This window comes from Candoia aspera, chromosome 7 (assembly GCF_035149785.1).
Source record: "Candoia aspera isolate rCanAsp1 chromosome 7, rCanAsp1.hap2, whole genome shotgun sequence".
In the NCBI taxonomy this organism is placed as follows: domain Eukaryota; kingdom Metazoa; phylum Chordata; class Lepidosauria; order Squamata; family Boidae; genus Candoia; species Candoia aspera.
In genome coordinates, this window is record NC_086159.1 from 39,949,018 (window position 1) to 40,093,196 (window position 144,179).

At 36.1% G+C, this 144,179-nt stretch overlaps 1 protein-coding gene across 1 annotated transcript; it reads right to left on the minus strand.

Annotated features, from left to right (window-relative positions):
- Window positions 1–607: 607 nt before the first annotated feature.
- On the minus strand, window positions 608–108,534 carry LRRIQ1 (leucine rich repeats and IQ motif containing 1). Its single transcript, XM_063308399.1, has 26 exons — window positions 108,400–108,534; window positions 106,493–106,604; window positions 105,442–105,536; window positions 103,256–103,376; window positions 102,691–102,920; window positions 100,665–100,739; window positions 96,462–97,886; window positions 95,713–95,865; window positions 93,322–93,472; window positions 88,013–88,206; window positions 86,509–86,636; window positions 75,411–75,484; window positions 74,228–74,321; window positions 69,190–69,372; window positions 65,473–65,937; window positions 57,558–57,756; window positions 55,908–56,027; window positions 50,494–50,583; window positions 48,373–48,488; window positions 47,716–47,811; window positions 47,034–47,119; window positions 40,752–40,853; window positions 16,164–16,293; window positions 12,144–12,204; window positions 7,703–7,823; window positions 608–1,415 (listed from the first exon to the last, which is right to left on the minus strand). The coding sequence occupies exons 1-26, from the start codon at window positions 108,532–108,534 to the stop codon at window positions 1,282–1,284; spliced, it is 4,890 nt and encodes a 1,629-aa protein (XP_063164469.1). The 3' UTR covers window positions 608–1,281.
- Window positions 108,535–144,179: the final 35,645 nt, after the last annotated feature.

Here is a 144,179-nt window from a genome sequence, read left to right on the forward strand (position 1 = left end):
CTATAGTTCACTCATAATATGTCTGATGCCCCTTACTACCTCTATTGTGGCAATGTTCTCAAAAAACCATATTCAATTCATATTAATTTGAAGACATTAATGAAAACAGACAATAAAATAGGCATTTTAGTATGTCGAGGAATGGACAATAGGTTTTAAATATAGTCATAATGTATAAATAACACACCTTTTTTATTGATCAGATTCTTTGGTCATCCTTGCTTTTTCATTTTGATAGCAATTTTGTGCAGTGGATTGCAATTATATAGAAGCAAATATAGATGATGATGATGATGATGATGATGATGATCATCATCATCATCATCATCATCATCCCCTTCCTCATTTTCTATCACTAATTTCTGCTGCACTAACCAAAATATTGTTTCATTTAGGATGATATATTTTCAGTTGCAAACAATATTAACATCAGTGGTTCATGGAAGTGGAAAACCCACTATGAGATTGATAACCAAGATTTTTACAAATACAAATTATCAGTAGGGTAGGCCAAAATCATTGTGTGGTGGTTAACAGGTACAGTTTATTTCTAGAGAATAGGAAGCAAACAATAAAAAGACTGCCACAGTACCACAGAATGATGAACATAATTTAGCAATATGAAATAAAACTTAACATTGCTGAATTTAAATGTATTATAAGTACGCACTCATTCAACTCTGTCAGGATGTGTTGTACTATGTGTAAATTCTGAAGAATTCTATACACAAAACATATTTATAGCATTCATATGTCTGGAGAGAGATGACAAATTCACAGTTTATTCTTTACAAATACAAATTCCTAATAGTTATATTTTCCAATTTACACAGCAGCCAAGCAAAATATCCAGACTTGGGGGGCACTTTTAACTTTTTTTTTTTTTTTACTGAGATATAACTTGAGTGAATGAGTCTAAGTACAAGTATTTTAGTCAAGCCATCTCAATTGTATACTACAATGAAATCATAAACCCACTATTGTATGCCTTCTTCCAAATTTATTCTTCTGATTATGTATCACTTGTTTATACTTGCAGATGTGCTTTTGAACTTTAAACTGCATTGCAAAAGTAAATTTCAGATATAAATGTTAAAGAAATAATATTTGTAAAAGCTCTTTGCCAAAAAAAAAGGAAAGGTGGAAAATCACACAGAGTGAAATAAAATACAGCATACACAATACTTAAGATCCTTGCATCTGGGACATTCATACATGATGATAATACATAGGCCAACTAAGAAGAAACTCCATACGTTTTAAATGCTGAGGGTCCAATTACTATTTCAATAGTTTCGTTTTCTTTTTGCCACTTCCCCATCCACCGCTGAATTGAACTGGATGGTCTCGAAATGATATCCGCTCTTTATGGGCGGGGCTCAATTGTGATTTCTCAGGTGAAGGTGCATCCTTTTCTACAGAAGCAGAAATTGGTATTAAAATGACATTGCTGGAATCCAGTCAATTTTTTTAAGTTTAATGGAAAAACAGCAGCTTCCCAGAATGCTTTGATTTTGTTACTCAGTAAGGTTTCATCAGGATATCTAAACTACATTTAAATCATTAATTGATCATAAAACTTTGATCACAATGCTGATTTGTGAATATTTACTACACATGCATGTTCATACATACTTCTTTTTACTGAATTCCATCAACACAATGCATCTATTCAACATACTGAAACAAGAAAAATGCAGAATAACAATAGTCTTTCACACAAGACCATAAATATAGCTACTTTAAACATTTTTTAAATTATATATAAATTGCCTTGATAATTCTTACCATTTACATGCTACTTCACAAGACATAATAGCTTTTTGATAGTTTTAGTGGAACCCAACATGTTCAGGATTAGGTGGATATAAACAAACTGAAATATTGAACAAATATATAATTTATGGCCTTTTAAAAATATTGTATCCATTTTTTTAAAATTTGTGTACAGTTATTTCTTGCACATATAAATGTCACAGAGATATCATTTCCATAGCTTTTGATACTTTTTTAACCCATGGAGAAAATATAAGACATACCGCATAAAGCAGGACAGATACTGTACATCTCAAATTGAGACTTCCCACATTTAGGGACTCAGCTCTAAAGTAAATGATACTTTTCAGTGGAAAAAACAAAGTGTCAGCAGAGATGTTGTGATGAAGAGACTGGTGGGGAAAGGGTTATCTCGGCCCCTTGCTGCTAAAAGCGTTATCCCACTGACATAATATTGCTTTGCAGCAAGGCTATGGAATTTGGGCTTTTTATGTATGTATGTATATAGATATCACTGAAGACATTCCAACTTTACTAAAGCTTTACTAAAGCTTTTCTGTAAGGTTGGCACATTCCAAATCTATGCCATACTTTGAATATGATTTATTGATGAGAGAATATGTATAACAGTGCAGCTTGAAAACCATGATCAAAGTAATATACATTAGACTTCAACTAAAATATTTCAAGATGGTATTTCAAGGTTTCAGTTTAGGAAATAAGGATCTTGATCATTTCGAGGATATATGTAAGCAACAATGACACCAGCAAAAACAAGCATTTTTCTTTTATTATATTAAATAATTTCTGCTTAGCACACAATCATTTATATTAACTTCCCTTCCACAGACCTTTTATGTACATGCATCCTGTTCAAATTATGTACCCATCCACCTCCCCCAACTCACACAAACCACTTACCCCATCCATCCATCCATCCATCCATCCATCCATCCATCCATCCATCCATCCATCCATCCATGCTGCTTACAATTTATCTTTTTCAGGGTAGAAGATCCATTAAATATGGAAGACTATAGAAAGCAGCAGCAAGAGACATGAGAAAAATGGGAAAATAATGGGACTGGGGAAGGCAATGGCAAACCACCCCACTATAGTCTGCCAAGAAAATGTCGCAAAAGTGATGTCCCCCCCAAAGGGTCAGACATAACTCGATGTTTGCACAGGGGACCTTTCACCTTTCACCATAGAAAGCAGCAGCAAGAGTCATGAGAAAAATGGGAAAATAAACTCAATCTATGGAGTTTGATGACTACTGCATTTTTTCAGGCGATTCTAACTGCAGTGTTCTAGGGTCAGGCTTCCAAACTGTACACCTGTTTGTCTGTCTCTCAGTATCTACTGGTCTCCTCATAGTGGTTACTGTTTCTTCTTCTCATTCTTTTCCATGCTTTTCAGTGGAACCTACCTGAAAAAAAAAACTGTTTGCTGGGGGAGGAGAGGTTGCAGGACTGATGGAGAATAGGAAGTAGACAGGAAGTATGGACTTAGTGAGCTATCAAGAAGCATTACTATAAATAAAGATGGTGTTAAAGAGATTGCAGCATGCCAAGTTCCCATTTAATTTCTTTCAATTGAAAAAAAAATCTAAAAAAAAATTAAAATCAGGTGGGAGGTGAACTTGTCAGGTGGCACGAGAGTTTTCCATAGATACCATGTGCTGTATTTGGTTTCCAAACTGCATCCCTAAGAATATTATCTCCTCATGTTACATAAAACAAACTTGATATGCAATAGCTGCAAGCAATACAATTCATTCAATATCTGGTTTTCATCTTTATAAGAAACTGAACTACATGTCTGTAATCTCTGTAAGTCTACTTATGGAATAATCTTCCAAGTAACTAAGCCTCAAACAGATACTATTTTCCATTCTAGGATTTTTAACAATGCTGCTAACTCTTTGTGTGTTTTGGCCATTATCACTGGTAATACAAAGAAACATTAAAATTAGTTCTAAAGCACTGAAAATGTTTGTAATGCAACAGAATGTCAGTAGGAACAGCTCTGGATGTACAGTGAACTCTTCACTGAAATTATAAGAAGCAGACAGGAAACTTCATTGAAAGAGCTGATCAGCAATGTAAAATGCTGATATTGAGTAATGTCTTCGATGAAGTTTCTAATCATGCCAAGTGAGAAAACATAATTGAATTAGTTTCTTTAACTTAAGTCATAATTTTAAATTTGGCAAATTCTGTTGAAAAGAGGGGGGTACTGCATTGGAGATTTTGGAAATGATATTTTCATGTGAAAGAGTTTAGTCTTTAAAAAACCTCAAGGCTACTATTTCTGCATGACCTGTAAATCCCATGTTTGTCACTACAGGTTGCTACCTGTTCCAAATATTATATAATTATGAATTGTTTGTTTGTCCATCTTTATTACGCTAATTACTTCCTATCCTCTGGATAAAGTTAGAACTGTTTCCATTTATAAAAGAAGAGAAAAAAACAAAAATAAACACCATCTGTCCTCAAGAGCTACAAGATAACCATGTAAATCTAAAACCACAAGACATAACTTATGAAGACATCTCCAGAAAAGTTACTGAAATGAAAGATAATTGTGCAAGAGCACAGTTATGCTCCCACAGGCTTCAATTCAGTCTAGTATCACTTTGAAAGAAGAGAATCCTGCTGGATTTCATTCAGAAATTTGTATTAGTATTGATATGGATTCTGATTAAACAACAGGATTAAAAAATCACTTTCTTTGGGTTAAAAACATGAAAATGTTTATTTTTGCTTTGCAATGCCATTAATATCTATATATTTAAAATGCCCACTATCTACATTTTAAATTTGCTATTATGCATCTACGCTATTTTCACTATTTCCAAAATACCAGTCTAAACTACACTAGGGAAGTAATAGAATTTGCTTCTCACACAAGTTACTTGGGTGTTAGAATTGCTTTTAATGTTTCATTAAGAAAACAGAAGATATTTACAGGTGATCCATGATTAGTTTCTGTTGGAGACACAGCATACCTTTCAATAGCATAATTGCGGGGACTTGGGTCTGTGAACAAGGAGGCTACATAGGCTGGGGATGGCCCATCTTTGGCATAAATGGTGGAGTTGACACAGCTAGGTCTGTTTGCAAATGTTACAAAGTTTCAGATACAATAAGGGTTGAAAGACATTATTACTGTACAGCCTCACTACAGTACAGGCTCCTGGGTGTGATAATATGAAGCTTAATGAAGTTTGAATCTATACTTGCACCTTGTGAGGCACCAAGTGTCGTAAGAAATACTATTTTATTGCCAGCACAGAGACTTTGGTACATGGCCTCTGGATGTTCATAGCCTGCTCTAGAATTTAGAGGACTGGTTTGAATTTTCTTGGATCCCTTTTTATAACTACTTCAAACTGCAGCTACTGATTCTGAATTTTCTAAGGTGGAATTTCATTACATCCCAAATATTCCCAAACACCCTGACAAATTCTAAGATGGTTGGAACTTATTTAAATAATTAGGATTTACTTTCAACATCCATATTTAATATTGTGATGTAACATTTGTGCCTATTAGAAAAAGAAAGGCTTGCTAATCGTTCAGGCATTGACAGATGGTTATTTTTTTCCATAGCTGGTCCAGATTTCAGCAATATCCTGAAAGAATGTTTAAGGCCCTTGAACATACAAAACAACTGATGAATTAAGTATCTGCTGAATGACTTCTTAAAACTGGAAATGAATGCTTATTTTTCTAAATAATTATTTCTCTTTGATCTGTTTTCTTTGCTAATTATTTATTTTGTTCTCCCTCTCTCTTGACTAAATCTTATATTCTTTACTAAATAAAATCTAAAGAGAAAGCAGAATATATATTCCTTAATAGGTATCAAAACTGACATATACTTTGTTTTGATAAGTAACACTGTGTGGAAATACTTGGAACCTTTAACAAAGTGAAAGGAATGGAAGGAGTTTATGGAAAAGAGAGAGAGATTTTGCAAATTGCTGGATTGACATGTCACAAAATATTAAGATACCATAGAATTTCACTGGCACATATAATGCACTATGTCTTGATATATAATTTATATCAAATCTTTTATCATATGATATTGTTTACCAAAAAATACAGCATAGAGATAGAAAAAAACAGCAGTTTAATTAAATTGTAGGAGGAGACCCATGTTTGCCTATGGCAGCAAAAAATCAGGAGTCTGGTAGCACCTCCTTTAACTAACAACTTTTATTAAAAGGTGTAAGCTATGCCTTTTAATAAAATTTGTTAGTTGGAAAAGGTGCTTCCAGTCTAATGAAATTGATCAGAACATAGCAGTAAAAACTTGCAAATCTACAAAATAAATTGAATTCAATAGGTTTCAGAAGAAATCACTATTTTTTTTTTTTACAATTTTTAACACATTGTTGCTTGGGTTCATACTGAAATAATTTATTCCAAGTTTGGACATACAATTTTAATAATTAAAAAATGCATGAACAATAATAATGGTAAGTGAAACTATTGTAAATGAAAATATTGTTAAAGAAAAGTTACAACTGTAACTCAGTTAAGACAACTACAGGCATGCAAACATTAATAGCAGAGTCTCAAACCATAGGAAATTAGTCCTCTGAACAAAATTCTAGACCTCACAATCCCTTAATCTAATAAAGAGGCAGTTTGAAAACACCAACAGGAAAGAGAATAATAGATTTACCTTAAAAAAAGAGAAGAATTTGAACACCCAAAACTTCAGTATGTCTCATTAAGCATAATGTGTATGATTTTCTATGGATCCAAGTAAAACGAGTACTATTTGCACTGATAATAATCACAATTACTTTACAGTGGCAGGAGCAAAACAAATAAAGTACTATAGTATTTTACATTATTATGAAAATGTTTTGGAAAGTATTATTCCATATAGTGTGATACTTGCCATAATTACTCAGAAGTAAATCAACTGTGGTCCTCAAAATTTACCAGCAGTGTACCTAGGATGTAGTCTTAAGCAATTAGTACTGCTCCAAACAAAGGATCTGAATTTATATTTCTTAGCAATTAGCTCCCAATGACACATAGTGAATTTTTTTTTAAAAAAACTAACAGGATAATCATTGAAGTAGTGTCTGTCTATTTGTGTGTGTGTGTTTGTGGTCGTGTGTATGTGTGTGTGTGTAATTTGAAACAAAATCACAAGGTTCAGGCATGTTCTCCAGTGCTCCTAATGTAATTGCTTGGGCCCTCACTTACAAATCAAAATTATAGGACATCTGGAAAAAGAATAGAATTAAAATAAGTAATTTAATTTATTAAATTTGATATAGCACTCCATTACACTCTATAGATATTACCATCGTAAAAAAAGTAATCTTCCCATTGATTTATAAATAATGATTATTTAAAACATTAATAACCCCTAAGGACATGAGACTGTGCCATTCATTTAAGTGAAAGCTACCAAAAAGCAAATGGTTTTAGGACTGGGGCCTAAAAATGAGATAAGTACCTGTCCTTAGGAAATGAAACATCAAGGGTTTGGTAAGGCCTACAGGAATAAGTAATTAAATTACAGGTTTCAGTTAAACAAAATCACTGATGATTCTAATTTTTCACATGATTGAATTTATTTATTATACATGCACACATAAACATAAACATAAAAAGATTTCCCCCTTTTTCTAGATATATTTAATTAGCTAGCTATACACACATGAACTAGAGAAAGATATGTAGATATAAAAGCTTTTTCAAGTCTATACATTATAAATGTGTCTACTATATACCTTATATACCCAAAACATAAACAGAGAATAACATTTCAAAGAAGGACAGAATCCGAAGCAAAAGCTTGGCCATCCTACTAAGAACAATTGTAACATGGAACCTAATCAGGTGATTTGAATTTTATCTATTATTAAAAGGATAAAAAAAAAGCTTACTGGAAGATTCTGCAGAGTGTCTGTGTGGCTGATTATTTTTTTCTCTGTTCTGAGTCAAAGTACTTCCACTAGTCATGGAAACAAGCTCTAAATCCGTATCTTCTCTCCTTACAGGGCTTGTCTGGAATCAGTGAGAGAGAATGTACACAATCAAGAAACAAAATATGACATTTTCTGAATGCAGCTCACATTACTCTCAAATAAACAAGCCAGCTCTGTCAAACAATCTTCTTCAGAATGATCCCACAATCCTTTATTGCGGCCCATTCTGAACAAATGCACTATGTCAAAGCACTTTTGTAAATAGGAGGCGATCTTAAAATTGTGGTTTGTGATCAGAATCAGCGCAGCAACAAAAGACAACATTTTAGTACTGTAATTTTGAAGAAAATAAATCTTGCAGACAACTGATGAAACCTTAAACAGCTTAAGATCATTTACTGAGCAGTCTATAATTTAAAGTTGGAATTGAATGCCAGAAATGTTACATTTGATTATTTTTTTTGTCATATTTCCACTTAATTTTATGTAAGTATCTGTTCTATCAGTGAAACAACTAGTAAATTATATCACCTTCACTACATTACTAAATTCCAGAAGATATAGAGATAGAGATAGACAGAATTATTGGTACATGTACCGTATTTCAACTATAAGCACATTTATATTTTTTAAATAAGAGAAGGATTACTTTCACAGAAGGATCACAGCTTTTGAAACGAAAATGTGCATATTAATTTGATTTCTACAACAAACACTATACCATTTGCAAATGCAGTATTTATGAAATCTGTATGTGTGCATATATAGATATAAATAAATAGCAATTTTGACGACTGACAGGAAGCTCTGGCGTGGGCTGGTCCATGAAGTCACGAAGAGTCGGAAGCGACTAAACGAATAAACAACAACAACAACATATGGAGTGATATTTATGGCAAAATCAGTGCAACTATAAAAGGTACACGTGAAGCCTATTGATATAAATAGGACCCAACTGCATAATTAACTGCCCCCACCCCCACCCCAGTTACTGCAGCAAAGTCATTTAATGGAGAAGAGAGATCTTATTATGCTGATCTTTTTTATATTATTATGCATGTAACCCTGAGACCGAGAACCTGAACATTTCAATACTGCCAGTATGTTTCTTTGAAAAGACTAATTTTGGAAACATATTTAAACTGTTAACAGAAGAGAGCATTGCCAGTTCAAAATGTTTGATTTTTATTTTTTTTTGAGTTTTTAACAGTTTGCAACCTCATATTTTAGGGATAATGTCTCCCTAATTGTGAAGGCCCACTGCTTATGTTCCACAAGGCAATTCCTAGCCTACAAGTTCACATTTTCTAAAGTGAGGCTATATAATTAACAAGATTTTTATCTCAAATTATTCTGTGACAGTGGAATCATAATAATCTTTGATTAGATTTGAAGATACGTTGTTCTTGTGACTTGCTACAGAAACCCACTACTGCTACGTGGACACTATTCCTGTGTTTCTGCTGCTATTGTACTGATAATTGTTTTTAACTTATTTTTATAGCTTTATTCTGTAACATCTTGAGGTTTGGAAATCCATAATATACAGATTCTAACTAAATAAGAAATATGTAAGTGATGACAGTAGTGTTCCACTGGCCTAATGAAACAATTTTAGTTAAGTGGCTTTCAGCTGCCTGGGAACTTGAACAAACCAACCTTCTGGACTGTTAGCCATTTAGATTGCAATCAAAAATTAATTTCTTAATCCACATTTAGAGATTAATCAGCTTCTAGACAGTTTTGTTTGTTTATTATGTTACCCTCTGTTGTGGAATTAAGCTGGATCAAAAATAGTTACAACTGAGTATAACCAGATTACTTAGTCATAAGTGCTTAACTCTGAATAATCATAATGGACCACTTGTAATTATGCAAATCTGTAAGATCAACTTTGGGGGTCCTGGGTCAAAGACCTAACATTACATATCAACCAGGGTGGTAGGGATTGCAGATAGGGTCTCCTTGTGGTGGTTCTTCAGTCAGTGCTCTCAAGGGATATATGGTTGGTTATATCTATTTTGAGAGCCAGTTGGATGTAGTGGTGAAAGGCACTATGCTAAAAACCAGGAGACCATGAATTCTAGTCCTGGTTTAAGCACAGAAGCCAAATGGGTGACTTTCAGCCAGTTACTTTCTATAGAGAGTAAGGATGACCTTGGCAGAGATAGGCAAAATCCATTACCAAAGCGACAAGGTGAAAAACATACCTTAAGGCCAAAGGAAGCAGAAAGTATGCTACTCTCTGGAATAGCTTCCTTCTATAGGTTAGATTAATCCTTAATTGGCATCCTTCTGGAAGTTAGTTAAAACAGCTCTTCTGGAGGGCATCTTGATTTGGATGCTGCTGCATTTTTTTGGTTAGTTGCTGTTGCTCCATTTTAAACTTTAACTTAATGTAATGCTTATTATTGTTTACTATGAATGCTTTAATAATTTTAGGTATATTGTTAATTATTACTGTTAAATACCAGGAGTCCTTTTTGATGATGTATTTTTAAACTGTTCTAAGCCATATCATTTGAATGAATGAATAAAGAAATACGGTACTTTTATCTCTAAAGTAGGCATAAAAAAGCCACTAAGGAAATAGTCAAAAATCCAGAAAGACCAAATTCTTGCCTGCCTGCCACAATGTAGGCCCATTATTGCTCTACCCATCATGGTTTTTGCCCTGTTGAAACTCCTGAAATGTGGCTTTTGCCCACCAAAAGGCAGCTCATCCCAAGTCCAGAATAGCCATTGTTGTTGTTGTCATTTTGTGCTGATGTTCATACAACAGGCAGAATAGCATATCTGCAGAAGGGTTTACACTAAAGCCATAATTTGTGAATCAATAAAGCATCTATCTTGATCAAATTCATTAATTATCAGACCAGCAATCATAAATGAATGCCTAAGGCTGGGGTTCGTAAGATGAGCTCAGGCTGCCATTATGCTTGCAGACGACTCTTTTTATGGCCACCAGGTTTCCTACCTTATCTGATTTTTATATTTAAAAATAGTGTAAAGTAAAGGAAAAGAAGTGGGAAGCTGGCATACTTCAAAGTAAAGCCCCGTCCACCAACCTTATTTCCAATAATGTCTCTTGGTCCAAACAGACCCAGTAAGCTTTCTTAGAAAATGAAAGTGATAAGCAACTGCACAATTTGAAAGTATGCCCTAGTACTATATCCACTCCTCCATGAAGAAGTAATCAGAGATAGTATGGATGGTCTTATGCTGGGGAAGGGATGGCTAGATTTGTGGCAGATAGCCTCTTGGTAAACTGGAGCTTTATAACTGGTTATATTCCCCATAGCATTTATATTGTTAATAGTCAACTCCACAAGAAGCTAATGTCATATTTTCAAAATTCCAGGTAAGTCCACCAATCTGAAAAGACTAGGGACATCTGCACTAAGTCATTAATAACAGACATACTGCAACACTCATGCCAACCAACAGTTCTCATTTTGTGACTGCCATTCTTTACTTTATGTTTTGCTGACAACTGTTCAGCAATATGACATGAAAGCAACAAAAAATTATGATTACTTTGCCATGAGCAAGGTACAAGAGAAAGGGCCAGGAAGTCGGAGGTCAAGATTCCTTCTTTGAATCTATAGTGTTTGTGCAAACGTGAATGTGAACATACACATAGACAAATTTTCCAATTTTGTATTCATAGTTGCAACCATGATATAAAATGCAGAAGTATAAGGAGTATGATTTATTTGCTCTACAGAGCCTTTACCTCTATGCTGTCTGAAAAAAAAACCCACAACCTTTCCTTTTCCCTGATCAGTTGCATGTTCTTGGTTTGGCACTTCTTGGGGATTTTCACCATGCTTTATCCCAGGAATCCATAGGTAATAAATGAAACATGAAAATCAAATTGTGCAGCCTGAAAGCTCCCAATATACGTATTTTTAATTAAGTGTCTGCTTTTGGAAGCCAGTAAATTCTTTTTTTCAAAGAATTTAAGAAGTACAAGCACAAATGAATAAACAAGCTGAAAAAAAAGATGCTAGGACCTACTGTTTATGCATTTGCAGTTTGCTGACAGACCCATAATATTCTCCTATTTTTCATGACCCCAGAAGCCTGCCAGCTGCAATAGGAATGTTCATGTATGTCTCCCTGAAATTAGAAACTACACTTCATGTAAATTTACAATTTACACAAAGGGTGGCAAATTTCAGTGGCTGGAGCTTTAAAAATCGTAAAAGGTAAAATTACAGAATTTATAATCCAAATATTTTATACATATTTCAGAACGATTATAACACAATCCTATGCGTCTGCATTTAGAAGTAATTTTCTTCATTGATATTAGTGCTGATAAGCATGCACAGGACTACAACCTCAGTCATTTATTGCAAACTATTATCACTTTATCATGGAGAAAGTTTCTTACCACAAATTGAACTCTTCCTCCCTTGAGAACATCTGGATCTATCTCAGGTAAGAAATGCCTGCTATAGAGTGATTAGAAAATAGGAACAACATCAGTGACACTCCAACATGCCTCCAAATTAGTTACATTGGATATCTTCCCTCCCTAGTTAAATAACTTCACAGATTTTGGAATGTATGCCTATGTTTTTTCATAACCAATTGAAACTTATTCTAAGTCTTCTCTGTATTTCAAAAGTAGTTAGCTTTATGTAGGGATGGCATAATGCATAAATCTAAATCTTGCTTGGGCACACACAGAAATAGTTGTACAATTCTTGTATCCTGACTTAAGACTGCACTTGTTCGCTTGTTAGTAAGTTTAACATAAATCAGTAGAATTTACTTCTGGATAAAGACATTGAGAATTAAACTGTAAAACCCCTTCTATTTGGTAATTATCGGTTATCAAATGTTTAGGTCAATATCATTAACAATTTTGGCTCTTGTTTTCAATGAATTTAAAAATGTATTTTTAACAATTTAATTAGAACAAATAAGTAATTGGTTACTGCTATTAAGTATAAGAAAATTCTCAAAATGCAAGTTACTGAATAACAACAAATTTATTAAATTTACCAGTTAATTGAAAGCATATTACTGCTGCAATAATCTTGGATTTTGTCAGATCAGTTTACCAGCTGTTTGACCCCAAGCTTTTCTGTAAGCTGCTTTATCATCAAATTCAGAGCAATAGAATTCATTATAACACATAAAATATCCCAATTCATGGTATTACAATTATTTATGTGCCACATAGGTCTACAGAAGTAACTCATGATAATTTAGAAACCATTCAAATTGCATAAAGGACATATCTTCTTATTTTTGAATAATCGTTTTCTATTTTTTTAAAAAAACTAAAAACAAAACAGTATACCAACAAGTGATTAAAATGCAATTACATCACTGTAAATATAGTTAAATGCAAGGATGAAAAAATACAAAGTTTTAATTTACACACACACATTTATTATAGCCCTAAGGCCAGATAAAATCAAAATATATAATAGTAATGATCTTACATTTATATATATGAAGGTGAAAAGTGAAAGGTCCCCTGTGCAAACACCGAGTGAACCTTTGGGGGGATGCCACTTTCGTGACATTTTCTTGGCAGACTAGAGCGGGGTGGTTTGCCATTGCCTTTCCCAGTCGTCACCTTCCCCAGCAAGCTGGGTACTCATTTTACCGACCTCAGAAGAATGGAAGGCGACCTGAGCAGGCTACCCAAAAATCCAGCTTCCACTGAGATCGAACTTGGGTCGTGGGAGAGTTTCGGTTGCAATGCTGCCACCTACCACTCTGTGCCACACAGGGAGCCATTTATTTATTTATATATATAAAATTAAATATATATAAAATTAAATATATATAAAATTAAATATATAAAAAAATTATTTATATATAAAACAGAAAAACAACTAGTATGATATGATCTAAAATTAATTAGGAATAAAAATACTAAAATAAATCAAAATAAAATACTATGTTAAGAAATTCTAAACTTAAGTAATCGTGCAGCATATTGTGCAGATGGTAGCACAAAACCGGGTAACCTGGGAGGATATTTTCAGGTCTTTGTCTGAAAGAAATTAAAGCATTAAATAGAAATCACACTCCCTGCCTGAAAATTTCTTCAATATCAGATATATAAGGATCTATCTAGAGTCCTTATATAGCGAACAGTATAATAACATATGGCTTAGAGTTTCTACTGAGCCATCACCACATGGACATGAAGTTTTAATTTAATATTTTATTTCCTCATCTTAAATACACATTCAGGCAAGAAAATACAAGAAATCAGGTCATTTGTTTTGAACAATGGTATATAACCATGACAATTATTTTTCAAAGTTATATGCTCTACTAATTAATGTTTTTAATTTCCATTATTAAAAATGTAGCTGAAAAGATTATAAATTGATTTCCTACATTTTACAGATCATAGTAAAAATACGTAACTGTACCTTATTTTAGGACATTGATACAAGATCTGGTACTTCAAGCCAAAACATATTTGCTTAGAATCAACAATCCTGATTCTATTTACAGGAATGCCTATGCCTATTGGACCCACCCCACACCCTTAGATCAACAATGGGAAGACTGTAGTGGTTCTGCTGGGTTGTATCTGGTATCAATGATTAATTCTGCTTTCTTATGGTGGGGTCCATACTATTGCCACTAGAACAAATTGCCTCTGTAAACAAGCCCCATCCTTATTATAATTTAGAAGGAACTTTAAAAATACTTAATTGCACAGGGTTTTTAATATTTTTGTAATTTAATGTTATGAATTTACTGTTTCAAATGGGTGTATATATGTGTGTGTGAGAGAGAATGAGAGAGAGAGAGAAAGAGAGAGAAACATATAATCTTTATTATAGTGTTTATTGTATTCTTGTCAGCAGCCCAAAGTGATTAGCAGGTGGTATATAAATGTTCTAAACAAAGGAACTCAAATAAGATTAGGCTTTGGTATTGCCTTCCATTTGAAATGGTCACTTTAAGTACCTGCTCACGTTAAACCTGTGTTTAAGCACATCACTGCAGAAGATTGGTCTAGATGACCTTTGTGACATCTTCCATGATTTCCCATTTTAGAAGCAGGAAATATCAGTAGTTTGTAATTCCTTCAACAACTTTCTTAATTACACCCAAAATGTCCAACATTTTGACATCATTAATAAATACTTTTGGAAAAGTTATTCAAATGCTGTGATGTGTCTATACCTACAAAGAAGAGAATTGTGCATGCCACGGTACTCCCTATGACACTCTGTGAAAGTAACAATTGGACTTTGAAGAAGCAGGAATGGAAAAGTATTGACACTTTTGAACTTTGGTGTTGGAGAAGACTGCTGAGAATACTGTGGACAGCCAAGAAAACAAACAAATGGATCATTGAATGAATCAACCTAGAGTTCTCTCTCAAGGCCCAAATGACCAGGCCCAAATTTGATACCCTTGAAGTTATATATCTTTCTACCAGGTAGTCCTTGCTTAACAACTGCCCTGTTTACCGACTGTTCAAAGTTAGGACAGTGCTGAAAAAGTAACTTTATGACCAGTTCTCACACTTACAACCTTTGCAGTGTCCCTGCAGTCCCCTGATCGAGGTTTGGGTACTTTGCAACTGGTGGGAGTTTATGAGCATTGCAGTACCTGCAGTCACATGATCGCCATTTGCGCACTACACAGCCAGCTTCCAACAAGCAGAGTCAATGGAGAAGCCAGCAGTAAAATCTTAACTTGCAGTTGTGTGACGTCTTAATGACCACGGCAGAAGTGAGTTTGTAAGCCTGTCACAGTCACGTGATGTCTCCCTTAATGATCATGTCACTTAGTGACAGAGTTGTTGGTCTCAGTTGTGGTTGTTAAACAAGGACTACATATATTTTATTTCTGATTTTAAAAAATGCCAACAGCTAAACAAAGAAAAGCAATAGAAATCAAAAGAAAAAGTGTTTTCTCAGCTATAGAAACCTGAATATTAAGAGGATTTTTAACTTCACTTTACTGCTGGCTCTCCTGCTTAACCCATGTTTAGCTCAAAAAACATCACCTGCCATATTTTAGCATATCAATGCATCATTTAGTGTATCTGGTTAGCTATTAAGTTACAATAATTTAAATATGTTCCATAATTTGAAAAGTATAGAAAAATACTTTTGTCCTGCATTATTCATAAAAAATGTTTCAGTTTCTGACAGAAAAAAAATGTTCATGGTTATACTGAAGAGATACTGCATACTGGCATGTCATAGCAATAGCTTGAGACATGAGAATGAGATAAATTTATCAGAATGAGATAAAATTGTTATTAAATTAATTCTTAACAGGAGGATATTTCGAACTTGGCAATGGTACCCTTGGGGGAAAAAAGTATATTTCTTTCAGAACAATTAAGATGGGTTTTGTGTTACATGATACATTATAAAAATCCAAACATTTAACTTAAAAGCAATGATCTCACCATTTTTCATTTCTGGGACTAGCTCCTTCATAATCCCAAACTTGTGTATAAAGCCATTGGCATGTACGTTCTTTACTTCTTTGAATCCTCTCTGTTGAGAAATCTATGTGAGAAAATTCTTCTCCTTTACCTGTGGAGGAGAGATATATTGAGTACTGACCTTCTGTAAAAAAAAAATTGTGGGAGACACCAAGCAAGATGGACATTCTGGGTATGGTTATGGAATAGTAAGCCATGTTGGATTTAAAGGGATTTGTTTATAATTAATATTATTTATAGGATAGGACTTAGAAGGTAATAGAGAGAAAGAGATGGCAATTTATTTATTTATTTATTTATTTATTTAAATTTAGTGGACTCTGGGCAGTGCACAAAACTAAAAAAGACATAAAAACAGCTACAAATATTAAATCAAAAGACAGCCCAGACTAAAATGCTCTAATAACAAAATTCACAAAACAAAACAGGGGCTGTTAACCAAATAACAAACATCAACCCCAAACCTAGGACCAAAGCCAGGTTTTCAGAACTTTCTGGAACACTAGGAGTGAGGCCACCGTCCTTATCTCTGAGGGGATGCTGTTCCAGAGGGTGGGGGGCCACAACAGAGAAAGCACGCTTCTGGGGTCCCACAAGATGGCAATGTTTAATGGAGGGGGCCTGGAGTACACCACTCTGCGGGAACGAACTGAGTGGGCAGAAATGATTGGAGACAAGTGGTCTCTCAGGTATCCAGGCCCTCTGCCATACAGGGCTCTAAGCCAACCCCTTAAATTGCACTTGGAAGCCAAGTGTAGCAGTGGTGCCACATGGGCACACTGAGAGGCACTCATTATTGCTTGTGCCACTGCATTTTGAACCAGCTGTAGCTTCAAGGGCAGTCCCATGTAGAGCGTATTACAGCAGATCAGGAAAGATGGTTATTGTACTAAAATGTACATTTACAAAATGATCTCCATTTAGAAACAAAGCTCAAAAGATATCTGTGTATGTATTAATTAAAGAACTCTTACTATTTCTTACTATTTCCTTTAAGAAAATAGTAAAGTATAGAAAAGAATAGAAAAAGTTAAAGAAATACATAAGTAAGTCAGCTTCAATAATCGCTTCTGTAATTCCATTTATGTTACAGAGACATAAAGATTTCCCCTCAGATCATGAAAGAGGGCAGCTCCCCTCCTAATGGTGGTATTAACCAGCTGAGATTTAACTTCTAATTCAAGGGAAGGACCTATGGCATTGTTAATGGTGCCATTGTTCATCTTCTGCACCCTCTTCTGTTCTCACTGGGGTCCAAGATATTCCTGTGTTTTACTGTTTTCCCCTCTGTGTGCCTGTGCATTGAATCAGACCATTTTTCATTTTCCCTTCTATCTCAACCATAGCCAGATCAAAATAGAGAATTGGAATGTGTAGTGAGCGAGAATATAGAAGCTAAGCAATGGGCTGCAGTAACAGTGAAACTTTAAAAACTGTTACAATTGCATATTTTTCTTTAATGACATACAAAATAAAGAGGGAGAGAACTAGGTATAGCACATACCAAATCCTAGCCAAATTTGATACTACTACCCAACAGGATGAATTTGTAATACAGAAGGATGAGAAGAAAGAGACCATCACATCTAAACATGTGTGAACCAAATACAGCACCAGACAGAAGTGAGGTAATCTCCTGTGCAGACATTGCTTCAGAAATGCAGGAGACATTCAACAGTTACTTTACCAGCTTGCACCAGCTGGTAAAACTCAATTTAAAATGAAGAAATTCACATTGGAATATGTGATATTATATCCTAGATATGCATACATGTAGGGTAGGTCTTTTATTTCTTGTTTTGTCAGTCCAGGAAAGCTTGAATCCTCTGCCTAATTGTATAATGTGTAAAATCACTTAATGAAAGGTGTTGGAATGAACATCCTAATTAATTCCTGATTTTTTATACCATGAAATTGGATCACTGCTCAAAATCAAGTAACATGTCTAGCACCTGCTTCCTAAAATCTATTCAGGACAGTCTGTAGGAGCACTTAATCCTTTCACATGATTATATGCTAGAGAAAAGTACCTTTTACTAAAACTTCAAGTCTCAAGAGAAATAAAAAGGACCTTTTTTGTACGTTAGCCATTTTTAATTGCTTTTTTTCCTTTCCATCAGCAATAATAAACTGATAGATAAAGTTGGTTCTTACATATAAAGAAATACAATATTATCTTTGAGGAAATTCTGGAGAACTGGTAAAGAGCCAAATGACTTGAGGGAGGTAAATGTTATTTCTGGCTTGAAAAAGGGGGCAAAAGAAGATCCAGTGAACTACAGATCAACCACTCTGACAATCATTCTGGGAAGATTCTGGACAAATCATAAAGAGAACATTCTGAAAGCGCACTGAAAACTTTAATTACTATCGGCATGCAAAGCATTTTGGAATAGTTATTTCCAGTTTGAAACTGGCTGTGCTAATTTTTCTGAAGTGTTCTGAGCTTGAGATAGGGCCATTTTGAATTTGGAACAATTCCAGATTGATCAGAACAGCCCAGAAAAAAAATGTTTTAAACTCAAAACAGGACATTTTAAGCTCAAATTATTTCAAATTTGGGAATTTTGCATTTTCCTAGTGATTAGAAATGTCAGCATGTCAAGAGTAAGTCTTATCAAAATAATAATTTTGCTTTTAATTCGTTAATTGGTTACCCTCTTTTGTTGACTATGGAACAACTGCAGGGATAATATAGCTTTATTTCAAAAAAGATTTGACTAAGTACTCCATAGCAAACTAGATACTTATTGTGACTGGGGTGTATTGACCAAAATATGCCAAAACTGATTGCAAGGAATGCTATATATGACATGGGTACAGCTGAGGCTAGTGTATAACTTTTCTAGCTTACTAAAAAACCTTCTGTGAAAGCCTCAATTGATCAAAATGATGATGTGCAGCAGGGGTCAATATCTATGGGGCCCATCTGATAATGATCATGGCACATAGAAGATTAAGACTTGCAATGTAAGTGCAGTAAATGGCAGAGAGTATGAATTAATGCATTAAGTGAAAGATGTTGTGTGTCTATAAAACAGAGAAAGGGATGAATGAATGAAGGTATGAAGAAGGTCTGATTTTATGGGGAATGTTGATGAATACATTCATGGAAGTAAAGCAGTAAGTTTAAGTATAAATTAAAGGGCTAACATATATGTCAGGATTGGTATTTCTATGAAAATAGGAATCTGTAGAATGAAGACAGTTGCATGCCATGCTCCAGTGAATGGTGAAAATGGAAGAACCAGAGGCAAAATTAGGGAAAACTGTAACATTCTGAATGAATGCAATTCAGAGGGGGAAAATATTCTGATAGGTGATATGAATGGATGCACAATAATGAGACAAATGAAGTGATTGGGCCATTTGGAGCCTCAAGAATGAAGTGGAATGGTGACTGGTGACTTTCTGGTTAGAAAAAAAATCTGTTTTGAATATGTAGTTTAAGCATATTAAGTCTATTCTCTCACACACACAGAAACACACTAGACACATGGTGAAGGAAGGAATATAAATCTAAAGCATAAGTGGTATGTTTAAGATTATTGAGAAAGATTAAGAGCTCACTAATATTTCTAAGGAATATGCAGTGGAGGTGAAGAATAGATTTAAGAGACTGGACTTAGTAGATAGGGTCCGGGAAGAACTATGGACAGAAGTTCACAACACTGTTCAGGAGGCGGCAGCAAAATACATCCCAAAGAAAGAGAAAACCAAGAAGGCAAAATGGCTGTCTGCTGAGACACTAGAAGTAGCCCAAGAAAGAAGGAAAGCAAAAGGCAACAGTGATAGGGGGAGATATGCCCAATTAAATGCAAAATTCCAGAGGTTAGCCAGAAGAGATAAGGAATTATTTTTAAACAAGCAATGTGCAGAAGTGGAAGAAGACAATAGAATAGGAAGGACAAGAGACCTCTTCCAGAAAATTAGAAACATCGGAGGTAAATTCCAGGCAAAAATGGGTATGATGAAAAACAAAGATGGCAAGGACCTAACAGAAGAAGGAGAGATCAAGAAAAGGTGGCAAGAATATACGGAAGACCTGTATAGGAAGGATAACAATGTCGGAGATAGCTTTGATGGTGTGGTCAGTGAGCTAGAGCCAGACATCCTGAAGAGTGAGGTTGAATGGGCCTTAAGAAGCATTGCTAAAACAAGGCAGCAGGAGACAACGGCATCCCAGCTGAACTGTTCAAAATCTTGCAAGATGATGCTGTCAAGGTAATGCATGCTATATGCCAGCAAATTTGGAAAACACAAGAATGGCCATCAGATTGGAAAAAATCAACTTATATCCCCATACCAAAAAAGGGAAACACTAAAGAATGTTCGAACTATCGAACAGTGGCACTCATTTCACATGCCAGTAAGGTAATGCTCAAGATCCTGCAAGGTAGACTTCAGCAATTCATGGAGCAAGAATTGCCAGATGTACAAGCTGGGTTTAGAAAAGGCAGAGGAACTAGGGACCAAATTGCCAATATCCGCTGGATAATGGAAAAAGCCAGGGAGTTTCAGAAAAACATTTATTTTTGTTTTATTGACTATTCTAAAGCCTTTGACTATGTGGACCATAACAAATTGTGGCAAGTTCTTAGTAGTATGGGGATACCAAGTCATCTTGTATGCCTCCTGAAGAATCTGTATAACGACCAAGTAGCAACAGTAAGAACAGACCACGGAACGGACTGGTTTAAGATTGGGAAAGGAGTACGGCAGAGCTGTATACTCTCACCCTACCTATTCAACTTGTACGCAGAACACATCATGCGACATGCTGGGCTTGAGGAATCCAAGACTGGAGTTCAAATCGCTGGAAGAAACATTAACAATCTCAGATATGCAGATGATACCACTCTGATGGCTGAAAGCGAAGAGGAACTGAGGAGCCTTATGATGAAGGTGAAAGAAGAAAGTGCAAAAGCTGGCTTGCAGCTAAACCTGAAAAAAATGAAGATTATGGCAACCAGCTTGATTGATAACGGGCAAATAGAGGGAGAAAATGTAGAAGCAGTGAAAGACTTTGTATTTCTAGGTGCGAAGATTACTACAGATGCTGACTGCAGTCAGGAAATCAGAAGACGCTTAATCCTTGGGAGAAGAGCAATGACAAATCTCGATAAAATAGTTAAGAGCAGAGACATCACACTGACAACAAAGGTCCACATAGTTAAAGCAATGGTGTTCCCTATAGTAACATATGGCTGCGAGAGCTGGACCATAAGGAAGGCTGAGAGAAGGAAGATAGATGCTTTGGAATTGTGGTGTTGGAGGAAAATTCTGAAAGTTCCCTGGATTGCAAGAAGATCAAACCAGTCCATACTCCAGGAAATCAAGCCAGACTGCTTACTTGAGGGAATGATATTAAAGGCAAAACTGAAGTAGTTTGGCCACATAATGAGAAGACAGGACACCCTGGAGAAGATGCTGATTCTAGGGAGAGTGGAAGGCAAAAGGAAGAGGGGCCGACCAAGGGTAAGATGGATAGATGATATTCTAGAGGTGACAGATTCATCCCTGGGGGAGCTGGGAGTGTTGACAACCGACAGGCCGCTCTGGCATGGGCTGGTCCATGAAGTCATGAAGAGTCAGAAGCGACTAAACAAATAACCAACAACAAGAAAATTAGTGAAGAATACAAGGATGATGAGAGTTCTGAATGTGGAATAGGCCATTTTTTGGTAGTGTCAAGAGTGGATCTTGGGGCAACATTGTCATGGAACTAAAAAGGGGAAATAAAAGAATGAAAGTAGAACCTCAGGAAGAAACAGCATGAGTTTCGTAGTATGCTTACTGAGTGGTTGTGTGAATTCTTTAATGTGTATGTGAGGGCTGCATGAGTGTCTGATGATTGGAAAAATGCTGTTATTGTTTCCCTATTCAAAATGAAAAGTAGCAGCAATGATTGCAAACAATACAGGGGATTAATTTCTTAAGTGCAAAATTTGGGAAATGCAATTCAGTTTTATGCTGGGCAGAAATTTCAACAGTTTTGAAATTCTGCAATAAATGGGAATAAATGGGGGAATAAATGGCATAAAGATGAAGGTACTGAGCTAGGCAATTCTCTTCTCTGGGAATTAGAGACATTAGCTTTTCTGGATGAAGTTGCACTTCTAAAGGAGTAGGCATGTAGCCTGAGGAAGTACTAAAGCCAATACTGGTAGACAGTCAGTGTAATGTTTAAATCCCCACTTGACCTGAGAGCTCATGAGATGACTTTGGACCGATAATTGTTTCTTAGATGAACCTTACATACAGGGCTCTTATTTGTGGCGATAAAATGAGTAAAGACATCCTCCTCACATACATTGGCTTGAGTTTTCAGAGAAAAGGTAGGATATAAATGCAGTAATATATTCAGTGAAATAAAACATTACTTCTGTTGCAAGGACTGTTTTTATTCAGCTCTAGCTGGTTCAGTGTCTGGTTTGGAAGTGGCAACTGGTAACAGAGCTATATAATTTTAGGAGACTATATACTATGAATGCATTATACCTGTTCTGAAGAAGCTGTACTTGCTGCCAGTTTGCTAGAGAGTTTAGTTAAAAGTCCTTGTGTTGTCACACAAAGTCTGTAGAAAGCCTATCTTCTTCCATATGTAACAGCTTGGTCATTACGATCTAATAGGGATGCCCTCATGATAATGCTACATTTTCCAGATATTTGGTGTGTGGCAACCCAGAGGAGAGATTTTTCAATATAGGCACTTTAATTGTGGAATTCCCTTCCTGTTCAGTAGTCATAGCACGAGGCCTGGTAAGTCAGGTCACACACTAGAACTTGGCAGTAAACCATGGCTCTCTGCGCATTTGACCTTTTACTCAGGAGTTGACTAGTTTGGGCAGAAGACTCTCAGACACAATTCAGTTGTACTACAAATGTTATTACAAACAAGAACGAAGACTCTAACACAATGATTGCTCATAATAGAGCAAGGGATTCAGAGCCTTATATGTTTATGTTCCAACATTTGAATTCTCGGCTTTTTCTTCCCACTTTTCAGAGCCAACAGACACCTAGCTTCCCCCTCCAGCAGCCTTTGATCTTCACACAGTTGGATGGTTCAATGGCCGGGGGTGGGGGGGCGGCGGTGACCCATTTCACTGGAACTGTCACAATGCAAATGGGCAGCCACCGTGAGACTTTAAAATTTATTGTAGCACCTGTTGGCAACCCTTTGGTAATTCTGGGAATTCCCTGGTTGACCTATCGAACCCCCATATAAATTGGGAACACAGAACTCTGACTTTTAAGGATGGATTTTACCAAGCCCCTACCGCGGAGAGGGCTTCGAGCACAGGGGTTGGAAGGGCTGCAGTTGCCACGCCGTGCCCTAGTTTGGCATGTTTAGAAGGCTTGCCTGATCGATACCAAGATTTTGCAGACGTTTTTGGAGAAGTGGAAGCAGATCAGCTACCCCCCCCCCATTGAAAAACTGATTGTGCCATAGAGTTGGTTCCTAACGCTCAATTGCCCAAGCCAAAAATTTATCCAATGACTCAGAAAGAGCTTGGGGCATTACGGGACTTTATCGACAAAAATCTGTCAAGGGGGTTTATTGAACCTGCAAATTCCCCAGTTGGGGCCCCTGTGCTATTCCGGGAAAAGAAAGATGGCACGCTTAGACTCTGTACGGACTATCGGGGGTTAAATTCCATCTCGATCTGCAACAAATACCCTCTACCACTAATGAAAGATGTTAGCCCATTTATCAAAGGGCAAGATTTTCTCCAAGCTCGACCTTCGTGAAGCCTATTTTTGCATCCGCATACGAGCTGGAGATGAGTGGAAAACTGCTTTTAATTGCCCATTGGGTTCATTTCAGTACAAAGTCCTCCCTTTTGGGTTAGCAGGGGCACCCGGAGTCTTCATGCAATTGATTAATGAAGTATTACATGATCATTTGTTTAAAGGGGTCCTGGTTTATTTGGACGATGTGCTCATTTACACTGAGTCTGAGGAGGAACACGAACGCCTTCTCAAACAAGTGTTAAGTAAGCTTAGAGATGCCAAGCTTTATGCCAAGCTTTCCAAATGTGAATTTCACAAAACCCAACTTGACTATCTAGGCTATAGGGTATCTGACAAAGGCATTGAGATGGACCCTGAAAAAATTCAGGCGATTTTAAGTTGGGAACGTCCCCGCACCCGGAGGCAATTACAAAGTTTCCTAGGGTTCAGTAATTATTATCGGCAATTTATCCAGGGATTTGCTGAGATTGCTTTGCCCCTTACTGACTTGCTATGTAACAAGGGTTTGGGAGAGACACGCAAGGTAAAAAACCCTGGGGCAGTGCTGAATTGGACACCTGAATGCCAGGCAGTATTCAAGAAGTTAAAAACCCTCTTCACTGCTGAGCATATTTTACAGCACTCCGATCCTGAACGCCCCTTTGTGGTCCAAGTTGATGCTTCTGACTCCTCAACTGGGGCTATATTGTTACAGAGAGATTCTGAAAATCACTTGAAACCCTGCGCTTATTTGTCCAGAAAATTTTCTGAAACTGAGCGCCGGTGGCATGTTTGGGAAAAAGAGGCTTTTGCTGTAAAAGCCCCTTTGGAAGCCTGGCATCACCTCCTGGAAGGCGTTAAATGCCCTTTCGAGGTTTGGACGGATCACAGGAATTTGGAAGCCCTCCGCACCCCCCAGTGTCTCAGTCCTAAACAAATTCGCTGGGCTCAAATTTTCAGTTGCTTTAACTTCCAGTTAAAATTTATTCCAGGAAAGAAAAACTTTCTGGCCGATGCTTTGTCACGTTTACCTCAGGACTCTGACCATGTGGCAGATATGGTTGGAACTTTTCTCACTGAATCACAACTGGGCTTGGTTGCTGTCACTCAGAGCCAGACCTGTGCGCAGGCAACCCCGCCCCCAGCCCCGTCTGGGAAGCGGAAAATGCAAGTTCCTTGTCAGTTACAGAAGGACTTTCTCCAGGCGCTGAAATCTGACACTTGGTTGCCAGCTAATAGAGACAATGTTTCTTTTGAAAATGGCCTGGCATGGGTGGAACACCGCCTTTATGTGCCTGAAACTTTAAGGGCTGATGTTTTGCAGCATTCCCATGATGACAAACTTGCTGGACACTTTGGTTTTCTCAAAACCTTGCATTTGGTTCGCAGTCAATTTTGGTGGCCAACCTTAAGGCGTGATGTAAAAGACTGTTGCTTCCTGTCCTGTTTGTGCCATGTCAAAGCGTAAAGGGGGTAAACCACAGGGGCTTCTGCAGCCAGTGGCCAGCCCATCCCATCCCTGGGATGAGATTTCTATGGATTTTATTGTGGACTTACCCCCCAGTCAGAAGAAAACTGTCATTTGGGTTGTAAAAGATTTTTTCTCCAAACAAGCCCATTTCATTCCATGTGTGTCCATCCCGTCGGCCCCACAATTGGCCCGTCTATTTCTCATCCACATGTACCGTCTCCACGATAGCCCCTCCCGTTTGGTCAGCGACCGCGGGACACAGTTCACTTCCCAGTTTTGGAAATCATTTTTAAAATTGATTGGCACCAAACAGGCACTGTCCACATCGTAGCATCCTGAGACTGACGGATCTACGGAGGTTTTGAACTCTGCCTTGTACAATTCCTTAGAGCATACATAAATTACCATCAGGACAATTGGGTGGACTTGTTGCCCTTTGCTGAGGTGGCTTACAACAATGCTGTCCATCAGAGCACCGGGCAAACCCCTTTTCATGTGGTTTCTGGTCACGACTTTGTTCCCATCCCTGAGCTGCCACAAACCCCTCCCCAGTCCTGCTCTGCCTCTGACTGGGCTGTTAAACTGGCTGATTCCTGGCCAGTGATCCAACAGGCTTTGGCTGATGCCCAGGCTGCTTACAAGTTTCAAGCCAATAAACATTGTTCTTTACAACATGATTTCAAAATTGGGGATCAGGTATATCTTTCTACCAAATTCATCAAGTCCCCACAGCCCTCGAAAAAGCTTGCTCCCAAGTTCATTGGTCCTTTCCCTATTGTTGGTCTTATCAATCCAGTTACTGTTAAGTTGGACCTGCCTCACAATTTGAAACGCTTGCACCCTGTTTTCCATTGCAGCCTGCTCAAGCCTGCCCACCACTCTTCTGCTGGCATCCCCAACCTCCTCCTCCTGTTCCGATCATGATTGACAGGCAACAGCACTTTGAAGTGAAGGAGGTCATTGATTCTCGCAAGCTTCGGAGCACCCTCCAGTACCTGATCCGCTGGAAGCACTTTCCTCATCCTGAATGGGTGCCTGCTCTCCACGTTAATGCTCCTGATTTAGTTAACTGTTTCCATTTGGCTTACCCATTAAAACCTTCCACTTAATGCTTTCTTTCTTTTGGGGGGCAGTATGTCATGTTCACTGTTTCAATGTGCACTGTACATCGTAACGTTTCACATGCCATGGTGCTGACGCGCATTTCTGTTGGGAGGGAGCTGCTGTGAAACCTTGTGCCAAGCTCTGTACCTATGTTCATTTCAATGGAATGTGTTTGGGTTATGTGCTCTGCTCAAGGACTTTTCCCACAGACCATCAGAAGCCGTTAGGAGCACCTGGGATTGTGAGCCTGGGAAGATTCTATGGGGAGAGGGATCTCGTTTGTACCGAGGGGTTTTTAGTTTGCATTTGGCATGCTTTTTCCATTCTCAGCTTTCTTTGTGAACCTGTATACTATTCTTTAATAAATCAGATATCTTTGTGATCCTGCTTATGAGTCTGATGGTGTTTAGAATAGGCAATCATTACAGCTGGTCCCTTTATGGCTTTGGAAGGTAGCTGAGAAGCAGGTAACTAGGAATTGCCACTGAATTCAGGCAACAAACCACCACACTGCGGGTTCTGATGGCTACATCAAAATCTCAGGGAGAAGTGCATGCACACTGCAGGCTATATACTCCTGACTTAGATAAATTAAAAAGCCTTCCAGATAACAACAGTGAATTCACAGCACTCTGTAGCCCTACCTCTATACTATATTTTTATTTACAATTCTTCTTTCACACCTGCAATTCCATTTAACTGGATCAATATAATCTCCTCTGATATTCATAATTAAGTCCTAATTATAGCCCCAATTGCTCCCAATCCACCCTTCTAGACTATTATTTTGTAATGTGCCTAATAGTGAATGGGTGACCATTAGTTAAACTTGTGAATTTTAATACTTTATCCTTCTTCATGCAGAAGTTAATTCTATGAAAACAGACCTGAACGGACATATCTGAGCAAAGAAATAGCTACTAGAAAATGTTTTAACTTAGCATTTTCATATGGCATCCTAACTGCAATGAATAATAGCATATCTAACTTTTACATCAGAAGGCAACAATCCTTACAGTTCATTTTATATTGCGAATTAATATAGGGTATAGTTATTAAATCAAGCGTATGTTAGTAATTCATATTTAAAGTACAATCATATGTATATCTTCTTGGAGGTACGTTCTGTAGCATTCAATGGAGTATGTTCACTTTTTTAAAAAACACCTTTTTAACATCAAAATTTTATCAACACATACAGTGGTGCAATTCTTTAGATGTATACTTATTATTTAACAGAAGCAGTACAGAAAGACTACAGCAACCTACTCTGGGAATTTGGCTTACAGACATAAAATCTTCCTTTGCACTTCATACCGGTTTTCTCTTGGCCAGCTGCTCAGGATGCCAATCCACACTTAAAAATACCCCATTTCACTCAACCATAGAAAGAGGCTTGATAGTCCTCTCTAACATACACAATATAGGCACATTGATAATTAGAAACACTAGTAAACAAAGAAAACACCACCTAGCTACTCATATGGATTAACTTCAATGGAATTTACTTCTGAGTAAACATGTATAGGATTGTACTAGTAATCTACAATTCTAGATGTTCTGTTAATAATTTCAATAGAATCAGAATTCAAAGTTTTCTTCTTATAAAAATATTATTTTTAACACTTTCAGTATATTGAATGATAGGATCTATATCAAACATGACAATGAATATTTTCTAATATTAATTAACAGTTATTTAATATGGATGTTTCAGTATAACAATCTTCCCTGAAACTAAACTAGTTAAAAATCCAAGTAAGTCTTTGTATAAAACAGGGTAGGGGAGAAGGGCTTAATAAAAATGTGCATATATGGAAACTGCATACATTATAAGATTAAAAGAGCTATTTAACTTTTCTGATTTATAGGAATAATTTACCTCCCACACAAATCATCAGTGCTACTGCTGCCAGGGTAAGGTTAATAAAGAAAGTAGTTATTCAGTTCCTACATCCTGGATGAATTTCACAGCCTTGTACTACTCTGCCAACATTCAGATCTATATTTAATTTTTTTTAAAAGTTCCTTGAGGTTGGATTAAAAAAGAAGATAGGTATCACAACAATCTTATTTGTGGTCTGAAAGCAAAGCATAGTAATTGCGATTTTTACTTATAAAAGTAAGTGGTTTATACTTTGTTCATAGTGATTGGAGACTTTGAAAACAAAGTTTACATTAAGGAAAGTGTTTATATATCTAAAAAAATAAATAGGAAAATCACATCTACCCAATATCTTTTTTTTATTGTACCATTACATTCTAAAACAATGATTCAGAGTCAATACTGTAAACTGGGAAATGAGTACACTTAGAATAAAGCTATCTACACATCTATGTATAACATATACACACAGTATAAACAGGATATGTGTATTGCGTATATCAAATGATTAGGGCAAACAAATTTGCACCAGTACATGTTTTTGCACTTTCAGCAATAATTACTATGTCTGTAAGAACAAAAAAAGTATTATTGTAAGAGGACTCAAAACTTTAATCTATTGATAGATCCTAATCTTGGGCATTTCTTTTGAAATTTCAGAGATCTTGGATCTGATTACAACTGAAAATGGCTTTTTGCCTATAATTTTGTCAACAATATACTGTAGCATAATCTATCCCAAAGGATCAGAAAAGCTTTGACATCTGTAAGAAACTGCATAGAAAGGTAAGCCTGACTACAATTTAATGGCTTTATTAAACAGTATATGTGTCAGAGTGATATGGTCCAGTTCAGATGCATATTCTGGCCTGATTGTGGTTTAGCAAGCTGGGAATGAATAATACATCTACGAGTTCACATTTTGTTGCCTCCCCTCACCAATTCTTGCTGGTTAACTGTATATATTCCCTAATCTGATTTAGATATAAATGTTTATTTAACTAGAGTTTAAAACCATGCATTGAGATCCTCCTACATAACAATTGAATTATATTTCTCCATTTCTAATATATCAGAGAATGGTACAGTAATCCAGAATGAGCATGAAGCCATTTTTGAAAGAGAGAAGATTAAGCCAAGAGAGGCAAAGAAGCAGCCTATGACACTAATTTTTGAATTTCTAAAATAGATTTTAAAAACTGGGAATATATGTATGAACTAGCCCAAGTATCACATATGTTAATTGTATGATTTGTAGAAGTAACAAAGACAACTTGTCTTTGTTACTTTGTTATTTCCTAGGTGTTTTAATATGGGCAAAAACTTTCAATATGCAGTTGTATTGACAAAAACATGGTAGTAACACTTGGTGACCAGGGACTATACATTTTTTTTTTTTAGTATTCACTTATTTTTATGTGCATTTCTTTTTCAGGGCTGAGGGCTATAAAGAGGGAGACTAAAATATTATTTTATCATTTTGAAAGCTATTTCTAGACCTAAAACAATGAATAACCTAAACACTGGTGAAAAACAAAAAAGAACTTCCACTCAAAAAAAGAGACTTCAAAAAAAAGTAGTTTAAAGGCTCCAGATTACCAATTCCTGAGAGAAAGATGTTCTTGGGACATTTGAGGGACCATTGCTTAGCTCTCCAAACTTTAAATGAAGAGTTGAATTAACTGCTAAATTGGTGTCATTTTTTGTTACATGTAGGATTTTAATATAAGCAGTATTTAAAAAATAACCCACAACAACAACAATAACAAACTAAACCAAACTAGAACAAGAAGCAGCCTATCTGATCTGCATGTAAAGGGTTGGGCTATTAAAGGTTCCCCCATCTGAAATTTGGGGAGAAGGGGAGGGAGAAGATAATTTTCTTAATAATAATGGTTCCATCCTTTTGGAATTTCTTAGCTCTGAAGGTTCATGTGATGTCTTCCCTTCTATCATTTAGGAAGGTGGTGATTATAACCTCTTTCATAAGGCTTTTCATTTATGGATTGTTATTATTAATGAGCACAGGGAGTTTTTTGGTTTTTATTTACTGTTGCTTTATATATTAATTTTATTGCTTGAGTGGAAATATTGTAAATGGCTAAGAGTCTTAGCACTCCCAGCCTATAGCAATGGTAAAATAAATCTGCCTATGACTCTCTGTCTCTCTCTCTTTCTCTCACACACATGCTTAATAAGAAAGTGGCTTATATGTAACTGTATGATATTTTCCTATTTACAAGATGCATGTCTTTAAAACCGTAACAGCAGTCAAAAGGGATTTCAAAGAGTGCACCAAATGCACAGAGCACTGTGACAGCTCAAGTAAATTTCAGCATGGCTTGGCCTACTAGAAAAACCTGACAAAAATCTATGAAGGCAGACCTGGCTAAGAGTCAGGAGTCATGCTTATTATACAGAAGTCCCAGGAGTTCCTTCAATCAGAGGTCACAATCGAGGCAACAGAAGCAGTGTCACAATATCAGAGAAAGGGCCAATTCAGGCCTGCTCCCTAACAGTCAGTGAGGTCAGGGCTTGCGGCAAATCATTGTATTACAAGGGAATATTCCATGTACACTTTTAGAGCTGTCATCTGAACAAACAGCACTAGGTCATCTATAGGTTAAATCAGATTGGGTTTTTTTTGCTAACATTCACTTTATTCCTTATTTAATTATTTACTTTTCTTAACTACAAGATGCATTCTTATTAACATTCTTTTCTTTAGTTTTGACCTAAGAGTGGTACAGAATAATTTTGTAATAAATGAATTTTATTATTTCAGTAAAAGCACTTCTGGATTATAATGGTATTTATCATCCTGTACTATTCTAATGCATTACATAAGTAAAAATGAGTAGCTACAAGTCCTTGCAATATAAAAAGAAAAAGGCAGTTAACATTGTTGACACTGTTGACACCCCCTTTGTTATGTGAGAGTTTTATTGACACTTTGCTGTATTCACAGAGTTCTGTCCACATGTAGAAGAAAAAGGCTACATCAAAATCACATTTCTGGAAATAGGTACCCCAACAATACTCTCCAAAAGCTGGGGAGTAGCTGATTCAAAGCTACAGATGGTTAATACCTTATATGCTGGCAATACTTAGCAGTTGGGGAACAAGAACATTCAGTACAGGGCTTCCTTCCCTTCTCCCACCTTTGAACAGCCTGTCAAAACTGACCATAATAGTGTAGATGATTTTATGAAGCCAAGTTAAAATACTTAACCAAAATACAACTTCCTGGAGGAAACAAAGCACAGACTCAGCTGTATAGTTTCAAACTGAGCAACTGTCCCATTACAAAAACACTTTCCCAGGAAACAACACTGTCAGCTTAGGCACAGAACATTTAGAAGGCTAAGGAATGCTGATAAACTGGAAAAAGACGCTGGGAAGTGAGCAGAGCTCTGGAGAAGCAAATGCAAGTAACTCCCTAGAAAGAAACTGTGTTCATGGAATAACTGTCTCTCTGTTCTTTCAAAATCCCATTGCCTTTGTAGTCCTGTTCCATTACTTCATAGTTACATCCTAATGGCCTTACTGACTTCACTAGGCACATAAAATGAAATACCTGTTTGCTCTATCCAATCACATATATATTCTGATTTGCATATGTGTATAAAGAGAGACTGTAAGCCCACCCCTATTTATGCCTGTCTTCCCCTCTGCAGTTGTCAATAAACCAATGTGTGCTTCAATGTAATGTGTCCTGGTCTCCAGTTCAAATGTACCCCTAAAATATTCTATTACAATAGTACCTGGTTTTTGGTCATGCATATGCAGAAATGCAATTATTTATGAGTAGTTGTCAAAAATTGCTGACATACCATCTGACTCATTTCTTTGTCACGTATGGCTATATTCATAGTGCGCATTTAACTGGATTCAAATGTGAAAAATCAAACAGGGAGAGCATATATTATAAGCAACATATTCTCTAACCCTTATTAGAGAAAGATAAAGGAGGTACATTTTTATGCAACCCAATACAAATGATTTCTGAATCATTTGTAACTGTATAATATCTCATAAATATTTCTTAAACTATACTAGCTACTTTCTATTTATGCAGATTTTATGGAAAGTGTAAAATATATTTGACCACATTTCAATACCTAAATTTTGCATTCTGATAGAATCAATATGGGGTAGTGATTAAGGTGTTGGACTAGGACCTGGAAGATTCAAGTCCACAGTGTTGCAGCTGTTAGGAAAGAAATAGATGAAGGAATGTTATATATGCCACCTTGATATAAATCTAACAAATAAAAATGGTTGTTCCTTAATAAAGGGGACAATATTCATAAATATATTGTCATAACAAATAGTTGCTTTGAAATGTGGTAGACTTTTATTCTTATTAGGACAATTCATCTTTAGCTCCCATCCAGGGGGTAGAAAAATCAGGAATTTCTATTTAAGAACTATTGAATCAATGCCATTATAACATCAATAAAATGTCCTTATAAGAATCTTCCATATCCTAGTCCTTTGGTTTATATATAATTTAGTTGCTATGTTAGACATTTAGTGGTATTTCTAGAAGTATTTGTATTCCCTTGTGGACTTAAAACAAAACTTGCCCAGCTGAGCAAACCCATTAGACTCAGTTCTCTATTCACAAAGACGGAGCGTAAAAACTGCAGGCGATGGGATAATAATGAAATGTCATAATGATCTCAGCAGCAAAAATCTCTGTTGAGGGAAACAATGAAAGAATATGTCAACTACTTAAATTTCATTACTTTGTATATGCCACCACATTTGCAAAATAATTTATATTCTGCCCATTTGTTAATATATACTTGTTAAGGAATTATACAACAGAACACAACCTTCCTTCCTAGAGACATTCCACATTCTGGCTGCATTTTTGAAATAACCAATACAAATCAAAATCCTTTATTACATTCATTTGTAATTTACAGAAAGAACATTCACATCAAAATTCCATAGATATAAAAAGTAGGGGTGGACTCTTTAACCAAACTTTGTGAGTGTGATACAAATAATAGTTAATAAGCTTTACAGGCTAAATATTTAACTAATCTATTTTTTTTTAATACAGAGTATGGTACACATTGTACTGAATAAGAATACTCAGGGCAAACAAAATGGCACTTACTCAGTTAGCAACTGAATAACTGGATAATTAGAATAACAGCATTTAAATCCTTCACATTCTTAATCCCAGTCTAGAATGAGGTCTTTCATTTTCCATTTAAATTGGAAGAAACATGTCCATCAATGAAAATGGGAGCTTTTCTTCCAATGCACATAACTGATTAGTTTGGTATTGCTTAAGAGTGAGACTGAAGAATGGCAGAAGATGTTAAAGCTTTCCTACAAGGTGATAGGTAAATGGACATATACTATTTCCTTTTAAAAGTCATTTTTAGATGGTATCTGATTTCATTTCTAGGCTCAAAATAACAAAAAATATATAAATAGTAGACAATAACCATGTCGGGAGCAAAAACTGAGACAATTAATGAACTGATAAAAATAAAGTATGGCATTTTTATTTGTTGCTTAGAAGAAGTTTTAGATGTAAAAGCATTATCTTATTTAATATTTCTTCACTCTTACTTATTTACCTGTCCCTTTTCTTCTTCTGTTAGCTAAATCTATCTAAATTTTACGTTGTTACTAAAATTATCTGTCTTTTGCACTCTAAGACCTGGGTCACAACCTTACTTAGGGGGAGGAAATAGTCATCAGGTCACTGACTGGTCAGATGAAAAGGATTTGAAATGCTTCAGCACTCAGGATTTATTCTTCCAAATGCTTGCCTTATGTACTATAAAATACGTCAACATTCTTCTTTCCCTTCTATTTATGTGGGATATAGAAAAATTAACAGAGTTTCTGATGATGAGGGCATAAAATTAAAATTTTAAATAACTGATATATTACCACATTTATGTGATCTGATAAAGACTGTAAATTCCTCTTTAATTTTAGAGGCAACAATAAAATAATAAATTAATATGAATTCAATGGGGATTTGTTTTTAAAACACAAATGTCTAATAGCTGAATCCAAAAAGTGAGCAACCTGCATTAGAGTTATTATAAAGTCCCATTGGATTCAGTGTAAACATGTTCAGGTTTATGAATTTATGCCAGATAATAGACAGAGAAAACTGTTTAGGCTAAAATTTGGAGGGGTGTACAAATATTCTGAGCACAGAATATTCCAACTTTTGAACAACATTTCATGTTCCTGGTTAGGAGCAAAACAATCTATGTTCTAAAGTGTTGTCCCAAACTTAAACCAATGCTCTTTTAAATGTACTATTTTGTGACTGAAAAAAAATAATCTAAGCAATAAAGAATAATAAAAGAAAAAGGCACAGATTCTTCCCAGCTGCTATTGGCTGGTCAGTTGAGGGTATAGGAATGAGGGAGAGCCATTTAGGCTCATGCTTACGTATTGAGAACTATATTGGTTTGCTCTTTCATCGAAAGACACAAGTTGGAAATCAGTCAACTATGGAGATTCACTGCTGAGTCAAGTGTTATCTACCCAGGCAGCCTTCCTCTCATTCCCTACAGTTAATAATACTGTTTGCTCTTAATTGGGTAGTTAAGTAGTTGAGACTGGTTAAAAATAAAGCAGAGTGACAGAGACAAAGATATTTTCCTACCTGACATTGCTAGTCTATATCTCCCTCTCTCCCGCCAAAAAGTTCCCCTCATTTACATTTTCTTGTTTATTTGAGGGTGATTTACTTGCTGGGTACACACATTTAGTGTGCACCAGTGGAAGCTGACTCACAGTTAGCATCTTCTGTCACAGCCACCCACTAATAATTCAAACAGAAACCTACAGCTAATGTAGATGCTGCTATTTTGGTTACTGGTTCATTTGGGTGACCTGAAGTGCATGGGTCTGAGGCCACGTGGTGTTGAAGTTTAAGTGATTCCAGAAATCCTATCAGCTGGACATAAGAAAAAGCCTTCTGCCTGCCTGGTAAAGAAACATACTGTAGTTTTTAAATTCTTTGTGATGGGGAAATTAAACATTCATAGACTTAAATGTAATGTTGTTGATCCTTGTGTTCTATGAGTGTTGTATTTCTTTTTTCAGAGAAATTGCCAAATGTAAATGTCCATACTGTAAGTTATAGATAGCTCCATTAAAAAGTTGATCTATCAGTTTGCCAAATGTTGAAATTATATTGTCATATCTGTTGAGCTTTACAAGCATTTTGCAATTTTTTAAAATTGGGCTCAGAGGGCAACTGGGAACCAGCAAAGTTGATTCAATATAAGAAATAATGAAGGGCTTTAAGGATGCTCCAGCAACTCTTCATGAAGCCAGTTGAATTTCTTGTTATTCAAGGGCCTTCCAGCAACAGATTCTTGTAATGGTCCAGCCTTGAAAGTTACCTTAACCATATCTCTCTTCCCCCAGCTAGGCTGCTTTATCAACTGAAGCAGTCTGCATCAGCACTGTATTGAGAAAGATCTGCAGACAGTGTATCTGTTTCTTAAGTGGGAGTGCAGCCCCATCCAGAGCATATATATCTTCTGAATCCTGAAGTTCAATCCCTGGTGTAAATAAAAACTCCACCTTGTCTGAATTCAGATTTAGCTTACTCTTCCATAAGAGTCCCTTACAGCCTAGAGACACATGGGGTATCTGGAGGTGTCATCTCTGAGCTTGCAGAAAAGGAGAGTTATAGCAGAATTTTGATGACACTAGCTACAAATGTTCCTTCCCATATAATCCTAATGTTGTTAAGATAGACTTATCTTTTGAATCCTTCCACCCTTCATTACTTTGCTGAGTAGCTACTTAATATCTCTGCAAAGAAGAATGACTATTGTTCAGAGTCAAGAGATTCTGCAAATGGAGTGGGGAAGGAATGAAGAAATAGCACTTCATATAGCATCAGATAATAAAATCACATATTAGAAAGCTAACTAAAATAGCCTTTACTATGCAGTCTTATTTTATCACCTCTAATGTTTCATGAAAGTGTTTGATTAATTGACATTTTAATCTGATGCTATAGTTATACACTATTTCATTCCTCACCACTCTTTCTTGTTCTTTCTTTCTTTCAATTTCTACTTGTTATTCTTGGGGACATCAGAAAATGAGATACAGGTTTTACTTTAACAACAACCACCCCTCCCCTTTTAAACAATGAGAAAGCAAACAATTTCAACAATGTAACTGAAGCTTCAACAAATACATGTAAGGGCCCTGCTGTCTTACAACTTTTCAGAGCGCTGCTATTGTGAACTGGGTTTGCACTCTGCCAGCAAAGCAGCTCTGACCCATGGAGAGCACTCCTTCAGATCAACACTGCCTCAGGCTTTGCTGAGTTCTCCAAGAAGTCTTACATTTCAGGCATCAAGTTGAATTTCTTCTGGAGATGATTAACCCAAACCCATGACAGATTTTTTCCAAGATATCTAACTCTTTATGTTTATTTTATCCTGGCTCTTTTTGGATGTACTGGACACAAGTAACCTACTCATTTTACATGTTAAAGGACTGGTGGAGAGCCATTAATTCCTTAAAATATTTCAATGTGCAATTCTGTGAGCTCACACTAGATAATAAGAAACAAGCAATAGGATTATGATACTTGAGTGAAAGATTCCTTTCTGTCTTGAAATCTTTTTAAAAACATTTTTAATAATCAGGAGTCAGTGATCTTAGGCCTTTTAGAAATGCATAAGCTGTAATAATAATTGATGAGATATTACACTAGCCAGTTAAAAGTAATGCAGCATCTAAGTTTGGAATCAACCAAAAAAGGATATTGTGGTTTCCAAAAGCTAATATTATTTCATAGTGTTGGTGAATCATCTTTAAGTGAAATTAATTTTGAGGATTCATAAGCAGGCTCTACTTTTGGAGGAATTATGAATATGATAAAAATTTATTGGCCTTTTGATATAATAGAAATATCAGACTATGGCATAATGTTTGTTTCAGATAACCTGAAAATATGTTAGAGCCACTTTGTATATTCTCCAAACCTTTCTATTAATACACACAAACACTCCTATTGATACTTACAGCCATTGCATATAGTTAAAATCAGTTCAAGATACTTTTATCACCACTCATAAATTCATGTTACTCTCTGGCTCTATATAACACAAAATGGAATTTAGACAAATCAAGGAATGCACCAATGACTAGATTCCAACAGAAGAGGGAAAAAAGAAATAGGAGAGTTTAGGATTCTAGTAGTGTTAGAACAGGGAAGAGTAGGTTGCATCTCTTAGTTCAAAAGAAATGCAAACCGGTTTCAATATAATATCCAAAATGAAAGGACTAATCTGAGACATGTGGATATAAAACAGAGCCCATCTAAGCATGCTCAAAGGCACTTTCCAATTTCCTATTAATTCACATATTGACTGTATAAATAGCAACCTGTTTATTTAGGGCAGCTTTATCTTGTCCTTCCAAAGTATTTGGAGCATAATACACAATCTTTAGCTTGGTTTCATCTTTCTAAAATGTCTGCATAATTGGTTCAGTTAGGAGGTGATTCTAAATGATGTTCTGGCACTACATATATATGAGCGTGCGCAAGCTTCATGGGCTCCTTCTGCATGCTTTTCTTCTGACATGGCTGCAAGAGGACTAGAAGCATCCATGTCTGTTTTTAAATTAACCAGATTTCCTTCGAACAACTGAATTTAAGGAATGCAAGTTAGTTGAAATTAAGATTTGATGAACAAGTGAAAATAATCAATGTTTGATTTTTAAACAACTTTTAAAATAATAGACTTTTTAAAATAATAGTTTACATTTAGCCAGAATTCCTCTAATTAGTTTAAAACTCAAGACTAAGACAAATCCAAATCCAAAGCATCATGATAAGCACCAGGTATCCATACAAATCAAGCACCGATGTACAGAGGTATCATAAAAAACAGAGCTTACTAACAAAATCTGGGGGTGAAGCTTCAGATGGAGTAGCAACAGTACCGGTAAGAGTGTGAAACATGAGGTTTCATTATATGAGATCACTACGTTCCTTCTATTGTATGAACGTCTGGCAAAAATATGGGATTCCTATAATACATAGGATCTGCACATTTTGCACCACACCCCATGTGGCAGTTTTGCTATCATACTATATACTCTGTAACAGTGTAAGGTAAACTCTGCAGAAGTATGACTTGCCATTTATCTCTAGCTATTACTGAGCCACTGGTGCATTATTTCAAGCACTGTGTGTGTGCTGCTAAACTAGAAGACGGGGGTTTGTCAGAAGTGCTTGTGTGCCTAAAAGAGAGTGAGAGAGAGAGAGAATGGGAAAGCACTTCCTCATTCTAACAAATGCACTATGCTGCATAATATGATATATTGTACTAAATGTTCATATTCACTGACATTCATACTCCATTACATATATTATACATACAGTTACTTAATTTTTAGGATTATGTACCAAATAACCACTAAACTTCCCCTCACTAAATAAAAAAATAATCCCTCAAAAGGACTATGCAAAAATTGTATTTTCCCTTCTGCAGTACTTCTTATCAATACATCCTTCTATAACAGAGATTCTGTAATCTTTCCATTTGTTAAGGCTGAAAGGTTTTTTTTTAAATGTAGTTTATTCATCAATTTGTTTTAAATAGATACACAAAGAGCTGCCAGAATAGCTTATAGACCATTTAAAACAATACAATATAAAGGTGAATTCAGCATAATTAGATCCATTCCAGAAAATGTCATGCTTACAAGAAGACCCACTGAAATCAATGGCAAAGTCATAATTAACAATTATCACTGATTTAACTGGAGTTACTATAAGCATGACTAACTCAGGATCCAACTAATTAAAAACTAAGCAGATCAGCAATAGTTAAATAACACTACTACTGCATAGATATGAGTTTTAAGGATTTGTAATGCCTGAACCAATAAAAGGGCACTAGCTAATCAGACACAGTCTGTGTGCTACAAATGGAAAGTCCTCATCTGGTTCACTACCATCTACCTAACTGTTGAAAGCAAAAGGAAATGCAAAAAAAAAAAAAGACATTGGTTAGCTGTTTAATGTTCTTTAAAATGGTTTGCATAATTAATAAAATACAGCAACAATGGACAAAGTATTGTCCATTCCACTCAAAATAAAACAAAAAATAAGAAGAAAAAAATGGAGAGAAGAAAAACTGATCCTTGAAAATAAAATGATAAAATTAGGATGTTCTAGCTGTGATAACTAGGTAAGTGATGTGGGAGAAATGAATCTTACTCCTCCTATTCACTAAAGAGGTTAAAACTGTCGGTACCATTTTTAATGTAAAACAGTTTTCTTTATCTACCTGGTATAATACATTTTACATCCTCTCCATTGTTCTTTCTCAGAATCTGTTCACCTTCCTGCAGTATAACATGCATCTATGTGATGAATGCTTCATTCCCCCAAAAAACAAGGTTTTGACAATTTCTCTTGTTAAGTATTTTTTGTTTCCGTAATGTTGGGATCAGTTATATACATATAAAAATATTGTGTAGTAGTTCATTTACAGTTCAAGGACCAAGGGAACTGAAATATCTTTCCACAACAAAACAGGGACTTAACTATTAAAATGAGGCAATGTTAGCTGTTCATTTTATTTTTCACTGATATTTTAATAGTATGTGAACAATTTTATTTCTTCCTTCCTATGACATACATTACTAGATGCAGAATATTTAAATTAAGAAAATCTGCAGTATGAAAATATGTTTAATTAAATAAGTTAGTCATATGTTCGTACCACAGCATCAAAAGCACTTTCATATACGGTTGCCAACTAAAAATCCTTTATTACTCTTCTAGATTATGCCAGGATTAGTTTTAACTAATAAATGATAAATGTATCAGTTAAAGAGACTGAAAGAAGAATCACTCAGGAAACATACCATATATTCAGATGTCTTATGATTTTTCATTATGGTGATATATTCCAGTTTAACAAAACCTTTTAAAAAATCTAATTGTTTCACTTCCTAGGGCATACCCTTTCCAAACTAGCAACCCTTTTAACAGATAACATATGTGTACTTGCTGATGGTGTTAAATTCCATTCTCTATTTCTAACTTTCAAGAAATAAAGGAAATATATTTTGAATGAAGCTATCTCTTCAGTGGGTCTCCTGAGATATTAGCGTTAAAAATTTCCACCTGAACATTATATGTATATGTGTACCTGCAGCATTAGCAGATTTAAATTGTATGCATTAAAGCTTTTCTTCCTGCTAACTAAAGCAAAGTATTTTAAGGAAATTGATCCATATACTGGTATGACTTTCATGATTTCGGACATTCTGAGCAAAAAGATAAATAGAATGAAACTTTTTTGCATACCTTCAAAGTAACCAATTTTTGTAGTCTGTGGCTTCTTTGGTGGTTTCACAGGGGGATGTTTATTTTCATTGTTTTTGAACAACGCCAGGCGCACAGCTGGGTCTAGACGACAAGAACAAGTTAAAATCAAAAGGTCAGATCTTGCTCATTCGTTCCCCAAAAGAAGTATTCGCCTTTTAGCCATTTATTAAGAGAAACAGAATATCTTTGTAGGTTTTACATTAGGAAGGATAATATACTATTTCTAACATTAAAGAGTTAAAGGACCTCAGTTTCAATCATATATCTTAAAACAACTATTCTGTAATTTGGCTGTAATATATGAAAATTACTATCATAAAACAAAACTATAATAAAAAGTATATTTGAGTTAATAGTTGAGTGTCCTGGTTTGACCATGCAGTTTCTACTCAATTAAAAAAGTGAAAAATATACACTCAGTTACAGATGTTCTTACCCTCACTTAAAATAAAATAAAATAAAATAAAATAAAATAAAATAAAATAAAATAAAATAAAATAAAATAAAATAAAATAAAATAAAATAAAATAAAATAAAATAAAATAAAATAAATAGTTTAGTGGGACTTTCTCTCACATAAGTAGGAACAGGATTATAGCCTAAGGGAATAAACTAATTAAGGTTGCTGCTATGTTGAATCAAGGAGCATAATTTGAAATTTAAAAATCTAAATATCTTACGATTTGATGCTAAAGTTAAAGAAACAATGCAATACAAGTTTGCATGGCTACTTCAGAGACTACTTTCCACTGTCTTTCTATTTGTCTTCATGCACAGCCACTTTCCAAAACACTGAGGTTTCTTCTCAATGTTTGTTGGGGTTATCCAACTAGCTGTGATGCTGAAAATAGGATGGCTTGGGATAGGTGGGGAGTGGCCCACAATCCGCTTTTGTTTCTAAAACACATCTCCACAAGAGTTGGAAACAGTTCAACAGCGGCACAGTAATTTTTGTCCAATCAGAGTTTTTAAAAAGCTGCTTCCTCACACCTTTTGTGAGGCATTTAACTTGAAACAGTTTCTGTTCCTCTTCTCAATCCAACTTCAAAACTACTCTGACTGAATTAGTGGAATTCAGAGGCTAAAAAATAAAATATGTCATGGTTAATAATAATGGGTGTTTAAGGCCAAAGAACTGCATTATGCACTACTGCTTTATTAGAAATGGGCATTCTTTAAAGAATATTTGACATTTTGCCAATCTTCTTGGTTAGAAATGTTCTGGTATGATGCCAACACCTTTTCTATTATCTCTTATTAGAGAAAAGTTGGAGTAGACACAGTAGATGAATAAATCACAGCACACATTTGGTATGGTTAAACTGTGGCCATAACTTATTTAACTACTTGAACAAACAATCATAATTGTAATGGATTAAAGGAGAACAGCCCTCTGGGCCATCACCTAACAGCACTGGCCCACAAGCATATACTCAGCCAACAGATGACTATAACTTGCATGGAAAGCAAACCTGGACCCTTTCTTTTGATAAAAGCCACAAAACCTTTATATGTGCCAGAATTTAATTTTCCTTCATGCAAGCTTCATGCAGTATGTATTGATAAATGCATACTGAGTAAAATAATGCAATATTGAAATTAAGTATATTCAATCTCAACAAACTATGGGCATTTAATTTAAATTGTAGCTTGTCAGTCCTTAGAGCTGCCAGGCAAACTTATTGGTTTGAGGTCGAGGGGAAGTTCTTCATTTTATATCTAAATATAAAATATAAAAGGTTTTATCTATTAATTCATGCTATGCTTGTACAATTAGTCATTACACCAGAGACTGGAACAGTAAGTTAAGTCTCCCCAAGTGATTTAGTGAGTAGGTTGATATGGAAGATGAATATTTAAAATGCTGGTTTTATTTTGGTCAGTTTCTTGAAAGTAGTTTTGAACATCATAGGAAAGATGTCAATATATTTTAAAAACAGAAGAAAATCTAAAACTAGGTTCTGAAGCATGAAATGCACAAAAGAGATAAAACTGTGAATTAAAAAACAGCATATATTTTACATATTCTGTAAATGATTACAGGTAGTCCTTGTTTAGCAACCACAATTGGGACCGGCAACTTGGTCATTAAGTGAAACTACTTACAATCTTATTTCAGCTTTCCTTCACTCTACAGACCTGTGAAGGTCATAAATATGAGGATTGGTCGCAAAATTACTTTTTCATCACTGTCATAACTGCGAACTGTCACTGTATGAGGCAGTTGCTAAACGAGGACTACCTGTATTGCATAAGTATCTGTCTTGTCCATATCCATTTTTGGGGAACCTGCCACCACTTGTGATTTCTGTGACATGAACATATCACTATACTCATAAATTAAGATGTATCATATATGGAATTTCCTACACAGAAATTATAATTTGTACTGGAAATGTTTTAATGAGGATGGTCCAGATAAAAAATATAATCCCAAGAAAGTCTAAACAAAACCAGTGGAAGTTAACACTTAGCCACCAATTGATTGTAGTGGAAATTATGTTCGGCTAGATTCATGAGAAAAGTCTAGAAGCTGAGATAGGGAGCTTCAGAATCTGTGACCCTCTACATTCTGTTGGCTACAGCTAGATATGTGTAATATCAATCTAAATCCAGTTTCTCTCATGTTGCAAGTATTAACTTATTATTCCATTCAAATGCTCTGCAAAATATTAAAAACACCTACCCACAAATGCCTGCTTTTCTTTTTGTACTTCACTTCATATGCTTGTTTTGTAATCATCTTGTGTCTTTTCCAAATATGCACTTTTTGTACATATGCCCCCATCTATATTCATGTATTCATGCATTATTGCAGCACATACCAACAGTGAATCTATACTGGCAGATCTGTAAGCCACAGGCCCAGAGTCTTTGTGAGTCAGGTGGCATATACTGTAAGAGTGTGTGTGTATGTGTGTGTATAACACACACCAAAATATATACATATATATAGACACATACATATAAATATATTTGTATTATTCATTATTGAATTTTAGATTGTTATTGAATTTTTAATAATATACAAATTATTGTTGCTGCTACCTTAATATCTGTAAATTGCCTAAGTCCATAAAGGCTGAAGTGGTACATAAATAATGTAAATAAATAAATAACTACTAAATTTCTTTTACATTTTTAGATATAATTCTCATTACCCATGACTACTGGCCTTTCTAGCTAGAGCTAATGGGATGTGAAGTACAACAGAAGGTCACATGTTTCCCATTCTTGGATTAAGTTAGTGAAAATTAGAAAAATGTATTTTGAAGAGATGTCATTGGGTTGCTATCTAAGCCGAAACCTATTCAGACCTTAAGATATCATTTTTAGCCACTTGCATAAAATAATAGAATCATTAATACTATATTATAACTCTCCTATTTTTGCAAACTTGTTTTTTTTAAATACAAATCAAACTTATTTATATACAACTTTTCTTAAGTATCTTATGTATTATTGCTCAGTAATACTTTTAACATGACCTGCATGCTTAGTTCCATATTATGGATGAGACTACCACTCAGTGAGTAGTTATTTGAACTGCATTTAAATGTGAACCTGTAATTTTTAGGCAACTCACATCCGATGCTCTTTAACTGTTGTGCTCTAGCTGCTCTCTGTTTATATATTAATTACATTCTCAACTAATTATGAAGTTAACTCTTTTTAGTAGGCAAACATACAAGAAAAGTACTGCCAGTATTGTTAATATTAGGAAATCCAGAAGTCTCTTTCTAGATGACAAAAACAAAATAGCTGACTTTGGTATGCTTTAAGAAAAAACAATTTATGACTGAATTAATCACTAGTAACATAAAACAGATCACATATGGAAAAAAGATGATACACTCCAATGATATGTGGGCCACCAAGTTGTACATATGTGAAAGATTCAACTGGACTCTCTGTCTTTCTCTCTCTTTTTTCTAAATAGTATGATAGAACAGGGTAGGAGGCCATGAGAATCACTATTTTTTAATGTAGTCTTTTGTGGCTAGACAATTTTCTTTTGTCACATGGTCAAGATTTTAAATTACATTTCTGAAAGGCATAAAACCTGGTCATATACCTTGGTCATAAAACAGTACTGGAAATAGATCTTAAATCCCTCCCTCACCTGCCCAACATCTTCATATAGTTAATTCTTTGCTCCTGGTGATTACTGTACAAACTAGAGATAATGATTAAATATTTAATACCAAATTGGTAAAATGAGTATCCTCGTCTTTGCTGTACTTCAGTCACAAAAGGTGTATAAAATGTCATTCTAGCAGTGCTTGAGATAAGGTAAACTCATTCCAACATAAACTTATTTATTTCAGCCTACTCTAAATAATCATGGAGAAAATCTATCCATTGGTCACTAGGACTTGATGGCACATAGTGAATCAAAAATTCTAAGTAAACCCTTGGAAGGGATAGCCATTGTGATAAGAGGAATCAGTAACATAAATGACTCTGATGCCAGTGCGAGTGAGAGCTCCTAATGGGGTTACCCTTGTTACAAAGTTTGAAAAGGGAGCAAAGATGCGAAGGATAACCTACAACAGAGGCAAGGGAAGGCAAGACAAGTCTCTGTAGGAATGATAGAAACCAACTCTCCTAGAGAATGAACTTCAAAAGCAAGCTTGGAAGGAGGATATGCCAATCACTAGTTCATAATTGCCAAGGAAACTCAATGGACATGACTGTAACATTTAGATGAGTTTGGGTGTCAGATGAAGAGATCTCCAGTTTGGAAGGCTTTCCTTTGGTTACTGGGGAAGAGTGATGTGATGACATACAGATAAAAGCAGCAAGGAAATCTGGTCACTAATGAGAATAGTATTGAAACATGAATTCTTTGCCTTATGAGGATACAAACAACTGGAATCTAGAATGTGAAAGGCATTAATCAAGGAAATCTTGAAAATATCAAAGTGGAAGTGAAGCACACTGAAGTGGATGTTTTAGAAACAATTCTACAGAAACCTATAACAATTGGAAAAGACTGGGCACAGGTCAAGATGATGAGTGTTTATCTATACAGTCACTTGAGTGTGGGCTAAACTTAATGACCCCAAGTTAGTAAAAGACTTGAAATTAGAATTCAGCATAACTAACACTCAACATTTTCCAAGTTTAAAAAAAGTATAAAAAGTAGAATAATTTAAGCAAATGTTTTTATAGGCACTTGCTTTATAGAAACAAAAAATTAGAACACATTTCTGAGTTAATGTGTATGGCCAGGGGATTGATATGAATATTATTAATATGAAACACTTCCCTAACCCTATTAGAGAAATAATGGCTAACACATATGAAGAAATATGATTATCTGGCATAGGAATTGTTTATCCTTTTAAAAATACTCATTATGGAAAGGTTAGTATTGTATTTCATTCATTTATTCATTAAATTTATAAGGTCACCCAATTCTCTTGCGATTTTGGCAGTGTACAATATTAAAACAATTTAAAAATATAGACAAAAGAACAATGAGCATCCCGGAAAAAAAATAACACAAATCTCTATAAAGAGCCACATAATACACAAGGGGTTTGCCATGTACTCTAGCCCAAGATGTGGGGGTGGAAAGCCAAGTTTTAAGGGCTCTTTTAAAGAAGGCCACAGTGGGAGGTCAAATAAATCTCTCGGGGAACGTTGTTCCAGAGGACAGGCACCGAAACAGAGAAGACAAGCCTCCTGAGTCTCACCTGATGACAATATTTAATGGATGAGACCTGGAAAAGGCCAACTCTGCCTTCTTGTACAAGACAGGCAGATCTATGAAAGAGAGACAGACCTTCAGATAACCAGGCACTATGACATGAAAGACTTTATAGGTAATAACCAGCACCTGGAAACCTACTGGTAACTAGTGAAGCTCACAAAACGGAGGTGTTTCATGGGTATGCCCATAACTGCCCATGCTGCTGCATTCTGGACCAGCTGCAGCTTCTGAATGGCTTTCAAAAGCAGCTGCACATAGTGATAATCTACACACACTGACCAAATCATGACTGGCCATCCCTAAATGGAGAAAATATGGTCAATGTGAGGTCACCATCTATGCTGTTCTCTCTATTCAGTTTTGGGAATTTTAGCAACTGGTTGCAATACCCAGATTTAACTATGTAAATTCTCTTAAAAATCAACAATGATTAAGCAGAGCTTTCTTTATTATTAATCAGCATAGGCTGACTTAAATAAGATTTTTAGAAGCAGAAAAGTCAATATGCATAATTTATATAATTAGGTTTAAAAGGTACTGACCAACTTTTTTAGCATTCGATTTCTTTGCTTTCATCTTATGTGCTCTTTTTAGCATCAGCTGTGCAGTAGAAATGTCTTTAAAACCCCTAGGGGGAAAAAAAAGATTATTCTCCACGTGCAAACATAGGTGTTTGTTTAATAAGCATGCAATCTAGTAACTCCCGAATCCCAACTTCTGAATGTAGTGTAGCCCTTTTGCTACACTGAGTACAGCTCTGGGCAGTCCTTTGACCTCCAGGAGTGGCTTTTCAAGGAAACAAAAGGCCAGGAAATAAGCAAAGAAAATGTTAAGTATACAGAAACAAAGTTCATGTGGCTCTTTGGATTCCATATATTTCCCCTGTCCAATTCTAAAGCAAAATACATAAACGTGCTGCATATATTTCAGTGCTACCTACAGAACATAATTCTAATTTTATGCATACTCAAACCATATTTTATGAGCACAGAGGCCTGAACTATACATATACATCCTCACAATATGGTTACCATTAGGAATGCTGATGAAAATGCTAATGCTTTGGCCATCATGTATGAAGAAGATACACAATATTGCAGAACAGAATAGCACAACTATTTTATATCAGAACATCAACATGTGCAAATTTTTCATCTAAACATACTGTATACTTTCAAGCCCACTATTTATGATTAAAAACTAGGTATGATTAAGCAAACATACCATTCTTCTGAAATTTTTTCCTCTTTTTCAGATCTCAGTGATAACTTTTGGGGGGGCTTCAAATCAGAAAGCTGTGAAGCAGTGCTTTTTTCTGACCTAAGGAGAGCAAGATTAAGATATTGAAAAGCTAGTCCAACAATAGATTCAAGTCTCTGCAGCCTTTGCTGTGCTACCAATTCCCATTATCTTCTGAAGTTAAGAAACAGAATCTACACTCATGCTCCAGGAAAACTTTATGCTGGAGAATAATAAGAGTTAGACATCTATATTAAATATTTATATTTCAATTACTTCAAACATATTTCAAGATTTTTCTGCAAAGAAATATGGTGTATAGCAAAGCTTTCTTTATATTAGATATTTGCATTTTAAGGTCTATTTAATTTTTTTGTTTCTTGAAATTTTAGGATTTGAGAGTTTAATACTGCTATGCTTTTTTTAAACGAGTAAAGGATGACTCATTGAAAAGTTAGGATTCTGAACTTGGCGTGTGCCATTTTAGTTATGAGCACATGTGCTTTAAATTTAATTAATTGCAGGAATTAGAATGGTAAAGCATCTAGAAGTTTTCAGTTATTCTTCCAGTGCTCATTCTGGGTGTTGTCAGTGTGCAATTAACTACACAGAACAACATACAAAGCAATTTATTTGACTTACCAGTTGCTAATCTGGGTGTTTTCTGACAATGTTGATCTTTTCCTAAACCGTGAAATTTTATGGGGAGGCCACTTTAAATTAAGTGAGCTGTTCTCACTTCCTGCTGGTTCATTGCACTTGTAAAGAGAGAAAACAAAATATTTATATCAATAGTTATCTTACTTTTGCTTGAACATGAAATATGAAAGAAGGGCTGACTTACCTACCACCTTCATTTATTTAAAGCTTTAATAGGCTACTTCTTTAGGCCAAGATAGTCCACAAACAAATTAATAACTAAAGAAAATACTAATATCAATAAACTCACAATAGAGAAAAAAAAGATGAAGTTTCAACTATTTCTAAGAATGAAACCAATGACAAGACAGGTAAATTCAAGTCAATCAAAAGTTAACTGAATCGATCAGGCGAAACAGAAACTGAAACAGAACTAGTGGTACTCTTTCTGAGTCAACTGGAGTTGTGACATTGCACTAACGGAGGCAATCACTTGCCTTGGGGCAATTACTGTAAATGTCTGCTTCTAAAAATCGAGCCCACAGTGGTGGAATAGATAGTTAGGCCTGATGGGGAATATAATTAAGAGGAGGCCTCTAAGATATGCAATCTCATACAGAAAAAAGACTTCCAACGGTAAAACTAGGACTTTTAATTTGGTCCAGAAATACACAGCCAGCCAGATCAAATTATGCAACATGGCCAAAATACTTATTGATCAGCAGACAGCTACATTTTTTTCATTAGCTGAAACTTCCAGGTTATATTCAAAGCAACCTCACACTGTAAGTTATTTCCAGAACACATTGTTCTTATGTGGTGAGTTTCTTTATCTAGATGCAATAATTAATGCAGCCTGCTATATAAATCTTTTGGATCATATAGAGAATTTCTTCACCTATAAATTATGCTTTTAGGAATATGTAGCACTGTTGAATAAACTTTTCACACAATAGTAAATCTATGGAAGAACAAGACATCGCAAAATTTATATGGAGGACAAGGCAAGTAAGCACACTAAAGTGGCATGGTATGAAAATATAATGTTTCAGTTTGCTATTCTCTCAGGACCTGACATAAGTTATGCGTATATCTAGAGAGAACCCTGTGAAGTCAGAGGCTTGAGGTTTTTATAACAGCTGCATTTTGCAAAGGCAGGATGCATTTTAAATTTTTAATGAAACAATGGCCTCTGTTGCAGTAGAAGCAGCCCAACTGAAAACTTCAAAGAAACATCCGGCATTGTGGAACATTCTCCTATACCCATATTCTCTTTTGTTGGATCACAGCCACAGACTTTAACAGGATCCAGTCATTTTACCATAATCTGGAATGCACTAAATTATCCCAATATACCTATGATGTGAGCAGATTTAAACTGCTCACAGTTTAAACTGCTTCTGGATCATAAATTTAAATTAAAGCTCCAGTCCTAAAGCGCTGGTAGACACTGTAAACACATTTTACAGTGTTTTTATATTTACATTTACTGGGATAGGAATCCCACCTAAAATCATTGAATTCACTCAAAGGTGTGTGTTTAGAATAGGATGCAAAACTTTATTACTCTCATAAGGAAAAAAAATAATGAATATGAAGCACAACTGTCTGCAGCTTATGATCATTCTCTGACTACTGGAGCACAAGTATTGTTGGGAACACACTACACATATAGCTAAGACACATTTAAGAAGGACATAAAGAAAGTTGACACTTCAGTTTATCAAATAACTAACAGACATTACAGTTCAATGATTTTTAGATGTTCTGAAAACCCTCAGCTGTTGCTATATAATGTACACTTCAGTATTTTTTTAAAGCACTTCGTCAACTAGCAACTTTTAATCCACTGCCAAATGTGCAGCTGAGGCATATCATTTTTTTTTTTTTTGCTACTGTGAAGTAAAGTGTTGAAAGAAATCCAAAATAAAGGGAAAAAATTAAGCAAATCAAAGAAAATCTACATGAAAAATTACATCTGGGGATGAGGAGGAAGTTAAAGGCTTCTAAAAGTAATTATGTTTTTTCAGTCAATAAATTGTGATATTAATCATACCAAGTACAGCAAGCTCCTAAAGGAATGAACAAAGGCCAAAGATGAAGAAAGTTTCCATGACATGTTACCTTTGGCGAGGGCAACTGGTCTGAGAACAGCAGTGTTTGTGAAAGGAAGCAGTTGGAATCCAAAGCTGGCCATTCTTTCTCTATGACAGCCTGGTTGGAAAAAAAAAAGTCAGTGAAGTTAATAGTGCAAGGATAATATCAATTCATTTTGATCACTTCAATAAAGTAGCATTTTGACTATGTTGTATGAGATTTTCAGTGTTCCTGGATCTTATATTAGAATTGTCACCTATCATGCAGCCAAACTCAATGAAGTGATAAGGAATAGTTTTGGATTAGTGATACATTTAAACATTTACTGTTGACTGATAGTAATACTGGTGGGAGAAATCTAGATTCTAAATTGTTTTTTATTCATATTAAGCCTCAGACACTGCCAGAGCCAGGATTTAACTCAAAAAATTATCCCCTGCATATTATAGGTGTTTCTATGTGTAATTTCACTCTGGAATTTTGTGAAAGTTAGAAATATACAGGGAAAGGCAAAGGATCAAAAACATGATCCTTACAGAAATATTGCCAGGCTGTTTGTTTGTTTAATTAATTAATTAATTAGTTTAAAGAATGTCTATGGCTGCCCAGTTTGAACAATACAATTCTTGGAGGTGTACAATAAAGCAAAAAGAAAGACAAAACAAGATAAACAATCTCAATTAAAATCCAACAGACATTCATAAGCAACTAGAGGCCTACCTTACTACTTTCCTCTGGACAGAAACTCCAATCATTGTGGCCCCAGTGCCCAAGAAAAATGCCAGGTTTTTAGTATTCATTTTTTTTCTGAAGCAACTGTTGTTGTTTATTCGTTTAGTCGCTTCCGACTCTTCGTGACTTCATGGACCAGCCCACGCCAGAGCTTCCTGTCGGTCGTCAACACCCCTAGCTCTCCCAGGGATGAGTCCGTCACCTCTAGAATACCATCCATCCACCTTGCCCTTGGTCGGCCCCTCTTCCTTTTGCCCTCCACTCTCCCTAGCATCAGCATCTTCTCCAGGGTGTCTTGTCTTCTCATTATGTGGCCAAAGTATTTCAGTTTTGCCTTTAATATCATTCCCTCAAGTGAGCAGTCTGGCTTTATTTCCTGGAGGATGGACTGGTTTGATCTTCTTGCAGTCCAGGGAACTTTCAGAATTTTCCTCCAACACCACAGTTCAAAAGCATCGATCTTCCTTCTCTCAGCCTTCCTTATGGTCCAGCTCTCGCAGCCATATGTTACTATAGGGAACACCATTGCTTTAACTATGCGGACCTTTGTTGTCAGTGTGATGTCTCTGCTCTTAACTATTTTATCGAGATTTGTCATTGCTCTTCTCCCAAGGATTAAGCGTCTTCTGATTTCCTGACGGCAGTCAGCATCTGCAGTAATCTTCGCACCTAGAAATACAAAGTCTTTCACTGCTTCTACATTTTCTCCCTCTATTTGCCAGTTATCAATCAAGCTGGTTGCCATAATCTTGGTTTTTTTGAGGTTTAGCTGCAAGCCAGCTTTTGCACTTTCTTCTTTCACCTTCATCATAAGGCTCCTCAGTTCCTCTTCGCTTTCAGCCATCAAAGTGGTATCATCTGCATATCTGAGATTGTTAATGTTTCTTCCAGTGATTTGAACTCCAGCCTTGGATTCCTCAAGCCCAGCACATCGCATGATGTGTTCTGCATACAAGTTGAATAGGTAGGGTGAGAGTATACAGCCCTGCCATACTCCTTTCCCAATCTTAAACCAGTCTGTTGTTCCGTGGTCTGTTCTTACTGTTGCTACTTGGTTGTTATACAGATTCTTCAGGAGGCATACAAGATGACTTGGTATCCCCATACCGCTAAGAACTTGCCACAATTTGTTATGGTCCACACCGTCAAAGGCTTTAGAATAGTCAATAAAACAGAAATAGATGTTTTTTTCTGAAACTCCCTGGCTTTTTCCATTATCCAGCAGATATTGGCAATTTGGTCCCGAGTTCCTCTGCCTTTTCTAAACCCAGCTTGTACATCTGGCAATTCTCGCTCCATGAATTGCTGAAGTCTACCTTGCAGGATCTTGAGCATTACCTTTCTGGCATGTGAAATGAGTGCCACTGTTCAACTGTTACTTTTTGAAATTAGAACTTACTTTCAAGGTCTATGACTTGAAATTTACAGCTGTGAAATATCACAATGACTGACTTTGGAGACCATTTACTCTGAAAGAATTCCAATTTTGTTCCCTAAAGTATGTATACTTTCCCCTTTTCTCCATTTTCAATTAAATAACAAAGCCAAAGAAGTACATAATAAGTTACAGTTCCATGTATTACCTTTTCTATACCTTTGAAATTATAATCTCAAAAGGAGCAGCACTGGAGACATGAAGTATGTTTGTAATAATGTTTGTTTACAATGTAAAAGCTGAGCAAGTATTATCAAAGCATAGAAACAAACACATCTAGTCAGGCAATGCTAGATTTACAACAGCCTCCCAAATCAGTCACTCAAATCAGAAACCCATCCAGCCAGAGTGTTTAGGGCACTCTGACAAAGTACAGCAAGACTTTCTAAATTTATTGAAAGTGGTGGTGCTGAAACAGCATCGTATAGTAACTTAAGCTTTTCCATCTGCCCAGGATTTCCACACCAACATGACTGTATGGAAGGTGCTCCTGGCAATTTCAGAAAAGAATAAATTTGCCCACAGTTTAGGGAAAAAGGTCCTCTAGACAGGAATATTCTTTAGCCAGTAACCTAATTAATAGTGAAATTGTAAAAGATACATAACTAAATTAATGCTACTCTATCACTGACATATTAAGTGGCAATGCTAGTGTTGATTGAGCTCATAAATTAAGCAGATTCAGGTGTACTTGATATTGAATGGGACATTACCAGAGAACGCTAGGACTCTTGACAAGCCTGGGAAGTTGAAAAGCATTCTGGAAGAAGGCAATGGGAAGCCACTTTTGTATTATTGCTAAGATAATCACATGGAGGTCTCTGTGAAGCAATCAGAAGTCAACCTTAGGAAATATAATTTTGCTAATCTAGCTCATTGGTTAGTTCTAATGACAAGGTAATGTAACCCTTGAAAAGATTTTCTGAGCACTCAGATGAAGTGTGACTAGCACTGAGCCAAGATCTATGCAGCCAAACCCTGGCCTTACCTGAAACTGAATTTGGATCAGGTTAATAATTTTTATAGATTATTCTTGACCTGAATGTTCCAACTTGTAGACAGTTATTTGTTATTTAACTCCAATTGCAGCCAGCTGCAGTGGGTGGACAACTCACTTGTTTTATGATATTCAGCATCAACAGAGAAAAATATTAAGACATCTGCAAGTTATGGAAAGCTACTGCTCAGAGAAAGATTTCCATGTTTTCATTGTGACAGAAAGAAAGAATTCTCTTTTTTCCTAATGATCACAGCCAGGAGACCAAAATAATGATCACCGCAACAAAGCCCAACAGCAACAACAACCCAACAGTTTGTTTGCTTTTATCATATTTAAGTAGCTTTCTCAGCACTGAAAATGCGACTCTGCCCTGCATTGTATTATTAAATCTCTGGCATAGGCTAAGAGGATAGCTCTGACCTTACATTATATAAATTGCATGTTGTTATATTTTTGCCACCTTGAAGCACAATATCTGGAAAGTACATTTCCTTGACAAATTAGATTACGTTAAGTAACAAACCAGACCAGAAATATGAATGAACAAGGAAAATTCTTATTGGAAGGTAAGAAATTATCTGAAGCACAGAAAATTCAGTCTTCCAGCTCCATTGAGTATATGGAGTTTGTTTCTTTAAACACAAAGATTTCTTACTCTTTTCTTCAAGGAGGATAGTACCTATAACATGCTACAATTATATTGTCAGAATAGTTAAAGCATAATACTGATAGTAAGTATGAACTTGGATGACTAATGGCTTTTTAAGAAAAAAATATGGAAGTTAATAATGGCACATAATTAGCAGATTCTTTGCACATGGTTGTCTATTTTAATGATTTTTTTCACAGTAGTTAAAATATTTATTTAATTCAATTTACATGTCTACCCATTCAACATATGACTCTGGATGGCCAGCAATAAAATAAGCAGTATATGAGTTTATCTCACCTTATATGAAGGATGTCACAAATTATATGATATTCATGTTAAAAAGAATACATAAAAGGATGCCCAGCTACATACCAACAGCTTGCTGACACCGGCTGATCTTAACAATCTAAGCAGGCTTGGTCCTGATTAGTGTATGGATGGAAGACTACTAAGAAACCCCGAAATAAGCAAACCCTACATAGATGTATTCATGAAGTCACCAATAGACAAGATGACTCAAAAGAGACCATAATAGGATGACTTTCAAAAAAGCAATATCTAAATACAGGTTTGCATCCCAAAATTCTTAGTGTAGTTTTAAGGTTTAAAAGCTTAAAACTGCACTAAGAGTTTTGGGACACTCTGTATATTAATTATCCTTATAATCGACCAATATCATCCATGGGGAGAGTTTATGTTTAAAAAGGAACAAAAACAGAGGCAGTAGTTTGAAGAAATAAATACTTAAATGTCTAAAACTTAAACTAAAATACAGGTAGTAAACCTATTTTAGAAGAAATGAACTTCAATATTCTAGATGAAAATATACCTGCACAATCTAGCCACTAATTATACTACAGACTTTGGATATAGTGTCCATGAGTAATTTTCAGATAAATTTGAAGTTTGTATTGGTATAAGCTGTTGGGTACATATGGAAAAGGATGCAACAGAATCCTACTGTACTTCTTTGAATTTATCTTTGTTGCAACAACTCCTCTGAGTTAGTTGCTGAACATGAACATTATTTCAGTCCAACTAAAATACTTATTATTTCTTTGGTTTGAGCTGGCCAGTAGAATGTGTTATTTATAGCATTATGAAAGACCATTCAAGACTTTTTATTCGGCTCAGTATAAACTTTCCTAAAAATGAAATAAACAATACCGATATATATCATGGAATACTCATAACTGGAGCAATCCAGGTAGAGAAGTACACTTTCCCCCAAATAATTTAGTTTTTCAACATTTTAAACTGTGCTTATTGTATAATTATAAAAATGAAATTACTGACATTGTAAAATTTGCATTCCAAAAACAAGTGTTTTGAATGAGCCTATTTATGAAAAGAGCTAAGATAAATTATATTATGGTAGAAAAAAGATCTTATCCTGATAGATACAGCTTAGAGAGAAGAAAAGAATCAGTTTTTAGTGAAGGATACAGGAAGGAGTATATTAACATGAATATATGAAATGTAATTTCTCTAGTTATTTAAACAACATGACTTAAATATGTTAAGTTAAACATGTTACCTTTTTTTGCACTTGAAACTTATTTTTGAACATGTACTAATAAAGGACTTATAATCAGAAATTAATATCCAATTATCCTACTTACTTCATTAAACACAAAATCATCCACATTGACTTCTTTACAGTCATCCTCAATTTCATGAGTTTTAACAGCTGCCAAAGCACTGGCCAGTTTCTTTCTCAAACGGAAACCTTTCCAAAGAGCCTAAACAAAAATGTAAAGCATGTTATATGAGGCCATAGATCAAATCCACATCCAGATTCTCTATGTTATCCCATTAGAAAGATAAAACATTTTAGGCTCTTTTTTTCCCCTAGCAATAGCTCAATGATCTGTTTTTTGAACTTTATGTGACATTTAAAACTAGAAGACAAATTAAATATCAGCACATGCCTAGAGCTCAGAATACTCTGGAGGTTTGGCTCAAGCAAGCAGAATGGAATCCTAAAACTCCCTCAAATACAAACCAAGGTCAACTAATTAATTATTTGACATTTCCTTCAGGACCTACTGTAAGTTTAGGGGAAGAATGAATGAATGGAAATATATATATGTGTATGTATGTATGTGTGTATATATATATATACACACACACACAGTGTTTTTTTTTAAAAAAGAATGGCTTTGTAATATGAAAGTTATCACTTCTCTCATATATACAGGGTCTCTGTGTGTGTGTGTGTGTGTCTTTGTGTGTGTGTGTGTGTGTATTTCATATTACTGAGACCATTCTTTTAAAAATAAAAAACACAGATTACACCTTACAACATATAGGCATGTCAGTAATTAACTTAGCCCAGTCATTTTCACCTTCACTATCAACATATAGTTTCCCATAGAATTTATTTTATGGGAAAGGCTTGCAGTAATTCTGTCCCTCTACTGAAAAATGAAATACAACAAAACCTATGTGGAGGGGAAATCAGGAATACTGATTTACAATAAATACCCCATAAATATATGCATTAATTTTATTACTACTTCTATAAATTTTGTATAGTCTAAAGAACTTCTGCTACTAGTAGACTTTTCAAATAAACTTCCCAATAAAAAATTTAAAATCTCCAATACATTTAAACATTTGTGCAACTATTTATTTTAAGAACACCCCCCACCATTGAATCATTTGCTTTCTAGCATAAAGCTTTTAGGGGCTGCATTTGAGAATAATTCTAATTGAATTAATATCATGTAATCCAATATACTGCAAAATAAAATTATAAATGAAACACTGAAGTTGTAATTCTACTGTTCTTGTCATTGACAGAGCTGGTTTGCCACACTTAGAATTGTTCTTCCAAATAACTAATGACATTTGCTAGAAAAATCCATATATAATAATAGATTTATATTTGTATGTATAGAATATGATTAAGACATATAATTTGTATGTATAGAATATGATTAAGTTGGCAAAATGACTCAAGACCTGCTTTGTACAAATCTGTGTGAGTGATGCTTGCTCTTATGATCTAGTAACCCATCAGGAAGCACTCAAAAGAGACTTGAGCTACACAAGCCAACTATTTGTGTTACTGAAAGGCCACAGGAGGGCTATCCAAAATGACTTACCTTGAATGCAACTTTATATTTCAGTTTGCATAAATTCAACAGCTAATTACTATTTCTTTGAATAAATACCTTTAAACCGATTTACCTTGGCATTTGTTGAAGTTATCTGAGTTCCCAAAATGGAGGTGAGAGGGCACACATTACCGACCATAGCTCACTAACCTGAAGTATAGTAGCAGCTTTATGCCTATCCATGAAATGATTATTTTTTTGTTCACAGCTGACAATCTTTCTTCTGATGCAGTAGCTCTGCCAAGCAGATTGGATTACAGTTGCTGCCAGATGTAGCCTTGTATAAAAATTGATCTCTTTACGAACTCTATAACCTCGCCAATATGACTGGATAATTATGGCTGCTGAGCTATAAATAAAAGAAAAACATTACTTTAAAAATGTAGGCTGTGCCAATTAAGTGTATGTTGCTGGGTTTTTTTAATATGGGATACTATTTGTGGACAAAATAGAGAGGATTAGATCTAAGAAGTATAAATATGCCTTCACTAGAAACCAAAGAAGAGTTGAGCACTGGTAAAGAAAGCCCAGTTTAGTCCATTTCCCATGTATACTCTGTTGTGAGAGAATCTTCCCTATTATGAGAGAGAAGAATGGAAGGGAGCTTTGATGTTAGAGAATTACTTCATGCAGAGCTGAAGGAAGATGTAGGGAGGATAAGGAAGGGTGAGCGACTATTTTCCAGGCATTTTACAATAAGGCTATTTTGTTTAATGCCAAATAATTGTTGATACTGAGATTGATGTATATTACAAATGCATATTAATTGTTAATTAGAAAAAAAATTGGTATTGTGAATTTCAAATTCATACATGTAAAATGGATTCCATGGGCATAACTGCTTCTTCCATACATAATAATTTTAACATAGTTACCAGTGATAGGAATATATAACAACTTCAGGCAAGTGTATATAACATTCATTACGTATGCTACGTTCATTCTATGACAGCGTGCTTGGGTATACCATACATAAGCATATATTTATACTAGATTGCAACACAAGTCAAGGAATTGTGAACAATTTGCCCATGGGTATCCACCAGAAGTGGCTGGGGACCATTTCTCTCTCCCTCCATAATCCCAAGATCAGCCTTAATTTTTTTTAATGTTAGTATCTAGGTCTTCTACAAGCATAAAAATAATGCAAAAGTGTGGCCTATTGTTCTGCTCATTTTCTTTAAAAAAGTAGGGGTTTGTATGTAACAGAAGAACTGTTTTGTTCTGAATTTGGGACTGTGTATTTTCAGTATTTCATGCTGGCTGTGAATGAAACTCCAATGTTCCATATTCCATACAGAACAACACTTGGAACAGTATATGTTTTGGCTAGACAGAACAATGGGAACTCAAAAAATTCCTTATCCAAGTGAGTTGATAGCCCATGCCCACTGTTACTTACCTCCCAACTTACAGAAAAGGATGAAAAAAAAAATAGGATTTGAACACATTTCTAACTTTTCAAAAGAAACAGCAGAAGCAACCATTTAAGTATCCTCTTTTTTCCCCCAGTCTCTCAGATGATTACCACTCTGATGCCCCTGGAGGGCTCAGCAGCTTAAATGACTCTGAGAGTGATTTTGGCAGCTCCTGGTAGGATCACTCTTGCTGGGAAGGTTGGAAGAGGAGTCCAAAACAAAGATGAGAACTGATAGGACTTTTAGGTGGAAACTAATCAACCTAGAAGGAACTCCAAAATCAACACTGGAAAAAGGCAATAACAAACTACTTGTGTACTGATGTCATGAAGATTCTATTTGCATGACTGTAATAGTTAAATGAGTTTGGTACCATTCCCTAATTGGAAAGCACTCTTCTTATTACTTGGAAAAAACACTGAACCTTCAGAAACAGATCAAAGACATGACTAGACCAAAGCTCCAACAGGAGGTCTAGTCACTGATGTGGTCTCTATTGACAGAGGAATTCATAACGTTAAGGGGCACATATAACTGGAATATGGGAGGTGAGAAGTGTGAATGAAAGAAGAGTTGATATTAATAAAGTAGAAATTAAATGTGCTAAATTGGATATTTTAAGAAGTACTGAACTTGGTGGACTTCTCTAAATGGGTCATTTAGAGGATTACATGATATGCTATGCAGGGTATAAGATGATATGAAGGAATGAAGGAGCAAAGATACTTAAAAAGGAAATTATAAATATATGCTAAATAGAGCTGTAAAGTAGGGTCTTCAGCACACTCTTACGATGATGCCAAAATGACAATACATGTGACATGATGTAAACATGTAAATACCATAATTTAATATCAGAAATCAGATTCAAATATCTGTCACAACATTTGCATGATTATATCATTATGCATGCATCATTTGCTTCCCTTGCAGATACCAATGGAGTTTGGAAAAACAGCATACTTCCGAATATGAAAAGATGAGGGAAAGATGCATATTATCCCCACATCTGTTAAACTTATTTAACAGCAAATATATGAATGGCAGAATTGGAAACTATGACACTTAGAATCAGAATTCTAATCAGAATCAGGAATTATTAGCATTTGAACAATCACTTCTGATTCTAACTGTCATTAGAATTAGTGGTTCAAATGTTAATAATTTCGGATAACCAAATAACACCACTTTTTTATATGAAAGTAATGACTTTACATTATAAAATGAAAAATGCAAAATCTGGGTTGTTAATATTAAAACAAAGGTAATGTCAACCAGCATGCTTAATGAACTCACAGCTGACATCAAAGGAATGAAGGTTAGTTTTGCATTATTGTGCTCAAGATCAGATAAAGATAGAAGTGTACTACAGAAATAATCAGGAAAACAATCATATGGAGAAGTAGAACAAATGTAGATAATTTCTATGGCAACAAAGATCAGAATATTCAAAGCACTTATTTTTTTCCAGTGGAAATGTCTAGCTATGAAAGCTGGATGTTCAGAAAGAGTCAGAGAGAAGACAGATGCCTCTGAATTATGAATTGGCAGATGGTTGCTATGGGTACTATGAACTGCAAGAAGAGTTAAGCAATTGGTCCTGAACCACATAAAGACCAACTGCTCCCTTGAGGCAACAAGCAGAAACTCATTTGATGTAAATGAATGACAGACTAGAAGTACTATTCTAGTAGAAGAAAGTGAAGATAACAGGTAAGGTTGATGGGTGGGATGAAGGAGAACATTGTTATTTCTGTGGAAGCGTGACAGATTATTGCTTGGAAAAGATTGAAATGGCAGCCTTTGTCCATGCAGCGTCCGGGAATCAACGTTATGTTGATGGGACTTTTTTTTTCTTTTTGCAGCCTATTCAGTCACAGAAATCCATATAAAATTAACACATAGCATGATTTGTTTTTAATACTGATATCTGAAAAAGAATAGTACACTTCTCTATCAGTTTCAAGTGTATCTCTGTTCCTAATGCACAAGCACAGTGCACACTTCTGCAACACTCAATAAGCAGCTTTTGCAATAATATGCAGCCTCAATATCAGTAAGAATACGCAGAGTGCACTCACTAAAGTTCAAAAATCAAATGGACAATCTTTACATTTCACAATTTACAACATGGACACTCTAAGATCCTTATTAACAATTCTTGTGTAATGCACCGTGCCCCAAAATAGGTCTTTCCATCTGCTCAATAGTTACCTGCTTGCAAAAAATGCAAAGCATGAAATGCAACAATGTATTGAAATACAACCCAGGATCTCTAATCTCCCCATTTAAAAAAAATAAAAAATCTGTGCCTTTGAGTCAGTGTTGACTCCTGGCGACTGCTTGGAGTAGTCCCTGCAGTTTTCTTGGCAGCATTTTTGGAAGTGGTTTGCCCTTACCTCCTTCCTAGCTGAGAGAAAGTGACTGGCCCAAAGTCATCTAGCTGGCTTTGTGTCTAAGATGGGACTAGAACTCACCGCTTCTAGCTGATGCTTAACCACTACACCAAAGGATTTTTTTGCTTGTTTTTTCAGCAGTAAACTATCAGGCAAGGAGGCAGGTGAGAGCAATCCATCAGTTCTTAAGTCTGGGACTGATGATCTAGAATTATCTTTGACTGCAAATCCATACCCTATCCACCCCAGATGAGTTGAATGTCCCAGCAACAGTAGTCTCTATATAGATGCTTAAATAATGACTGCTTATTTTCCTAGTCTTGGATATCATTTGCTAAACCTAGGACAACATTCTCAGAATGTTTTTTTTTCGAAGTCCAAAATTCTCCATTTTGAGTTTGAAGCACCATTTTGAGCTTGAAGTATCTGTAGATATGGTAGCACTTAATCATCTTTGGCTGATCTTGGAGGCTGATTGATAGGGCTGTTGAGCCCTTTAGATTTGAAGGCAAAAGGACACTTCAGAGTATGCAGGAGAAAGAACATGGTACCTGTCTGCAATTTCTGAAAGCATCTGCTTCTTTTCCCAGGATCAAAAGTCTATTCCCTGCAGCTGCCATGTGATCTCAGGAAAAGTCATATTTGGTGCAAGGAATTCATGCCCCGATGCACTCAGTGGCACCCTTTTGTCTTTATATCAGAAATGCTGCACATTCCTATTTTTTAGTACTTGGACAGGGGACTCCCTGGGGATTCTAGGGCTGATGACTAGAGGAGAAAGTCAAAAACATATCCCAGAAGGCAGCAATGGCAAGAGTCTTACATAATGCTGCTAAGAAGACTGCATGGATGCAGAACTTGACTTAAGGGAAACTTTATTACACTTTCAGCTAATGAATGTCCTAGAATGACTGGTACATGTATATCCACTGAAGAAGGAAGTTCCTGGTTCATTAAAAGAACAAAGCTTCCTTTATGGGAAATGTTGGCTGCTGAAAAAAATTAAAATGCAAGCTTTTAATATAACTGTGAGCAACATGGCATTTACTGAAAAACAAAAGAAAGCAAATTAGAAGTTTATAATATTTCAACAGCATATCTTATTTTTAGAAATTGATATTTTTCTGTTTTCAAATATTTTATGCTATCCTATTAATGCATGCAGATAAACTCCATCATTGTTACATAAATGTTAAATAAGCAGGATGAGTAAGACTATGAGCTTTGTCTTCTCTGCAAGATAATCCTGTTGCCTGGGGACAGGAGAGTAGGGGGAGAATGGCCATGTATGAAAACCTTGCAAAGAAAGTTTCTTCTATTTTGGAGCTCTTTTTAAAGAAAATTTCATGTATGTATGCATATATGTAGGGGGATGTTTTGCAATCAACTTTAGTAGGAATGGAATTTAATAAGACCAGAAGGATTCTAGTGTATGTACGCACAGTGTTAAGTAAGCAAGGTTACAAGATCTCTTTTCCCCCTTAGGTGGTATCTCTTCTACTTATACCAGGCATTCTGCTGAGACAGTATGGCATATCATACCCAGGAGCTATTGTGAAGGCCAAAGCTGGTGATACAAGAAGTAGCACTGTTCAGACTTGAGAGAGCCATTGTTTAAATCAGTGTTTCTGAACCTCAACAACTTTAAGATGTGTGGGCTTCAACTCCCAGATTCCCCAGCCAGGTTCAGATCTTTAATTATGGAAACAAACCTGACATTCCAGGAGCACTTGTGCAATATTCAATACAAATATTGCAAAAGTTATATTAGCTGATTGGAAAACATGCCTGAACAACTACGTAAATGAGCTACAAATCTTGGCTATGTGTATCCATTTTTTCTCATCCTCACTGGAAAAGTTACATTTCTCTACATAATGTTCAGTTCAAAAATGAATGGAAAGATGAAAGATTACTGATGTTGCCTCTGTTTGACATGCATGCTGTTCCTCATTTAATCCTTGGCCTTTCTAGATGGATGTGAAAAAATTTCATTCGGAAATTTTGGATTGCTGCTGTTAATCAGTGCAGATAATACTGAGGTAAGTGGACCTATCTTCAGATTTAATATAAAGCAACGTCACATAAATCAGCTATAAAACATGGAACCCTTTTCATAATAAATTATGTGAAATTGTTACATAATTTAAAAGGTGTTGTCAAAACATATCCAAAAGATTTTAAAGATTGCTGTAATTTTTTCTGTCATGAACTACCACACTGAGCAACAAAACATACACAAATGTATTAACAGTAGTATGAACTATCTCCACAATTGACTAGCAGATCATAGATTTTAGCCTTGACAGCCCATCTATCACCCTCCTGATAACTTCCATGTTAATAATACCCATGAATTCTCTGTCAGAAATGCTATTTCACCAATCAACCAGCTTAATTTTTGTAGTTTTATATCACCAGCAACTTTATGAAGATTATGGATACAGTGAAACCATACAGCACACCATTATGGTGTAGGCGTTACCAGGAAAGCAACAAAGAGGGTAGTCATAGAGACAAGGAGAGCCCTTCAGGCTGAGGAGCAGAAGAATGACTAATAGCAGTGTGCTACAGTACTCATATTATATTACTTAAATCTGCTCCAGATAATTGCTTTACGAAAATTGGCAAGATTCATGACATCAGCGCAAATTCACTATAGACAGATCACCTATGAAGGATATTTATTTAAAAGTGTTTTAAATAAAATACCAAATAAACAAGAGGCAATATACAGAATAAAGACGAAACACTGACAACAACTTTTGTTTTTCTTGCTCCATTACTGATAGTTAAACCAGAAGAGTTCTCGAAACCATTTAATGGAAATAAGTTTTGTGCCATCATCACAGCCAATAGTATAGAAGACGGTCCTATAAAATTGTTAAATTCAGCAATGAGATTATCTGGCAGTTAGATGGACACATTAGGTCACTGAATCTACTGTGAATCTACTATATACAGTATATTTTGTTGTGCAGGTAAAAATCTTGAATATTGCTCAGTTTCATTAACTATTCTTATATTATATTTTGGTTATTCTGAAAATGTTACTCAACATGCTTTTCTCTTTCAGACAGTTATGTTAATTTCATTCAGATTTTAAAATTATAAGAATAATCTAGGGCAAAATGAATTAGAAAGCAGTTGGTTAGAAACTATTCTGTTTGTTAGAATAGTTTGGGATAAAAGGAAGTAATGGTGAAAGGTGAAAGATCCCCTGTGCAAGCACCGGGTCATGTTTGACCCTTTGGGGGGATGCCAATTTCGTGATGTTTTCTTGGCAGACTATAGTGGGGTGGTTTGCCATTGCCTTCCCCAGTCATCACCTTCCCCAGCAAGCTGGGTACTCATTTTACTGACCTCGGAAGGATGGAAGGCTGAGTTGACCTGAGCTGGTTACCCAAGAATCCAGCTTCTGCTGGGATCGAACTTGGGTCGTGGGGAGAGTTTTCAGTTGCAATACTGCCACCTACCACTCTATACCACATGAGGCTCTATAAAAAGGAAGTAATACTGACATGCAAATTTGTAAAGTGTTCCATATTTTTGGAGAGCCAGTTTGCTGTAGTGGTTAAGGCATCAGGCTAGAAACAGTGAGTTCTAGTCCCACCTTAGGCACAAAGCCAACTGGGTGACCTTGGGCCAGTCACTTTCTCTCAGCCCTAGGAAGCAGGTAATGGCAAACCACTTCCAAAAAACCTTGTCAAGAAAACTGCAGGGACTTGTCCAGGCAGTCTTCAAGAATCAGACATGATTGAACAGATTAAAAAAAGAAAATGAGATAGAAGAAATAGACAAACATGATCCTAAAGGCTCTCCAGTTTTCTGTGCATGTATGTGCAGGTATCTCTTCCTTTAGGACCACCAAAAAGGCAAAGTGGTTATGCTAGAGACAGCCTTTGGAACAACCCTACAAATCAAGAGCTGCAGCTCCCTTAATGTTTCAAGGAGAGGTGATTTACTTATGCTAATAAGCTTTATGAAGGCATTGCACAGCCTAATGTTTATAGAGATAGTCTTAGTAGAATAATATAATTATGTTTGTACAGAATAAAGAAAGAATAGAAATAGAAGGCAACATGATAGATGCTTTTTCTTGATGATGGTGTGCTGCTAAAGTTTTTCTATTACTGATGTGCTGTTAAAGTAGGTGTAAATGTATCCAGTGATTACGTTAAGATTGCTTTAAGATTACACAGAGATACAGTTATGTTTCCATACAAAAGCAGTTTGACCTTTTGATCTTACTTTTGTGAATTGTCAAAATGTTGAAGGTAATTTCCTCTTTCATTGGTTGTAATTTGCTTGTTGAATTTGTTTCTCTTAGGACTGATTAATTCATTGCTTTCCCCACTGTCATTTGTAGAATACTGAATATTCTTCTTTTGTCTGCATACTTGGTTTTCTTCTATTCCTGGTACAGGCATGAAGGAGTTAACAGGCTCAGTGTGAGTATGGCCAGAAGTAATCCATCTTTCAGGCATATTCAATGAGTCCTGCTTATTTTCTTTTGCACCAGAGATAAAGAAGTTATTTTTCTCTATGAATTTAATAGCTTCTTGAGTCAAATGTTCTGCCTCTTTTTCTGGTTCTTCTGCCCTTGTAATGTTTAGAACTCCATACTCATGTGCATTGCGATGTTCAGTACTAAGTTTCATCAGCTTCTTTAAATACCAACACTGGAGCTGTACAGAGTCTTCTGAGAATTTATCTCTAGAGAAGGAATAGTTAAAACATATCTATTATTATTTGTTTTAAATAATGTTAAACCTGTCTCTCAGGTATATTGCCCTCCCAAAGTGGTTTACAAGGTTACACATAACATGAAAATGCATTACACATATACCAGCTAATGGTTTTTCTAAATGTATCTTAAAATAATAATAATAAAAAACAATATATCTTAAAATACAACTGTGGTGAAATCATATATATCACCCTAGGGAGCTTTGCTGATAAAGCCTTATATTCTGGACAAGCCAGACTGATTGCTGTTCTTGGTGGGCCAGCAAGAAAGGCTTTGACAATATTTAGCATTAAATATTCTTTTATGTGAATTAGATAATTGTTTTATTTTGAACAAATGAGCATATCTGAATTTAATCGCCAAGCATGAACAACTTAAAGTTAAATACTATATATTATATTGTGTTCTCCAACTTAAGAGATGACAGATTATTGTCTTTTGAGCAAAACACTTTGCAGACAAGAAAGTTCAAGAATTGAGAATATGTTTGTATGCATGCATGTATGTATGTGTATATGTGTGTATAAAGAATAAAATAAAAGCCATGACAGATAAATTATACAGTAATATTATGTAATTCTATACAACTTAGTGTATTTGCTAATATTCTAATTGCTCCCTGTTTCTTGTAAAAGCCCTTTAAACTTCATAGAGTTTTAATGTTTATATTTCTTCAGTTTCAATTCCTTTTATTAGCTTTTTATGTTATTTTCACCTGTTTAAACTATGACTGTTTAAAAGGGTTTCAACTTCCATTAGTGTCTTTTATTTCCAAGCCTCTGTACAAGAGCCTGTTGAAAGCCAAAACATTGAAACAGAAGTACATTTTTGCATAGCTACTTTCAAGTAGGTGTCAAAGGATTAACTGACAGACCTTTATTAGAGCAGAGTAATTAATTCTAAAAAGCATATAATTCTTAAACATGAGTAAGCACACTTTATGTGAAATCAGGATGCAACATCCCAGACAATTTAGCCGAACAGCTCTGTTGTGCAAAAATGGATTATGAAACATGGCAATGATTACATATGGCAGCTTACTTACTTCAGGTCATATCTACAAGGCCTCATTACTTAATGAAATTAAGTAAAAGTTTTTTTTTACCAAAAAAAAGTTTTTAAGTAAATTAAGTAAAAGTTTTTTTTACCAAAAAAAAGTTTGCTGGGTTTTCTACTGTTCTTTAGGAATATATACTAAGGCTACAATCCTATGGACTCTTCATAGGGAAGAAGACCCATTGTGCCCTATGGAAATTATTATTACTATTATTACTATTATTATTATTATTACTATATTTTTATCCCACCTTTTTATATATATCTTAAGGCAGTGAACATATATCATATCATATAAATATACAAGCTCATTTTTTGCTAGTCATTTAGTTTATAGAAAGTAGATAATGGTTAAGGATATTAACTGAATGTTAATTGCCTAATTTTCTTTTTTCAAAATATATACAACACAGGAAAATGGAAGAGCTAATGCTCTACAATTCAGTATATGTTATACATAATTCTATAGTAACTTCAAGAAGTAGGAAAGACTCCTGTCTAAGAAGTCACCAGTGGGCAATGTCCATAATAATGAGCTAGATGGAATAACAGCTTGATACATTATAAAGCAGTTTTTAATATTTCTCTTAATTTAATTTGTGGAATGGAACATTTTTATAAATATTTTTAACCTAAAGTTTAATAGTGGGATCCAATCCTATAATTAGCAAAATCAGATACTCAGAAGTACATACTACTGTGTTCAATGAAGCTTATTCCTAGGAAAGTATGTTTAGGATCACAGCCTTCATCTTCCTTAGATTCTTTAAGAGCAAATTTGAGTACAGCTTTGAAAAATATACAAATAAATAAGTAATCTTGGTCAATTTTTTTGCATAAGTGAAAATACCTTGCAGAATTCTTTTATTTTTTAAGTAACTTAACATTTTTAATGCTGTTTATACAAATATTTGCAATTAACACATATATTCAGCTCCAAGTCAGACTATTAAAAAAACAAAAAAGCAAAAGCAAAAAACCAGTTCTTGTACGACATATCACAAAAACTGGGCTCAAGAAAAATGCTAGAATAACATTTAAATTGCATAGGTAGCTTCTTATTACCAGACTGTCACATAAAACAACATCTCCCTTACTGAAACTCCCATCTACTACTGTCAACCCTGCAAGGTACAGCAGACTAGGAAACCAATGCCATTTAGGTCAGTACTACTTTCATTGTAAAGCTTTAGTAAACAGAATCTTGCAAGCCTGAATGAACTTCCCCTCTCCCTCCATTTATTTTTGTATGAACTAAGGAGGGGCTTGTCTGAGACATTTACTCATGTTACATTCTTGGTGGGACTCAGGCCCCCTTTATCTGACTGTTGCCTTCATAGCGGCTCTTCCTCCTCTCCCTTAAGGCCATTACTTCTGCCTTGTACAGCTATACTTTCTTTACTATACAAAGTATTCTTATGCAGACAGATGATATTACAAAATGACTGAAATGCTTTAAGTAAGCACTTTGCAGGTTTGTTTTATAGAATTTTCAACAATTATTCAGCTTCTGTTTTCATTCAGTTTATACACTTACTCATGTGTCCTCTACATAGGTACAGTACAGTTAGACTTACTGTATATAATAGAACATATGGTTATCTCATACTTATAAAGCAGTTGTACATATTGCAATATTCCTGAAATGTAAAACAATGTCATGGTCTTTTGCATCATTTAATATACTACTGTTGTCCTAGATACAGATTCAGCACTAATTAAGCTCCTTAAGTAGGGTTACTAGATCTGGGCTGAAAAAATCCAGATGACCACCAGATATTAGCAAAAGATTGTTCTTGTTGTTGTTAGTTGCCATTGCCCACCTATTTCCTAATATCTAGGGGCTTCTTGTTTTTTGCCTAGGCCTTCGTTAGGATTCTTTAATTCAGTGTAATTAATTATAATGGGTTTGTGCAAATAAAAAAGTAGAAATGAAAGGTTGCTTTATTTCATGTAACCTTGTGAAGGCTAAATCTATTTGATAAGATCTCTAAAAGGTATCAGAAACTGTTAATGATCAATGGAAACAGACTTTTCATCAATTTTCTACCATACTGTTATTCCAATGCATACTGTACTGTATATTGTTAGATCAATAATAAGCAACGAGGAACAAAAAAAATTGAAAAATTAATTTCTTGAAATGAGTTGTAAATACTTACATTAATCTAGTTGTAGCTTTTTTGCTGACCAAGACAATTTCTCGAATCTGAGCTTGACAAAATGCTGCAAAACTTCCTGACTTCAAGGTTTTTTTACTTCTTTCACAATTTTTTTCTGCATCACAACTTACCTTTTCATCATTAAGTATTTTCAAAGTGGGCAAATTTTTGAGTAAGGAGCATCTTTAAAATGACAGAAAAACATAACGTTAGCACAGGTTAGCTTTAGGAAACAGATTACATAGAAGATCCATGACTGCAACCTCAAAACACAAAGGCAGCAATTTTTGCCCAAACAGAATTTGGCATTTCAACAGGAGAAGCATTATGGGGTTAAACACTGCAGATAATGCTTACTTCTCCAGTTGAAACTGGCACCTTGATGTTTGAGCTAGTCCCATTATTAAATAAACCCGTGTTTGTTTATGAGATTTTTGTATATCATGTAACTGAAGAGATGTCACACAGAAAAAAGGCACAATATGTTCTCTATCATCTCAGATTGCAGGAAATGGGATAATGTCTAAAGTTAAAGGGACACAGAATCTGACTGAACATTTTCCTAATGGCAAAAAACAGTTTAATAATGGAACCAATTAACTAAGGAGATGGTGAGCTCCCCTTCATTGGATGTGTTCAAACAGATGCTAGTTATACATTTGGATTCCTGCACTAGGCCCACAGTGAGTTGGAGCTGATGGTCTATAGAACCTTTTCCAATGATGATTTTGTGAGGATTAAGTAAAAACAACCTTCCTCATAGCACCAATAGAAAAACTCCATTCAGAAAAGGTGGATGGAAAAAACTGGTATTCAATCCAATATATTTCATGGAGAGGACTTACAGATTATGGAATACTCTCTTGAAACTAAATCCTCTTTACCTCCAGGTTAGCTTGAATATAGACCCTTAGGCTAGCTTTTACAATCATTATCACAGAAAATTTAGACACAATCTAGCCAAGAATAAAGACATTCCACAGACTTGAATAGAAAAATAAGCACATATTTAAGCTCTACGGATGGATTCAAATTTTGGCTGACTCATATACCATGTTTCAATATATATCATTAGAATCATAATTCCAATTTATATAAGAACAAAAAAAATTAAATATAAAATCTGTATTTCATTTTCAGAAGTGCATACATGTCAGATGGTAATGTTAAAGGAATAACTGTGAATATGCCGTCTGGAGATATTAGAGACAGTGTTGAACAATGAGATATTCAAAAGGTGCCATATCAAGTTGATTAATGTTGGAAACTATGGTTTCTTAGAGCCATGGGATCTTAGCACTAGTTTTTCCAGCTGGGTTTCTGCTAGTGATGGCTGAATCAATATTTCATTTAGTGAAAACTTCCTGGTGAATATTCTGTCACTTAAGAGGTTCTATTAATCATTACTGCAATGAAACATATTCCCCCTAGGAATGCTCAAACAGATCTTAGGGTTTAATTTCCAAAAAGTGATTTCTCAGTACTTCAGCTTCTTCAGTGTTATCACTGGCTGGACATGAAAGTAAGAAACCAATTGGGAAATTTTACAAGTAATTCCTTTGTTGGTATCAAGGGGTTATGCAAAGTTCATTGAAACATATTGCTCAAAGTTATAGTCAATGCTGAATTCAACAAATCCATACTTTATAGTATCCCATTAGATAAATTAATCTCTTCTCCGATCATGAAAGCTCAAATGGCCAAGCAGTGTAGGAGGATCTTGATGACTCTGGAATTTCAAGATTTATTTTAAATTGAACTTAGGTGGAATAGCAATTATACGCTTATCACCGATTATGAATACATCAAATTAAGAACAATATACCAATTAAAAATTATCCTCCTACCTCCTCCTTTGTTACCTGCAGGAAATCAGCAGTATTTACTTGAGAAGGATCTTATATCTCATGGTTTAAATAGTGCTTTCAAGCTTTATTCAACATTTTCTAACTTTGCAATTGGTAATGAAATACCTAAGCACATGTGTGTATATTAATGCTCTTATGTGCACAGGACCACATTCAGCTAAAATGACTCAATTTAGAAAAGTAGATTTTGAAAACTGAGTTAGCCAAGTTCAATGGGAAAAACAGATAATGGAAAAATAATCTGAAAAGGTTGAAAGCGTAACTATAAACAAACTAAAGCTAAATGATGAAAATGGCAGAAGACCAATCCAGCTGCAAAAAAAGAACTTTGAATTATTTGAAAAATGAAAAGGAAAATAAACAGGGAATGGAATATAGAGAAAATTATTAAGAATAGATTCTATCTATATTACTAAGGCTTCCACATAAGTACAATTTATAGAGTATTTGAACTCAGGCTGCTAATCATCTGGCAATTCCTATTTCAATCTTGCGAGCTAATACTGAACTAGACAGAAACAATACAGAAGAAGGTTACTGTTGTGGCAAAACAGAAATGGGAAGTTCTAAGCCTTCAAAAACGATGTTGAAAAAGACAAATGTATGATTATTCTGATAAAGATTACACTGGACATCTATCAGATTAGGCTAAGCTAAACTAAACTAAAATATATAATAAAGCGAAGGTGCATCATTTGAAACTCTACTGCTGCATATTATCCTCAATTTTGGGTGCAGCACTCAGAGCCTCTCTAAAAATTATCACTGAACTGTAGTTTTCACTGTGGCAAATGAGGTAAATTATTACATCCAGGAGAAATAAATGTATTAACTGTAAATATGTTAACCTACACAAAGTAAACAAAGGTATATTAGGATATCAAGCAAAATATATTATGATATGGAGTTGAATTAGTTCAAGTATGACAAAAGAAACAATGGTTTTCAATGGAAGAGAATATATGTAGCTCAGGGTTAACTGTCAAGTCCTTGGTGCTCTCTCAGCTTGTTTGCTTGCTTGCAGACATTTTATTACACAACTAGGTAACATCATCAGTGTGATGATGCACTACCCTGTACTGCACTGATGATGTTACCTAGTTGGGTAATGAAATGTCTGCAAGCAAGCAAACAAGCTGAGAGAGCACTAAGATTCCACAAACAATGGTTTAAAATAAGAGAATGTAGATGTTGGCTAAAAACAAAAAGAAATAGCCATATTAGCTGGTGAATTCTAGAGCTGAATACCATACACTTAGAAGGAAATCAATGTGAGTATGGGCCAATCATTTATTGAATCCAATGCATCTCACCAATTTATTGTTGTAGGGATAAACTGAGAAAAAATCCTCTTTATGGAGGGATAAATAAATAAATAGAAATTACTGGATTTAGAAAATGAACTCAGAACCTAACAGGGTACATCTTATCAATATTTTATATGAAAGGCCTTCAGGACAGTGACACTATTATGAATTAACAAAGCTTAGATGAATATTATGTATAACTGAAAAGAAAATTAAGATACCAATTGTGAATAAATGAATTGATAGAATATGGAAAATATATTTAAAATGGGCTAATATTTTAAAGCTTAGGAAACAAAACTATTAGAAAATAAATAGAAGGAATTATAGAATTATAGAAGAAATTGAGTTTTGCTATACATATTTAATACAATTTAAACTTAGTTTCTTCAAAATATCATCCTAATCAAAGCAGAACTCACATATAAGTTGTTTCAACTTTCTGAATAAAACAGAAATGAATAAAATATATTTAGTGTGGAAAAAAAAACAATACAAATATTAATGCTGGTGATAACAAGCCAAGAAATAGTTTCTAAAGAGGGTAAATGTAAATACTCCCATATAATCTATCATTAAGTATTTAATATAGTCATCTAGCAAGCAAAACAAAGTAAAACAAAGCCCCTGGCTTTTTTGAAGTTTGTTGGTAATTCTAAACTATCAACAGTTATAAGAATAACTTGAATAATCTGCTCTCATTAACACTTCTGAATTATTTTATGTTACCAATGAGAGTTTTGAAAAGGGAATTAATTCCAACTAAAATCAATAGGATAAATTTGTCATTAAACACTGCTGAGTTGTCATTAAGGAATGCTCATTTCAATTAAGAGTAAAAGGTAAAGGTTTCCCTTGACGTAAAGTCCAGTCGAATCTGACTCTAGGGGGCGGTGCTCATCTCCGTTTCTAAGCCTTGGAGCCGGCGTTGTCATAGACACTTCCGGGTCATGTGGCCAGCATGACGACTCGGAACGCCATTACCTTCCCGCCGAAGCGGTACCTATTGATCTACTCACATTTGCATGTTTTCGAACTGCTAGGTGAGCAGGAGCTGAGATTAACAACGGGAGCTCACCCCGCCGCGCGGTTTCGAACCGCCGACCTTCCGATCGGCAGCTCAGCGGTTTAACCCGCAGCGCCACCGCGTCCCCATCAATTAAGAGTAAGTGCAACTAATATTCTTCCATCCTACAGAACTGGCTTCGTTTGTGATAATTATTTTAACCAGCATAACTGGGAACACAGTGTTATGTTTTTATTCTAAACTCATGTTTTTCTCCCAACATCTCCAGACAAAGGCTGTTGCTACATCAGATCATCCTTTTACTCTTATCTTCTTCCCATTTCCCTTTCACCTAAGCTAGGATGTTTCAAACTGTGTTCTGTGGAACCTGAGAGTTCCATGAGAATTTGATGGGGTTCTGTGAATGACTAAGGGTGAAAAAAAGTTTACTCAAATCAGTCAGGGGCATCCATAGCAATTTTTCTAAGGTATAGAAGAAAGGGCAGGTCTTATTCTCCTGTGAAAAAAACCCATCATGGCTGCCATTTTGGGGATCAAGAGTTCCAAGAGTTATTTTTTGAACCAACAGATTCCATGACTTGAAAAAGTTTGAAAACCCCTGATCACAACCACTTCTATAAAACATCTGACAAGAGAAAAAAATTAGGAAGATGTAAAGACTTTTCTAATTATTAACTTTATCCTATAATTTAATCAGTTCCAAATAAAGGAGTAGCTCCCCATATTATATTGTTCTATTAACATTATTAGTAATAATATTGTTAAATGCTACATAACAAAGCTATCCACATAGTAATAACCATATATCTCATATCCTCTTTCTCTTATCTATTTACCTCCAGCTCTCTTCCTGAAGAAGAGGATTTCCAAGTAGGGATAGTTCCCTTAGGCTATCACAGCCTTCAAGACATTGAATGACAGTCTTCAGATCTGCATTTGTTAAGGACAAAACAAATATAAATAGTTATAAATATATTAACAGGGATCACAGCAAATAACTGTCAGATTAATATTGAATAAAATGAAGTCTTTATGCCTGGGAACACTCTTCTGAGTATCTTTAGTGGGTAATATAGTGAAATCCCAAAATTTTAATTTAGTGTACTGCATTCTAATTATACTGCAATCATTGGAATTACTTTGTTGCAGTGTCATAAGGCAACAAATGACATTGGATGGTTTTAGGTCCTAGTTTGGGCATATTTTCTGTTTATTTAACATCCCATTAAATATTCCCCTTTTTAAAAAACAGTTAGAATCCTGGTTGTACATGAATGCTTTGAGTATACCATTTATCTTTGGTATACTGAATGTTGCTTCATCAGACCTCTCCTCAACTGACACATACATCATTCAAGTTTGAAATCTCCTGGTCAACTTTATGTGAAGACACCTGAAGATGTAAATAACTAATTAAGCAATTGTATGTAAAATAGTATTTATGTAATAATTATTAGCAAAATACGTGTACAAAATAATTTTAGGCAGGTGGCTTAACCAAAGAAACATTAATTAATCTACATAAGAATGGGTAATTGAATTTAGAAATACAGGGAAAGTTCTTCTAAGCTGAACAATATGATATATTTTAACATGATTATGGGATGAAGGATGAATTGTGGAATCATCAAAATGCTTTATTCTGACTTTTTAAATATTCTTAAATAAGATTAAATTTCATTTATAATTCATGATGCACAAGACCTACTGGTAAATACATTGTTAAGAAGGATTAAAACCTTGGCTCATATCCTCTTAACCATAAATATCAGATAGTACGAAATAGTGCAAATCTCAGCCATGGTTAAAGCTAACAGGAATGCATGCTGTTCTCAATGTTAAAAAATGAGGAACATATTAAATCTGGCTGCTAAATCTGAACTCCATATATAACCAGAAAAGAAAAACAAACTTTTACAGCCTTTTTTTGATATACATGTTAACAATGAAACTCAGGCATGGTTTATAATGCAGCACTGAAACTGAAAACAATTTTTCCTATTTATCTTGTAAACTTACCTAGCAAGCAGTTGCTGCTCATGTTTAGTTTTTCCAATGACACATATGAACAAAGAGGCACAAGTTCTGTCAGACTAGAAGAAAAACAACCAACAATTTTATAGAGATATCTGTTAAACATATCCTCTGGGTACTGGGCATATAATAGGTCAAGTGTAGCTAAATGTCAGGCAATGATTCATCATTTGTTAGCAACTTCTAGATTCCATATTAACTATCTGAAAACTATCTAACATTTTCCTTTTAATAGCAAGGTAACATTTTCCAGGGTCCAAACAATTGCATAAGAGCTGCAGTTTTCAAAGTAATGAAGGAGTAATTTCCTTAGAGATGAATAAAGAAGCTCAATAGATTAGGAAAAAAAAATCCTTAACTAGAAAAAACAGTGCCAAGCATTGCAAAGGTTTTGTTTTATCTGGATAGTTAGAGCTAGTTAGAATGGCAAAATCTTTAAGTGCCCTACCTAGGTTTCTACATATCATCTTTCCTGATGTTGTCTTTTTTTAATTCCTCCAGCTCAAAAATACATTAATAATGTTCACATCTGTTAGAACTAGCTGCTCTCCCTCCCTCCCTCAGTTAGGCTTATGGGAAGCTTAGTATTAAGGAGCAACCACCAAATCTTACTGTAATTTGTAACTTAGATACCTACATCTTTATGTACATTTTTTAAAAATGTACATTGTAGTAGTACCAGAAAGGTTTAGAAATTATTTTTTTCAGTGGAAGTTTTTAAACAAAATAACATTCCAGCCCCTTGTGTATTTTTTTCGTAAATTGTAACTCCACCATAATATACTATCAATTGGTTTCCTGATACTAAATGAGTAAATGGCTTTCCTGACATACCAGTATTTTTTTCAGGAAGACACACAAAGAATAACTGAATCTTATGAAATATAGTTCCAGTATATATTCATTTGATTTAATCTATCTTATGTCAGGCCATTCTATTTGTACATTTGCTTATTATTGGCAGTAGTTCTTCAAAAAGAGACTTTCTGGGACCCAATCTTGAGAAACTGCAGGAATTAAATCTGGGAACATCTGTGTGAAAATCATACACTTTACCTCAGAGCTACAATTCCTCCTGTTGAATGTTGTGCAATAATGTAGTTCTTATAAAAGCTAAAAGCTATACAATATACATGTTTAGTAAAAGTAATAATCAGTCAGCAAGAGGCCTCAATTCTTGTGTTATATATTCTTCCTTTTCTACTAGTCCACGTATAGATTTCCAAAATATTTAATCAAATCTTGGGGAAGTAAATACATATGTTTTTAATCTGTTCTACAATGAATCTCTCCATACCTATGTACCATACGCCTTGAGGCACTGAGGGACACCTGAAGGGGTGATGACAAAAACTTAATAATAATAATAATAATAATAATAATAATAATAATAATAATAATAATAATAAAAAATACACAAAGGAAAAAATTAAACGGAAAGAGACACCACCCAACAAGTAAAATAGAGAAATTTAACTAATTCAGAGGGGGACATGGTTTTGTTATGACAGTTAAAGCTACCCCTTTTATGTGTACACCCATCCGAAAATGAACTATCAATAACATTATAAAAAACATTTTAAAACATTTCAACTGAGTACAACATTTATAAATCTGAAGCACAGAGGTCATGAAGAAATGCTAAATTCCACAGTCTAAAGAAAAGCAGATAACAAAGAAAGCATCCCAACAGGTGGCAGTACCTATCTGACCTTGACTGATCTCCAGAAAAACCAAATAGGGTAAGACTTGGTTAGTATTGGGTGGGAGAACACCAGGGCATCCCAGGGCTGAAGACTAGACTGGGGAGTTGAAAAAACATGCTGGAAGAACAAAATGTCAAATTGTTTCTATATTTTGCTAAGAAAACAACATAGATGAGAGTATGATTAATGTAGAAGTATCTGTGTAATCAACAGGGGTCAAGCTCAACTTAAGGTAGGCTTAAAAAACATTTATAATACTACATAAGAAAATTATACATATTGCTGTTTATTTTCATTTGACAAATCTATGGAAGCGACAATTATGACTATAGGGAAACTCAAACCTCTCTAAGGAATATTACCCCAACAGGCTGCAAAGCAGATGGAGAAAAAGAGTGGAGACATTTCATTGTTTCTTTGGCTACATTTGCCAGTCCCTCATTTGAGGCTTTGCTGTCTGACACTCCCACAGGTTACTTGATTGTTTCTCACAGCAGACCATTATAAGAACTACATATTGAAAATGGGTCCTGAGTTCGTTTTTATTCCTTCCACCCTGCCTCTTTTCCTTGTGTATCAAGTCTTTTACATTTTAAGCCTGAATGCAGGCATTATTATATTACTCTTTCTAATCCAGAAGAGTTTTGAACTTTAAGATGACTGCAAAGCAGCTATTTCTGCAAAGAAAGAAAGAACTGAAATGCAATGAAAATGTAGTGAATTGAACCTGAATGTATTTAGAAGTTTTTTTAGAAACGTGTGTGTTGCTTAGATGTTACAATATAGGATTCTTCTTTGCTTATCAATGTCTCTGAATAAGATTCATTAACTGAAAATATGAGAGACTGAACATCACACACCTTTAATTCTCTTTTGTCTTTACGTTTCCGTTTGTTCTGCATTGGTGTCATATTAACTATTCGTTCTAAATCTCACTGAACAGTACAGCAAGTGTTAAATATTAAAACTGCACTTTGTTTATATCAAACACATGACATTTCATCAGAGAAAAGCTACTAAAAGTATCCAATGATGAAAAGGAGTATATCTAATCTATTATTTCTAAGTAAGTTTTAGTTAAATGTGATACAACTTTTTGTTACCTCCAATTTGCAGGTATTACATAAAGTTTAAAATCAGTTTCCTTTGAGGTTCTGATTTTCTGCTCATTCTTCCCTGTTTTTCTTAATTAAAATAACTCAGTAATGAAATATCTGCTTAAACTGTATTTAAACTCCATTCTTATGTGTAATTGTGAACTCTGCAAAGCAGACTTTGGGATGAGGCAAATACATTGGCTCGATATTTTAAATTGATTTTTTTTTTGATAAATGTCATTACCTTTACCAAATTTGTAAAGAGAGAAATGAATATAAATGGAAAACTATAATAATGGAATATGGAATTTTTTTGTAGATGATAGCTAGCAGGCCATGGCTAGTTTGCAAGGTGCTTCAGATAAAGGTCTATTTTTCCTTTCTTTCCAAATGTTACATTAGCTTCACCAGAACTGAAAATTGCAAACTTATAGTTTGTAATTTTAGACCGAAGAATTAGCAGTAATGCTCAGGAAAGTGTTTAATCAAGCACTTCTGTTACTAAAAACTTAAATTATGGCCATCATAAATTATAGAGGCTAGATTACTTGGAGCAGTTTGGCAGAAGACAAGTCAAATTTTGATTTGATGGGGTTCCTAATCTACAATTCAAACATATTTTCTGGTGACTATACTGCTAATTTTTAAAATAGCTTAGTAAAATAAATATTGACTATACAGTAAAATTATACACCAAGGTAAATAGAAGAACTTAATTTGAGTAACTTTCTGCTTAGTAAATTTCACATCATATGTTACTTTTTAATACTGGCATTTAGAGTGGTGTGATGTAGAGAACTCAATACTTAACTTGTTTTATTTTTAAATATAAAATTCATATTGTATATTCTACTTTAAATAATAAGATTCTTTTCAGCCTGTCATTCTATAGTTTCCTTTTCACTGGCGGTCTTTGTCCTTTTCTCCCCCCTTTAAAAAAAAAAAAAAGAAAATTCAAACCAGAAAAACAAAGGACATTACAGAAAACTTAATACCACTTGACCTTGTCCCACTAGCCCTGGGCTTTAAAAGGATATAAATTACAAAGACGACACAAAAGCAAAAGATATTTTTTAAGAATCCAATAGCTTCCTTTTTCTGGTATCATTTAAACCCAAAGCAATCACAAAACCAGGACAGAGACAGACAGAGATACATGTATAAAAAAAGTAAAATTGAAATAAACTTGAAATTACTCATATGCAGAAAAGAAAAAGAACAAAGATTCTTAAAGTCTACAATAAACGTATTAAACACGTCCTTAATTCAAAATACAAGTACTGTTTGCCTGCTTGATGCAGGAAGATTTTCCTAGATGCCAACAGATTTTAATTCCAGAAAGGTAAGTTTAAGCATTAGATCTTTGTATTGACTTGTTAGATTATTTATAATAATAGCATATCAATTTTCAACAATGTATTAAAGATATATGAATTGGATAGTTTATAAAATGCAAAAGGCAATAAAGTTTTCATTTATAAAAAGGAATAAACTAAAATCTATTATAGTTCATGCTTAACACATTTTGCAAAATATTCAGTAAGGTAATACCTCAATTCAAAATAATATTTTAGTTCAAATTCTAGGAGATAAACATATGGTTAAGGCTTCAAATGTTAAACCAATTTCTAACTTGAGGATAAGTCTTACTAAACTTACTTACTTACTTACTGATTAAGACATAGAATCATAGAGTTGTAAGGGGCAATATAGCCCACTGACTCTGTCCCCATAGAAACAAAGACATTCCCAACAGAAGGCTATCATTTCTTGAACACATCTCTCTGGTTAATTGGTTCTTGCTCAAATAAAGTCCCCCACCCCCAACAGTCAATTGGAATCAGCCTTCCTGTAACTTAAACATATGTGCTATGGAATAAAAGAGAGAAGATTGTGACCTTATTTTTAAATCCTTTCAGGTATTTCATAGAACTATAGAATCAGAGAATTAGAAAGGACCTTGGAGTTGTAGTGAATTGGTAATCCCCCATTCACTGAGGAGGGACAAGGCAAACCTTTCTCTCCCCCATTCAACCAGATAACCTTTAAATAGGCATGCCTGGGCTTACCCAAAAGGTCCTCCTAAGGCCTACCCTTGCTGGCAAAAGCCTTTTTCTTAAAACAAAAGGGAGGGAAATCATCTGGGAAGACCAAGGAGAAATAATACTTGGAAGAGTAAGAAAGAGAAATTGCTGGAAAGATATAAGCAAGACTAGACAACCTGTGACCCATTGGGTCATAGTTTCAGAGATATTTCCTTACCAAATTCCTTAGTGCCTTCAACAATGGCAGAGCTTCTAATGTACTGGAAAAGTTCTTAAAAATTCAGGGAGACATTCAGAGATGTTTCTGCCTTGAAAATAGCCCATGTTGAACTGTATAGCACAGTCAAACATCAGGAGTTGACCACAGGAAATGTTTTATGACATTTTGTATTATGTCATAAAATGCTTTATAAAATTTGCCAAATTTCTATTCCACGGGAGTCATGGGTCCCGGATTTTGGACGCATTCTGTAAGTTAGACCCTTTGAAGTAACTTGGTTCAAAAATTGTTGGCCTATGGCACACCATTTTGCCCAGTTAAAGATTACAAGTACCAGACACCAGAGTTTTATATATGAGCAAGATGGAAACTGGAAACAGCCACATGACCCTACTGAGCTACTTTCAGGAGAGGCAGAGAACAAACCAATGTTTAAGCAGAGGGAACTATGTTAGGAGTGAAGCTGAACCTCTCTGGGGACTGGAGGTGCAGGAGGGTGAGACATGCAAAGAGAAACATATTCAGGGAATCTGGCCTGCTTAGTACAGGGAAGAGGCAGAGATTCTAGGTATAGGTATTGGAGTGCTAAATCCTGCAGAAACAGCAGAGCTAACTGTCTCTTGGCTGGAGGGGAGAGAAGGTGCCAAATCATGAACTAGAAAACTCTAGGAAATCAACAGGAGCTAAGAGGAAGTGCTTTTAAAACTTGTATTGAAGGGCTGCAATCTGTGGGAATCAGGGACTAGTCAGAAGCAAGCTAGGGGAAATCCTTCCTCCTGATAAAATAGAAGTTCTAATCCACAATTTGTATTCACATTATTTTATTTTCAAGTATGATAGTCCAGGCCCACAACTAGGGTCTGTGTCACCTGGGGCAAACATGGTTTTTGCACTCATTTTGGTGCCCCCCAGCACTCATTTTGGCACTCTCCCCAGCGTTCATTTTGGCGCCCCCCCCCAGCGCGGTGCCCAGGGAACATGCTCTGGTTGCCCTCCCCCAGTTGCAGCCCTGTGATAGTCTGCTTTATGGATTATGGTATTTGGAACACATTTCAAGGAATTTGCCTTTGATTTTTATATCAGAAGATTATTGATTTTAGGCTAACTCAAGTCTTGTAAGTTTTGTACCATCTGGAACTATCTGAGCCCTGATCCTGCCCATCAGATCTGAGTCCATTAGCAATCAAGCAGTGCTCAAATATCAGTTTCCAGCATGCTATGGGAAACTAATATTTGAAATGCTGCTTGATTGCTAATGCTTATTCCATCCAACCATAATTGTTTGGGTATTTGGCAACATAAGCTAAAAGAATATTTTATTTTACCTTTTTTATTTTTGATAAAGCTCAACTCTTAAATTGTAAGAGTAATGCATTTGTTTTCATATCCTCAAAGGAGGCAAGGCTGTTGTTCTTTGGCCGCATGCCTCAAAGCTATTAGGACAGGAGGTAACACCACAGAGTTGGTTTTCTATTACCATTATTATACCCAGTTTATGAGTAAGTTGCATAGGCTGTGAAAGCCACATCTCTTTTGCAAGCTGCTGTTAAGGTAGTGAGGCTTGGTCAAAGCACTTCCTTCCTCCAGGAAGATAGGTGCTGCCAGTGGAAATGTTGCTTAACCCACAACTAGAAGCTGCACCATGCACCTGAGCAGGAAGGAGGCAGGGTCAAGGTCATGACCAGGAGGGTCACCCATTAATATTGTACTTCTCCTCTGGGCATCCACTACTGAGGTTATGTATCTCCCTGGTCAGTACAGGATCCACTAAAGCAGCCCTTCTCAACCTTTTTTACCCTGAAGGAACCTTGAGATAATTGCATAAGAGTTGCAAAAAATATGAAAACTTCACAATGCAATTCACTTCTCACCTACACAATCCACATTTTACAACATTTACAACAACAGCAAAATGGCAGGATAGCAGCTGAGTTGCATGTATAAAAATTCTCACCACTACAAGGGCTAGCATTGTGCAGTGCACAATTCAAAAAACTTCCCACCCCCATCACGATCTCTTGCAGAACCCAGTTGAGAAAGGCTGCACTAAAGCACTTCTAATAAATGACCATCCACTTTGTGTTTGCAGACCTAGTTAAGAAGAACTCACAACTTCAGGTGGCAGCATGTTCCACTGACTGACAGCCAAGAATTTCCTCCTGCTGCCTAGTCTGAACCTCATCCCTTGTACTTTTTACTCAGTGGTTCTGCTTCTATTCTCTTCCTCCTATGTATCATGTGTGACAACACTTCATATATTTGAAGAATGCTACCATATCCCACTTCAGTCTTCTCTGGCTAAATATACTGAATCCCTTCAACTGCTTTTCACAGGAATTATTTTTTTAATTTCTAAATAAACCACTATTAGCTGGGTTCAGTGTGAGATATTTAACACTTCAGATTTTTCTGCCAATTGGTGGTGTTGTTGGAAAACCCTCCAAATTCTTAAGAGAAATATACACAATATAAATGGATTTGCTCTTGCATGACAAATACTAACAAATAAGCAGTTCCGAGAATTGCAGGCCACAAAGCACCTGCTTTGTGGTAAGCTATTAATGATTAGGATACTTTCTGGTTCAGTCAAGTGATAGCAGTACTGCTGCACACACTGTTTCAGTAACTGATAACAAGGGTAATAATTTAAAGTATTTATACATTGCTTTCCCCAAGAAACAGTAATCAAAAGTAAGTAATAGAATCTAATGAAAAAAAATCTGTAAGAGCGCAAATAATTAAAACATAGGGAGGACTTTGAAAGATGAATAACTAGTGAACAGAAGTGTCTACAGAAGTGTCAAGGGAGGGAAATGATGAGAGCAGTGTGGTGTCATTGTGATGCAAACTGTGCCTCTTTTGTATATGTATCATGACATCATCTGCACATACAAAAAGGTGGAACCTACACTATAACGGCATGACACTATTTTTATCATTCTGACAAAGGCAATGGATCCTGCAGATGCTTTTGCTAGTGATATAAGATTTTAAATGTATTTAATATGTGTTATTCTAGTATGCTATTTATAAGAATTCTGACAAGCCATTTATTTCTTAGACATGAGCTTGTTTACCAAACTTAACTGTTATTGCAAAAGACTTTAAAAACATGGCATTCTGAAATATGAGAATTAGGTCCTTAAATAAATTATATGCACAGAGAATACTCTATGACTGAGAAACTCCAATGAAAGGATCCTGCTTTGTGTTGACAAAAATTGGTATGTGCAATTCTTATTTATTTACTGCTAACATATACTACTGAGTAGAATCCTAGTTCTTTCACTCTTAGAAATTTAAAATGAGCTGGAATCTCCTGTAGCACTCAAAAGGTTTGTTTTTTTCTGGCATAGCATGCTGTGTAGTAATAAGACAATTTAGACTTATTCAACAACCAAGCTTAGAAAACCCTGACTGTATACTGTGTGCACCCAGTTGCCAGCTGAGGTATGTGTAATACTAAGCCAGGATTTGCTGGTAATAGTCTGGTTTGTGCATTAATATGAAGCAGTATTTGGGGGGACTATACAACATGCTAAATCAAAAGACAGCAAGTAAACAAACAAACAAACCATATTATAGTTTAATATGATATGTAAACATAACCATAAACTATTATTTACAGAAATTTGGAAGAAAAAAAATCTCTCTTAGTGAGTTGTAGAAGAAATTCTCAATATCTAACAATGATAGTGAGCCAAATGGACACACTGTCCAAATGTTTGCATTTAAAATATATTTGGAATATGAGCAATGTTTCTGAAAGTATTTAGGCATTACCTATCAGAATTCTGAGAATTAAACTTCATTTGGCATCAAAGTTTACCTTTAAAATGAATTCTTCCTAAACTAAAGATGAAGGCTTGTTTTTATTTATCACTTGCAAATTAGACTTTATTATTTGGATCTTTAGTCTTAATGAAATATGGATTCCCAATCCTAACATTCATAAGGGCTTCCTGCAATCAACAAAAGAGGAAATGACACTCAGTGCACACTCTTAGGAAGAAATCACACAACTGCCTCAACTGTAGGATAAAAGCAAAGGAACAGCTTTTCTTTCAACAGCTTATTTCATTACATTCAATCCTTTCTGTAAAAAACATCCAATCACTTATGCCATAGCAAAAGCATATGGAGTTGTTTAGAACATAGTCATATTGATAAAGAAACTACAAATATCAGCTACTGATATATTACTTTTTTATTGCTTTAATCAACATTTTGCTGATACTGTCATCCATTCTAGCTATATTTACAGTCATGGCTATTCACTTTGTCCTCATTCTCACTTTTGCCCAAATGATTTATGTTAAAGATGTTGACACATACAGCAGACTTAGGGGAAGTTTTTGCTACTAGAAATGTCAACCAGATATCTGCTCAGTTATTATGACAAAGTGCTTCCTTCCACACAACAGGAAGCACTTCACCAGCTGTCAACTGTAACATAGAGCATCAAAAAGAGTGGCTAAGGGGGGTATGGGAGAGTAGCAGGGGCTGAAATATATAACACAACCTATAGCTTGGTAGTATAGCATATAATTTATATTCAGAAGATCCTGGGCTCAAGCTTTTATATTTCCAGCTTTAAAAGAAAGTCTGAAAAAAGAAGCAGATCTGGAAAATATCCCTGTCAGAAAGATGCATCCAGATCTGCTTCTTTTCTAAGAAGGATCTTTTGTTCAGACCAGAAAAAAAACGAAGTAGATAAATAAGAAAGGGGTTCAATAATGTTCAATAGAAAAAGAAAAAAAGAAAAAAAATACTGCTTAGAACCCACCTGATTCAAAGGCTTTTTGAGACTCAGACTGCAAACATATTCTGTCTGCTTGAGAGTAAATCCTTTTGAATTCAATTACATTTACTTCTGAGTAAACAAGAATCCGACATGATTGAATGGGTAAAAAACATGTATGCTGCAGTTCTATGCATACTTACTTGAAAGTAAGCTACAATGCACACAGCTGAATTTCTTTCTGAATAGAGATGCTTAGGTTTGTGCTGTGAATTTGCATGGAATGACAGAGGTTGCATTCCATCAATCCATCAGATTCTTTGGTGAAAAAAATTGAATGTAGGGTACAGTATCATTAATTTGTTTTAAAAACACAGTACATGACTATGTGGTTTGGATACTATAGAGAATTCTAAGGCTACAAGGATGCAGGTATTTACAATAAAAGATTTGGGTGGACCCATATCCCAATACAATTTTGGTTATGACACATTTACTAATTTAAACTATGAAATCCTGTTCCTATAGTAAAGATGTTAGTAGTAAATAAATGAAAAAGTAACATGAAGCACAATTTATTTACAATAATGGGGATTTAATTTCTATAGGACTCCCTATTTAATCAAACCAGGGTAGGGTTTTTGTTTTTAGACATAAAAAGTTCAAGTGCTAAAGAAGGTAACTAAGTTATATTTACAACCAAACAAGTCTTATTTTAAAAACCAGTGACTATTTGATAGTTCTAATAGCTCCAATGTGCATTAACAGAAATCACTTAAGAATGGATATACCACACTGCTTTACAATAGATGAGTTCCCCTTACCACATTTCTTACTATTCAATTAGGTTTTATGGCAGTTTAACATCTTGGCTAAACCAGCCTTACATTTAACTTCATCAGTTGCCATTAGCAGAAAATAATTCCATACAGGTAGCAAAGCAGACTAAGGAGATTCTGCCAATCCTTTTGGTTTACATCAAAATCTGATGTCCCAGTTACATGATGCTCCAAAAATCATTCAAAGCTAAGGGTAGCCCTTAGCCCAAAATAAATTATATTGTCCTGCCTTATATACTAATCACTGAAGTCCAGCTGACAATTCCAGCCACTCCTTTGCCAGCTCACTTGTTTGTTTGTTTTTAAGTTATCAGTAACTTGCATTTTCATGCTGGAAGTAAGCAGAAAAGTGCAGTGTACTAGTCTCTTCCCACCTCCTTTTGTTAAAGAACAGATCAGTAACTCCCTTCTGCCAATAAAAATGTTTAGCTTTACCTGTTTTGTGAGATGAAAAGTATCTGTAGCAAAGGCAGCCAGCACACAGCAAGTTTTCCCAATGTGGAGATGTTATTGTCTTCCAGGTATAATTCTCTTAGCAAAACATGATTTTCCAAGTTGGGGAACTAAATATAAATTAGTAATATATTAACAAAACAATGCAAGAATAGCTGAATTATTTCTCCATAAATAATCCTTACTAATTTATTTAATACAAACCATTATATACCAGCTATAATTACTATGGCAGCAATTCTAAATATAACTATTACAGCAAAAAGCTATCAAATTCATAGGGACTTACGTCTGTGTAAAAATGCTTAGGACTACTCTGCAAGTCTTTGATATAAATGTGAAGTGAGGGAATGGGAATGTGATCCATTACAGTAGTACTGTACTACTTACATTAAGTTCCAGAGAAATGTCGCCAAGTTACTTTGGTTACCACAAGCACAGTTTTGAGACATTTCAAAGTTTAGGCATGATGCAAGAACTGAATTTATTGAATCAGATCCATAAACACCCAGTTGATAAACATGTTATCTATACTGTATATACAAGTAGCACATGTGAAAAATGGGAACAATAGGGTGAAAATAATTTTAATGTCATATATATTCCATACAGTTCTAATTAAGCTTTAAAATCCTCCCTTAAGAAAGCTGAAATTCCTTCTCTCCAAGCTACAGGCTCCTAGCAACTGCAATCTTCTCTCATCTCACACACTTTAGTCTTCATCTTATAGTTGCCCTTTTTCATAACTTTTTCGGTTCTCTGGTATACTTTTGAGACACTTAATCAAAAATACAGATTGCATTTTAAATATCACATCTGAAGTGCATATAAGGACATTATCATATTGGCAATCTGATATTCAATCCTCTTCTTGCTCACTGTGAAATTTGCATCACATAGTCAAACAAGTATAAAGAAAATCAGTGAGCACTTCTGGCAACGGTAGCTAGAGAAAACATAGTCCATGTACTGCGCATGTATTGGTGTATGTCTGTTTCTCTGTATAGATGTATGTCCATGTGTCTATAATATATATCTGTCCAAAATTCTTTTTCCCCATGTGTCTGCTTACAACATTAAGTACAATTAACACAGATAACATTCACTCATATAGTTTCTTAAACAGTGCTGCTGTGGACATCCATCATGACATAACATAGACGTCTGAATTATATATTCCTTTTGAAATAACATTAAATGTGAAATGGTAGAGTACTTGAATCATGAAAATGTACAAATCCTTTCCAAGATATAAAACACTCCAAACATTAAGAAAAATGTGCATTCTTTTCTGAACAGGAAATAATTTGTCTAAAATGAAAATTTATTATCCAAAAACAAAGGAAGAGGGGGTTTTGATTTGGAGTTACTGGATTTACTCATATACACATTTAATAAGCTAAAATATATTCATTTATAATAAATTAATTAATATGTTTAGATTTCTTTAATTAGGCAGTTTTTCCACAGAACATCAAATTTTTACCTCATTGAGGTTATTTCCCTGTAACTTCAGAATCTGAAGAAGACCACAGTTTTCAATGCCTTCAATGTGAGTGAGATAATTAAAAGAGCAATCTATATATAGTAGAGTTGGAGTAGCAGAGAGCCCCTTTGTACTGATCAATTGATTGTGATCCACCACCAGTCGCTGGAGTTTTTTCAATGTTTCCAAGCCTCCTAATAAACAAAAGAAAAAAACCCGCATTGTATAACATATTAAATTAATTAAGTTTGATTAATCTATTTATAATGGTGTAGTATTCTGTTTTAGTATTTTTATAAAATATGTTTAGCCTATAAAAATCCTATCTACTGTACTATGATCATTATTCAAATTCTCTTGAAACCAGTAACAAATAGTAGCTTGGTACTTGCATACAGTGTATTTCATTTTCTATTTCTTGAATGATATACTATTATATTATTCATGAATTTGAAAACAAATGCATTTGTTTAGCATTTATATTTTGTACCTCAATCAATTCTTATGCCAGTTTGCATGGTTAAAACTTGCCATAATTGACAACAGTAAAGAGAATCAGTATGCTTTTTGTTATCTGTATTTTGTCTGCATAAACCCTCTAGACAGGTACATCCTAATCACATTAGACTTGATGACTGTGCATGACTATATGGGAAGAAATCCACCACATAGGCATTATATCACAAGACAATACAATGTATTTTAAAAGATGTGGGGGAAAGCATTTTATAACAGATGTTATATTTGTGTTAATTGATTGATTTGTTCAGCAAAATGCTGAACAAAGAGAGGGGAAATATGTTAAAAGTTAATACACCAACCTGTGTATTATTGACTAAACATGTGCTGTACTGTACTGTAAAAATTACAAGGTCTTGTCTTTTTCTTAACAGAGAAAAAATCTATTATTTAAGCTAAAACTTAAAATATTGATTTCTAATATATTTTAATATTGACCACTTAATTGACAGGGAAATAATTTTAGATATGCTTCCAATTTTATCCAAAAAACTGCACATAACTTGTTGCATTTTGTGTGAAATGAAAATGGCCTCAAAAGCTAAGCAGCACCATCTAGTGGATTCATAAAATACAATAAAACCAAAATAGTCACTTAGATGTACTTGTGCACATTCTTTTTCTTTTGGAAAATGTGTTCAACTATTTCATCTCAACTTCCATTTTGAAAAGAATAAGGGAAATACACAAAAATGCACATCCACACACCTACATGGACACTTTCTGAGATGTTACCACAACAAATATCTTCCTTCTTGTCTTATGTATTGGTTTGGATTTCTAAAACAAAACAAGATACTCCTCAAGGCTTACTACAAAGATCAAACTAGGTAAGATTTTACATTATTACAAATAATTAATAAAAGACATGGGGAGCACTTTTCATTGTTGCCCCAGCACAAAAGGAAGTTGCCTCTCGAAATCATTAAAAGTGGATGTATGGGTGTGCTCTATTCAACCATGTGGCATTTGTTCTCTGCAGCTAACAGCAATATAGGGAGCCTTTGGGGTGGGGTGGAGAGTCTTCAGAAGGAAAATCTTGATCCTCTTTGTTATTGATGAAAATCAGCTGATAAAATGTTATGTGATTCTGAAGAAATTCAGTACCCTCACATCTATGCCATTTTTAAAACAGTATAGTTAAAGTACAACTGACAGATTCATCACATACTTAATACTATATATAGCCTTTCTTTAGAAATTGAAGTTCCTTCAAACAAGTAGGTTTTCTTAACAAACACATTTTATCAGTTTTCTAAGGTTCTCTCTATATTTAGTTTCAGAGGATGTAGAAAATAAAAGAAACACTAAAAATTAGGTAAGTGACTCAGATATTACTAAGCCTTATTTTAAAGTGACAGCTTCAGAATTTCCAGTATACCTTTGAGAAATTCTATAAGACTTAAACATGAAAGAAGTGAAACACAAGTATACCTTTGTGTGATTCCATGTTTTTAAAACGATCAATATATTATTGTGAAACATGAAATGTAAGCAACACAGCCTACCAACCAGACCTCCTCAGAGCAACTGAAGACAGAAAAGCAGGCACAAAGTAGTCTTCTTGAACATCTACTTTCTTATTCAGACTCATCTCATGTATAAGCACAGTGCTTTCATTGTATATACAGACAGGACAAGAGGCTTTTACACTGTTGGTTCTGTAGGCTTCATAGCCAAGACTCATTAATTCGTATTATGCCACTTTCACATTAACCTTTCAGATACTCTACCTAAGGAAATCTATCTGAAACAAGAAATCCCTTACAGCACTACTGGCACTGAAGACGGATTGCATGTAGATTCCATCATTTCTGCTCCCAAAACCCATGTCGTTGGTTTACCTTGGATTACTGATATTTGACATTTAATGAACACCAACATTCATTAGAAGCTTGTGGCTAAGAGTATTATTACTACATGAGTAATAATCAAAATCATAGTAAACAGAATTGGCTGCATAACGGTTAAAGTTTTAAAATTTAAAGCATCTAATTCTCAAGGTTAATATACTCACTGAAGACCAGAACTTTCTTATAACCTTTGAACTCTGTAGTCATTCACATAGTATAGAAACGTAGTATCGTCTCACATAAAAAAGAATTTTTGATAGATGCATTCATCTATTTTGATATAATACTACATAGAAGGGCACATGAGACTTTGTATAGAAGAAAGACTGAAATTTTATTTCTAATTCACAGCTTCCTTTTTTTTATTATGTGAAAATCTCATATTTGTCTAGTTTATTGGCTGAATTCTTTATAATCACAATGTATTAAATATTCTTTATAATCACAATACATTACTAAATATTCTTATTCTTATTTAGAATGGAATAAACTTTTATTGTCATTTCACTATACACCAAAGTGTACATTAAAATGAAATTTTGTTGCAATTGGCTCGAGCAATAAAATAAGAATACCATAATTACTACAATATGTAATATATATTCTTTACCAATTCCACTCCTCTAATCTTTATCCCTAATAAATATCAGTCCTACACACAGCATGTGTACCCATGGAGTGAGAAGGGATTATTAAGAGTTCAGGAGTCTAATAGCCCAGGGGACAAAACTATTACCTAGTCTAGCTGTTCTACATCAAATGCAGTAGAACCTTTTCCCAGAGGGTAACAAGGAGAACAAGCCATAATGGAGATGGAAGGGGTCACTAACAATATTTCAGGCTCTGGACAGACAGTGTGTATGTGCTACATCCTGAATGAGAGGAAGTGAAATCCCAATTATCTGCTGCCCTCACCACTGTCTTACTATATTACTATATTATTGCTATATTAATACTACATTACTATATTATTAATATTATTATATTATTGCTATAGTTGAGTAATGTGAAATCAGAGTAATTGCTATGAGATGGGTGACTATATAAATAATTTAAATAAATAAATAATAAAAAACCAATATTGTTATCAATTTACAACCTGCATTTGTGTGAGTGTTCCTGTGCCAACTAAAAAGTTCCTTTAGTGCCTATCAGAGTGCCTTATGCCCTTTCTTATTATTAAGTTGTATTTTAAACAATCAAAAATAATGCAAAGACTAGCATGTACAAGGCAAATCACCAGCCTTTTACAACTCTGACTGAGACACAAAATCATACTTAAAAATAAAAGATACTGAGGCATAAGGTTTATTTTGAACCATGGCTAACTCTCTCAAAACAACAATTCAAAATAAGAGTAGCAAGGATCAAGAAAAAATATTCTACTTCGTGTGTATTTGTTCTGTTTTGGTGTTTCGCTTGAGAGATGTGTGGTATATTCTTTGCCTGAGTTTTATATCTGTTGCATATTTTTTTTCTAATCCATTCAATTGTATCCGATTCTCAGAGTCTACCTGGACAAGTCCCTGCAGTTTTTGTGGAAAGATTTTTCAGAAGTGGTTTGCCATTGCCTCCTTCCTAGGGCTGAGAGTGACTGGCCCAAGGTCACCCAGCTGGCTTTATGCCTAAGGCGGGACTAGAACTCACTGTCTCCCGGTTTCTAACCTGATGCCTTAACAACTATACCAAACTGGCTGTCCCCTGTTGCATGTATGTTTAATCTATGTGTGGATTATTATTTTTTTTGTCGGATGATAAAGACAGTGTTCTGACTGAGACTGATTATATCTACCCTGGCAGATTTACACTAACAAGTTAGATGCATATATTATTCTATATGATCGAAAAAGGACTCAAAGCTGGAATCAGGTATTTTCAACAGTTGCCATTAAAATCCCATACATGCAGATTGTGATTTGAGGAATTCACCCTACACCACCTTGCTGTAGGGCAACTAAAAAGGACAGCATAGAGAACATCACAGAAAGACAGTAGTGGAGTACCGAAAACTAAGTTTCTTTCAGTAAATGCTATAGTCATTGGGAGTTGGGTAGCATACAAGTTTAAATAATTAATAATGATAATAATAAAAACAACAACTCCTCCTTTTCAGTGAATACTTAAGATGCTTGCATGCTCCCTCACAGGAAAGAACTTGTCATTCACTTTTATCAAAAAAAGACAGTTGATGGTAAATTTCATACTGATGAATTTGTCATAGAACAATATTTGGAGAAGATATTCGCCAGGTATTAGCACTTTTTAAAAAAAAACTCCCTGTAACAGAAGTGAGTAACTGCTTGGCCTTCAAATGTGGATGATTTCAGCTTGTATCTTTCCTGATCACTGGTCAACTGGGTAGAAAAGTTGTAAGCTGGACTCTACCATCTGAAGGATCACAAGATGCCCAGTAGATAACACATTCAGCCCTATTTAATGTTGAAGTTTGTCCATGGCTATATAACCTAAACAGTAATAATAGTCTGCAGCAGTGAGCGAACTGATTTCTATATATTATTTGCCTTTACAGATCTTATAAACCTGCTATGCTTATTAAGCTACCAAATCCCCTAGAACATGCTCTTAAAACCCAAATGAAGAGAAATATATTTTCTATTTAAAAAATATATGGCAGAATAGGGCCTCTCTGCCACAACTACTCAGAATTCGTGTAATATTACATGGGAAACTTTTCTTCCCTCATCATAATAAACTATTAATTTGGATAGATTCACAACCAAACTTGAGAACTCAGTATCACTAAGCAATTCCTACCTATTCAATGTATGTATCTTAAAAGAAAAATAAAATGCTGAAAAGAGTCTACAGATTTCAACAAATAGGAATTAATTTTTAATAACACAGAAAATAGTTCATTAATTACATGAATTAATATGCTAAAGGTAATAGCTCAATTATTTATAATTAGTATCTTACCAATTCGGGTTATTTTATTATGGGAAAGTTCAAGATTCAAAAGATTACTGCAGCCATATAAACCATGAAGTGATGAAATATTATTTTGGTTCAGAATTAAAATGCAGAGATTTTCTAGATCCTCACAATTAATCACCTGAATGTTGTTCTCCTATTTGGGGAAAAAAACAGCAAAACAAATGCATAAAGGAATACTTTTTTTTTCTCCTTTGAATTTCCAGATAAACAAAAAGTATTGTACGGTTCAGTCCTATGAGCATCTGCTCAGAATTAAGTTTCACTGAGTTAAGTATAATTTATTCCTATGTCAGCAGGTTTAAGATGACGATTTCTAATTTACAGTGAAACAGATAAAACGTCATTAAAATCAGGCTGACTACAATAATAATCTTATAGAAATATTTAGACATAGTAGTTTGTCATTCAAAACTCTGTTACTTTCATATTAAACATTCTTCTCAGATTAGAATACTGATAAAAACATACTTAAGGCTCCAGCCATAATTTTCACATTTCAAATGTATTTAAATATATTCATGTATTGATTGCTACAAGGCTACAATATAGCAACTGGAACAGTACTATTTGGAACAGCACCATTGTTTTTATTGCGTAACTGTATGTCTGTTACAAAAATATTTCTGAAAAAATTGCTATGCGTTATAGGACAATTATTACATTTTAAATGCCTCATAAGATTCTTCTGGCATCTGATCAATTTAAGCTATAGAAATTGCATTGTCTCCATTACCCTGACTTCTAATATGTATCTCATTGCTTTGAAACAGCAAGTAATAAAGTATAAAAACAAGGCAGGGAATGCAAACAGAGCATGGCCTCTAGAATTGTTTCCATTATCTTAATAATAGCTTTGCTCTGTGTCATGTGACTGGGAGAGCGGGTTACTTAAAATAGAAGAATCCGCTACATTTTGAGTCACTGTCCAACTGCTTCTTTGATAGGAATGCATCAGAGATTTTTTCTGAATTCCCTTTTTCTCCACTGCCCCCAATCTGATCCACGCTTCTTGGATTGCCAGCTTCTCCCCACACACTGATTTAGTACATTTAGTTCTATTTTTAGAGAGCTATTGCACTGATGGACAGACACAGTGAGTCCTGATTTCCTTTACATAATTTCATTCCAACATTCCCATTGGGTTGGAGAAAATAAATTTCACCCAAGATGTAATTTGCCAGATATTGCTGATAGCATTCTCTTTTTGAAGAAAGCTGAGGTGAAACTAGGAGAAAACACTGGAAAGAACATAACTTATTTTCACCTAGTTCCATCCAAAACTCTTGAGTTGCTAGAGCCATAGGCTGATCTAGTCCAGCATCCAGTACATCTGGGAACCTCACAGACTGGTAGAGGAAATGATAGTCCCATTCCCCTCTTGTTCCCAGCAGCCAGTGTTTTAAGGCATGCTGCAATAAGCATTACTGATTTGTTCCAGTTCAGACCAGAAGAATAATTTAATGATTGGAGGCAGGCCATAAAATCATGGTTATTCAAATCCCTTCTTTCTGGCATTAGTATTAGATGTTTTAAATAAAGAGTCTCAAAGTAAGCTTGGGAATGTTTCTGGTTATTTTTTTAACTAGGATTATCATCACAATTACATACAACATTGTTCTCCAGTTCAGGGGAAATGGTTTGGGTAGAGGATCTTATAGCTAATTCTCAGTTTCTAAGTCCTACTGCTAGTGTTACTTTTTAATAGAAAAATTGTATTCTCTTCAAATACTTTAAAATTGGAGATCTGCACACTAGGAAGCAGTACAACTTCTCAAGTTATGCACCCTGAAAGCATGCTTTAAAAATTAGTTGCTGGGATTATTAAAAAATAAGTCTACTACTGGATTTCATTTTACCTGGAAACCATTTATAGATGATAATTCTGCACATGGATTTAAAGCACATCCAGAGCTGAATTTTTCTTAACATAAGGCTTTAAAATATTAGATTTTGACTGATTTGTTATAATAAAAACAGGTTTCCTCAAATTAGAAAGAAACTCCTTTTATTTATTCTGACTGATGATTCTTATTATCTTGCCTGCCTGTTCTAATGATTATTTTATACTAAAAATGGTATTAAAGTGCTAAATTGATATAAGATCACCAGTACTAATCTAATGTTACTTCAAAAATTCTTATTCATTTTTATGCAACTTGTAAATCTTTTATTTTTTTCACCCTTTCTTTCTTTTTCTGATTTTTTCTTTTTTCTTGGATGCACTTTTAAATATATGTTAAAATGAAAAAAAAAAGTAATTGATAATCCAATTATAGTCTGCAAATGTCAGATTTACAGCTCAGTCACTGCATTTGGAGTAGACTGTTATAATTTAAAATAGTTCACTTCTACATACAGTAAAATACATGGTACCTCTACATCTATATACTTCAAATCCTTGCAGCTGCTGAGTCCTTCCAAGGCAAGTAATCCACAGCGTCTAAGAGTCAAGAACTGAAGCCTTGCACATTGTGATAATGTGGACAGACTGCAACCAGGCAAATCTTGAAAGTTTACTGTAGTCACCTACATATAGTCAATAAGAAATACATATATTTCGATAACATTTGAATTGTACAATAAAAATGGCAATTCTACAAAGCCAAACATGTTTTCTTAACAAAAAGTTAGGAAAAAGTCAAAATCATACTTGTGGAAAAAATTATTTCTAGCCTTGATCAAGCAGACAATATTACTCAAAATATATAAAATTGCATTTATACCAAGTCAGGCCATTTGCCTGCCTAAATCAATATTGTCCACCCCTGAGTTTTGAAACCTATCTTTAATCAATCATTCAGGCACTCACTTCTACGTAGTTAATAATATATTTATATGACAGTATGCTGTTTACCAGCTTAAGAAATACTGCAATTTAATTGAAGATTCTGAGCCACTTACTGAAAACTACTCTATACTGAGTACAGAAGACTCTCCAGGACATTCAGATGGAGGATCTCAGACCTACCTGCAGGTTAAACCTGTAACCTTCTATATGCATAACTTTCAGGCAACAACTAGAAGAACAATGCTAAATTGCTAGTAAGAGCTTTCCAAAGTCACCATACAGAAAAGCTAACAATATTTACAGGGCATTTTATAGTTTTTTAGCACTGATTTACCTGTTGTAGAGAATTCCAAGGACCTGCCTGGATTATCATAGCAGCACTCAATGGAGGCAGCTGGTCAGATGAGCACTTCCGTGGTTTGCTTCTTTCAACCATTTTCTTCTCTTGGTGTTCCTGATAAACTCTAGGCCACGATTTATATGTTTTCATCCAGGCCAATCTTTTAACTTCAGTAGAATCAGATACAAGTGGTTGTTCAAAGATGTTGTCCAAGTTCTCATCTTTGGCCCATTGATTATTAACCTCCCCATGAATTTCTTTTGCAGCAAGCTCTATTTTACTATTTTCTGAGGCATATGATCTAGCCATTTGTCCAGTGTCTCCAGAATCTAACTGAACGTGAATGCAATGTATGATTCTTTCCTGATTAACTACTGTATTAGTTTCAGTACTAAGAGCATTTGTCTTGCTATTTTTCTGAAATACCTCAGTTTCTAAACATTTTTTTACATTATTCTCACATGATTCTTCAGTATTTATCTCATTACGATGTTCTTCCCTTCCTGATTTTAACTCTTCATCTTTACATCTTCCAATATCATACCATAATTCGTCATTCATCAGTTCATGTACTTCATGTTCATTTTGTTCCTTGTACTTTTTGTCTGGTATTTGTTTTGAATGTTTCTTTTTCATAATTAACTTTTTTTGGTCACTATTATCTTCTTGTTCTTTTAACTTCTTAGTTTCTTTTTCTTTATTTGTTATTTCTAAAGCTTTATCTATATTTGAGGGTTCTATTCCTCTTAGCATTTTTGCAGCTCTTCCTTCCTTTTTTTCTTTCACATTTTCAAGGGTTTTTTCTTCCTTTCCTGATTCTATTTTGTTAGCTGCATTTGCAAGTTCATCTCTCTGGATGTTTTCAGTTATACTTTCTACTCCTTCTTTTTCTTTTCCTATTTTTATTTCTTGTTCCTTCTTAGCTTGTTCAATATCTTCAGCTATATTTTGAAACTCAGTATTCTTTGCTGTCACACATTTTAGTTCATTTTTTCCTTCATTTTTAAATTCTCCAATCATTAATTCTCGTTGAAGTCGCACAATTTCTTTCTTTTTTTCATAGTCTTCACGCCTTTTCATCTTCTGCTCATTTTCTTCCTTCTCTTTTTCTTCTCTCCTCTTTCTTTCTTCCTCCTTTTGTTCAATTTTTTCTAAAGTCCTCCTCTTCCATCTTTCCTCCTTTTCTTTCATTTCCTTTTCCATTATTTCTTTCATTTCCCTTTTCTTTTCTTGTTCTGCTCTCTTTTTTTTCAAGACAGGACCAAATCTTTTGTATACCATGAACGCTCTAATTGTTGTCTGAATTTTTATAGCTGCATTATTCTGCTGTTCCACCAATTGTTGCCTTTCTCTTGCTTTCTGTTCTTCAAAGGCCCTTTTTTCTTCTTCTATTTGTATGCGTAATTTGTTAATGAATTCCTATATCCAAACAAGACAGAATGCTTTTATAAGAAATACCACATCTATAACTTGAATAGCTAAACATTAACACTATTTCTATGATGTATCTACTCACATGCAAATCTCATTGGATTCTTGAAGATAAAAAATGGGAGTTGTCTATGTATACATATGGACATATTCATCTTACTTTCTATTTATACACCATGTTTGCTGTTTATATCCTAATATTATATTGCATTCTTGAATTTCTTTTTTAAAGTTTGAAAATGTATGTTAGAAATCAACTTTTTAAAGATATATTTTCCCTGTAGCTACTTTAGATTTAAAAAAAAAAAGGAAGAAGAGAAATAAAGTCACTCATGCCCTGGTCACCTCACGGCTTGGCTACTGCAATATGCTGTATGTGGGGCTGCCCTCGAAGACCACCCAGAAGCTTCAACTGGTCCAGAATACAGCAGTGTGAACAGTGATGGGCATGCTTCAGTTGCCACAGTTTGCTTCTGGGTGCATTCAAGGTGCTGGTTGTCACCTATAAAGTCCTATGTGGCATAAGGCCTGGTTACTTGAGGGACTGCCTACCTCCCATAGCATCTGCCTGGCTGATTCAATCTGGCAGGGTTGGCATGTTCCAAGTTCCTTCAATTAAGCAATGTCATTTTTCAGGACCCCAGAAGCACACCTTCTCTGTAGCAGCATCTGCCTTTGGAATGAGGTTTCCCCCAAGCTTTGCAGCCGCCACCCTGCTGGTGCTTCAAAGGGGCCTGAAGACCTGGCTTTTTACCCAAGCATTTGGTGGGGATGACTGAAGCCTCCTTTTACCTTGGGTTGCTTTCTCTTGTTTCCGCCCCATTTATTATTCTGCCATTTCTACCCTTTTTTGTTTCTTGTGGTTTTTATTGTTATATGTCATGTTTTAAATAATTTGTAAACCACCCAGAGTCACTGGGAGTTGGGCAGCATATAAATTTAATTAATAATGATAAAAATAAAGACAAAGTTTATAATTGTACCAACACTGATTCCAAAATGCAATTTATTCTTGATATTAGGAAGATGCCAGCTATGCAGGGATTTTATGTTATAAAAGAAACTGTTGGCAAATTATCAGCATTTATTTTAACTTTAGTTCTTGCCTCTTCTTTATTCTGTAATGATTATTTGGATTTGAACTCTTCTGTGGTTTTTGACTTAATAGGATTGCTAAATGCAATCCTATTCTGCCTTGACCTTACCATTAACTTCTTTTAAATTCAGCCCAGTTTTTCATGGAGCAGGGGAGAGTAGTAGCATGATTTTTTAAAAAAAAAATCATTCAGGCTACCAAACGTCACTGATATAGCTTCTCCAAGGTTATCAGTCAATATGTTGAAAATGCATCAAATTTTATTATTAAACCAACACCAAGTATGATTTGTTCAGTTGTTGTTTTTTATTCGTTCAGTCGCTTCCGACTCTTTGTGACTTCATGGACCAGCCCACGCCAGAGCTTCCTGTCGGTCGTCAACACCCCAGCTCCCCCAGGGACGAATCCATCACCTCTAGAATATCATCCATCCATCTTGCCCTTGGTCGGCCCCTCTTCCTTTTGCCTTCCACACTCCCCAGCATCAACATCTTCTCCAGGCTGTCCTGTCTTCTCATTATGTGGCCAAAGTATTTCAGTTTTCCCTTTAATATCATTCCCTCAAGTGAGCAGTCTGGCTTTATTTCCTGGAGGATGGACTGGTTTGATCTTCTTGCAGTCCAAGGCACTCTCAGAATTTTCCTCCAACCCCACAGTTCAAAAGCATCAATCTTCCTTCTCTCAGCCTTCCTTATGGTCCAGCTCTCGCAGCCATATGTTACTACAGGGAACACCATTGCTTTAACTATGTGGGCCTTTGTTGCCAGTGTGATGTCTCTGCTCTTAACTATTTTATCGAGATTTGTCATTACTCTTCTCCCAAGGATTAAGCGTCTTCTGATTTCCTGACTGCAGTCAGCATCTGCAATAATCTTCGCACCTAGAAATACAAAGTCTTTCACTGCTTCTACATTTTCTCCCTCTATTTGCCAGTTATCAATCAAGCTGGTTGCCATAATCTTGGTTTTTTTGAGGTTTAGCTGCAAGCCAGCTTTTGCACTTTCTTCTTTTACTTTCATCATAAGGCTCCTCAGTTCCTCTTCGCTTTCAGCCATCAAAGTGGTATCATCTGCATATCTGAGATTGTTAATGTTTCTTCCAGCGATTTTAACTCCAGCCTTGGATTCCTCAAGCCCAGCTTGTCGCATGATGTGTTCTGCATACAAGTTGAATAGGTAGGGTGAGAGTATACAGCCCTGCCGTACTCCTTTCCCAATCTTAAATCAGTCTGTTGTTCCGTGGTCTGTTCTTACTGTTGCTACTTGGTCGTTATACAGATTCTTCAGGAGGCAGACAAGATGACTTGGTATCCCCATACCACTAAGAACTTGCCACAATTTGTTACGGTCCACACAGTCAAAGGCGTTAGAATAGTCAATAAAACAGAAATAGATGTTTTTCTGAAACTCCCTGGCCATCTACCCTATGGTTTGCAGAAACCATAGTTTACTATATTCTTGCAATAGTAAACTACAATTTGCTGGGAATCATTTGGTTAGGAAGGAAAGGGAGTATGTGAGAAGAGGATGGAGTCTAACTGCTTATTGTATGATTTCATCTTCCCAGTCATTCAAAGTTTGATTTTAGCATTACCTATAAGCCAAACCATGCAGATTGTAGGATTGCATGTCCAATATAAGCAATTGTCAGCATTCCTGAATCTAAATTACCTCATGTTCTTTCAGTTGTTCTTTCCAAGTCTGTTCTTCCTTCAGCAGTTCCTCTTCCATCATAGCCTGTTGTTGCTGTACAGAGTATAAACATTTGTTGTCATTATTTTAATTAATATTGGGATCTAACTAGTTATTCTCTGGAAGTCAATACATTATATGGTCCCACTACAGTGGAATACTTTTATTCTCACTTATTTCCAGAGAAGAAAAATAACATTTCCCCCTCTTTCTCATATCAAAACCATATTGAAATATCAGAATTATATTTAGTGGGAAGAATAAAATATATATTTAATTTCTTCCCAAGCTATTTCTAACAACTCTTATGGGATTATATTTCGAGCTATTTTCAAGTAGAAACACAGATTTTGCAGTCCAGGCTAATAAGGAGCTAAAAATAACATGTGAATAGAATCCCTCATCCCTCACTTCAGTTTCTGCATAGGAAGGAAGGAAGGAAGGAAGGAAGGAAGGAAGGAAGGAAGGAAGGAAGGAAGGAAGGAAGGAAGGAAGGAAGGAAGGAAGGTAGGTTGGTTTCCATTTACAAATTAATAGAAGATCTACTCCAGAAAGGGCAGGTATGTACATGAGTAGAACTCCTGAGCCCCAAATCATACAGTTAAATATTGCAGGACCCGTTTTTCAAAAAACAAAATTATCATCTCAAAAACAGCATTTCCTCAAAATGTTTTTAAAAGGAATTTACAGATATCATATGGGTACCTCCAATGAAGGAACTGTAGCTTCTAGAATATTTAAATGCCCACCCACTGGATCAGATTACTATAAATATATTTATGTCAGGATATAGGCCTAAGAACCATGCTGAGATCAGATGCTTTAGCTCTAGTGTTTATTATTCTGCCCTATAGTACAGAATCCTGCTAAACTGAGAAAGTACCAGCGATTCCTACTAGAAAAGCTCAGAAAGTTAGGGTGGTTCTCTTCAGGATTTCTTGATAGGAAGCTGAAGAGAATCAGAACTACATGTGTGCTTCTCCCCCTGGAGAGGGCCCCCTCTTTCTCCATCAGCAATGTCTGTAACATCTTATGCCATTATAGAAACTGAAATGAAAGAGGGAAATCTGGAAAAGAATTCAAAGTGACAGAAAGTGAAGTGTTTACAAAATTCTGATGTCCTTCCAGATAATCTTTGAATGCTGCCCAAAGGCACTGTTGTGAGATGGGCAAATAAATAAATCTAGTCCTCTGGCTGTTAATACTTTAAATAACATTTTTGAAAACTAGATTATTTAGTTCTGATTTGTGAAGTTACCAAAGATAAATAAGTTCTCTTTTGTACTTATCAAAAAATTGGTTGCTAGTTTGACTGCCTTCCTGTAAATCAATTTAAAGGTATCAGTTTCCCTTGAGAGCCACTGCAGCATAGAGGTTAAGGTAATAGAAGTTAAACTATGAGCAGGGAAACTCAAGATCTAGTCCACCCTCAGCCACTGACATTTGTTGGGTGACTATGGGCCAGTCATTTTCTCTCAGCCCCAAGTTGTCGTGGGACAAATAAGAAGAGTTCACTACCTTGACCTCAAAATGTCAGTCTTACAAAAGGTGGGTCAGTATTATAATAAATAAATTAGGTTAATAACAACAAAGAAGCAAGAATTAATGACTAACATATTATGAAGAATCAAATCACCTACATAAGTGGCATGCAGGCTTGCTACTAACAGTATCCTCAGTATAGTGCTGACTCTTACGGAGCTAAATTGGTAGTATCTATATAAATATGAACAAATTGTTGGCAGGCTCAAGAAATCCAAGAACTTGCAAAAACAGAAACAAAAACCCAAAAGGATAAACACCTCCAAAATTCCAGTAAGGACTCAACATGCTCAATCGCCATAGAAACCTGACTGTTCAGGGAAAGAACAGAAAAAAATAAGGAAATTATATATCCTGAAAGAAGCACTTCACACTGCAACAGTTTGTTGCAAATTCCAGTTGTTACACCATATTTTGCATAATATAACCCACAGGTATTGTTATTTTATTCTCAATATATTACCGCATAAAATGTTTCTAACTTCAATCGTTCAGCTTCGAGTTCTTCTTGACGTAGTTCTCTCCTTCTCTTCTCTTCTTCATTTTGAGAGATTTCCATGTCCCTCTTAGCTTTCAATTGATTCATTTTTTCATCCTCTAGCACTTTTTGCTTTTCCAACCAACACTGATATTCCTGCTTGCATCTTTCTTCAACTTCTTGGAAACTAAAGCTGATGGGTATGTCATCAGAACCTAACAGAATATATATATACTGTATATGTATGTATGCATGTATGTATGCTTAAGCTAAATAAAAGTATATCATCACATCAGACAATTAAAATGACCCTAAAGAAAGACCAAATTTATTTAAAATGGGGCAAGGTGATATAGAAAGCACTCTCTTCCACCTCAGTTGATACTGTATATTTTTAATGATAAGAATTCTGAAAAGAATCATGGGATTACTATTCCATTTAAGTCTCTGGGGAAAAAAATAGCCTTCTGAGACATGAAAGAAAGAAATGTGTTCCTTAATTCTGATTTAACACAACATTAATGCAATTAGAACTTGACTGCAGGCTTACCTGTCAAAGAATAGCCATTAGCCATCTTATTAGAAGAAATATCCTGATCGTTTTTTAACTCAGTAGTATTGTCTGCAGCCTCACTCATCTGCTGCTCCTCATCTTCTATTTCAGATAATACCTAAAAACCAGCAAATATTTTGAACTTCTTAAAATTATGAAACTTGAATAACTACTACTACATAAAAGGATTTTCACTGTGTCAAAAAAAAACCCAGGTGTTATTTGTTATGAAATAAAAGTTCTGGAGCACCTGTATCAGCCACAATCCAAATATGTGTGTACAAAGAGTTGTTAGAAAAGTAGCATTCTTAGGGATCAGTTGTTTGGTAAGAAGAGCTGGATTCAGCTCCATTACTCTGCTTTGCGAACTGCTGGTAAGAGATATCACTAATTTTTCCACAGGGATTTTTGTGTGCAACTGTAACAGCTGGATATGGGAAAGAAAATGCATAAGCAATGCAGCACTGGTTTGCATTTAAGATTTCTTATCCAGTTAGTGGTATCTGTTTAATGAAGATATATTCAAACACATAAATGTATTTTTTTTTTTAAATGTACTGCTGAATTAATAAAAAGGAAATAATTATAAGGAGCTGATGTAAATGCATATGTATACATACTGTCTCTTACACAGAGATTTCTAAATATATGCAATCTTATACATCTGTTTCAGAAGTAAACCACATTAAATATGCATCCGATTCAGGCTAAGCAATCAGAATAGGGCTTAGTATGGTCATTGGAAGACTTTGGTAGCTAAGGGCCACATCAGCATTTTGGGGAGAGGCTGAGGGATCTATCAAACATGTTTGTGGCAGTGGGTTTCAGGGTGGAACATTGGAGCATTATTAGCTTTTTTAACTGTGATATGCCTATTTTACTCCTTGTACGACTCTTTTCTTCTGTGTTACATCCTAAAACAACAGGAAATTGTACCTTCAGTTTTCAGCAGACATGAACAGAGAGGGTTCTGGGGGCCACTATAAAAGGAATCAGAGGTCACAGATTACCAGCCTCTGGCTCAGTGTTATGAGATAGTCATAAAAATTGGCCATATTTAAAGATAAAAAGTATATGTACAGGTTTTACAACTCTAAACAATCTTTAATAATGCAAATACATTTTAAAATTCTTCCTATTATCTGTATCGTTGTTTCCAGCTAAAGATTATTACAGAATACACCATTTAAATACAGACAATATAAAATCTAAATCTCATTACTTATGCATTTTATGCAGTGATTGTGGGCTGATACTTGTCAGTTTAAATAATTTTATTTAGTTGGGTGAAGATTAAATATAAAAGCTAATTTATATAATTTTATTTTGGGTATAGATAATAGCTTAATGGCTGACTATATACTCTGAATGTAGAAAGTCCAAGACTCTGATTCAATTGTTCCCATCTCTACTTAAAAACTAAGAACCACTACAATCATTATCACCAATACGGACAAAGAATCTCATTGATATAACAGTCTTCTCCAACCTAAATGCTGTCAAATATGTGGACCTGAACTCCTAGAATCCTTGCTAATGGTCATTCTAGTTGATGAATGAGTTTGAGGTCCACAAAAGGAAGGAGACAACTATCTAATACAGCTTTCTATACTCAATTTTTAATTAAAATTGTGTGGGAAACTTATATCAGAAAAATATTCTGCATTGTTATGATTGTGTGAATAAAACATACTTCTTGGAGAATGAAGTATCCTTTAGATGATCTAGCCTCAAATGTCTAAAAAACAAAAGACTAAAAGAAGCTGTCCAATGCATGCTTATCAAGCAGTCAATTCCCATCAAACTAAGAAGCTCTTTTTAGCAAACAAAGAGAGATTGGCTATCTATTAATACCATAATTTAATTTCAAATAAAAATAAAGATTTACTATACAAGGATTATTAGCCCTTAAAACATCTGTACAATACCTGAAAGCTTCATATACATGCTTCAGGAACTGTTTAAAGCAATAGCTCATAAGCATTTGCTTGTTCAGATTCAGCTGAATGATTCCTTTGTCACCAACATAATTTGACTACAGGACTGCATAAGTTGCTCTTGGTGAAATTACTGCAATTTCACCCAGTACAGTATATTAAAGTGCTATAAAATGGTGCAGGGTTTATGTCATATACTGTATAAATCAAATCATGTACATGGATTTTTTAAAATGTATATAATACCCTTTTTTTGAGTTCTTCTGGATCTTCATTATATTGAGAAGCTAATTCAGCTAAACATTCAGATGCATTGCTAGGAACAATATGATAGATATCACCTGCAAATGAAGAAACCATTAGTCAAACTTTGAGAACACTAATTTCAGGATATTCTGTTCCTGAATATTCAGATGAAACACCTCTGTCCTTGCAAGTTAGCTGAATTTCTGGTGAGCATAACATTACCTCAAAGACAACAAAATTAAACAAAATTGAAATACTTCAGATATCTTCAGGCAGGTGCAACCTAGTTAGCACCTTCTTCCAAGAAGAAATGTTTAGCACTTAGGGTGATGGTGTTGACACATTAATCTTGAAACAATTGCATTGCTAATTTATATCACTTGGCTAATCATGAAGTTGCCATTCACTGATCTGACAGTCAAAAGCATCACTTCAAACTGGAGGATTGCCAAAAATCTCCCAGGACTTTCATCAACTGACAAACAAGAAAAAGGGAGGACACTACCCTATTCTCCCCATTTTGCTGTAATAACCAGTCTACCTGAAATTATTATTCCTCCTTCTAACCACATCATATTAAAGATTATATATACTCTGCACCAAGTAAGTTTTCCCTCTTTAAAACACATATAAAAATAACATAAATACAGCAGAGATACTAGGAAGAAAATTCACAATTGCATCTCACAAAAAACAGCAGCACTAAGATATTTGCAGTGTTCTCCCTTAAGAGGATAAGTTGTTAAATATTATTCCTCCTCCCTGCCCTCACATACTCACCAGCAGTTTTCTCCCTGAAACCCAATTACAGAAAAAGTAAGGTATGTCCTAACATGTGGGCACTAGACAGTTCATCAGAAATTACACAGTAGTCTATACTCTGCCTCAAAATGTACTGCTTCAGAACAGAAATAGTGGTCTAGTATTTGTAGAAATATATGCTTCAATAGTTGAATATAGATACTAACACAAAATAGTATTACTTGAAGAAATTTTATAGAGTACATTGGCAGAAGCATATCAAAAAACACTTCACTAAAACACTACTTACTTGAGATTTCAACGTTTTCCAAATCTTGCAATACAAGCCTTTCTGCATTTTGACTTCTGCTTCTCACAAAATTTAAATAATGGAGTACTGATTCTGGTAATTCTTCTGGAATCTAGATGTAGATTTTATATTATTGTAAAATTGACAGTTACTATCATTAATTACTTTCAGGTCAGGTTTGTCTTCAACCTATCACTACGTGTGCAAGCTAGAATTAATGAAACATAAATAAATGGGGGGGATCATAAGTTATGATATCCAATATAATGTGGATATGCCTTTTTTCCAATTTATTTAAGGATAGTTAACAAGTAAAAATAAGATATAGGATGTAATGGGACTGGAGAAGGAAAATAGCCCAAATTTAGATATTACTGACCCTATCTAGCTATTATGTAACATAAATTATATAATTACTAGGGTTACAATTCATAGATTGGAAGTCACCTCAGAAAACATCTACTTCAACTCCCTGCTCAATATCCACTAGAGCATCTCTGATCCATGACTATCCAGCCAGACCTCAGTGAAGGAGAACACTAGAATGCAAAAATCCAGACTGCAATTAGATGGAATCAAACAGATTCAGAAAACTCATTTTGCTTCCATCCAGTTGTTCAGATTTTTGCAGTCGAAATTCAGTAGCCCTGTTAAGTAAAATAGTAATTTTAGAGAGAGGAAGCGGAAAAGTTGAATTAGCCCTTTCTATGCTGATAGTTCAAAGAGGATTTTGATTTTCTCTTTTTTTAAGATAAATTACTGAAGGAAGTACAACTAAACTTTTTTGCTACAGTGCACTTTTAGGCAAAAGCATAACTGACCATTTGATCTACAAAATATATGACCTATGCATATCATATTTACTCAGAATTCTGTATGTAATTCATATACAGATAGCCCAAGCATGCAGAAGGCCCCTGTAGAACCTGCCATGATGTCCAAGCCTTTCCTGTCAATTGCCCTTCCTACTGAATTTATATTCCCCAGCTCCACCATTTACCTCTTTGGTGGCTGATAGAATGCAAGTCTACTAGTCATCTCTGCATGCACAATATCAGTCATATTTCTGAAAGCAGAATAAGATTCTTCTGGGGAAGAAAATGAGACAGGGAAGTAGTGTGAGAACATTCTCACATACCCTGCTCCCAATTATCCTCTCCCATCAATGCAGATTCTAAATAGTTCCCCAGTCATCACTGTGATTCTCTCTACCTGAAAAAGCTCACCTGCTCTGGATTTTAAAAACAAGGATATTCTACCTGTCCCACAGGGGAAAAAAGGTATCTTAAATATGGATTTAATATGGATTTAAATGCCTGCAAGATTTAAAATGGTCTTTAAAATTGCCAAAAGAGAAATAAGCATAAATTCCTAGATCGGAGCCAGAAAAAAAAAAGTAAAGTACTCCTGTAAAAGGTTCAGAAAAAGGAAAGCAAAATGGAAAAGGAGCAGAGAGCAACTCTTCTACATGGAAAAGCCATTTGGGAAATTTTAGTTTGGAATCAAAGCAGTAAAGCAGTAAAGGATAGGATAAGCACAAAACTTTTACTGCTTGTCTCTCTCTGTGCATATTTATCAACGTTTATATGGAGCAAGGGAGCCAAATGATAAAACATGTGTGACATTATTATATGAATACTGCAGCTTACATGCTTGTGTCAGACATCAGGACACAAATACATAAGGCTGCATTTGCATTATGACATTATCACATGTGTGTCATCATTTTGGTGCCATCATAGTTTGCTGAAGAAGTCTCAATATACAGACACACAATGCTTTGTAAACATTCATTTTATCAGTCAGACTAGGAATGATATTCACTTATAGAATACGACCAATTATCTTATTATGTAACACAGTAAAATCTTTTTATTGCTCCTATTCTTCTGGAATACTGTACTTACAGTTTCACTATCACTTGAAGTATCTGCAGATAAATCAGTGTCACAATCATCTGCTTCAGATGAAGAAAAGGTAATTTTCCTCAACTCAAGTTCTATTTCTTCTTCAATTCCTTCATCATCATAATCTTCCTCCATTCTTTCTATTGCAACACAGTAAAAACAGAGTGTGGGTGTATCTATACACACAAACACACACACATATTTTGAAAAATCCCTTCTGACCCCTATGGGTGGTATGTGTCTTCCTCAATCTCGGGTCCTCTACCGGAGGCCTGGGAGTTTGAGGGTTCTGCGCAGTATCATGGCTGTTCCCAGCACTGCACTCTTCTGGACAGAGAGCTCTGAAGTTGTTCCTGTTGGAGCCACTCTCCCACCTTAGGAGCCATAGCCCTGAGTGCTCGAACGTATATAATATGATAGATAGATAGATAGATAGATAGATAGATAGATAGATAGATAGATAGATAGATAGATAGATGCATACACACCCACCGACCCCTACACACACACATATATATATATATGTCTGTGTATGTATCTATCTACAGTATATAATACAAAATTATTTACTTTTATATTTACTGTTACTATTATGCCTTTAATTACAAAAACAAGTATTAAAATAAAAAGAACATGTTTCAAAACAAATGGAAAAATACGCTCGTGTGTGTATGGAGTTGCAACTTCCATCTATTAAAAAATAGACGCAGCGCGTGCAAGTTTACATTAAAATAACAACAACGTATCCAATCTCAGGCTATCCAGATTTGAAGCGGCGTGCGCACAATTCAGTTAAAAATGAACAATCGGACAGAAGGGAATTATTCTTTCTCGCTGTAACTATAACACAGGCGTAGATAGATGGAATTATCTATCTAATCTCTATCTCTATCCCAGATTTTCAATTAACTCGTGCCTACCCTGCCCATAGAGCTCCGCTTTCGTCTAAGTGCATGAGGACTACAAGTTCCATGGTGCATTTGAAAACCAATCCTTTAAAGCTTATTTGGAAGTATCCTGTTGAATGCCGGGAGTCGTAGTTTTGAGTACTGTTTTCAGGTAACGACTGTCCCGTTTCATCACGACGTTTAAAAAGTGTTCCGTGACGTTCCTTGATTTGAAGATTAGAATAATCCCTGTCCTCGTTATCCCGAAACCCTTGATCTCTACTTGTTTCCGACGTCGCTAAACACCAACCTGGTTCAGAATGCGAGACTCCAGAGCAGCGAATTTCAGTGTTTCAGGAAGTGTAACCATAGTGACAGCAGCTGTCGGCGGCTTCGCCTTTGCTACGGAAGCCCAAATGGAGTGGAACAGGAGGAAAGGGAAGAGACAGGCGGTGAAGAATGCAGCGGCTGGTTCTTTGGTTGGAGTGAGCGGGCGGCGCTGTGCTTTTGGAGATTCCCCCCCCCCTTTTTTGTTAATCAAAATAGATATTCGTTTTGCAATTTCGTGACCTTTCATGCACAGAAACGTTACCCCGATTTTCGACTCCCCTCTCCCTTTCCTGTTGAAAAGCAGCCAGCCATAGTTGGGCTGTTAGGAAACAATCTCATAGCAACAATTGTATAATAGAATAATACAGCGTCGTAATCTCTCAGTAGGAAAGGGGAATCTGTTGCCTTCTAGTTATTGGTTAATTCACGCTCGTACGAGCCCGAGGCAGTGAGGCCGCTGCGGTGGGACTAGTAATTAGCAATATGGAGAGCCACTTGTTCCCTTCCCCCATTACATTGCCATTGATTGGGGTTGAAGCTATGATTTATTGAATAACCCACTATTTTCTCTTAAGGAGTGATGTGATTCTAATTATTCTATAAGAATAGCAAGAAGTGACATGATAAGTAACCAATTTATTTGATACGATAATGATTACCAAAGAACATTGTTTATTTTCTGAGTTTGCACAAGATAGTCCTAACAAAACTATTACTATTATTAAATTTATATCCCACATTTCTGCTTATAAGAGTACTCAAGGTGGCTTAAAACAGTGATATGAAATAGTAAAATGAAAACGAAGACAATTATTTTTAGTTTAACAATTATGTTGTAAATCCAGCCAATTGTGATTGGTTAAGAAACTATGATTTGGTGTGATATGCAAACCAGGCCACTGTGTTTCTCCCTGGTTTCCAAAATACTTTATATAAGTGCAATAAAAAGCTTCATCTCCTTTGTTTTAGAGCAGCTGTGGCTTTTCCAGCCATTTGAGCTTGAACCTAGTAGTGCTCAGAAATGGTGTGTTTGTATGTGTGTTTACAGAGTGATTTAATCAGTTTTTCCTGAATGTTATACATGGCCTCCCCCCCTCCAAATGTATTCTAAATCCATTGAGACAAAGTGACTTGAATAATATTGAATGTTTGGACAATGATAAAGCAAGCAAATAATAAGTGTAATAAATAATTATATGCTATTTTATCTTAAGGAGTGATGTGATTCTAAGAATAGCAAGAAGTGACATGAATAAGTAACCAATTTATTTGAAATGATTATGATTACCAAAGAACATTGTTAATACTTTTCCTCCATGGTATCTCTAAAGTAATTTCTTTGTCTTACATTTTTCCTAAATTTAACTATAGCATAACAGTTTCTAAATTGTTTAATGATGTTTTTGAAGCGTGACTCCTGCCAGCAGTTTATGATAATCTGTATAGTGGTCTAGTATCATTTCAGAACATAAATTTTATCAAACATTGATTCAAACATCATGCTTCTATGATGCTCACAGTAAAAACGTTGGAGACCAAAAGGTCAAGAGAAATTATGGATGCATGCGTGCTTAACTGTAAACAAGTACAATATGTAAGACTACATAAAACATGTTTACTGAATGTATGATATGAAAATAAAAAACCACACGTTTCAATTTGCTGTATCCTCTTTGGGGGCACATAAGTAGATTTAATAGCATTTTAGGTTTTGGTTTGTTTGCTTTCTTTTTGTTTTTTAAAACCAAAAGGTTGGGGGGGGAAATGAATGTATTGAAAGACAAATATCCGTAGATGTGTACATAGTGATAAGGAAGTTATTGTAGTCACACAATAGATTGTGACAGTATTAAACAGAGGTAATGTACTGTAATGAACATTAAACCTGGAGCACCTGTGCAGAACCATATCCTTAGTTTTTATCCTTGTAGGTGAGGGGAAAAAATTGAAATCAGATGTATTATGAGATTGGTCACTTGGTTAAGCATGGGCTTGATGATACTATGTTAGATGGACTCTAACAATGCTAGTTAATGGCTCCACTTCAACTTGGAAGTATTAAGTGCCACAGGTTCTCTTGGGCCCTGTGCTTTCAATATTTTTATCAGTGACTTGGTTGAGGAAACTAGGGAAATGCTGATCAATTTTGCAAATCTATGGTATTGCCTTTAGAAGGGGGGCGAGGAGATTCAAAACAAACATGAGCAGTGGGTTGAAGCAAAAAGGATTGAATTTAACAGGGATAAATGTAAAATTCTAAGGCTGTTGCTATCTTGGATTGCATTAGGGCTGTCCAACTGAGAACACAATTTATAGAACACATTGGGGTGGTATGTAAAGGTGATGAATTCATTTAAACTCACATTGTTTCTGTATTTTATTACTCATTTTATTATATCTTGCATTTTTATCTTACAATTTTATCTCTATTTTACCCTACTGTATTTTATAGACTACTGCAGATGCTGACTGCAGTCAGGAAATCAGAAGATGCTTAATCCTTGGGAGAAGAGCAATGACAAATCTCCATAAAATAGTTAAGAGCAGAGACATCACACTGACAACAAAGGCCCGCATAGTTAAAGCAATGGTGTTCCCCGTAGTAACATATGGCTGCGAGAGCTGGACCATAAGGAAAGCTGAGAGAAGGAAGATTGATGCTTTTGAACTGTGGGGTTGGAGGAAAATTCTGAGAGTGCCTTGGACTGCCAGAAGATCAAACCAGTCCATCCTCCAGGAAATAAAGCCAGACTGCTCACTTGAGGGAATGATATTAAAGGGAAAACTGAAATACTTTGGCCACATAATGAGAAGACAGGACAGCCTGGAGAAGATGTTGATGCTAGGGAGAGTGGAAAGCAAAAGGAAGAGGGGCCGACCAAGGGCAAGATGGATGGATGATATTCTAGAGGTGACGGACTCGTCCCTGGGGGAGCTGGGGGTGTTGACGACCGACAGGAAGCTCTGGCGTGGGCTGGTCCATGAAGTCATGAAGAGTCGGAAGCGACTAAACGAATAAACAACAATAGTATATTTTAGCTAATTTTACTGTATTTTCGCCGTTTTATGGTATCATATTTTATATTTTATATCTTATATGGCTGATGCCCAACTTTCTGATATGGTTATTTGACTAATCAATTAAGTTATTCATTCATTTACTCATTTGTGTGAGTATAAGTGGTTATATGTACAGTATAAGCAAGTATTTTCTAATCTGTATTTTAAAAAAGGCAAAATTATGCTCTTTTTTCATCAACCATCACAATATTGACCTCCCACAAGGTGGCAGCATTGTGTTACAATGTCTGCCACATTTAAAAGAAAGAAAGAAAAAGAAAGAAAGAAAAAGAAAGAAAGAAAGAAAAAGAAAGAAGGAACTCAATTACTGGCTTTGTTGACACTGTATGTTGTCCTTCATCATGTAAACTTGCTTTCCAAATCAATGAAAGAAAGCAAGCAGCTTTAACTAGAGGACTGTAAAAGCAGCATAGTTAGAATTACAACATTTTAGTCCCATTGGCTTCAATATCTACTAATATATCAAACCTTAACATTATGAATGATTTGCTATTCCAATATTTAAATACTATAAATCATTTTTTAAAGAAAGGAAGTGGGAACCCTGTAGACGGATACTTGTTGTGATTACTGTAGAGAATGTTTTAAATCATTTTTTAAAACTACAAGCTATTTATGTCCACTGGCTCATCATAAGTTCTGGCCAATTTTCTCATGCTGTAGCAGCTATTGGGGGAAGGCTTATTTATGGTGCTCCTTACATAGCAATTCCAGACTACATACTGACTCTTATAGTAGGTCTCAAAGAAGAAAATCAATATTATCTGAACAACCAGAATGCAGTTCCATGATGGGCTATAATGAATAGTAGCAACATTAGATAACCACTCAGCAGATGCTCAACATTCATGTCAGTATTTCCTTTTTCTTTGAATCAGTGGTAATTCCTCCCTGAACTGATGCACTGTGCTTTATTCCACTCTCAGCACTTAATTTAGAGGAAAAGGGAGTTGTGCTAACTCAGCTTTCTCCAAAGTCTGCTTAGAGAACTCCAGAGTCTGCTGTAACTTAATAATAGCAACTGGTGGTTTATTTGTGGGATGTCTTGCCTTTTGTCCTATAAAGAGAACTGGCTTATGGCCCTGAAAATGATTCAGTGAATTATTTGAAATATGCAGTGGGGCTGCACATGCTCAACTGGACATCCTAAAAACTTGGTATGTCCCCAGTCCTCATCTCTGACACCCCTTTGTCTGAAGGTTCCATGGAGAAAATTATGAAATTATCCTTGTTCCTTCCCTCATTGATGGGAATATTCTGTATTGATAGTATTCAAATTTGTGTATCCTTTTCTGACCTAACTTCTGAAGTGACAGGAAATAATGGACAGCACAAAGCTATGAGGAAATCAATGTATAATGTTATCTCAGCCTTCTGCTCTAGCCCTGAAAATGTATGTATGTGTGTATTTAAACAATTTATATAGCAGCCCATCTCACAAAGGTGACAGTGTACAGAGAGTAAATCCCTCCCCCAAAACAATAGCAGAGAATATAAAATCTTCAAACCTCATGCTTTAATGTAGTATTTCTTAATTTTTTTTTCCTTCAGGACCCCTTCCTATTTTTAAAAATTATGGAGGACCCCAAAGGAGTTTTTGTTTGTCTGGATTATATTAATCAATATGCACCATATTAAAAAAAATTAAATTACCCATTCACTGCTGCTACCGCTTCTTACAATTGTTTGATAGGATTTTCATATTGTATTATTTTTCAACATAGTCTGGCAAATAATTTTGATTTCAAGGACAGCTGAGAGGGTCTTGAGGGACTCCCAGGGGTCCTAGGACTACACTTTAAGAAACGTGCTATAATGCATGCTTGGGACTGAAAAACAATTCCCCTTCTAAGACAAAAAAAATGATACCCTTAATCTCCTGGCCCAAAGCCTGTGTGAACACTGAGATCTTTAATGCCTTGTGAAAGGCCAGTAGAGTCAGAGCCATCTGGATCTCCAGAAGGATGCTGTTCCGCAAGGCAAGCACAGCAACAGACAAGGCACGATTCCTGGGTTCCACCAGATGACATGGCTTAATAGATAGAACCCAGAGTATGGATAGATGACAGCAGCAGGGCTCACAGACCTTGGGTGGTTTTTCCAGGGATCAGAAATGCACACAAGTGTGTGTGTCTGTGTGCATGCAGTGGAGGAAATGCTTAACAAAATCTTACTCATTATTAAACCAAATGTTTTCAACCAAGTATGTTTTTTCATATACTACACTGCATATAGAAACAAATGTCTTGTGCTAACCTCTTAAATGAAATAAAATGAAATAGAAATGAAAACCAAATGTTTTCAGCCAAGTATCTTTTTTCATGTACTACACTGCTTATAGAAACAAATGTCTTATGGTAGCCTTTGAAATGAAATTGAAATTGAAATGAAAACCAAATCTTTTCAGCCAAGTATGTTTTTTCATATATTAAGTTGCATGTAGAAACAAATGTCTTGTGCTAACCTCTTAAATGATGGAGCAATAATAATGTCCAATTAATTTAATTTACATTTGCCTTGGCTCAGAGAGGTTAGGGCAGTTCACTTTGCCTTGTGAGATAGGCTGGGCTAAAAGTGACTGATCCAAGTGATTCTCAGTCTCTCTAGTCCAAATCTGGCATTCTGACCATTATGCTGCACTGGCTTTTGGTGATTAAAGAGTTTTAAAGCACCTTTTTCTCCTTTTCTTTTAGAGTGAGGGATCAAAACAAAATTATGCAGAATGACTTCGTTACAATTTCACAGTCTTCATCAGTACTTTTTGCTTGCTTTTGGAAAATGGCATGGATAACCTTAATTTTTCACTGAGATGCTTGTGAAAGGACATTTTTACTTAGTTATGAAGGTTATGAGACATTTTTAAATGTTTATTTGGCTGGAGCAAGTCACTATTTTGGACAGAACATGGATCCAACCCATATTACATGACTACATTATAATGGACTTATTAGTTACCCTATGAAATTAGACTTGAATTATCCCACCTTTCATTTGTTTACAACTTCAAAGAATGAATCAGACATTGAGTGTTCACTAGTCCAGACAGGATTACATGCCCTTGCTTAATTTTTATTTCATCCCAAGAGAAGTGATTGTTTAACCATGAACAGGGTGGAGCTGACAGTTCCACTGAGAACAAGTTGCCTCTGAACAACCCACTTGCATTCAAAAGCATGAAATGAATGCTGCAATCTTAAAATATTAAATTGAAAGGTGAAAGGTCCCCTCTCATGAGTGAGGATGGTGAGCAGGGGGCTCCCATCCAGGCTGTAAAGCGCATGCGTAGTACTGAGGAATTAGGTGGCCATTCAAAGAGACTCAGATTGGGCCCGCCTTAGTCTTTGGGGTTTATATGTCTGGGTTTTTCCCACGCTTCTTCGGTTTGTTAGGATTCTCTGTTATGTAGCAGTAATAAAACACTAGAGACCTATTCCTTGTCTCATCGTGGTTCTTGGCTGTTAGGACATCCCCTGTGCAAGCACCGAGTCATGTCTGACCCTTTGGGGGGACACAACTTTTGCGATGTTTTCTTGGCAGACTATAGCGGGGTGGTTTGCCATTGCCTCAATATTAAATTTAAAAACTAATAGGTCCCATTGATAGAATGAAACTTACCTCTTAGTAAATGTAGAATGCATATGCTATGAAATGCTTAGGAAATGTTTGCATGTGTAGATAAAGGGCAATTCTACATTGTCTACCATGGTTGCTCCCAGCTGTTTCTTGAGCAAATCTCAGAAATTCCAGTCTGAATTGCAGCATATTGGTAATGGGGCTGGGCTCAGTCTGGAATATGTCCACTGCAAGACCTGATTGGTCATTCTGCTGCTTCTTGCCCTTCTCATCTTTGCAATGGAGGCAAGCCATAAGAGCTGGCTCCTAGGTGGAGGTGCTTGCCTCTTTCTTTTAGGGTTTGTTCCCTCCTTACTAGACCCATGCCTTTCCTTTGCTTTTCCAGATGTTTGCAACCTTTCCAGATTATCTGGTACTAAAGCAGACCCTTTCTTTTTCTTTTTCTCCTCATACTAGCATCTCTGTTCTTATGCTACAATAATCAAAGGTATGGAGAGCAGATTGTTCTTTCATTCCTAGGATCCTCTGTAGGTCCAAGGAAACTTTGTAGCAAGGAAGAACTGATTGTTCAACTTCATGGAAACAAAGTAGCAATGTTCTTATGTTACAACTTAAAAAATGAAAGGGAAAGTAGTTTTGCAGAACTCGGGGGGGGGGGGTGGAAGCAAGGGGAGGATGCTTCACCTAGCCTGGGCAGAAACCCAAAGAGTATCTGCTAAAAGATACGAGGGTTGAATGAAGCAGGAGCTTCTAGAATTGAGGATAGTTCAGTGACTTAATGAGCCCTCATTGGATCAGCTGCAAGATTATTAAAAAAAAAAAGCAAGCAACTGCAACTACCAGACACCATAGCTGCCCAGTAGCCCAGCACAAAATGGCTGCATGTTGTAATGATCAGATGCTGGATGGGAGGGGATGTGTCAGACAATACAGGCAGTTACAACTGGGGCTGTTGGAGTAGAACAAAGAGCTGGAGACCACCTTGAAAGGCTTAAGCTAGTTCAGGTCAGAAAAGAGCACTTTTGAATTGTAGCTGTAAAAGACAGGTATGGGGTACATTTACAACAGCTGGGAGTAGGAGGAGGATGACAGGAAGATTGGAAGGAAGAAACAAAACTCTTTCATCCAGAACAGGCAGGGTTTCAAAAAGGACATAGCACAGTAGATCACAGTAGGCCCTTATTCAGAAACATACCAATGAGCACAAAAACAACTTTATGTCACTTTTATTGATCTTCCCTCTGCTTTTGATGCCATTGACAGGTCTTGACTTAGTGTCAGGGCAGCCACGCTCCAAATAAAACGCAGACTCACTTAGAGGTTCTAAGGATTTCTGGATTTATTAGAACGGAGTGCATGCGAGAAAAAAGACGGGAATCCCTTTGTGTTGGCAGGGTGCCCGTTTATACTTTGTCGGTGGACATTGCGCTTCTTCCCCCCCCCCCCCCCGGGTCAGGATCAGATGGGTGCTTGTGCTGCCGTGCGTCATCTGATGGGCGATCCCGGTTACCTCCTTTGTCTTCCTACCGTCGTCCGGACCAGGTGCGTCCCCTGGGGGTCTGGTAAGGCGTTTTCCCCGGTCTTTCAATGCGTGTTAATTTCTGTCTGATGGGTTTATCTATTGTGTTTGGGATGCCTCACTGATATGGGTGCCAGAGGGACGTGTGGGTGATTAAGGGATTACGCTTATCCCTTCCTCTTGCCTAATGTGCATGTTCCCCATTGTGAGGCACTTATGCCTTGCAACGGGGGACATGACACTTAGGGAGAAACTAGCTAGGACAGATATCGAAAAGTGCCTTCTTAAACTAATTATTGAACTATATCCTGACATTACAGGTAGAGTAAGAATGGGCCCACAAGGGTCCTTGTCAGACCCTATCTTATTGAGCAGAGGAGTTAAACAGGGCTGCTTACTTGCTCCTTTTTTATTTAACTTTTATGTTAATTATATTGTCTTGGCCATGAAGTCACAATTTTTTTTCTCCCCCTCATACAATGGACAGAAAATGTTAATGTATGCTGATGACATGGCTCTTATTTCCTGTACTGAGATTGGCCTTAGAAGATTACTGGCCAGACTAGCTGCTTACTGTGAAATGGAAAAACTGAAGATAAATTACAATAAAATAAAGGTAGTAGATTTTGGCAAAAGCAGTATGAAACACAGATGGACAATTAATTCCCAACTAATAGATAATGTCCCTCTTTTAAATACCTGGGCATCATCTTTCGTAAGTTCCTTTTATGGAAAGCACACTTATCTACTGTCTTGGCAACTGCCCAGCATACAGTAGGTGCTATTCTGACATTTTTCTATTCTAAAGGAAGGCAATTGGTGGCCCCTGCCTTTAAAATATTCCAAGGCAAGGTGATAGCCCAGATGCTGTATGGGGCTGAGATTTGAGGATGGGATGAAAAGGTCATTGCCTAATTGGAAGTAGTCCAAAACAACTTTATAAGGAAGATCTTGGGCCTCCCACAGGGCACTCCTGCTGCCTATTTAAGGATGGAGGTTGGGCTACTTTCCATTGCCGTTAGAATACATCTTGCATTGTTGGGCCACTATAAGGAACTAGAGAGCCTTCAAGAATCCCATCTTTCCAAACTCTGTTTTCTCCATTACACAGCTGGGAATCAGTGGACTAAACTTTTGTCATCCATTCTACAAATGTATTCCCTTCCACCTTTGGGAGAACTTAGATCTTGGAATAGAGAAAATATTAGAGATTGGCTTTTTGAAAGGGATGCTAATAAAAATGCAACTGTAGTACGATCATCCAAATTTTCATCTTGGTATCATCATTATAACAAGCATAGAAGTCTTTCCCAGTACCTGGTTAACATAACCAGTGCTTCACTGAGAAGGGCTTTAACATCCCTTCACCTGCAGACCATGCCCTCCGCATATCTCAAAGGGAGATTTTGTAAGCTCCCTGTCGAACAACACTTCTGTCTTTGTGGTGTTGGTCAAGTGGATGACGTTATCCATTATGTCCTCCACTGCTCCATATACAATGAGATCAGGGCCAAATTATTAATGGCAGATGAACTCAAGGGCTCTGACCTTGAAACACTGATTTATCTTCTTGCAGTTGTCTTTCCAACTGTTAGCAACCAAGTTGCTACTTTTGCTCCGCTCTCATTTAAACTTAGGAAGAAATTCTTAAGTTCTTTTTGTAGCTTTGGCTTTCTTTTGTTGTAACTTTTTAATATCTAATGATTCTTTTATTACTTTATTTTATAATTTTACTATTTTATTGTTTTATTGTTATTTTATAGAGTCATTGCAATACAAGATGAGTGATAAAGAAATATAAATAAATAAAAACAAAATAAATTGTATTGTATTGTATTTTATTGCATTCCTATGTTATGACCTGTGGTTACAACAATAAACTTCCTTACTTACGTTTTATTTGGCCAACCTTGGTTAAATAGCTTATGGGTCAGTGAGTTTTTGTGATATTTATGAAATCAGGTGCCTTTTAGGGTAAATATCTTAATTACAATAACATAATAGGTAACCACATTTTGAAATTCAAGATTGAAGTTGAGTGTTAGGAAGTACTTTCTCCAAAGCAGAAATGATTGTTTTTTTATGTTTTTTTTTCCTGTTTTTGTCTTTATTGTTAGGTTGTAAGCCACCCAAAGTTTGGCTTTAAGATGGGCAGCTGTACAAATATTTTAAATAAATAAATGAAATAAACCAATGACCAATGAATAGAACTGTATCATTATCTCTTTATAAACTGAAAATCTGGAAAGACATTTAACAATAATACTGAAAGGGCAATCTGTTACTTCAAACTGTCTTGTCATAGCTCAAACTCTTTAAAGAGTCTTTCAAATGATGGCAAGATGTCTCAGCTTGATACATGAAATTTCCTGTGTCTAAAAGAGGTAGATTTCTGCTCATGTCAATTGTCTGTCTCAAAATATTGTTTTTCTTTTAAACAAGTGTTGTAACACCTCCTATCATTCTTTCTCTTTTTTCAAAGAAAGAAGACTGTAATAAAATGCCAGAACATCTTAATTTTCACTAATAATTGGGTTCACAGTTCAGTTGTTTGAAAATTAAGGCATATATTATTATTTTTGGAAGATTATCATGTAAAAACTAGAAATATATACAAACTGTTAGTATTCATAATGTTGATTTTATAACTGATGGAGGTGGGGGAGAGAAACTAAAATTCTCCTGCTAGAGTGGCTTGTAATAATTTGTCCTAGCCACTTATTCAGTGAAATAGATGGATGTTTAGGGATCACAAGCATCATGCAATTTGAATTGCTTGTTGGAACGTGTTAACAGAACCTGAATAATTCACTCTTTCTGTTCATTAGAAAATTGAGAATGAGCTTGAAATCATTTTGCAGTTACTGCTTAAAATTATAGCTGCTCCCACTTCAAGTAATCTGGTTCCAACCTGTTAAGGGGCCTTAAAGTTCCAAACAAATAGGTTTCTTGATGCTAGAGCCAACATGTCTTTTAACTGAAATCCCTGCCTGTATTAATTGACTGGAGAATTTCTGATCTTATTAATGATATAATATGCACTGTCCTCAGCTGTCCTGTTCAGACTATGCACCAGATCAGTTCTCAATAAAGATTCTTTATTAAATAACTATTTACAATAAATAAGTCCTTGAAATATGAAGACTGAATAAGCAAAGACCAACTGGGCACAGCAAGACAGCAGAGAGGATCTTCCACTGGAGGCAAGACTGGATTCAAGTGGAATACAAGAGCTGGAGACAACAGTTCTCGAACTGGAACAATACTGGAACAGCACGGACACTAGGCGACTGGCTCACTGGACCTGGAAGCAGGACTACAAGCAGCAGACAGGAATGAACTGAAGACTTGGAGCAGGACTTGAGCAAGGCTAGACTCGACTGAGGTTTCTGGACTAGGTTGGATACTCTGATACGAAGGCTTGAAAACAAGGCTTGGAACTTGAGCTAGACTGGACTAGGCTGGATTCTCAGGGCTGGAGACTTGAAACAAGGCTTGGAACTTGGAACTAGGCTGGATTCAGCTGGAAGCCCTGGACTAGGCTGGATTCTCTGGATGGGAAATTTGGAGCAAGGCTTGGAACTTGGAACTAGGCTGGACTCCAGCCTAATGAATCCAGCTTCCCCCATTGTCTTTGCTTGTCAGAAGCTGGCTGGGAAGGTTGCAAATGGCAATCACATGATCCCAGGATGCTGCAACTGTCATAAATACATGCTGGTTGCCAAGCGCCTGAATTTTGATCATGTGATTGCAGGGACACTGCAACAGTTGTAAGCGCAAGAATCGGTCTCAAGTCACTTTTTTCAGAACCGATGTAACTTCAGTCGCTAAATAAATGGTTGTAAGTCAACAACTACTTGTACTGTGGTGAAGTGCACAGGACTAGTGAAGAAACTCTGATAGTATTCCAAATTTGAATAGTCTAATGCAGTTCACAAGTTACCCCATTCATTTGGATCACATTATTTTTCTGTCATGAGCATACATGTATCTGGAAAACTAAAGTGGGGGATGGGGTAAAACAGAGGAATTAAAGAGATACTTTGATCATTCTGGTTGTAACAATTTACAGTGTAAAATTAAATATTAAAATAAAATATACACAATGGAGAAAAACAGGCAAAAGTACGTACTTTACATGGGTAAGGTAGATTTTAAAATGGCTTGTTTTGTAATCTTGTTTGCTTCCCATATGCTGTCTGAAAACTTCAAAAGAAGTAGGTTAGAAAGGCACTAGATAGGTACTTTATTGATTTAGTCTTTTGACCATATCAAATATGAAATAAAATAAAATAAAAGCCATTATAAACATACATATAAAAACGAGTATTTGTATCTACTCATTTTTATGTGTATGTCTATAATGGCTTTTATTTTACTTTATTTCATATTTGATATGGTCAAAAGACTAAATCAATAAAGTACCTATTTATTTAGAAAGGCACTGATTCTCCAGTGTGCCTCCCTTCCTCCTTCTCATTTATAGGAAACTACATTACCAATGACTGATAAGCTTTTCTGGCCCTGAACACCTCGTGAGTATTCTCATGAGAGGGCAACCTCTGTCACATAATTTTGGTGATCTTCTATAATCTCAAAGGATTGATGAAAGTTTCCATAGTTCTGACTATACTATTTTATTAAGTATAGTATAGGATATGAGATCTGGGGATGAAATAGGCGTCTTGTGGCCATCCCTACCAACTATTATAGGTTAAGTCTTGTCAACAGTGGAATAGGAGAGTTTTAAACAATATGTAGAATGGATTGTTTCTGTATTATGGTAGAATAATTGACTCAAATGTCTTTTAGTTGGGTCAAGATTTTGCTTTTTCTCCCCATTTCAGCTGCACTGTTATGGACAACATTATTTCATGGATTGGAAAGTCAATAAAGAACATGTAAATCAGGTACTATATTCCTGCACAACACTGGACACAACGAAATAGTTTTGTGATCCTGTGCAAGATACAATGTATGCCAGGGTAATTTTCCTCCACCACCCCTTCCACTATGATATTTCATAAACAAGGCTTTAATTACCCTAATTTAGTTTCTTTCTCTGAAGAGTTAAGCCACCTCCCCTGCTAATGCCACCCCTGCAATACCACCTATTTTTCTATAGCTGCTATTAAATGTTGGATATTTTGATAATTGATCTCCTTTGGCCCTACTAGATCAGCACCATTATAACTCATTATTTAAAACTAAACAAAATATCAACCGGGAATGATTACAATGAATATTTTTTCAAAAATAGCTTTAGTTGAAATTTGTAATTAAACAAACACATAATTTCCTTCTCTAAACTTAACTCACCTGCCTTCTCCCCAAATTATTATTCAGTGCCATTGTTGAATCACCTGTGTTAGGAATAATGGAGCAAATCTGTTGAGGGAATGGCACTTTCCCATGTAGAATTTATTTAAAAGCACATCTTATTGGTAATTTCCCAACAGGAGTATTATGGATATCAGTGTTTATCATATGCTAAATTCTTAGCAGAAGCGATTGGTGTGATAGCTTGAACTGCAGGTGTGGAACCAGAACCAGAGGGTTCTAAAGTACCTCAGATATGATAGTGAGAATTGGAAAGCTTTTCTATTATGTACCTGTTGTTAGACAACCTACAGTGATACTGCTGTTCTGAAAAATATTTCGTTTCTTAGCATCTTTCCATGGTTATATTAATTTAATGCATAGACCATCTCATACAGTGATTCTCCTAACATGGGAGAAACTTAAGTTCTATGATAGGAAACAGACTAATAACCTTTATGATTCCAGAGCTGGGCAGGAACATCCATTTTTTATTGTCACTGAATGCCAGAGGTAATCTGATATTGATAACACCTACCGCTATTAGAATGCAACCAATGTAGCCAGTCCACGATAGTCATTCTGAGATGGAATTTCAGTTGTATCTACTTCATGGCTGAAACTTCTGACCCAAGTTTTGTTTCTGCTTGCTTTTTTCTGTTCCCTGTTTTTTTTTTTTTCTTTTTGTAAATTTTTGCTCCATAAAAGGGTTCTAAAGATTTTTTAAAAAAACTTGCAGACTTTAATTCCATTTTAGTATTCCTTACCTACAGTTTGTTTTTCAAATAACTATCTGTTTATCTCCCTCCCTCCCTCTTTCATGTTATTGTCATATTCATCTGGATAGTGCTGGTATCCAAAGCAATGACTTCAAGAGATTTTCCAAGTCCATCAGAATATTCCTCTAAATCAGCCTTTCTCAACTTTTTGACCCTGGAGGAACCCTTGAAATATTTTTCAGGCCTCAGGGAAGCCCTGCACATTCAGGCTCAAATACAGGCCACCAGTTACAAAATTATTATATTTGTTTCATGTGTAGGCCTGTATATATGCATTAACAGTGTCACTTAACAGAATATTTTTCCCTGAGTTTACATTCATTCAGAATATTGTACAATTTTTCCCCAAATTGTTTTTTTTCATTATCACCATTCACTGGAATTTAACTGTATCTAACCCATGAATTTCTACTTTCATACACACTCAGCAAAAACCTGAAAGACACCAGTTCATACATTTTAGCCTGTTAATTCATAATTAGTATTAAACTTCCACTTCCATGGGTCTGCAAATAATGATGCTAATTATTTTTGCCTATTTAAATGTAAGCAAAATTAAATTAGTTTAAGATTTTGTCTTTACTCCATGTACTCCATGTATTACTTTTGGAAATGCAGCCCTTTATATACCAGTTCCAAAGACCAAATGTAATTCATCCAGAAATGTGTTTTCCTTCCTTACATTTATACTGAAAGCAAAAAAAAAAAGAAGAAGAAGAAGTGTGTGCTGGGGGGGAATTGAATGTCCTTAAAGAAAGTATGACTGACTGCTGGTACTACGAAATAAAGCAGTCTGTGCTGCAACATTTTGTAACAGAAACACAGTATCGCCACATCAGAGTAGATAATTTATCCAGAGCTCCTTGTTAATATTTTTCTTGGATAACAATACTTGGGCTTAAAAAAGCTGGTAGAGAATACCAGAGTAAAATCACTGGGACTGTCCCTCAGATTATTTCAGACATTGACAATATCAGTAAACTGGACAGTAATGTAAACCGCCCAGAGTCCCCCCTTTGCGGGGAGTTGGGTGGTGGCTAAATTTAACAAATAAATAAATAAAGTGAGCTGTGTCCTGACACAAGGGAGGACAGGATTGTTAAGTTTTTTTCCCCTTGGGCTAGAGGAGTTTTTATTTTTTATTTTTTAAAAAGCTGTGTTAAGATTCTTAACTACAGTTTTTGTGTACTTCTACCTGAAAATGGGGAGAAACTTATGTACTGCTAATATTTCCAGCTGTGGTTGTAAGCATATCCTGCACTGAAATAAAGGGACTTGAAGGCCATATATTATTTGGGGCATTTAAATTGTTTTATGAGTCATAAAACCTTGATTGTCAAAGGCTGAAAGAGGATATCTCCTCAGATTCAGCTTGTGCCTTCATTTGCAGAGACAAATCAAGGAAACCAAATGACACAATTATATACCAGAATTAATTCCATGCTGTCTGTTATTGAAATGAATATGATTTAGGTTTTATTTTGTTCCATTTTATTTTCCTTTCTTCTGGTTTGGCCTCAACAGAAGAAGACAGTTGTTTTAAAACAAACTTGGCAGTCATGGGAAAAATGAATTGGTAACCATCTAATAAAAACAAAAATAAGAGAGAATAAACTACTTTTTTTTTTACATATTTCATGGCAGTGGTAGAAGATGCAGAAAGACAGTAGGAGCAACCTTACAGAAATAAAAACATTACAGATAGGATTTGAAAACAAGGAATAAGTCTTAGAAATTCAAAATCATGGCTAAGCTTTCCTAGTAATATACTTTCTAACTTGCATTATAACTCAATGGCATGTGAAGACAGGATTTGGTTTTTCTAACTGAAGAAACAGATAGCTAGCTTTATGTCATCTTAGTTTCAGGTCCAAGGCAGCAAACCAACACTGCAACAGCAGGGAGTTCCCTTTCATTGCAGACACAATTTACTTGTCTAGTTCGGTGCTTTGATCACAAATGTCAGGGAACTGATGTCTTCTGACAATACAGTAAGGTGATTAGAAAAGTCTGTGTAGAAAGTGTCATTTGAAGGACAAAGCCTGTATGTTTGAGTTCCCACCACTAATTTTGGGTTGGTTTAAATAACAGGATTATATCTCAGCTTTTCTTTAATGTCACTGGAATTTCACATTTTGAAAATGAAACTCACAGAGATGTACAATCAAAGTTTTGCTCTGGGGATTTGAGAAAGAAAAATAATCTGTATTAGCATCTCTAAAACAGTCACAGAAACAATTTTTATTTATAGAACACAGAATTGGAAAAAATCAGGTGAACTTTAAGAATCCCCCTTCCAATATATACTACACTGACCATACATCCTTTATTATAAATGATAGTCCTTTATTTCAGAAAGCTGTCCTTTAGATTTATTTCATTATTTTCTTGGTTTCCTTTGAAAAGCAAAGTTATAAACATAAACATTTTTTTTTTATCCTTATGAACCTCTTTCAGATTTGCTCATTTTTCAGGTTTGTCCTTTATTTTTTCGAAGAAAATATGGTCACTAATATATACAGAACTTTATGTATTTGTATATGTGTGTATGTGTTTGATAGATTTGATATGTATCAAATGAGAGCATGAGTGATTTTTTTCATCAACACAAATAGCGTGCTTATACCTGTCTAGGCTTCCTTGCTGTTAGTTCAATTCTTGAGTTGAACTAGTTCTGAAGAACAGCAGGAGTTGCCTCTCTTGTTGCTAATGTGGCATTTGGTCAGATCTACCACTGTTGGCTACAAGTATTGTACAAGGGAATGCTCCTTACCAGGGAAATAACCTCTATTCTAATTCTGACTTGTCCACACTTTCTACTATGCCAGGTAGAAAGTGTCTTTAAATCTAATTTCACTCCAGTGGAACTGACGGATATGATATACATTTTTTTAATAAAAGGAAGCAGTGATGAACTTTGATATCATAGAGAAGTTAAGCTTGCCTTCATTATTTTCTTTGTTAAGGGGGCATGTAATAAACTGGGGATATGTACATATCTGGTAAAGTAGCAGCAGCAGCAGCAGCAGCACAAAGTCATCTATGTTCACAACATTTTACAAATTAGATGAAACAGGTTTCTGTTCCAAGGAGCTTACAATGTGAATATAGGGGTGGGGGTGGGGAACCAAGTTTATGATGGTGAATCTGGTCAGTCACAAAACACTTACCAGAAGACCTCCCTGATGAGATTACTTCCCTGTTAGCCTCTCACAAAGTTCTTGATCACCCCATCTTACTTTTGCCCTTTTCCTGGGTGGTTGGGCGTACTTCCAAAGAAAGCTGCATCTACTTGCCATTTTTATTTGTGAAATATGCTTTTCAGGCTTATGTACATGCAGAGGTGTTCTGGGAAACAGAGTTGATGCTACTTGTGTCATTTATTTTATTAACTACACATATCTAAAAAAAAAAAAGTAGAGCAAGTGGGCATCAAGGGAGGCTTTGCCCACAGGAAATAAGTTGCTTCCTGTAGTATACATTGCACAGATTTTTGTGATATAGATCACTTTGACTGAGTGCCATATTTTGTGGACAATTATTTACTTTCCAAAGGAAATAAGTATGCAACGTTTTTTTAAAAAATGTGCAGTTTATAATTCAAAAAGCATTTTAGAGTGACAATATTAAATATGTTTCAGAATTTTATTTCTTACCCATTATACTTTCTTTATACATTAGATGGCACCTGATGGGACCAGATATGATAGGAAATGTACTTAGCTTACTATTGAATCAAGTATACAGAATAAACAACATAATCCAAAATTTCTAATTTTTAGCAATGAAGTACATTTAAGACCTGATTCTAATATTATGGTATTTAACTGATATGTAGTAAAAATAAGGTAAAAGCTTCTGTATTTTTCCCTCATGTGAGTTTTCAACAAATTACTTCTTTTCCTCAGGCAGATAGTAACTGATATTTATTCTTAACAATACAACATTAAAGAAGCACTGAGAGAAAATACCTTGGCAATGTATACAGAGATGTTATCCAAACCTGGGTCTTTCTAAGTTGGCTTTACTATTGAGGGCCTAATCTTTGTGTAGATCTGCTGGCTGAAGCTGTCTGGGTTTTTTGCGGGGGGATGTAGGCAGTTTCAACAAAAGAACCACATACAAACTTCTTTTTCTCTGGTGGAAGGCAGAAGCACTGTCTGTTATTAATCAGAGTGGACGTAGCATGCTGATGGTTGGATTTTAAGCTGTTGAACTTTAATTGCATGTCATGGGGGTATTATAGCAATCATGAGATGTGAACTATAGTATTTAGTGTTTTAAAAGCTAAGCATGCAAGATCATAAATATGTACTGCTTACTTTTGTATAATATCTGAATCAGGATTGTTGTTGTTAGTTCTTCTTACCATGGAAAATTTCTCCAAATGAATAATGTTTCTTGTTTGTCCAATCTATTTATATGGTAGAAGAGGCCAACAAATACAATCTTTGTCTCAGAGTGGAAGAGCGATGATAATAATTTGGTAGATCTGCTTTTCTCTACTTAGGTGTGTATACATTTGATCTGCAAGAGAATATAAAATCTCTATATACAAACAACATGACCTCAGATCAACACTAGAAGCAACATCATACTGGCTTAATAGTGGAATTTAATAGCTAAGAATTAGTTTGGAAGAATACAATTATCCTACCTCTCTTCTCTGGAACAGGAGTTGAGCACTGTCAAATACAGCTGACAGACAAAGGCATATAACACAGACAGGAATCTCCAAATATGCAGAATCACCTTTTTTGTACGTTTTCTAGGATCCTGGATCAGAACTGGCTAATTGGGTGTATGTGAAGGTGTAGCAGTGGTGAGCAGGAGGGTAAGAGGCATTGGATGCTTAATGTAAGAACCAGAGGGGAGACAGACAGACAATCAACATGCTGAAAAATCCAAATAATCTTTAAAATTCCTTTAAGTCTTCAGTGAAATAATAAAAAAAATTCTGGAAGAAGTAATTATATAACCAGGCTGACTTTTTTGCTTTATAAGCTATTGAGCAAGCTCAATGTGGTTCATTTCACTTTCACCTAGCAACTGATCATTAGTAAGTAAAATGATTCTGTTAATCCTAAACACTGTATTTGTTCTTCAGTTTTAATACTCTTGGCAGAGTTGGGAGCCAAAATGCACATTACTGTATGAAAGATTATGACCCTATTCTGAATATACACAAGGGCAATACTTTTTTTCTAAGAAAACTGTCTAGTGTCAACTATTTACACATCCCACTTTAAAAAATAAGAGTAACATTGCAACATTTCTGTATTCTTCATGTTTTATTGGTATTCTTTGCATGCATTAATTAAATAATAATAATAATAATAATAATAGAAATAATAATAATACATTTATTTATCTAGCTTAACTATATATGGTTACCCAAATATTACAAAAATATGAGTCATTATAGCTTGGAAATTTATTCCAGGGAGCCTGATATTGAACCAAGTTGAGGTTCTTTATACATTCAGGCATATTTTAAAAGCTGTAACATTGCCAGACATATAATTACCACTGTATTTTAAACTAATGATCTAGAATGAACTGTTAAATGAAGTCTGCATAACTTTCAGAGGAACCAAAAATAATATCAGGCTTAGATATTACAGAACTGTATTTTGAATAATTATCTACTTAGCCTCTTAGACAAAGCTTAGATGCTCTATAGAAATTTCATATTTATACTGCTTTGTTTAAACATACTGTATATGTTATTTCAGAAGATATCCTCTGTCTGTCTTCACAGGAAGTTTTTTCCCATTTAGCAAAGTATGGGTGGTACGGTTGTGGATTCAAAGGCAGCAAACACAAAAATGATGAAGAAACCGTAAGATTTATTGAGCAAAGCAAAAGAATATGCCAAGTATAACATAGATAGAAAATAATATCAGTAGAGGAGTATAAATACAGGACAAAATCTCACATCCCTTCCTTAAGATGTTGAGAGCTTCTTATCCTCACCAGAGGCAGCAGTGGACATTCCCAGATTATTGTAGCTAATGCACAGAAAAGTTCTTAAGGTGGCCTATGCTAGATATGTGTTTTCCACTTTACATCCTCTGTTTTTGAGCAAAGTTAGTAGTCAATATAATCATTATCCATTTATTTATCTCTTTGAAGTACTGTATTTCTATACCATCTTTCTGTTTTAATGAAAAATGGCCAAGTACAGGTATGGGTGAGGTGAAACAGGTTGAAAAACCAATTGAAAATATAGGGTCACAGTAATTATGTCCTAGACCTAATTCTAGCCCTGATGGTAGATTTTAACATCTTGATGTCTTTTCATCCTTATGTGGATTACTATTGATTTGATTTGAATTTATTTGTATTCTAATTTGTTGCTGCATTGTTGGGAGTTCTCGAAGCTTGGTTTTGGGGTTGCAGATGTTTCATTATCCTATTAGGTAACTTCATCAGTACAAGAGTTTTTGAGAAGTAAGGTTCATTGGTTGGCAGGGTTAATGCATCATTCTACAATGCATGCTTTGTGTATCTTTAGATGGGATGGTCCTATGGGCAAATGTTTTGCAAGTGATTAATGCCCTATTGGCTAATAAGGTGGTCAGCTTATCTGTATATTGGTTGCTTTCTGTGTACTGTTGACAGCTGTGTGATGGAATGGCCTGTTGGGAAAGTGTTGTTCTTGTTGCAATTATTGTAATAGTTAGTTTTGTGTTATTAGTTTGATAAGGAGAAGGCTGTAGTTTATCCAGGTGTTGGTTGATTGCCCTGTGATGTGTTAAAGGTAAAGGTAAAGGTTTCCCTTGACGTAAAGTCCAGTCATGTCCGACTCTAGGGGGCGGTGCTCATCTCCGTTTCTAAGCCTTAGAGCCGGCGTTGTCCATAGGACACTTTCCGGGTCATGTGGCCAGCATGACTCACGGAACGCCGTTACCTTCCCGCCGAAGCGGTACCAATTAATCTACTCACATTTGCATGTTTTTGAACTGCTTGATGTGCAGGAGCTGGGACTAGCAACGGGAGCTCACCCCGCCACGCGGTTTCAAACCGCCGACCTTCCGATCGGCAGCTCAGCGGTTTATGTTAATAGCCTTTGATTTTGATGGCTTTAAAATATATAGAGGATAAGTCTTCATAAATATTGGGCATAAAATATAAGGGAATTTCTAGATGAAGAGGCAATGTTTTCTGAATACAAGCTGCTGGAAAAACCACAGGACTATAGGACTACAGTATTGCAAGGAGTGGTTATCCAACTGACAGTCTAGACTTACAGCTGATCATTCTTCAAGATCTTTGTATCTTAGATAGGATATAGAATTGTTAGCTATTTCAGATTTCCAAGAATGAATATGATCTCTAGAAGGAAGATGGGAATTTAATAAATCTGTGAGAAACAAGTTGTTATCTAGCTCTTATCTCATAGCCATAGGAACATTTAGTATGTGAAAATGTATTTGCTTAGCTAATCCTTCTTCCACTAACAGTTAGGATGGCATGTTTGTATCTAATAACCTGTAATCATGCAGGGCAGCAGCACAGATTCCAATCATTCACAGGTTGCTATTGGCTATTTTAATCAGAGCTGATTGGAATTAAAATCCAAAATACCAGCACATGTGACAGAAGTTCTATTACTGAACTGTTGTCTTTCCAGATGGTCCATTGGTTTGATCCAGCTAGGCTCATTCTATGGTTTTACGCCTTCTTTTCTTAATTTCCCTTAGAATGGAGTTTGCTAGTAACACATTCCCAAAATAGTAGCATTGGAAAAAAACAACAACAACAAGAGTTAAGTAAAGAGCAAAATATTGACCTTTCCTCTTCATTAGCTTTGTGAAAGATTGTGGATCTCGGTTATAAAGACAGCCATAGGCACCTGTTTCTAAACATGATGAAGCTAACACGATGGCATATGATTTGTGACTTCAGAATGCAAGCTTTGCCCTTTTGTACTTGCATCACAATGTCACATGCAGGAAAGTGAAGGGCAGAATTTACACATTAATGTCACAACAGATAATTTGTCCCTCATTCCCACTCCTGAAGATGCCTATGAAGACAGCTTTTGCTGCAAGGATACTATATGCTTAGAAAGGAGTAAGGCTGAAACAAGGAATCATGTAGCAATCTACACCCATCTCTGCTGTTTATGTTTGACTGTAGAGTTTTAGATCTCCCTTCCTGGTTCCAGAAGTTTTCTTGTAGGACACAACTTGGGAATTGAAAGGAAGATCTGTAGCTCTCCAGTCTGGTGTGCAGTAAGTGACATATGCTGGGCAAAGAAACTCTCCTGTATCTTATAATCATTTCTCACTGAACTTGATGAAAGAGAATTTGCTTTAAAAAATATTTCATAGTAAATCTTTTTGCCCTTATCTGGTTATGAGGTGACCTATGGATATAGGCAGATGAAAACTTCCTGCCTCTCATTATACTGTCCTATGGCCAGACTGGTTTCCTACAATTGAGTTCAGTCTCAAAGGAAGGCATCAGAGGGGAACACCTCCCATTGGGCTTTTTCAGTACCTGTGTTATTTTTACTGCTAAGTGAGAGTCCTGCCTTTAAGAAACCATTGAAGAAGTCCTTCTACTAGAAACATTTGGAGAAACTGACCAGTGATTTTGGGGAGAATATCAGCAAAGGCATTAGTGCTCAGCTCTAGATTTTACTGACTTTAGTGTCTGGTTTTTACTGATGTCCTTATGATTCATTTGTCTCTCAGTTATGTCTCTGAAATATATTTGATCTCTAGATATTGTATTTCTATTATTGCTGTTGTTATTTGCCTTAAAGTATATGGAAGTTCAAAATATAATATTTCAAATAAATAGGGCTGGAATGGCAGAGGTTCTTTGACTGAATGAGGATAATGACTGAAAAGGATGGGGAAAGATGTGGTATGGAGCCAGCCTTGTCAGAGCAACAACAACGGTGTATGTGAACGTATCTTTCCTGTGGACATCTCTTTTTTAAAATTAAGACCCCATCTTATTTGTCATTTCACCTACATGTGAAGGAAGGTACAGACAACCCATATTATCAGACTGATTGGAATGAAATTACAACTGATTTTCAGCTGATGCAATTTTGTCTAAAACAGTTAAAATTTCACTTATCTATTAATATTATTATGAATGCTTATTTGCTGCCTTATTGCTGTTCTTGCTATAATAAAGCTTGTTAATTGGGACCTGTTTTCTCTCTACTCTCTCTCTTTTATTCTCCCATTCGCCTTCTATAACTTTCTTTTTTCCTATTGTTTTCCTCGCTAAGAGTTCATATATCCTAGGCCAAGTGTTCATAACTTTATTTTAAGAGCTTCTCCTTTACTATACTGAAAATAAAAGTAGCATCATTCTATTGCTAAAATATTCTATTTCGCTAAGCTCCATTTGTTATTTTGCAGTGAGGTATTGCCTCTACTTTGCCTTCCAGAATCATGGACAATTCATTGAAGACAGCTGTTATTCTCATTCCCAGAGCTTTGTAAAATTCACAGGGAAAATCCTATAACTCAGCACAGTATTCCTGTGTATTTAATTTGGTTCACAGATATACATTCCCAATTACAGGACCACTGTACTGCATAAGAACCATCACATGCTTTTCTGTTGCTAGTGGTAACAGGGAAAAGGGTGAGAACTGGCTGTTACTAGTCACATGACAGACTGAAAAATCTAATACATTCAGACAGCTTGCTCTCAGTTGGCTTATGTCTTGTTATGATCAAATGATTGCATCCCTTGAGTTGATGAATATATGACTGCCAGTTAGAAATAAAGCGATTATTCCAAATTACTGGAACAGAATGGACTAATGATGTCTATGGAAAACTATTAAACAGAATGGCCATGTCAAACATCTCTCTCCAAAAGATTCAATCTTAAGTGCTTTATTTGTACTAGATAGTTTTTATGAGCAGATTAGGTTTGTAGGCAAGAACCAGAGTGTTTTTCATATTTAGCTAAGTCTGCAAATTACTACTGTACAGCTTTCTGTTCAGTTTCTTTCTTCTGATAATGAATGGAAATGAGATTGTTACCACTGTTCTTGTTCACATGGATATGACTAAATCTTTCTGTCATTTATCATGTACATATTGATGGATCTTTCACTCCTTCTTGTATGGCTTAGCACTAATATTACGGAGACATTGCATACTTCCATGTGCTTATCAAAACCAGCATACTTACAGTTGTAACATAAAGGATTTTCTCTAGCAAAATTCACACTGAATGTATGAAAGGTCACCAAAAGAAGATATTTGAGTAATGTACATGGGGAAAAGGAGGGGTTAACTTGGAGGGGTTAACATATGGTAAACATTTTTTGTTTTCAGAATGACTAAATGGAGCTCATGTTTTATTATGTGGGCACCAGTGTTCCTGCAAATGGCTTCCTGATTCTCTGACCTAATAAAATAAAATAACTAAAATAAAATAAAATCATACTGCAATATAAATGTTCACATTGGACCCAGAGGTATTTTGAATTAAAAAAATAAATGTGAGGGTGGCCACAACCCAGCAGAACTATGTCCTTCCTATACTGAAAAAAAGGACCAAAGTAAACTGAGGCTGGTAGTGAGCATCCTCCTGTTGGCATTTGGGTGGCCATTTTGTTCAAATGTGAGGCATCCCCATGACAGCCATTTTGAAAGCACCATCTGAAAGAAGCTTAAAACATTCCAAATCTGTCCACTGACCAGAAGGTTTGGGGATCTCAAATTACCTATTTAGAAATCTAGTTTATAGTGATGCTAGATTTCAAAATCCAAATGTGTAGTTTAAATACATTTGGATTTTTCTCAAAACTGTACTTCATAACCTTCTAATATATTGGAATCAATCAGATTTTTAACAATGAAACATTTAATATTGTTCCTTTCTGTCTGAGAACTACTCAGATATTTAGATACATTGCTAAAGTTTTCTGCAGCTAAAACTATACTCTTTCTTGATTAAATTAAAGGCATCTCTGTTAAAAGAATAGCCACGGTATCTCATTGTGATTACTGTATGGTCAAGTTTGCAGTTCTAAATTCTTCTCCTTGATGGACATAAAACCATGTATAAAAAGCTTGCTAAAGGGTTCATAACTATGGCAAACTCTTGTAAAAGAACCAAGCTTAATAAACTCATAAGGATAGAAAAGGTGGCCAATACTAGTTGGTAGGTACTATTGCTGCAGGCGAGGCCAGGGCTCTGAATCAGAAGAAATCTGCAGGGTTTCCTGTTTCTGGATTAAAGTTTCATCGTTCACAAATGTAAACAAACTGACAGTTCCTGTTCAAATTTATTATTCATCTTAGCTATGTTCTTGATCATGGTTGATGATAGTAAAATTTGGGATAGAAGAAAAAACTCAGAGTAGATCATTCAGTTACTGGAAATCTATTTAATATATGGTTATTGATAACAAGTATCATCTCTACATGCACATTTCCTAGCATACTTCTCTAGGAAGGACTGGAAACAGTTAATCAAAGGAATATATCTCTCTCCACTATGAATAGCAATGTATATTAGAAATAGGGTTTCGGTCACAACTCAAGAACTCCAGCAAGTACTCTGATTTCAAATAAGAAATCTATATATAGGCAATTTAAAGCAATAAGATTCTGATTCATCTTCTTCTGCTTTTTCATTGTAAAGGGGAGGAAGCTTTTTTTAAAAAAATATGTTATAACAATTTTTCAAAAAAGAGTAAAAATACAAAATAAATAATTGTTAAAATTTATTTTAACAAGTTTTATAAAAACATACAAAAGTGGGGGGGGGAAAGAAAAACACAAAAAACAAGAAAAAGCAATGACAAACTAAACAGAAAGAAATTACAAAAAGGGATTACAAACTATATCACATATCCATAAACCATTAAACAATATTTAAAAGTTTCTAAATCAGACAGAATAAATGGTAATATTTGTAGTAATATATTAGGCAATCTGCACCAAAGGAAAACATATTGCATCATTTTTGATTAATAGAAAAAAAATCTTTTCCGTTCTTGATATCTGGATTAATATGAATTTTCCAACTTCTCAAAATATTTTTTCAAGTGGTTTAGTGGTTTCTCAAGCCTTCCCTTGGCAATATCCCATGCAACAGGGAAAGAAGCATGTTTCTTTTGTGAAGGTGGGCAGTCTACGCCTGTTTAGAAAAGCCTTCTGGTTTTCTCACTATTTCCTTTTAAAATATAATATTCATATTTGAATCCGCAAGTAAAACATACAGTACCTCTGAAAAAAGGAATCTTCTTACTGCCTTCTAAGACCTTGAAGTTCAGGATCTAAAATTATCTGCATGGCTGCACATCCTTTCAAGAGAATACCTAAGACAGGTTTAGTAATCTGCAAACTTATTTCAACTGATATCAGAGCTGATTCACTTTTGAGACAGAATGACTCTTCTGCCTCAGCTGGTATATTGGGAAGGACAGCAGAGGAGGCAAGACATGCCATTGCCCTTCCAAGTGCTGCATAGCTCTGGCACAAACATTCATCCACCTGCTTCATTTTTCTAGACACAATGGGGTGGGAGAGTAGTACCCACACAAATAAGTGTATTTCCACTGGGCTTGGAAACCAGTTAATCACTACTGGCGGAGGCTTATTGAACATTGGCCAGCTCAAGGGAATATGGTGTATTGACAGTTTTTCCCATGTGAACTCTAGTCAGTGAAATGAAACAATCCCACAGGCAATGAAATATTAAAATTCTGGTTTCACAGAAAATAGGTATGAAGCAACTTCAGGTCAGATAGGAGGATGAATGGATGACAGAAGTCAGAATAAAAGCAATTAACAAAGCTTTATTGAATAATTCTGGAAAATTCCCTTCCTCCTTAGCTGTGGAAAGCATGAGGAGCAGCTGGAGAGTGATGCTGGGGCCAAACCACCCACAAACGGCTGCCTTCATTGGGCAAGTTTTATAACCCTTCAACCTCTCTCCCCACTCCCATCCCCTTTCTTGGATTGCTTAGATTGCTTTGGGGAAAATAAGTCAGGAGTAGTTGCATACTTTAGGCATCAGCAAGGAAAGGTTACATATTATCAAGGATTAGCTTCATTGTTAAGTGCCTAGCAGGTATTGCACACCTAGTTAAGGCAAAAGCGGGACATAATTGTCTAACTGGGGTAAGCAAAGACTAACTTGTCCAAGCAAGTCTTTGGGTACTAATTAAAGGTACAGTTCAATCACGGGTCAGGGTATCACAATTCACTCTTGACTCTGGCTCCATCCATTGCTTAGTTCAGGCCACTCATCTTGAAGCTCTCAGAACTTGGCCTTCAAGCAAAAAGAGTTCTATATCCCTGTGAAGGGCAGTACTGTACTTAGTTATCACTGTAAATTATTAGTTAATGTTTAACTAGACTTACTGCCAATTTGACATGAAGTTATCTTGTGCCATCCTTCTGGTTGCATTTTCTAAGTTTAGTGTTGGGATTGGTGAAGAATTTGACAGTGTGCTGGAACAATGGATGTTTTGAAGTTGCTTCACACTTTACTGGGATTATTGGATTTGTCTAGTATGTCTGATGCAAGCAGAATGTCTGCAGTGGCTATCTTAGCAAGACCCAAGGATAGGGACTGTCTGATAAGTTGTAAAGCAATCCTTTGTTCAGACATTTCTTTTGGCTGTTTCACTATGTACTTCGTTTACAGCTTTATACAGTTGTAAATATCTGTGTGACTGTGGACTGTATTGCATCTTGGCATGCATGACTGATTAAACTCATAAAGATCACATAAGGCTGATAGAATGGTTTTATTTGGCAGTCCAATTTTGCATCATAAAAAAAAAAGAAACCCACTGTGTTTAAATTCCAAAGCTCAGGCCAAACTTAATTAAAGTTCAGATAAACTTGGAAGAAATGTAAACAAGTACTATAAGAAAAATTGCCAACCATCATTCCTCCAACTCTCTCAATTTCTTTTCAAATTATTCTTTTTTAAAATTTCCAGATACTTTCACTAATTTCAAATACAGTCCAAGTAAAGCATGATAAGCCTTTGCAGTCAGAGGCTGCAAGATGATGGTGATGATTTCATCCTCTGAAGACCACAGTAGGATGCGTAATGAGGCTGGGATTTTTTACTCTTTTGCTTTATTGTTTTATTAGGAAACATTTTTTCAGTTGTATCAATTTGTTAAGCCTATTGGCAGGTTGACACAACTATTTTCTTTCATTTTCTAATGAAAATCACTGGAAAATACTTTTTAAAATTTTGATAGTGTGCTGCTGCATTTCAGTGGTATAGTCTTTTTAAAAATATATGTTTTATTATTGTTTTATTTGCTAAAGTACAAAGAGAATGATTAAAAAGAAACCAAAACTAGAATAAAGCAAAATACTTCACAGTGTTATTCTTTTGGGATGTCTCCAAGAGTTAGGAGTTGGAGGCACTGTTGTGCAGTAGTTCATCTCCTTCCTGAGTAGGCTGTTTCAGTTAGTGGTGTTGGGGGAAGAGAAGTCAAGGTCAGCACTGGGCACTCCAGTGTGGGATACCCCAAAGCATGGCCCTTTCCCCATTCTTATTTAATATCTATGTGAAACTACTAGGGGAGGTCAGTCGTGTGTTTTGTCCTAGGTATCAAATCAATTTGCTGATTTGTATTTCAAGCCCAGACCCAGCAGATGCAGTAGAAGTCCTGGATGAATTGCTTGGATGTTGTGAGAAACTGGATGGAGAAGAACAGACAGGCACTGAATATGACCAAAGACAGAGTTATGGTTGGTACAGAACCTCCCTGATTTATGGATATTCCATCTCTAACTTTAGATGGTTTGCACTTCCCTGAAGGAGCTGGTGTGCAATCCTGGAATCCTTCTGGACTCATGACTACTGCTGGAACAGCAGGTGAAATCAGTAGCCAATAAAATGGGTCTGCCAGTTGCACCCTGTCCTGAACAAAGCAGCTCTGAAGACAGCAACTCATATTCTTCTCATCTTTCAGTTAGACTACTGTAATTTGTTTTACTTGGGTGCCCTTGAAGATGACTCAGAAGCTGAAGCTGGCACAGAATGTGGCTGCCTACTTGCTGACAGGTACTATCCACTTCAACAAAATAATACCTAACTTGGAAGAACTGCCCTGGTTCCCAGAAGACTTCCATGCCCAATTCAAAGTGCTGATTATTACCTATAAAGGCATATTGTCAGGGCAGCCTCGCCTCGAATAAAACACGGACTCACTTAGAGGGTCTAAGGATTTCCGGCTTTATTGAAACGGAATGCATGCAGAGAAAAAGACGGGAATGGGGGTGTGGTAGCAGGGTACCCCGTTTATACCCTGTTGGTGGACCTTGTCCTCCTCCACCCCCCATTGTCCCCCAAGTCAGGTCCGGATGGGTGATTAGCGTGTTATGGGTCTGCTGATGGGTGATTCGGGCGATCTCCAATGTTTCCCTTTGTCTCCTTGCCTTCGTCCGGTGCAGGTGCGTCCCCCGGGGTAATGGGTGGGAGTTCCCCTGGTCTGTTAATGGTTTCCAGGTCCTGTCCGAGGTGTGTTTCTATTGTCCTGGTGATTTATTCATGGGTCTGGGTGCTTAGTGGATGATGTGTGTGTTTAGAGGATAATGGTTATCCCTTCCTCTTTCCTGATGTGTATGTTCCCCGTTGTGATGCACTTATGCCTTGCAACGGGGAACATGACATGCTGCCCCCCTAAGAGAATTTTAAGGTGCTGGTTTGTCCGGGTATGCTTCATGGAAGCTTTTGACCAGCCGTTTGGCTGCAACGTTTTGCGCTTGGACCCACTCTGGGTGTGGAAAATGTTTCCACTTGACGAGGTACTGGAGGGTGCCCCTTATCCTCCTGGAGCCTAGTACCTCCTTAATTTCAAAATGTTGTTGCCCATCTATCATGATGGGTGGTGGTGGTGGGGTTTCATTATGCCATTTTGAAGGGGTGGCCGGTTTCAGTAAGGCGCAGTGGAATACTGGGTGTATGCGCCGCAAATTGTGGGGTAGCTCCAGCTTGAAGGTCACTGGGTTGATAATTTCTATGATTTGGAATGGTCCAATGAATTTGGGTGCCAATTTCTTTGAGGACTCTGGGGACTTGATGAACTTAGTGGAGAGGTAGACCCTATCTCCCACTTTGTAGTTCGGTTGCGCCGCCCTGTGGTTGTCTGCAAATTTTTCATATGTAGCTTGCACATCTGTGAGAGCCAGGTGGATGACGGGCCAAACCGTGGTCAGTTGTGCCGCCCAGTCATCTGGGGAGCAGGGCGGGGTGTCTTGTTGGGGCAGTTCCAGGATTGGCACGAAGTCTCTGCCATAGACCACTTTGAATGGGGTGTGGCCGGTGCTCTGGTGCACTGGATTGTTGTAGGCTACCTCTGCGAAAGGTAGCAGGTCCACCCAATTGTCCTGTTGATAGTTTATGAATGATCGTAAGAATTGCTCCAGGGTGGAGTTAAGAATCTCCGTAGAGCCATCTGTGTGGGAGTGCCAAGCCGTGGACAGTGCCTGCTTGGTACCAATAAGTTTTAAAAATTCTTTCCAAAACCTGGATGTAAATTGTGTGCCCCTATCGGTCACCAAACGGGAGGGGGCGCCGTGGAGTTTATAGATGTGGTTAAGGAATAGGCGTGCCAGCTGTTGTGCGGAGGGGATGGATGTGCAGGGTATGAAGTGTGCCTGCTTGGAAAAGAAGTCTTTTACCACCCAGATAACCGTTTTTCTTTGGCTGGGTGGCAGGTCTACAATAAAATCCATGGAAATCTCCTCCCAGGGACGGGAGGGGCTTGCCACTTGCTGCTGCAGTCCTTGGGGCTTCCCCACCTTTCGTTTTGACATGGCACATGTGGGGCAAGCCGCAACATATTCTTTCATGTCCTTTCTGAGGGTGGGCCACCAGAATTGTCGCCTGATTAAGTGTAATGTTTTGACGAACCCAAAGTGCCCGGCCGTCTTGTCATCGTGAGAGCGGTTTAAAACTTCCGCTCGCAATGTCTCTGGCACGTACAGGTTCTTCTGTCTCCAGGCGAGACTGTTCATAAAAGATACATGGTGTTGGTTGGTTTGCAACCATGTATCTGTCTTGAGGGTTTGAACTAGCCTTTGTTGCCAGTGAAATTGACCTGCGTCTCCCTCCGTTCGCGGGTGTTTGCGCTGGGGTGCGTCGGGTTCTTGTCTGGCTGTGCATGACAGCAGGGCAGCCCAGCTGTGTGTCAGTCCACACAGTCCCCACAATGTCTGATGCCTGTGGCTGTCGGGAAAGAGCATCTGCAAGGAAGTTCTTTCTCCCCAGTATGAATTTTAATTTAAAGTTAAACCTGCTGAAGAATTGTGCCCAGCGTACTTGCTTTGGGCTGAGGCGTTTCGGAGTGCTGAGAGCCTCTAGGTTTTTGTGGTCTGTCCAGACCTCGAAGGGGCAGGAGGCCCCTTCCAGGAGGTGCCTCCATGTTTCTAGGGCTGCCTTGACTGCGAACGCCTCCTTTTCCCACATGTGCCACCTCCGTTCCATTTCGGAGAACTTGCGGGAAAGGTACGTGCAGGGCTTCAGCTGATTGTCAAAATCCCGCTGAAGCAGGAGTGCTCCGATGGAGAAGTCGGATGCGTCGACTTGCACGACGAAGGGTCTGGTGGGGTCGGGGTGTTGCAGTACTGGCTCTGCTGTGAATAGGCTTTTGAGGCATTCGAAAGCCCTCTGACAATCAGCTGCCCAGTTCAGTAGTGCCCCCGGGTTCCCTGATTTACATGTGTCCCCCAGGCCCTTTGTCTGGAGTAGGTTGGTTAGAGGCAGCACAATCTCCGCCAGCCCCTGGATAAAACCCCTGTAGAAGTTAGTGAAACTGAGGAAACTTTGGAGTTGTCTCCTCATGCGTGGGCGCTCCCACGCCAGTATGGCTTGGACTTTACTTGGGTCCATCTCGATTCCCCTTGCCGAGATTCTATAGCCCAGGTAGTCAATTTGATCTTTGTGAAACTCACACTTGGAGAGCTTGGCGTATAGCTCTTCCTTGCGGAGTTTCCTGAGCACTTGCTTTACTAGGTGTTCGTGCTCTTCTTCGGTCTCTGAATATATTAAAACGTCATCGAGATAGACAAGCACCCCCTTAAATAAGTGGTTGTGCAAGACCTCATTAATTAACTGCATAAACACTCCCAGTGCCCCCGCCAGCCCAAATGGTAAAACTTTATATTGAAACGACCCCAGGGGCAGTTGAAAGCCGTCTTCCATTCATCCCCTGCCTTTATTCATATTCGGAAGTAGGCTTCCCTCAGGTCCAGTTTTGAGAATATTTTGCCCTTTGCCAGGTGGGCCAGAATGTCCTTTATTATGGGTAAGGGGTATTTATTTGATATGGACGCAGCATTCAAACTGTGGTAATCGGTGCAGAGCCTCAGTGACCCGTCCTTTTTTTCTCGGAAGAGGACTGGGGCTCTGACTGGTGAGTTCGCGGGCTCAATAAACCCCCGCGCTAAATTTTTATCGATGAATTCTCTTAATGCTGCCAGCTTCTTCTGGGTCATTGCATAGATTTTGGGTTTTGGTAGGGGTGCACCAGGGACCAGTTCTATGGTGCAGTCTGTTTTTCTATGGGGTGGGAGTTTGTCAGCCTCCTTTTCGCCGAACACATCGGCAAACTCTGCATATCTGGCTGGCAGGCCCTCCATGGTCGCTGCCTCCAGATGCATCGAGGTAGACGCCGCCCTCCCCATTGCAGCATGGGGAACCCTATCCCCTGTGGGTGCTTGATAGCGCCCGTCCACAAACGTGATTTCCCTGGTTGTCCAGTTAATTTGTGGGTTGTGTTGCACCAGCCACGGGATCCCTAGGATGATTAGGGTTGGCCCACCGGTGCCACGATGAAGGGCAGTCTTTCTTTGTGGCTGCCAAGCCGCAGCGCAACTTCATCCGTGTATTGGGTGACCGGGCCCCCTCCCGCTGCTGATCCATCCAACTGTGTAAACATACTATGGTGCTAAAGTGGATAGCAGTGGAGGTTTAGCGCGGCCGCCAGGTCCGGGTGCATAAGGCACTTCGAGCAGCCAGAGTCAATCAGTGCCCAAACTTTTTCCGTCATTTCACCATGGGTTAGGGTGACTTTCACATATAGGGTGGGACAATTTTCACTCACCCTGAAGTTGTCGCACCTCTTGTTCCCTTCCACCTGTCCTCTGGCGCTCCTTAGGGCAGGTGGCTGGCGTTTCCTGCCGGTTCGTCGTTGTCGCTTTCTTCTTCTTCGGTGAAGTAAGGGAAGTCCTTTGCTGCGGTTTCACCCATCACGACTGGCATTTTCCTGGGTGCTGAGGTCGGCTTTATTGGTGCCTTTCACGAGTTGTCCCTCGCCTTCACTTTTGGGCAGGCCGCCACCTTGTGGTCCTCCTTCCCACACCTAAGTCTCGCCGCCGTTCGAGAGCTCCTCTTGGTGCAGTCGTCCCTCCGCTCGCCTTCTGTTCCTGACGCCGTGGATAATGGGACATCCCGCGGCTCCTCCGGGGTTCCAGGCGATCTGGGTGAGGATCCCCCCATCTCGTCGATGGTGGCCCACGTGCCCTGGGACTCACGGGTGGTGTTCGTCATGGCTTCCCCCTCCGAACTCGATCCCGAGTTCTCCTGGGATTCGCGCCGTCGGGGCCTCGGGTACCTTCCGTTCGTGGGGATGGGAGTTCCGCTGCCGGTCGCCGGGTAGCCGCCTCACTGTGAGATGGAATCTTCCATCACTAGCTTGGTTCCCTCACAGATTGGATCTGGACTGGTTCTAGTGGAAATTTTTTTTTTCGATTCCCATCTTTATGTCAGGGCAGCCTCGCCTCGAATAAAACACGGACTCACTTAGAGGGTCTAAGGATTTCCGGCTTTATTGAAACGGAATGCATGCAGAGAAAAAGACGGGAATGGGGGTGTGGTAGCAGGGTACCCCATTTATACCCTGTTGGTGGACCTTGTCCTCCTCCACCCCCCATTGTCCCCCAAGTCAGGTCCGGATGGGTGATTAGCGTGTTATGGGTCTGCTGATGGGTGATTCGGGCGATCTCCGATGTTTCCCTTTGTCTCCTTGCCTTCGTCCGGTGCAGGTGCGTCCCCCGGGGTAATGGGTGGGAGTTCCCCTGGTCTGTTAATGGTTTCCAGGTCCTGTCCGAGGTGCGTTTCTATTGTCCTGGTGATTTATTCATGGGTCTGGGTGCTTAGTGGATGATGTGTGTGTTTAGAGGATAATGGTTATCCCTTCCTCTTTCCTGATGTGTATGTTCCCCGTTGTGATGCACTTATGCCTTGCAACAGGAATATGACACATATAGTATGTCGGACCCTGAGAATCTGCATACTCAGATCCACTTGGATTTATAG

Coding starts and splice junctions, on each gene's coding strand:
- LRRIQ1 (XM_063308399.1), bottom strand. CDS start 108,534: ATGGAGGAAGATTATGATGATGAAGGAATTGAAGAAGAAATAGAACTT. Junction 97,887..100,664: donor AACAACTGAAAGAACATGAG/GTAATTTAGATT, acceptor GTTTGGATATAG/GAATTCATTAACAAATTACG. Junction 16,294..40,751: donor AAAAATTGGTTACTTTGAAG/GTATGCAAAAAA, acceptor TCTCCTCCACAG/GTAAAGGAGAAGAATTTTCT.